The sequence below is a fragment of the Caloenas nicobarica genome, chromosome 2 (genome assembly GCF_036013445.1).
Source record: "Caloenas nicobarica isolate bCalNic1 chromosome 2, bCalNic1.hap1, whole genome shotgun sequence".
NCBI lineage: Eukaryota > Metazoa > Chordata > Aves > Columbiformes > Columbidae > Caloenas > Caloenas nicobarica.
Window position 1 is genome coordinate 1,738,259 of NC_088246.1, and position 144,179 is coordinate 1,882,437.

The 144,179-nt window shown below is 45.9% G+C and overlaps 1 protein-coding gene across 1 annotated transcript; it reads right to left on the reverse strand.

Annotated features, from left to right (window-relative positions):
• Positions 1 to 2,774: 2,774 nt before the first annotated feature.
• On the reverse strand, positions 2,775 to 120,931 carry PTH1R (parathyroid hormone 1 receptor). The gene is made up of 13 exons (XM_065627370.1): positions 120,773 to 120,931; positions 57,848 to 57,953; positions 41,120 to 41,230; positions 38,853 to 38,971; positions 27,075 to 27,169; positions 23,789 to 23,975; positions 20,612 to 20,765; positions 14,529 to 14,589; positions 11,996 to 12,062; positions 8,384 to 8,478; positions 6,310 to 6,451; positions 5,084 to 5,125; positions 2,775 to 4,039 (listed from the first exon to the last, which is right to left on the reverse strand). Exons 1-13 carry the CDS (start codon positions 120,845 to 120,847, stop codon positions 3,677 to 3,679), a joined length of 1,617 nt encoding a protein of 538 aa, XP_065483442.1. The 5' UTR covers positions 120,848 to 120,931; the 3' UTR covers positions 2,775 to 3,676.
• Between the last annotated feature and the right edge of the window lie 23,248 nt (positions 120,932 to 144,179).

A 144,179-nucleotide genomic window follows, 5' to 3' on the forward strand; every position in this document is an offset into this window, starting at 1 on the left:
AAGAGGAGCTGTCACCCAAGGTGACATTTGGATGGGGATAAACTGTCCTTGAGAACTGGCTGCATCTCTTGGCGATGGAGACAGAGAAGGTGACTCCACTCTGAACTAGAGGCTTGGGCTAAGAACCAGCAGGATCACTCTGCTCGCCCTTCCAGGGCAAATCACAACTGCAAATTGTGGTTTCTTCTCTGTTTCTAGACATCACAGGTTTGACCCCTTCCTCACTAAAATCAGTGAAGGATATCCTTGGATCTCTAGCTTGGATCATAGCCCATATACTCAATCAAGAGTTTGTGATCAGCCCAGGAAAGATAGGAACAGGCTTTGACAAACATTTAGTCTGCCATGCCTTAATGGCAAAATTATTCCCCTGTTTTAGTATCAGCATTGTCCCAATTTTTGCTTGAATATTATTCACTAATGTGAACATCCAGGAAAAAAGAATCTGTTATGTATGATTTGTAATTGAAAGAACTAAGAACAGGTTTATTCCCCTGCATGTCCCTTGTGCATGTAATTTTTATTTATGTTTAGCAACAATTTTTAGACATTTATACTAAATAATCCAGTGATGAACGCATTTCAGTGAGGGCTGCATTTTATGAGGGGTGTTATATTTGTTTATAAATAATTTTGTGGCTTTTGCTAATTCCTTGAAATTCACTAAGTGATTGCCAAACACGCTATTAATCTTGAGATCTCAATAACAAACACAAGCAAATAGTGAGTCACTGGTGGTGTTTGTTTGGTTTTTTTTTGATTTGTTCCAGCAGTGAAATGATACTAAGAAATATCTTTGAGTGGGAAAGTCAGGAGGGTTATTGCATCTACTTGGCAGGATTTAAGCACAATGTACTTCTGGAAGGGTGGAAAGCACACTCTGATAGTCAACTGTTAATAACTTCTGCCCTCCTTGATTGCCTCCAGAAGCCACACCAGCATCTGCGAGGAAAAGGTGAGCAGCGACTGTAGTTGGGCTGACCCAGATTTCTGCAGAGCTGGTTAGCTCTCCATGCCAAACTTTCACTAGAACTGACTCCTGCAGGATTACTTAACTTCTCTGTAATACTACTGGTAGTATTGTTATACGAGTAACAACAACAACAACAATAAGGGAGCATGAAAAAAAGATTATTCTTTGAAAACCTGGCATAACAATAGCTGCCATTTGTTGGAAAATTATGATCAGTTTTGACTTATTTTAATGATTGAAACAAAAGGGTAAAAAAGAAAAGAACACCATAAATAAATACTGGCTTTTAAAGACCTACTCATAGAATCATAGAATAATTTACATTGGAAGGGACCTTCAAAGCCCCCCCAGTCCCCCCCTGCCATGAGCAGGGACATCTGCACCAGCTCAGGTTGCTCAGAGCCCCGTCCAGCCTGGCCTGGGATGTCTCCAGGGATGGTTCAGCCACCACCTCTCTGGGCATGTGTGTCTGCAGCTGTTGGAGAGGTGTTCAGTGCCTGACAGAGAACTGCCTCTCAGCCACTACATCACCTAATGGATCTGAATCCAAAACCCAGACATGCTGATGGGAGGCTTTTTTTTTTTCCTTGACTTCTCCTTGACTTCTCTGGGCTTTGGATCAGGCTCTAACCTGAGAGGCTATTTAAGGAAGATCTAGGACATGGAAAACAGAGTGAAGATCCCAACTACTCTTCCTGACCTCCTTCAGAGTTTTAGGGAAGTTAGTCCTTAAGTTACCCTCAGAAGACCAGCTGATAGCATCAACTGGACGCGTATCTGAAGTGCTGTTTGATGTGACCCAGCAGTTGCATCTAAAGGATCAGGATAGAGAATAGATTGTCCCATTTACCCGACCTGCATCCTAAAGGACTTCTGCAGACTTTCCCAATATCTCTTTCCTATTCCATTTGAGTAACAGCCAGGTGAGGTCAAAATGCTTCAGGTACTAGAAGGAAGAGAAGAAATAAGAAAAAAAGCACTATGAAGGAGCTGACTCCTGGACTGCAGCAAGGGAATATTGATGTTGTGACAGGGGCTGAAGAGAGTTCAGACCCGCTCAGCCAGAGTCCTTCCTCTGGGGAAACACGTGCTGCAATAGGAAATTTGGTCACTGTTCCTAATTGCCCGCTTCTGGGAGATTCTGTATCATGCTTTGAAACTGGCAGAGACCCTTCAGGGGATACTCAGCTGGTGTGAAAAGACCCCAGCACTGTGCACTGTTGGCCAAGAAGGATGATACCTCTTTGTCGCTGCTGATGGCATGAGGCATGTCAGAAAATTACTTTTTGGCACACCTTGCAAAAAACAAAGGAAACTCTTCACAATGAGAAATTTTTTCCTGGTCTCTTTCTTCCCTGTAAGAAGGAGACATTTCCTTGTGCCCTTCCCTTCAGAAGCAATGCAATAACATTTCCTCACATGAGCATTTCTCAGCCAACTCAGTGACTTTGGTTGAATTTACACTTGTTTACACCAGCTAAGAGTCCAATCTGATGTGCATACGTGTCTGTGTGACAAAACCACAAAGAATAGGAAAGTTCAGAAGATGTTCAGAGGGAGACCATCCACAAACAATCCCTATGATTTTATCCAACAAATATTGCCTTCGGATCTCATGAAGGTAGATTTGTTTGGCTGTATCTAGCAGCTTGTGCTTCTGGGTGACACAGGCAAATTTTTGAAGGAGTCTTTATCCTCATGAGGGTTTGGACTAGTAAGAAACTGAAAATTCAAATGGGAGAATGAGAAGCAATTTAGAGGTTTAAAAATGGCCAAAGCCTGTTTCCATGAGCATCCACAAAAAAGGGAAGGCTGAATTAGCTCCTCTCTGATTTTAGCCACACACACACAGGCACACATACCCAAGATCTGCAAAGTCCCCACCCTGCCTCACCCCACTTGGTGGGCCCCTCTCCACTGCTGCATCTGGAAGAACAAAAACATCGCACATTCTGATAACCACATTTTCCATCCTAAAATTGCACTGGTTTCTGGCTTGCTACTGGGACTCAGGTCAGGGAAAGGAGAATAGAGTTTTCTCCCTGCATCCAGCAACCACGAGCTCTCAACCCTGCCCACCCCAGAAGACCATTTTGCCAAAGAGTGAGATTGCCCAAGTGAAGAACATGCCACCAGTTGTACTGAGCTATCCCATGTTGAGCTCTTCGTCTACAAGAATGGGCAGCTATGACCCCTGAGAGGGCTCAGTCGGTGTTGTGTGTGTTACCAGGCAGACTTTACAGGGAAAGAGCGAACCAAACTGAAGATGCTGATGCCCAGGGTGGCTTGTACCCTCACAAGAAGATGGCACTGTACAGTTGTCGCAAGACTCTTGTTTTTCTGGGTGAGACTCCCATCCTCCTTGGCTGCCCACCCTCTCCGAGAGGTCCAAGGACCACGTGCTGCTTCGCGACCCTCCATCGGGAACTCTCAGTATCTCTGTTGTTCAGCAGGTAGCAAGGCCCATGTGTCTCGATAGCCCTGCCTCTGTTAATTAACACCAGGGAGACTTAGATCACTGGGTAAATGTATGTGATTGATAGCTGGCCACATCCCATATAACTTAACCTCTCATTCCACAGAGCAGAGAAACTGTATGGAAACCCTTGGCATCCCATGCGTGGCCTGATATTCTTTTGCCCACTAAATGCTCTCCAGGAAACTTTTTCATCCTTTTGCTTATTTTTTTTTCTCCTCCCCTCTTTACATCACTGTCTCTCTTTCTTCTTCAACAAGTACTGTGGGTCTGTCTCCATCGTAAAGCCCAGAGCCATTCAGGTACTCCTCCTCTTTGTTGTACTGCTCTGGTCCAGAAGAAGGCATGGAGTTTTCAGAAATTGACCCATTTTTTACATAACCTGGCAAATTCCGGTGTCCGTTGAGGGTCCCTGGTATAAGTCTCGTATTGAGATGGAGGGCAAGTGCCCCTCTTGTGGCTACATTTGTGATGCTGGTGTGGGAAACCATTGGTCCATAACTGTAGGTTGTGCTCCCACTTCGTGCTTTCCTTTTAAAGTCAAGTGCTAATGTCCACCTGCTCCATGACTTCTTTATTTCTGCTTGGACCTGACAGACAAGAGGGGAAAAAAAAAAGCATGAGTGGGAGGAGAGAGGGGCAGAGAGTACCAGAAGGAGGTGGTATCCACAGAGAGAAAGGGTGAGAAACTCTCTGGGGAGTGAAATTGGAAGGAACGGTAAATTCACATTAAATCTGCCCTTTCCAAATGAATTATTTGACATTGGGAAGCTTGAATGGCTGGAAAAATCTAACTGAAAATGTGGGTTAGCTCTCTCTAAGGGTTAAGGGACAGTAAGCAGCACATCCAGGAGTGAGTCATCTCAATGTACCATGGGAATCACGTGTAAATGGGATGAAACACCTTCAGAGGTGCTTGAATCTCTAGAAATTTCCTCTAGAAAGGAGTTAGCTGACTACTTTAGACCGAGTATCCCACTTTTAGATGGCCAAAGTTGGGATGAGATCAATTCCCCTTACGGTATGGAATTCATCTCAGTTTTATCCTGCAGAATGTAAGAAACACATTTGTAGTTGCATTGCCCCTTAAAATCCATCAGCCTAGGTCAAGACAGCCATATGCTGGGCCATGAAAGTAGCTCTGTTCTTTCCTGGTGTGCATCCACTAACCATCTACTTTCTTAGTTTGCAGCCATGGAGGGAATTAATGGAAACAAATACATTAAAGCGTGTCACTCTGGAAAAAGAAAAAAAGGTCAAAAAAGTCTGGACAATCAAAAGAGCTTGCTTGTTAGGCAGCTACTCTATCAATCCACTTTTCTTCTTGCCACAGATCTGAAATTAAGCAGCACTAAACAGCACTTGTTCTGGGAAAAGGAAAAAAATGCCTCTTTTTTTTTTTTTCCTTATTAGCTACTTCCAGTAGCTCATTTATTGGTAACATATTGACCTGGATGTCTTACATGACCAAAACCAAGGATATGGACTTTCTATGTGGACTGACAGATCTTTCATTGAGTGCCAAACAAGGTTGAGTCTCTAGAATAAGTGAGGATATGCTGATGAGCATCCACATCCAGCTGTGCTTGGAACTAATCCAACAAAGGAGGGAAATAATGAAGCGGGTGACTTACCTCTCCATTGCAAAAACAGTATATGATGGCAACAAAAAATCCCTAGAAGGAAGAAGAAAAAATACATTAATGTCATTCTTGCTGCACGTGAGTATCTCTTTCCTGATGGTGCTGCCCAGCATCCCTGTAGTCTTCTGAAATCAATGATATTCATAATAAGCTGTATATGATATGCTTAAGAAACCTTGTATTGTTCAGTATTGCATGAGAGATGGATAAGCAAACATTTCCCTGCAGACTATTGACAAAGTAAATAGACTTTATAAACCCTCTGGGTTATGGTTTAGCTAACAGGTCTACTTTCATCCCCAGATCTTTTGCAGATGTTCTCAGACAGTGATGGATGCCTGAGAAGGTGGTGGAGTCTGCCTCACTGGAGGAATTTATGAACTTATTGGATAAATATTTCCAGTGTTTTACATGTAGCTGATCCTGCTGCAGGATGAGAGGGTGAAAGATAACCCTGATGAGACTCTTCCAGCCTTGGCTGCATGTGGAGCAGAACTGGCTGAGTGGGATCAGCAAAGGAATTCAGATGTGAGCATATCATCTGCATCTTTTTGTTGGCCAGTAGTTTACCCAGCTCTTGCTGAGGTCACCCACTATTTTATCCCATCTTCACTCAACAGGAATTGTGGAAACATGTGAATGCAAGCTTGGTCTTCATCTCCCCCACAGTTTCTCTAAACTGCCATCTGGCCAGACCCACTGTCCACCTTTCATCATCCATGTTGGTCAACCATGATGAAAGGTAATAGCATGAGAGCTGAAAGTTAATGTTGCGTGTTCTTGTTGCTGTGTCTTACAGAGGACCAGCCCGATAACTGAAGTTGCCTTTTGCCCAAACCTAGAACTAAGGAATCCATTAACAGGACTGAAAGACAACTTAGGACAAACAAATTGGAAGCTGGTGTGAAGTAATATGTCTCTGGGGATCTCTATCAGCTTACATCTAACCTGGATCTAAAGGAATTTATGTTGTGGGACAAGTTATCTTGCAACAGGACCTATTTTTTTTGTTTGTTTGACACATTGAACCTTTATATGTTGTGTTTTGCAAACACAAAACATACTTGATGCTAAAATACTGTCAAATCACCTTGTAAATGAAATCTGATGTCTTGTAAAAAGAGCCTTTCTTCCAAAGACAACTTTGCACTCCCATTTCCCACCTCTGCCCATTTAAATTTTCATTATTTGCCCCCGTGCTTTAACAGTTACAATACCTGGAAAGAGTTGAACAGCATTTCATAGTGCATTTGAATTTGCCAAAGAATCCCTGACACTTCTGTGTATGGCATAGCCATGAAAACAATATAGTGAACGCCAAACAGAGGCATAAGGACGAGGGTAGATTTCAGCAGCTTCCTGAAGCAATAAGGAAAGAGAAAGACACAGAGGAAATTAGTTGATGGAGTGAACCTCCCAGCCAGGCTTGTCCACCTCATACCTTGGGCACAAGCTGCATCTAATTTTGGTCTTGCTTACATGTCCCCTTGGCTAGGCTTGGATACCTTACATTCACACAGACCCTGTGTCCACCTGCAATTTCAAACTGTTGCTTCTTTTATGAGATGTGACACAACCCAGTCCATCCTCCAGCATGTTTTGATGTGCTAGTCCAACTCTCTCCACATGCATGTCCCCATATGATGCTGTTGTAGCTACTGGAGATGAAGACACTAAGGCATCTTTTTCAGTCTCAGGCCATCCATAGCTTTAGGTCTGGATCATGGGAAGAGGGTGGAAGGGTGACTGGAAAGAAATATGCACTGCTGCTTCCAGCCCTCAGCCTCTGGCACTAAATCCCCTTGCCCTAAACGATGGTTCTGCTTCAGATGACAATGACTGGACATGGTCCTATAAAACCTAAAATAGCTGACACTGCTTAAGCAGTGGGGGTTGGACTAGATGACCTCCAGAAGTCCCTTCCAACATCAGCCATTCTGTGATTCTATTTGCTTATTGAGTCAAGACACGAAGGTCCAGCCTGGGTTAGTTCCTCCCGTGCAATGAGCAGGGCTGGAGGAGAGGGATGTCCATCTAGGAGCAGAATTGTTCTAGATATCGAGGGGAAGAGCATGGTGCACTATGGGGTAAGCAGGAGGTGAAGACTCTCAGGAGGTGCTTTGGCTTACAGTACCACCTAGAAATGTTCTGTTTAAAGAAGCAGCTCCATCTCAGCATGACATGTTGGGGACCGGGGGAAGGTACGATACAACCCTGACTACTTGGCTGGGTCTGCTCTTGAGGGAACCAACCATGCCTGGAAGTGATGCTAATTGAAGGATTAAACCTTCTGCCAAGAGTTACAGCAAGTCACCAAGTGCAGGTAATTATTGAGAAGGGCAGACATCACCACCAGAAAGACCTGGTACCTTGTATGTCCAGCAACTAGAAACCACTGAGGGAATTTAACACATTAAAAGGAGAAGGCCTCATCCAAACCGTAATAACAAGCTTCAGCCAGGGAGAAATAAACAAATAGATAAATCAGAGCCCTGACAGGGGAGCAAAGGAAAATGGAGAGGTGTTTTCCTGCCAAATCTCATTCCTGCATCAGATGAAACATCTTGTGTTTGGAGAGTGAGATGGTAGCAATGAGCTCATGGTTTGTAGACTAAATCATTCTACTCTCCCCGCTCTCCATGTGTCATGCTGGTTAGTCCAGTTCAGGAGATTCTGAGAAGCCTCAGGAGCTCTCAAGCAGCCGAGGTGTCTCGGCAATCTGCTTTTTCTGTCCAATTTTGACCATGCTACAAATATACTAAATTATCAAGAGACAAGAGCTGGCAGAACAACGGAAAACAAAACAAACAAGGAAACGCCAGATTTCCAGCAAGGAGTCAGGAATCTTTTTTTTTCCTTTCAGCAAAAGCGCTGAAACACCCACTGAAGGGCAGATTTAACAAGTTTTACAAAGCGCAGGAGGGAAATAAACTGAAATAAATAAATCTGTACAAGTTTGAGGGGCTTCAACAGCATAAGCAATGCTTTTATTTTTGTGCTCTTGGTTCAAGGCCAGCACAGTCACTTCCAAACCGGCTGAAGAGACTGAATTCTTCTCTTTAACCCATGATGCAGGTACCCCAGGTTGGATTTGAAATGTCCAGGAGATGTTTAAACTGCTGTTGATTCATTCTGCATTATCAGACTTGGAAGACAGTATTCTTCTCACCTTATTTTAGGTGTCTACAGTGTAGACACTATGAACTAGTCACCCTGGGCTCCCTGTGAAGTCAAGGGGATGAAACAAAGACTTTGACATCTCCCGAAAGATGGAGAGGGTATACGACTCACCTGTACTGTTGTCTTGAGTCACACCTCCCTGCATTCGTCTCTCGTAGCTTGGTTGCTAGGACTCTGATAATATTGATAAAAAGAATAAAATTTACCTGGAAGAGGTGGGGAAAAAAAAAAATGGATAACTGTTAAAAAATATCCAGATAATGATAGTGTTGTTTAGTCAGTCCTTTCCCCAAGATGAGTCAAGGGGCTGTGGGACACAGTGACCTGGTCATCAGGTGTATAAAGCTCCTCCTGGAAGATCTTGTCCTGTGGAAGGGGTGAGGTCCACAGGAAAGACCAAGTGTCTGGTGGGATCTGGTCATCTGTGTTTAACCTGGATGGTTGAGAGAGAGCAGGGAATGGCCTTCTCCGTCAAAGTGTGGGCATCTTGCATGGAAACACCTACATCTGAGCTCACCAGCCCAGCAGACACCTGATAACTGGGTATGATATCAACATACAAACAGTGCTTACCAAGCATTTTGAGGTATGGACTACAGACGACTCTCAGTATTTTTCACATTATCTTTTGTAAAAACAGTGATATGGGTCATTTTCGTGGCCACACAAACCTCGCAAACTTAGTTTGGGGTCCAGGGAGTGAAATCAGGTTATATTTGTCTCTTGCAGCCCACTCGAGATTAAGATCTCCTCAGGCTAAAAGAAGCATTAGTAAGATGCCTTTCCACATTTCCACGTGTAAAAGGAAAGAAAAGCAAGGAAACTGCACCATGATGAAGACACAGAGTTAGACCTAACTAGAGATGACAGATCAAGAATGCAGAAGGGCAATATAATTGCAAAATTTTTGTTGTGTGTCTACTACTAACTCTCACTCTGGTGGAATGTTTAGTATGGACCAGATGAGGACAGTAAAGAATTAATTTCTACTTCCTATGCAGGGAGTCGCATCTATGAACCCATCTTGTGACGAGCTCCTAAACCAAACTAATCTGGTCCTACAGGAACATGCTCGTGATGACCCATGCAGCAAAAGGTAACGGCAACATCTCATGGCTACACTGCCACTTAACAGAGATGAAAAATGGGGGTTCGTTCGAGGGATTCTCAGCTTTTTTGGGATCTTCAGAGATTGGTTTTCCTGGAGCTGGGACTGTACCTGCTGCTGTCCCAGACAAACCCATTCTTGGGACTATGGCAAGACTGCAAGCAAAACCATCGTGTAACTGGCTGCACTGGGCAGATCCACATTTCTGGGTTAACACTGATGCCTGTGGGTTTCTCTGGAGGCTTTCAGCAGTCATTTAACTTCTCAGGTGCCAGGATAGCAGCATTGCAAGGAAAAAAAATACTACACCACACACAGGCCCATAGTTTTATGCCAGAAAGGATCATTGCAAACCTCTAGTTTGATCTCCTGCAAAACGCAGTCCATAAGACCTCCTCGTATTCAGTTTTGTTTGAGCTATAGCAGATCTGGGTTTCAATGTTTCCATGACGGAGATCCTACCACAACCATTGGTGAGTCGTTCCAATGGTTTATTATCCTCACTGTTAAAACAAGTAGTTCCCTGAGCCTCTGAATGAACATGGCCTGGTTTTCTATGTCTTTGTCTTCTGTGGTTGGATTCCTTCTCCTTTAATGAGGTGCAAGTTCATTCTGAACAGCTCTCCTCTGTGTTAAACAGGGGGTAAGGTTGCTCTACATCCTTTCACTTGAAGGGGCATTAGTGGAATTTCTCTCTCATATCTACTTGACTGTTTTCATGAGGTTTGTGGGAATTTAACATCCATGCAACCCCATTCTCTTGGTTACATTTGGTTGGAATTTACTGACTGGCACAAAAATTATAAGGGGAGCATGGAGAGACTGAAATACAGAGAAGCACACAGCCTGGGGGCATGTAATTCACTTTCATTGGAAACCAATCTGAAAGGAGGAAAAAAAAAAAAGGCAGGCTTTGTTTCTCATATGAGATTTTCTAGCTTCAAAGGCTCAAAAGTGGGATCCTGTTCTGCATTTGTCTGCTAAATTGAAGATGTCCAACCTTATCACAGTCAGAAAGGAAACTCCTCTGACTAGCTGAAACACGTGCTAAGTTTTAAAAGAAATCCAGGCAACTGAGTGAGATCAAAGTTAGCAGCAGAGTGGAGGGATTTTAAGCCTCCCAGCCTTCAAATTCTCTGCAAGTATGTCCAGAAAATGCATAACTTAGTTCAGCAACATGACCAGCCAGTGTGGGAATTGAACAGGCAGCCAAGTGAACAATATGAACCCACAGAAATTAAACAGAAACAACCCACAGAATATTTTTGCATGATAAATCGGTGCATTTGCAAATAGCCAGGGTACAAGCACAGCAGAGCCTCATGGAGAAACATTATTTTTACAAGGACGAATCTCAATTGAGCTCTTTCTCCTCTGCTAATTGGCCTTTAAATTAAATGCAATGGGGTTGCTGGCATTCATCTGGTTGAACTATCTGAACTTTCTTCTCCATCCTACTATTTCATTTCCAATGACCACAGTGTGGTGTGGGCTTGGTGATTCGTTTCTTCCAAGGTGCAGAACTAATTGCTAGAGCCAGGTGGAGAATTTCCACCAAAAGGAAATTCTGATGAAGAAAAAAGCACCCACCCCAAATCCAAAGCAGCTCACCTAATTGCACAGATGAGCGTATTCATCTCAGAAACTTTCCTACTGTTTATATGCAGATGGTCTGATTTTCTTCTCACCCACACTGATCATCTTCCAAAGCCTCCTGATTTTTGAGTCAGAAGGAAGTATGTAGAGCTTGATGCAAAACCATCTGAAGACTATAGAGAGATTCTTACTGACTCCACTCAGCTACTTGTGAGTGAATGTAAAGGGGGACTACGATGTGTGGGAACAGAAAAGCTCTATTGCAGGTACTTATCTAACCATCAGAATATGGAGTAATGGAGAACCACAGAGAAAGACAGAGAGAGGAAAGAGAGTAATTCATGAAAACTGTGAAAACAGGTTCTCTAGCTAATTAGGACCCTGCTCAAGAAAACACATAACTAGCCACTGAATTGCCCTTGTGCAGATAATCACATCTTATAATGACGTCTCCAGCTTCTGAGAGCTCAGTCCTGTCTCTGAATAACGTCACTTATATCTTTTCTGTTTCCTCTGGCTCCTGGCTGGGAGCTGAAGTGATCATCCATCAGTGATTAATGTCATGTCTGATCATAACTGGGATGGTTTAACACCCATCCACATCTTTGAGGTATCCCAAGATTTTATCAGCTGAGATCTCTTGACACTGAAACACACCCAAGGAAAGGTTTGGTCCTGCTACAGAAACCTCGAGAGACACCTGGTGAGAACCACAGGGTTTCCAGTATCTTATGGGTTGGAAATATCGGCTTGAATGTTTGTTTCATTAACAATTTTAAGGTTTTACCCCTCTGTGACTCTTCTCTCCTGAGAAAAACGTGAAGTTGCTCATAAGCCCCTCTGCTGTATGCAGCTGTCGAACTTACGGGCACATCAAATATAAGGCCCTTAAAGTGGATATAGAGAGACTCCACACAATTAAGGCAGGAGCTGGGTTAACAGAGTGATTGGAATAGGGCACTGAACCTGCCCCGACCAGAGGCACTACCCCCCACCCCTTGCAACCAGCCAGTACTCACCACGATAGATGCCAGGATGGGCACCTGAACGATCCATTTTAAGTTGCCAGCACTCAAATCCCAACACCTGAGAAGAAAATGATATCCCATCAGGAAATCGTTGCTTACAAAGAGCAACAGACTTGAATGTCTTGTCAGATAAATCCACCCGGGAAGGTTGGGTTCCTCCCAAGCCTGGTGTGGTGGAAGGATCTAGCTCTAACCCTACCTTCAGTCAGCATGGCTTCAATATAGTCCTTTTCCTGGTGTTATAGTATTCAAAACAGAAACCACTATTAAACACATTTAAAGTTGTGCTCTCCAGATGGTGGAACAGCCCTTTCTGCAGCCATCAAGACTTGTCCCTTCTGGGCAGGAACCCACCCTTTTCTACTTCTTCTTCGCCTCCTCACCAGAAAAAAATAAACTAAGAGCCTATGAGGACAGGCTGAGAGAGTTGGGATGTTCAGCATGGAGAAGGGAAAGCTCCAGGGAGACCTTATTGTGGCTTTTCAGAACTTAAAAGGGGCTGATAAGAAAGATGGGGACAGACTTTTGAGCAGGGCCTGTTGCGATAGGACAAGGAGTGATGGTTTTAAACTAAAGGAGGAGAGATTCAGGTTAGACATGAGGAAGAAATTGTTGCCCTGAGGGTGGTGAGAGCCTGGCCCAGGTTGGCCAGAGAGGTGGTGGCTGAACCATCCCTGGAGACATCCCAGGCCAGGCTGGACGGGGCTCTGAGCAACCTGAGCTGGTGCAGATGTCCCTGCTCATGGCAGGGGGGGCACTGGATGAGCTTTGAAGGTCCCTTCAACTCAAACTGTTCTATGATTCTGTGATTCTGTCATTCTATTATTCTGTCATTCTATGAGTAATCCAGGTTTCATGAAAACAAGAGAGGCTGAAATGGCTTAATGTTATGCCTTGGAATAAATCTGCACAACTTTGCATGGGGACATGTCCTGTCTGAAGACACGATGATGGAGACAATACTGTGGTTCTCCATCCAGTTCCCGTGCTTCATTCAGCCCTGCTCTCACAGTGAGACCCAGCCACGATTTACAAAAGTCTTTATCTCCTTGTCATCTTCAGCCCTTGTCCGAGTGAGGACTGGAAGAGCAAACTGTTGGTGGTGTAGATGTTGGGCTCGAGTCCGTCACCTGCCAAGAAGGGGCTGGTCACTATATCCTCCGAAACATTTCCAGCAGCCATTTAATAAGGTCACTCAGTGTTAATTGCTCTGTTTGAATTCTCTTCAGCCACCGAGAGATGAGTGCCAGACAGCCCCTACATGGCAGCTGCAGTTTTCGTTTCATGGGCCAAATGCTGCCCAGGCAGCTATTCAAGGAAAGCAAGAGGCAGGGGCAGAAAAGTCGCTGGTGCTGACTGAAAGGCTCTACGACGATGAGCTTGTGCCAATGCAGATGTGTCACATACTTCAGTAGCTGTGCTACTCCGTCCTCCCAAGCTGAAATCCCATTTGGAAAGCTGTCTCTTCCCTGGCAAAGCCATGTGAAAAGTTGCCTGGGAACCCCCACACTTTTGCTGGCAGATGAAACACATTGTGTGGTCAAACCTGGGCATTTTTTAGCAAAAAAAAAAGTGACTGTGTTGAGGTTTGAAGATTGGATGCTATGCATCCTTTGTTCAGAATATTGTAAGAATAGGAGGCCATGAGGGTGCCTGTGTAGGACCAACGAAGCAGCTGATCCGTATCTTGTATCTGACAGTAGCCAGAAGCTGATATTTAACGTGGAACAAGCAAGCAGCCAGCAATATTTTTCTAGAATGTTCTTCCAACAAGCTGCAGTTCAGGATGGCTTCCTGAGATGGAACTTTACTGAGTATTTAATATTTCTGGAGGAATTTGTCTCCCATGAATTTGCGCAAATGCTTTTAAAGCCTAAGGACATGCTGACATCCACACCTCCTGCAGGGAGGAGTTACAGCTTCATCACCTCATCAATGCTGAACCTGCTGTCTCCCAACTTTGTGCACTGCTTTCCAGTTCCTCTACTGGAAGAGGTGGTGGACAACGGATCTCTACCCATACTGTGCACGCCATTCATTCAGAATTTTATAGATCCCTGTCCTGTCCCTGCCTAGCTGTGAAACAGTCCCTTGTAGCCCCAGCGATAATGGCTACAAGTATTCAAATTTATCAAATTCTGTAAAATGAAAGGAAAGCCAGGAAAGTTGCACCCTTCTTATCCTTCCCTACCACACACACCCCAAAAAGTTTGCTGACTTCATAGTAGAAATCACTTCCAGGTATTCCTGGTTCCTTTTTTCCTTTTGATTCACCCACAAAGTCACCTGTGCCAAAAGCCCACAAAAATATCACAGAGATATCCACAGTGGTGGATGAACCATCCCTGGAGACATCCCAGGCCAGGCTGGATGGGGCTCTGAGCAACCTGAGCTGGTGCAGATGTCCCTGCTCGTGGCAGGGGGGGCACCGGGGGAGCTGGGAAGGTCCTTTCAACCCCAAATATTCTATGATTCTATGATTCTGTAAGGTAAAAGGGAGGAAAGAAAATCTGATGAGACTTACTCTGTGTCGGCTAGAGCGGCTCTCACGCTGGCCCATGCTGTAACAAATACAGCAGGGAGTCCTGCAAAAAAACACAGGTCAAACAGGGTGAATAGGAGGACAAGAGATCTCTGTTACCATAAACACAAGTGGAGCAGGGCAGAGGCGGGTAGAAGAAGGAGTTTTTAAATATTGAAGCATAATTAGACTAGGAAAGCCTGATCTTGGTCTCACATCTCTTTGGTAGTCTAAGTGACAAACCAAATAGTGGCAAGGAGCATTTTCTGGAAGACAAATGTCATGATCTGGACATGTCCACTCTACTTAAGTCTCCTGGCTTTCAAAACAGAGCAGCTTGCTTTCCCAAGTTGCCGGCCAGGAGTGGTCCAGGCTTAAGATACCTCCTGATTCACGTCTGGGAGATGCCCAGCTGGTCTGGGACTGAGACGGGTCATGAACTTGACAGGATAAATCATCGGGTCCCGTACCTTTCCTTTAGCACTGCTTTATAGAGACGTAGCCTGTAGTACTTGAACTTGGGTGACCAAAACCTCCTTTAGCCAACTGAACCAGTTTGAAGCAGGGAAGGGTTTTGTGCGGCATACCTTTCCCAATATATTAATATTTGCTCCCTTCCCCTGATGTCAAGGAAAGATTGATCTGGAGTCAAGCTCACGTCTTTTCTTCCAGTACAGGGCTGAATGGATTAGAAGCTCTGTTAAGTGTGAGAGACTTGATGCATGAAACAGATAAATGCAAGAATTTAGGGTAATGCTTGCAAAATACTCTAGCCAAAGGTTCATTCCCAAATGAACCATCCTTATTTCAGCACAGTTACACTGGGCATCATCTTTTCCCTGTGAAAAGTAAAAGGATTACCAATATCCAAATGCAACCTTCTATTTATTTTTTTAGGGTCTAGTTCGGTTTTATTTGTACAACTGAGTCCCCTCCTGGCTTCCCTTAAAAGGCAGGATCAAATCTACAGTAGCTTCCACAAATTCAAGAAGAATAACCCCTTTCAGGAGAAAAAAAAAATTAAAAAATAAATAAAGGCGACATTTATCACTGATGACTGTAAATATGCTGTTCATAGTCTAAGCTCATTGGGGCTCGGCATGCATATAAGCACACGCTTAACTTTCAGCATGCACTTAAGTCTCATTAAAGTGCTTAAAGGCTTTCCTGACCACGGGCGCTTTCCTGAGCTGGGGTGTGGAGCAGGGACGCCTGTCTCATACACGCATGGACAACAGGGCCGTTATCTTGGTTGGAACCTTTAAATGCCGTGGTAATATAAGAAAGCATAAATAATTAAACACAGAGCCTCACTCAGGACCAGTGCAGCAGCACTGCCTACAAGGATACATTTATGAGGAATGCACGCAGCTTTACAATCCCCTGCCACGGCTGGCATTGGAAAGGAAATGCTTAACCTATTGCACTGGGAACCCATGAGTATGTTGAAGCTGAGGGCTCAGGGAAGGTGATGATTTATTGTAACAAGCATCATCTATTTCCTCCTCACTGCTCATCGCCTATCTATGAAAAATACATGCATGCTCCGAACGACTGGCTGAGCTATCAAAGGCTTAGACACATATAATTTTGTTGATATCATCGGCGATATTCCAATTCATATCAACCGAGAAACTGGCCATGTTGAGAGGCTGACACCCCCGCTGTCTGCCTGCAAGATGGTGAATGTTCACCCGTTGTTGTGAAGCTCTAAGCCTGAAAGACAGATTTTTTCAGAGATTTGGATGTGTTTGACATGTCTTGTTCCTCTTTAGCCTGTCCTGCACTTCAGAAGAGACACCGTTCCCATTCATAATAATCCTGTGCTGTGATCAAGGTTCCGACCAACAATAAAATACACAGGAGAAAATAATTATACCTAAAATGTGCCTGTGTGTGGATTTATTGTTCCCTGTGTGCTGCTGCTTCACTCCATTCAGGCAAGTTTAGGAAAAGGATCCTTGACTTATTTTGCAAAACATACTAAGTGAATTCCTGGCACCAGTTTTATTGCTACATTTGTTTTTCAGCATCTCTTATGTAAATCTTTTTTTTTCAGTCTAAACAATCATAAATGTTCCTAAATTTACAAAAAGTGGTAAGAATCCTCTCCCTCCCTTTTCTCTGCTCCAGTTTTAGATTTTTTATACATCAATGTAACAAGCAGAGTTTGGGCCATCAGGTAATTTCTAGAGTTCCATCTTTTCCTCCTGCTCCAGTAAGCTCATCTTCCAACTTGGAGAGCCAGAAAGTTTAGCTTTGCCTCCACCATCTCTTCTACTTTCAGAGGGTGATAACTGAGTTTTTGGTCTCTCCACTTGAAAGTCCTGGTTTGTGATGCCTCACAATTGACAATCCATCCTGCTGAGCGCTTGCAGTGCCCATTGATGGGAAAGCCATCACCCAAAAAATCAGGACTGAGGTCCTCAAATTTAGACACCTAAAGCTATCCACAAAGAGCAAGATACCCAAGAGGATGCAGCTCTGCGAGCAGAAAAGTCTCCTATGATTAGATGCATCTGGCCAACCCACCAGGGAAAGAAAGTGAGTCTCCAAAAAGCCCAAGTGATCTCCTGGCTGGCTGTGAGCCCAGATGGAGGCATGGATGGATGGATGGATGGATGGATGCATGTGCTCCCCCTTGCGTGTATGTAGCCCACGTGCACAACCGGTGTGACGCAGGAGGAACCTCACCGGGCGGCGGTGCCGTGAGTGACTTCTACAGAATCCACATTGTATGCGCTGTGCATTTCCAGTCAATACACACAGTGTGTACAATGCAGGTGCTATAAAGTCAGGTATCTCCCCATCAGCTGGAAAATGGGAAAAATCTGGTGGCCACCCCAACCCCCTGCTCTCCTCTGTCGCTTTTCTTGTGTACGTGTCTCCTAGCAGTTGGAAAAATGGTTTTCATGCATGTGTCAAAGCTGCGAGTAAGAGAGGTGGTTGCGAAGTGGCTGCTAGAAGAAAGTTTATGAATGAAGACCTTATGTAGGTCTGGAGAAATTTTTTTACATTCTATTTGGAAAGCTTTCTGAGGAACAATGCTTGTGTTTTTTTGGTCCCTTCGTGCCACAGTTTTCTTATATTAAATGGGGCTAATAACACCCTCTTATGCCTCTCAGTTCTGTTAGGTACGAACACTTTTAGGCAAAGATGATTTCTGCTTAGATAAACATTCAGGGCTCACCATCATGGGTTTTTGGACCTGAGCCCCTCTAACAGCAACATATTGATCTATCTGTCTTCTCCGCATCTCCCTGCAATCCTCATTTTGCACCATAGCTGAAAGCCAGAGCAGCCCAGCCAGCTGGAGGGAATCAACATGGTGTGAAGGAAAAATACCGGTGGAATCAGGTTGGGTTTTCTAGCTATTGGTCATGCTTCTTAGACTTCCTTCATAACACAGCTGCAGGGAACTTGAAGTCTTCTGGGGAATTTATTGTTGCCCATAATGCCATTATTTATTTATTTTTGCTGGGGGCTGGCAAGGAACAAGTTCCTTTCTGTCGTTAGTGTCTCCCTCGCAAGAAGGGTGCTGTGGACTTTCACGGAGCTGTGCTGCCTTGTGCCAGTGAGGACATGGATTGAAAAGACTCAACAGAAATCTTTGGGTCTAACATCAAAGAGTAACTATACATCCTGGTTTCCTCAGCAGTCTGGAAATAAGAGGTTGTAGGGCGATTTCTGCTCTTTGGAAATTTCCAGGTGGGATAAATCTGCCGCTGTTTATTGTTACACAAGCAAGAAACAAAATCCCAGCTTTTGGGGCAAACTTGTCTCTTCTGTACCTATGCGGAATGTCATAATTATTTATCGCTGGTTCCCTGTCATTCACTGCTGTGGTGTGGGCAGGATCCAGTGCCCACTGCAGGGAACTGGAGTTTTTCCACTGACTCCGGTGGCTCTTGGACTGGGTTGCCCTTTCCAGTGCCCAAAAGCTATCAAAGCAAGACGTCTGTGCGGGTGCATGTGTGGACATTATCATGCTAACCAAAACAAAGCAAAAACAAATGCAACCGGAGGGATCCTATGTTCTCATTCCAGAGGAATTTAAATTGAGCAGCCTCAGACTTTTGGAAACACATAGATGGTTGGTGTTGTGACAGGTGTGACTTCAGCTTTGTGGTCGCTCTGATAAAATGATTATACTCTGGCAGTGGTTGGAAGAATTAATGAGAGGAACCCATGCCTGTTAGACTGTTTTCCTTTGGCTGCATTACGAGAAGCATCAAGTTGGTTTTTCTGGTTAAACATATGGCATTATTTTTCAACTGCTTCCTTCTCTTCCAGAATTCGCTCTGGGGAGTTGCTTCTCTAAGTCTGGTCTGTACAGTTTAGTGCCATTTTCTGAGAAGAAAATTTTATGTAGCTTGAAGGTTTGGAAGAGGGTGTGTTTTGTTTTTTGTTTTGTTTTGGTTTTTGTTCATTTGTTTTTTAAGAAAGAGGTGATATCTAAAGTCCTCTCTGTCTCACAGCAGCTGAGGTAAAAAATGCCCTGCCCCTAAAGTATTTCTCTTATTTATTTATTTTCCCCAAAATTTACTGGCTGGCTGGGACTAGACTTTGCCTGAGAGATGAATGCCCACTTTGGGACTCATAGTTACACCTCCCGTGTTTATCATATGGCAGCACCAGCGGTTTCTGACCTATGCACGAGGTGAATGTAAGATTAGCAAGGAGTTTGTGGATCCCTCCTCCCCCATAATCACAGTGGGGAAGGAGGAAGGATGGAGAGAGTCTTGCAGGCTGGGCTGCCCTGGGCTACTTTGCACTCACAAAGCGAAAAAATAAAATCCTCCATAAACTCAGACCTGTACTATCTTGCTCAGAGCTCCACTGTTAGGAGAGAGTGGTTTTCTTCTAGAAGAAACCATGTGCTGGAATGGGGGTGATGTGGTACACACATTAATCTTGTCCTAAAATGCAGTCAGGATGTGGCCAGGTGTGTTTTGGACTTGGAAACTGGGAAATGGTCCTGGGCCATCTAGTTTAGAGGTAACCATAGACACCTCTGAACAGGTTTTTCCTGCTGTAAGCTCCCGTGCAGACCTACACCCCATTATTCTTAGTTATGTCCTCGAGGATCATCTAATATGTTTCCTGTTCTCCCTTACAGTCCACACATTTCAGGCAACCGTGAGCAGTTGTTTTATTGTCCTCAGCGTACCAGCACCTCATAACTCCTTGCAAGCCAAAACTAATGCCAGAAGTGAACAGAAAGCACATTCTCATACAAAATGTGTGTGCCCACAACTCCTTCCACTAATGACCACCCTCCCTGCACATCCCTCCCCTTTCTCCTTACTCCAGGAAAAGATGCCCAAGCTAAAAGAAAAGGAAAAAATAAAAAGGGCCTCCCCACAAATTGCAGGTTTCTACTGCTGCTGCAACACTCATGAAACCTCAGGAGCTTTTTAAAGCAACTGAGATCTGAGGTAGGAAATCAGAGCCTAGGTCTGCCATTGGGAGCAGATGCTCACAGCCTCATGTGAAATTTCTTCCCCAAAGGGCTGTGGGGCATTGGAACAGGCTGCCCAGGGCAGTGCTGGAGTCACCATCCCTGGAGGGGTTGGGCAGACGGACATGAGGTTCTTAGGGAGATTGGTTAGCGCCAGGGGTGGGTTAATGGTTGGACTTGATGATCTTGAGGATCTCTTCCAGCCAAAATAATTCTATGATTCTATGATTCTATGGTTCTATGACTTTCTGATCCTCCAGCCCAACACCTGTTTCTCAGCAGGAAGCACTTGGCAGAGATGGGGATAACGCAGAGAGTGCGGTAAAATCAGTTGTCAAATGCACACATCAGTTGCCCTGGAAGGATGGCAGGATGTCCCATCTCTCCAAGTCCGGGCTGATCCTTCCAGAGCGATCCTGGAAGTGCCACAGTGTGGATACCACAATTTAGAAATAGATAAATACTTCATAAAAGAGCTAACCTGTCCATGCAAGAGTCACCATGTCTCTGATGCTCCCCCTGCCTCTGTCCCCTCTCCTACATTTATGCATAAGCACCATCTGCTTCAAAGACAACCTCCAACAGGCTTCTTACAGCTCAGCCATAAGAAGCAACCATGACTTACCCCAGCCAAATAATGTGAATCCCCAAAGATACTTCTTCTCTGAGAAAAATGCCATGAAGATGAGGCTGTGGAGATAGAGCCCTTCCACCAGAATCCAGTAGTAATTGGTTGCCAAGAAGTAGAGGAAGAAGATAACTGCTACTTTACAGCCCACCTGCAATGACCACAGAAAGACGAGTTATGTGAGGAACATGGTGTGAAATTCTTCTTCAGCATAAAGCCATGACTTGCTAGTATTGGCTGGAAAATAAGATGGAGAAAGCAAAAAAAAACCAAACCAAAACAAAACCATCAGAAAATCTGTTTCAGGGATTTTACAAGGGGGGAAGTCAGTGCAAGAAGAAAAGAGATGAAAAAATTGAGAAGAAATCTTCCCCTCAGCCTGACATCATGTCTCCAACAGCAGGTGAATTGGGAGGTGTAGGAGAACAGGTCATAAATGGAGAGATGCTGAGCCAATCCTACTCTCCCCCAACCCCACTGATGAGGGGCTCACGTGCTTTCTAGGACAGCTGTGTTTCATCTTTTCCCTGTGATTCTTGTCCAGGTTAGAGGACAAAGGGCTGTGGCCAAGTCACCTTGGTCTGGGTGACCTGGTGCAAGTCACATCCCTTGGAAGTACAACTCCATCCTCAGCTTGTGGAGAGATACAGGCACCGTTCGGAGGGTGAGTCACCCAGTCCTGTCATGGATGCCCAAGAAAACGTCCTGTCTTTCCTCACCGAGTGTGAAGACACCCTAGATGGCTGCTGTAGGCTTTGGTGCCTGGTCAGCCAAGAGCAAATCGAAGCTGAAGGATTTCACCCACGGTGTCAAGGCATTTTCTGCACGGACTTGAGCTGCAAGGTGGGAGACGTGGTAGAGACTTCCAGGACACACTAATCTTAAACGGGCACATTGGCTGAACTCTCACTCCATGCTGACCTGCAATCCTTTGCTTTCTTGAGAAGAAAAGCCCTGACTGTCCTTCTGGCAGAGTGGAGAAAAGCTATCCTTCTTCCAACATTTCTCAGCCCTAGTAGAGAAAGGCTGCAAAGTAATTAAGTCACAGGGAGTTAGTTGATACAAAGCAACACATAATGCCTTCTCTTGTCAATGTCCAAGGATTCAGGGAAAACTATGACTACCAGACATATCCCACAGCAGCAGCACATCTCCATGCTGCCCCTTCCATTGAGAATAACACAAAGTCACCATTGTGACCATTAAAGTGACTTGCAGAAAATGCCAATGCTATGTACCTTGTAAATAAAAAGAGAATTTTTTGTTCTGGCCCATCTCTTATATTAATCCTTTGCCAATCAAAATGAATATGCACATGTTATATACACATATGTGTATATATATAACATACAGACACGTATACATCCATTTCCTTTTACAGACAAAGTGAGTTAAAATAGAAGGAAGATCAATTGAAAAAATCCTCATCCAGGTTTAATGATAATTTTTATATTCACAAAAAATCACCATCTACCCACACACAGAGAGCATCAGGCAATAAATGCAAAACTCTCACTTCACTTGGAAACAAAAGAAAAACATTAATTGTCACCTTCATCACTTGTTTGCCTTTCCATTTGGCAGAAAGGGAAATGCCATTAAATTGCTAATATTCAGAGAGCGCAATATATTATCCTAATTATTCCTTATAATGAGTCCAGCCCGAGGAGAAAACAGAAAACAATGCAGTAAAACATTTTGTGTTCTTTCCAAAAAGGGAGTGTTTGAAGCATGCTGAGTGCTCCAGCCAGAGACTCACCAAATTCATTAAATGGATCTCTGAAATGGGAAGGAAACACGATAACAAATTTCCATTTTGGAGTCCTTGGATGGGCAGTGGGACACTCCATATATGCTGATTTTATGCAGCGGTGTTTGTGGCCAGGTCCCTGGTAGTGGCACAGGCTGTGGAAGTCTTGAGAAGCCAAATGAATATGGGGGCAGAAAGTTTGCACCACATTGCAAGAGTCACTACACTAGGATGTTTGAGCTAGCTCAGATTTTTTTGTGTGCATTGAAGGAAACCCTGATCTTAGATACTAAAGTCTACCTTGTCTGTCTCTGCAGCATCCAACAATTCGTGGATGTTGAACTATCATACCTAGGATCCACCATGGGAAATCTATGATGAGACCGATGACAAGGACAGCAGACAGCTTCAGCAGGTGGGGACGACTTTGAAACCTGAGGATGGGCTTCCTTTCCCCCCGACCAGATGGACAATGCAGATACTGCCATCGGAGCTTTCCATACAGTGAAAAGAAACACATGCTTTTGGAGACAAGTTCAACTGACCTCACTTCAGTTTATATTTTAGGATGTGGTTGGTCATACTCTTGACTCAGCTGGCCATGTTGACCATACTGACTCCGCTGACTATAAATGGAACCTGAGGTGACTAAGATTGAGTGAAGATGTCTGCCTTGTAGACATCTGCTTTTTGCAGATGAACCCTAACCTTTTTCATGATAATACCTCCATTGTCTCTTCTAAAAATATATATATATATTTTTTTTTTTTTTCAGATATGAGAGTGATAAATCACAACAGGAGCAACCAGCTATGGTTTGCTGCAAAATTACAGTAAGAAGAGATGTTTACTGCTGACCTTCTTCCTTACAAGATACCTCTGCTCTGGCTCTGGAGTCAGGGCTTAGAACCTCCAAGACATGTTGAACCAGGGTTTTGCTACGTCTGGGCTGTCATTTTGATGCCATGATGGTACAGCACAGTGATGCCTCCATGGGTCATACAGAAAGGACATCCAGGTGAAAATTCCACCAGTTGCACATTGTGGTAGGAGAAATCAACACTGTGAAATGCAAACACTGATGTGCCTTGTGTTGGGATATACAGGGGAGCTTCCAGAGCCAAACATCTTAGGGGGTATCAGGGGAGTGTTGAAAATAGTAGTTGTAGATAGAACCCAAAACCTCAGCCTTTACTTTTGAACACCACGAGGAACAGCTCTTCCTTAGCTCTGTGGCTGGGCAGTCTCTCTGAGCCAGTGGATTGAGGAGTGGGAAGGAATGGGAAGAGGCTGTGGAGGGTAAAGAAAGGGGGGATCTGGTGTTGTTCAATAAGGTGGAAATTCCCTCAGAAGGAGGTGAAATGCTGAACAGAGAGAACAGAGGCGTAAGATCTGGAGGGGCCAGCTGCTCTGGCAATACTCACAAACTGCGATTTGTCTGCTGGAGGTGCTTCAGTGATGGATTTCAAGTCTTCCTCTGAGATCCGTTCCATCTCCTCCAAAGCTGACCCAGAATACAAGACCGCGTCCTTCACGAAGATGCTCATGGCTCTCAGCATGAAGGACACAAACAGGTGCATGTGGATGTAGTTTCTAGTGCAGTGCAAACGTCTGGAGGGGGAGACAGAGAAGGGTTGGGGTAGTTTAGTCCATCTCAGGGTCACCTCTGCTTCTGGAGAGCCCCAACTCCTCCTACAGGCCTGTGCCACCATGGGGACGTGGTGCTAGTGCCACAACTGCCCTGCACTCACAGTTCACCCATGGGGCCGGTAAATGAATTAATACCTACTCCAGGGGTTTGGCCAAAGGACATTGCTGCTGGCTTTACGCTAGGACAACACTGTGCCTCTACTCATTTCAGCTCCTTTATTTCTGACTGGGAAGTCTTGGAAAGAAATAGGGATGTGTTTTGCCTGTGTTGGGCCTGGATGGTGGGCTTGCATGCAGTGGGCAGTGAGTCTGCATCTGGAGGATGGTGTGTGCAGTGCACACGCAGCTGGAGGAGGGTATTTGATGAGCAGTCCATGCTCAGTGTGTGCAAATCTGGATGGCATTGTGCATGCAGTGTACGTGCAGTATGCGTGCAGTGTGTGTGCAGTACAACCAGTTTGCACATGTAGGACACCGTGTATGTGCAGTGCACACGCATCTGGAGGCAGTGAAAGGTGCGTTCAGTGTCTGCACATCTGGTGAACATCAGGATGAAGGCAGTGGGATGCAGCCAACGTGCAGGGTGTGTGCAGTGAGCGTGCACCCAGTGTGCAGGGTACATTTAGGGAATGCACATCTGGCGCGCAGAGCGTGTGGAGTGAGCCAACAACAGCTGTGCAGTGAGTGCAGGGCATGTGCATTCCTGCGTGCACGATGAGCACGTCCCTGGTGTTCAGTGCACGTGCAAGGGGTGCGCATCAGACGTGCAGTCATTTTCCAAGACGTACAGACAGGAGGCAGGATACATGCACAGTGCTCACTAATAGCAAAGTGTGATGTGTGTCCCTTTCACTGTTAAATCCATCCGTCCAACAAATCTACCCATGTCTGAGTCAGACCCTGCATTTCAAGACTTCACATTTACCTGTACTTCGTGCAGAGGAAATGGATGACAAAGGCTCCAGAACTTGTGGCCACTAAAAACCTACCAGAGATTCTTCTAAACTGCTTATCTTTGTGCCCATTCCAAATTTAGTGGCAACTACAGTACTAACTATGGTGTGCTGGGCTGTTTTCTGTTTGCCATCAGAGACACTGTCCATTGCTTGGGCATGTCGAGCAGTTTCTGGGCCCCAACCCCAGCAATGGCAGCAATGACCCCACAAATTCTGATTGTAAAGCACTTTAAGATCCTTTTGGGGGAAAAGCTGGATGGTAAGATGTGAATGGGTTAGATCCATATCTATGAGGTGTGTTTTAGAAACAGTGACCCTGCCTTTGGGAAAAAGAAGGAACTAACTGACCTGCTGGAGTCCCCTTCTGTCCTCTACAGCTCTGCTGCATGGCTACTCGTGCATGAATCTATATATGAATTTATACCCTCTTAAATCCCCAGCTCCAATAATAGAAATTGAAAACAAAAGCTGTGGTTTTTTCTCCTTTGAGGGAGATCGTCATAGTAATAACAGTTATTTCCTGTGCTATTATAATAGAAATTATGCTAAGTGGAACTATTGAGGTATGAATGAAGATGGGCTTTGCTCCCTGCATTTGAAATGCAGTCAGTGAATCTCTGGATTATGTGTTATCTGGAATAAAATCTGGCTTGGTTGCTGCTGCTACTTTCATCCTTGGGACAAAAATGCTCTAGCATAGCTGTCCATGTAGGCTGTTAGGTGCTCCAACTACGTGGTAAGAGAAAGCTTGTCTCCTGAAACTAGGAGTATACTTACATACATGGACATTAAATATTTTAACAACCTTGCCACTGTCCAGTGGGAAATGAAACAGGAGGAAAACGGTTGAGAGGTCAGGAGAGTGGTGGCAGGGATGGGATCTGGGACTCCGTCATGCAAAGTGCTCCCAGGAGGGATCTGCAGTCCCCCTTGGCTTGTCTGTATCAGAGATTTGGGCGCTGGGATGCTCTGCTATCCAAGCACATCCCCCCTGACCTCCTTTTGCTCACTACAGAGCAGTCTGAGCACTTTTAGAACCAAAGACCACAGATTTTATTCCCAGTGGCATGTGTTTAGGGCTTCTCTTGAGCATGGTGGGAGCTGCTGAGTCCATCTGCAGACACCAGGTGGCTGTTTGCTGCGAGGAGAATTTCCCACCACAGCTGTTCATAGAATCATAGAATCATTTTGGTTGGAAAAGACCTTTACGATCATCAAGTCCAACCACTAACCTAGCACTGCCAAGTCCATCTGTAAACCATGTCCCTAAGAACCTCATCTTGTCCGGGTCCTGCTGTCTGCTAGGACAAGATATTGCCAGGACCAAAGGGAGGGAAATGTGGGGCTCAGCACCCAGCTCCACCTGCAGATCACCAGGTGTGGTTTCCCAAAGGACAAACTTCTAGTTGTGAGCGAGACTTTTCATCCTTCCCCTCTCCTGGTCCCTACAGCAGCAAGGAGACACAACAGCCAGGTCTGAGGGATGGATGATGTGGGCTAAAAATGGTATTGGGGGGCGTATATCCCTTAGCAGGGGTGGTGGAGTGGGAAGGGAGAAAATCTGAGTTAGGAGGGTGAGTGGTCATTTTTGGATCCCTGGATATAGCAGCAGCATGAAGAGATTGGAGGAATCAGTCTGGTGCTTTTACATGGCTGGAGTCCCCTTCAATGGGTCTGTCCTTCATTAATATTTCAACTGGTCTATCCCTCACGAATATTTGGGTTTAGAGTAGGATTTCCCTCGTGAAACCTTAGCTATGTAAAAATTAGCCATCTAAATCTAAGCCAGTCATCTGGAAGGTAATAGGGATAGAAAATCCTAGATAGCCTTCCAAGTGAGATCAGCCTCTTCCTGGAGATGCCTCTCTTCCCATTTACTGTAAAGAGGGTCTAGAAAACTCCTTTGCAGGCAAGGGGTTCAGACATCCCACCCACCATCCCCCGAGAAGTTTGACCTAAGTGACACTAACACAGCCCAAAGCACAGAGGTAACCTCTTGTGGCTTGCTGAAGAAGCACACGCCACTCCAGTTTTATCCTTTAGGAAAGCCCGAGGCTTTTCCAGTCTAGTGACAACTCGCTTAGGTAGAAACAGAGCCGCCTACCTGAAGTATCCCAGGATAAGGACAGCAACTGTGAGGGATCCCAGAGAGATGGAGTATCCAACAGTATAAATCAAATAGAGGCGATAAAAGACCTCCTGCAGTACAAATGATGGAAAAAACAGCGTCACATTAGAACGCGTCCTCCTGCATTGTAACACAACCATGGTAGCAGCACAGAGGTTCGGGCTATCATACCTGTCGGGGGTGTACAGCTCTGGGTCTGGAAAACCTTTGGCAATCACACTTGATGTCTTTTTTTTCTTTTTTCTACATAAGAGCAGCTTGGAAAGCGATATTCATCTTTCCTAATGACTTGGGGGAGGTGGGGTTTTTGCAAGGGAATAGTGATGGAGCTGGGTTAATCCCATGCCTGGGAGTTTTGCAGCATTTTCATCCCAAAGGAACCCAAAGAGCTTTACAAACTCTCAGCCAAATCCAGAGATCACTTGGCAACTTTTGCATGTCCACTGGCCTGGGATTTTTGCTGGGACTGTAAAATTTAGCCATAAGGCTATGCCATACCATTGCTAAATGACTGATGTTCAGGCTGGTGGAGTGTCAACCCACCACAGAAAAAATGGGGAGAATATACTTTGGCTGCGGGATATGAGAAGAAATCACTTGCGTCTATTTTTCTTTTTTTAAAATAAAAAGCAGGCTATGACTGTGGTTATCCAATCAGGACACAATTTGAGCTTGCCAAAGTCCCATTGGAAAAGGCCTTGTCACAGGAAAGCTCCTAGTAATTAATCCTGTAGTAGGTTTTAGTTCCCTTGGCCCTCTGTATTTTAAAGCTGGGCTTAGAAACCCTGAACTTTCTGTTATATATTGAGATGCTTTTCTTCATCCTGTGCTAGGGTATGCAGCTGCCTGAAAAGGGTTAAAACACTCTGCTACCATCCTAGCTTGTACCGCCTTTCATCATCTGAAATTAGAAATAAACCCCAAAGAAACCAACCAATTCAGCATCTTTCTCCTCACTCCCTCCTCCCTTGCCTCCCGCCTTTCCTTCACCCCACCCGCTGGGTTGCAATAACATTAGTAATGCCGGGCTCTGAATGACAGCTCTGATTTTGATTTGAGGCTAGAAATGCTGTCCTGGAATGTGAAACCTCAGCCCTATTACATCAGAATCCCCAGATATGCGAATGTTTCTTTGCGGTTTCCATTGGCAGAGTGGTGTGCTTGCCAATATTAAACTGGAGCATGTGTATGTGCATATTTATATATATCTCTCTATATGTGTGTGGAGGCAGCAGGCGCTAAAAAGCCAATGTGAGCAAATTTAAAAGCTTTAGGGAATAAAAATAAAAGCTCCTTCCCTTCAAAGCCTGGTGCACTTTTCCCACTGCCAAGCTGGAATCCTCTTTGAACTGGAAAACACTTGCCTCTATGGTGAAAGTTTAAAAAAACCCAAACAAACAAACAAACAAAAACAATCAAAAACCTACTGCGAGTTATTCAGCAGTTGTGAGGCTTTACTACACCCAGCTGAACAAAAGCATCCCTGAGCCCCATTCAGAAATTTAACCGGAAAGATCCACGCTCCTATCAGACAACACCACCCCTGTAGCAGCAACGGCCTTGGGAACGGCCTGCTGATTGGCTGGCAGGATGTGTTCGGAGGCTGTGGTTAATTCCTCTGATTAACCACAGGGCCTCTTTTTGAAAGGAGGTTGAGTTGGAGCTGCCAAGACATACACGTGCATGTGTGCATGCACGCTGCTGTGCCTGCTTGTAGACATAGGTGCCGCAAATCTTACTCGGTGTCGTGATGCGGAGTCTTCAGGGAAGGTGATTTTTTGGATGGAGTGCTTAGGTCCTTGGGGAAAGCCTCCCAAGCAAAAGGGTGAGGTTCTTTAAAAGGTCACACAGGGTAGCCCGTGTGTGCTAGTTCCCAGGGGTGTTTGTCCTCAGGAATGGTGAGACTTGGATTTACCCAGGAGGAATTAAAAAAAGGTCTAAAGGCAATTCCAGGTCTCACTCGTCTCTTAGCACAAGGGAGGTCCCAGCTTGGTAGGAAACCACAATGCTGATTCAGGAAAGGTCCTCCAGGTAACAAAATATTGAGCCATTTGCCAGCTGAAATAACCACCGCCATGGTCCGAGAACCCTCTTTTTGGAGCTGAGGTGGACGAGAGTTTAAATAATTCACAGAAGACCACAAAGGTCATGCATGGCCAAGCCATGGACCTCCATAGTCTCCAGACAGTGCACCAATGACTAGATCATCCTGCTACAACAGGAGCTCTACATGATATCTCTTATAAATCCATCCTGAAGACAAACTGACTGTCACTGGTCACCCACTGTCCTCTTAAAAGAGGCAACCCACCCTTTAAAAATCTGTCCTTGCCACATCATGAGACCCTGGTTTAGAAGGTGTGATACTTTAACCAGTGTCATTTAATTTGGCTCCTTCAGTACTCCTTCACTGTTTCAACCGTTGATGCACGTGCAGTAAAAAAAAGAAAGGCTAAAAAAAAAGCTAAAGGAAAAACAGAAGGACAAAACCTCAATATCTATGATTCCAGGTGCTTGGATTGTCAGTAAAATATTGTAAAACTCACAATACAGTACCAAGATTAGGGAATATCAGTTTCAAAACTGGTGTCCTTGAACATTGCCCTCTGCCCACTCCATCCCATGCCCTGCTGGGATGAGATAATGATGGGGAAGGTGTGTGATGGATCTGAACCCCTCTTTCTTCCTGTTTTATAGCTTTCCTGTGCTTCTTGCATCTGCCTTCTCTCCAAGGAGCACACAACTTGTCTTCTTCCCTTGCCATCAGAGCCCGCAGATAAATGCCCTGGAGGCTGAGTCAGTCACGGTTGCTTCTGGAGAGTGCTGGGCAGAATGAAGCCCACCTGATATGGCTGAGATGTTTTTAGAGTCGGTGAAATGACTTCCCACCAAGCCATGCACCACGCATCCTCCCTAGGCGATGCTCTGTGGTGCTCTCAGACAATGCACAGCCTCGGGGCTGTTCCTTTGCCCCATCCTCTCTGGCCACACATTGCAAAGCTCCATCAAACCACAGCAATCTACCTTGTACAGCCAGGAGAAGTGATCTGTCTGCAGCGAGCTGGAGTACTGTGTCCAGTTCTAGTCTTCCCAGTTTAAAAAGGACAAGGAATTACTGGAGAGAGTCCAGGGAGGGACAAAAAAGATGCTGAGGGGTCTGAAGCATCTTCCTGATGAGGAAAGACTGAGACAGCTGGGGCTGTTCAGGTGGAGAAGAGAGGCTGAGAGGGATCTTATTGATGCTGATAAATATCTCAAGGGTGGCTATCAAGAGGATGGACCAGACTCTTTTCAGTGGTTCCCAATGACAGGATGAGAGGCAACGGGCACAGACTGAAACACAGGAGGTTCCATCTGAGGTTCCTTCTTTGCTGGGAGGTGCCAGAGCCCTGAAACAGGCTGCCCAGAGAGTTTGTGGAGTCTCCTTCTCTGGACACATTAAAAACCTGCCTGGACATAATCCTGTGTGATCTGCTCTGGTGACCCTGCGTTAACAGGTGGGTTGGACTGGATGATCTCCTGAGGTCCCTTCCAACCCCAACCATCCTGTGATTCTGTGATTCTGTGAGCTAGCCCACCTAACCCTGCCTTCGCAACCTCACTCCAGCCATAACTCAGAGACTGACAATAGGCTGAGCCACAAAAAATATAAGTGCTATTTCAGAGGTATCACTTGCTGAATGTGTAACAAGATCTCCCTTTCCCCTTCCCTCTTGGTCTGGTGGGAGACTTCCTCTCTGCTCCCCTTTGCATCTCAGCTTTCCACCAACCTGACCTCAGGGTAGGAACTTCACAGCAGCTTGGTGGCTTTGGGAAGACAGGAAACCAAAACAGAACTGGAGATGGCTTCTGCATGAAATCAGAGAACACATGGAAAAAACCAAAATAAACAAAACCTAGCCACCACAGGCACCCACCGGCTGGATGTGCCCCCCTCCCACAAGGGTCCCTGCATTCCCCGCTTCCTGCGGGCTGGACATCTTCCAGGTGTGTGACCCTCAGAACACTTGGCTGTTACATTTTCATACTGTGCTCAGCGCTTAACTCGACTCCTAATTTTTCCACTTCCACCAATGGGGAAGATAGTTTGCATTGATCTGAATCCAGAGGAAAACTGCTTTCCTCTGCAGGACACCTCAGAGCAACATCAGAGCATGAGGCATGGGGTTTTGAGGTCCCATCCATTGCAAAACCACGGCTGTGCTTTCACTCTTGCATTGCAGACAGCTGTAGGACAGTCTGTGTGAAGAGTATTTCTGCTCCCTCAAACTCTATTATGGGTACATAGGGTTTATCACAGTGGATGTGGTCCTCTAATTTAGATGTCTATGACATGGATGGCTCCATCAGAGCTGGCTACCTGAGGTCACAGCAGCAAGAAGGGATGCTTTAGTTTGCAATTCACCTATTTCGAGGTCAGGTTGGATGGGGCTTTGAGCAACCTGATCTAGTGGAAGGTGTACCTGACCATGGCAGGAGAGTTGGAACTAGATGATCTTTAAGGTCCCTTCCAACTCAAACCAGAGAGGGTCCAGAGAAGGGCCACAAAGGTGATCAAAGGTCTGGGAAGCCACCATATGAAGAAAAGCTGAGAGACCTGGGCTTGTTGAGCCTTGAGAAAAGAAGTCCTAAGAGAGACCTCATCACCATGTTCCAGTATTCAAAGGGTGGCTGCAAGGAAGATGGAGACTCCCTTTTTACAAGGAGTCACAAAGAAAAGACGAGAATTAATGGGTACAAGTTACTACTGGGGAGATTTGGATTGGACACAAGAGGGAAATTTTTCATGATGAGGACAATCAGCCATTGGAACAATCTTCCCAGAGAAGTGGTAGATTCCCCAACATTGGGCACTTTGAACATTCAGCTGGACAGGGTGCTGGACCATCTTGTCTAGACTGTGCTTTCACCAAGAAAGTTTGGACCAGGTAACCCTTGAGGCCCCTTCCAACCTGGTACTCTATGATCCTATGATTTTAATCACAGGATGATGCCCTCAGCCACCAGCTGCATTGACTGGGTTGTCACAAGAGGAGTCCAAGGTGATCAGCTGTAATAGAGCTTGCATTTATATAGTGATTCCCATCCATTTGAGTCTCAGGCAAGAGGTCTTGTAGGACGCCATACAGCTGTCATTATATGTGTCCCATAATTTTAGACATCCAAGTGTTCTGTCTGGCTTCAAGCTGCTCTTACAGAAAGGAATGAGTTTCCTGTAGGTCCCATGTTGTATCTGCAGTTCCCTTGCAGTTGTCTCATGTAACTTAGGACATCTCATATGGTTCTGAGCATGAACATAACCCACGTTTCAGTGTCTGAATGGAACCTTCAGGGCTTTGATGTTTGTGTGTCTTGTTTCCTTACAGTGTCACAAGGAGTGACATGGGTGACCAAGACGTATTTTCTGGGTGACTGGTGACAAACTCCATTCCATGTGTCACTGCGCTGAGCCCTGTATCCAGCTTTCTCCTTTCATCCCTTTTCTTTCCCCTTTTGTGAGACAAGGGCAAGACTCTGCAACATTTAGCTCATGAAGCTGAAACGGATCCAGTTGTCTTTCGAGGGATCGGCAGGCTATGTTGAAGGGTGGGATTAGCAGTATATGAAGAGGGAAGCATATGTAAGGGCTTTCCAGATCAAGTATCTGCAAAGTTTCTCAAAGCTGCTGATTCAGATGTTGCTAATGATATGGTTGAAATTAGCAAAGGAAGCATTTTACTGCTCTGAATGATAAGCAATGCCAGGAAGCCTCTGTCACTAGCTTTACTCACTGCTGGTTTTGTCCTTTTTTAAATAAAATGTGTGACTAAAAAAAGCTTAATGACAGGGAGAAGGGATGTTTGCAAAAGGCACGAAACAGTCACTGATTTACAAAGCTTAAGGGAAATCCTTGAGTGTTGAACACGACTATTTGCTGCAGAATTCAGTTCCCCTCATCTATAGAGGTGTCTGGCATTTCAGATCCTCACAATCCAGATAACGACTGAGGTCAGCTCTCAGACTAAGATACTCCTATTCAGATGTGTAAATGTGCATCTCCATGTGTGTTGAGTGTCTGTGTTCATGTGATAGTCAATAACGAGAGATCCTGTGATTCAGTTGCCTATATCTAAGCAATAAGTGCTGTGTGAGATGCCTGTAAGCATCCACATGGACCCCAGATGCTGTTCCAGAAGAGCCTGGATCTCAAAGACATCTGCCAGCCTTGTGCTAATGCTGTAGGTTGTAAAACATCTCCAATGGTGCCAGGCACCTCAGTGTAGGCAAATAAACTGAACCCCTTAATTGCAGTCAGCAGAGCTGGGGAGTTGTTCAGCTCTATAGAACAGTCTAAAAAAAGGAAAGAAAAAGGAAAGGGTAGGAGTAGACCCACATCTCAGAAGCCACCTGAGCTTTTCGGGTGCCCCACAGATGTATTCATGAGAAACAGTGCTTTTCTATGTCATACCCAGTTTATCTACAGTATTCATAGCCACAGGACATCCAGAAGACCACGGACAAAATGCGTCCCAAATCTGCTGTTCACATTAATAGGAAAAAGTTCTCCAAATCCTATGTTACAACTACTTGCTGAGGATGCCCTACAGCTGCAGGCCCTTGGAGATCTATAAGTGGGGACAAGAACACTCTTTTCTTGCCAGGTTTCATAAACTGTCTTTAAACATCTACTATGGGCCAGCAATGGTTAAATATGGAGTACAAGGAGATTACAACTGCCCCTATGTGTTGTGTTGTAAGAACCTTTGTGTTCTCATAGAAAGTATTAATATGTTGCTGTTATAAAACATCAGACTTTCCCAGCAGACTCTAGGCATAAACTATTATCAGCAACACCACAGTAAAAGGTGCTACAACATTTACAGGAACCCACCAGACCTAACCTATAGGCATGAAATGAAGACAGCATGACAGGGTTGCTTGCAAGAATGAAGAACACATCTCCATGATGCATTATTTTTTTATTCCTACATGTCCTTTGAAACATTTGTCCATCTTCCATGGTGCAAATATATGAACTTCGATGGCATTTCATCTGTATAACTCAGTACACACCAAGTAAACTTGTTTTATGCCATCAGTCTGAGGCTTCACAAAGTTATTGGATTTTAAAAGGACCCCAGAGAGCACGAAGAACAAAGGCCAGACATAGAAGATTTTTGGTTTGAACAATGGAGTTTAGATAAAGCAGCCCTGCAACATGCTGTGCCTTCCCCATTGTGTTTGGTGTGTGGTTGGTTCTTGAGGCCTCCTGAATTTCTCTAGAAGCAGTAAAACCATCATGATATAAACAAGCAGTAGCAGATGAAGACAGAATTGTAGGCTGAGGTTAGATCTTCGGATGGCCCATCTTGCTAGGCTGGTGGTTTTCAAGCTGAGCTAATCTCCCAAGTTGCTGGCTCATATTCCCCTTCCCCATGGTTTCAGTAGATGTAGGTCACATCTACCCTTAAGCTCATCCTTGAAAACAGGATGGGTTTGACCTGCTTTAAAAAAAGATGTGTTTGGCATTAGTGTTATTTTTGGGAGATGGGAATGAAGGAAATTTCTGCCTACTGAGCAAAATATGCCATTACTCCTGAAAAGGTGGCCAGAAAAATGACCATGCTGAAGGTGCTGCTATTGGGTAGCTGTGTGAAAGGGAAGGCGTCCATAGTCAAAGGGCTACTGTGTTTTTTTGAGAGAAGTTGCCTAAAAATCTGCCTTCTAATGCCAGAGGAACAACAGGACTTCCCATGTGTGCCATGTTTTATCCAAAGAATCACAGAATCATTTTGGAAAAGCCCCTCAAGATCATCAAGTCCAACTGTTCCCCCAGCCCTGGCACTACCCCATGTCCCATCTCCGTCTCTTCAACCCCTCCAGGGATGGTGACTCCAGCACTGCCCTGGGCAGCCTGTTCCAATGCCCCACAGCCCTTTGGGGAAGAAATTGTTCCCCAGATCCAACCTCAACCTCCCCTGGCGCAACCTGAGGCCGTTTCTCTGTGTCCCTGTCTCCCCTCAGCTCCTGTTCTCCAGCTGAACCCCCAGCTCCCTCAGCCGCTCCCATCACCCTTGTGCTCCAGCCCCTTCCCCAGCTCCGTTCCCTTCTCTCAACTCGCTCCAGCACCTCAAGGCCTTTTCTATAGTGAGGGGCCCAAAACTGCCTCTGGGATTTGACGTGCCCAGTACATGGGATGGTCAGTATATATTATAAAATAAATATATATACATATATATACCTCTGTGTCTATCATCTAGCAGCTATGTAGCAATGCTGCATATCCTCTTCCAACATTCAGCAACTTGTGCTTTAGTGATGTGAAACACAGCAGACAGACAAACAGCAGGTGTTTACCCACATCACCTTCCTCAAAGAGTGAACACCAGCAAATCCATTCCCTTTCCTTTCCTTTCCTTCCCTTGTCCAACTGTCTCTATAAACTAGATGGAAAATAAACAAAGCAGAACTGCCTGGTGAGAGTGCTGGGTTGGGATCATAAAATCACAGAATCATTTTGGTTGGAAAACACCCTCAAGATCATTGAGTCCAACCATTAACCCAACCCTGGCACCAAACCATGTCTCTGAGAACCTCATCTCTGTATCTTTTAAACAGCTCCAGGGATGGTGACTCCCCCCCAGATCTCTTGGCTTATCTCTTCAGGGGCAGGGAGACTTTCTGAAGAGCCAGGATACAATTGGGATAGGGGTGCCCATGCACATCTCCTGGAGATGGAGTGGGAGAACAAGATTTTCCACCATCTCTGCCACACCGGTGATGGGTTTTCTTAAAAGTAGAATATGAGTGTTCAGGGAAGCAGCTCGTGGCATAGTGGTGGCTTTGAGCACTGCCCCAAAGGCACAAAGACAACTGTCTTCTCTTCCTATTACATACCACCATGACACCTGACCACAAAACTCCTTCCTACCCCTCGCTAAACAATTGTCTTCTACGGACCGTGTCCGAGACACAGTTGTTCACAGCAAGATTAACGCTATCTGCAAGGTATTTGGGGAATCACACTTCAACAGCTAACTGCAGCCTACCTGCTCTCCTGGCTAAAGAGGGGACATCAATCTCCAGGGCTGTCAATCCAGCGTCCTTCAGCAACGCTAATTTTCCCTTAGAAAACAGCCCAAGTGCAATTGCTCACTGAGCAGTTACGAGCTGTTAATTCTCCCAGCTCTGATGGCTTCAGCATACTTTTCTAATTTCAGAAAGCGGTTTCCGTGCTGCTCTGTGTGGAATAATCCGATTTATGTGGTTCAGGAAAAGGTAGCGAAAGACACAAACTTTCTCTGGGGCCCTCTGTTTGCTGCTTTGGTCAACCTTGTAATTATCCCACAGTGGCTAAAATGAGAAGAGCACACACCTAAACAAACATATGTGGACATATATGTGTGTGTGTGCTCAGGGATGTGGGTATTTATTTAGGTGTGTTTATCTGTATATATAGCTATCTATATATATAGGCCTATTTCTAGAGATAGCAATGCAGACATATACATATATAGTCATAGACAGATTTTTTTTTTTCCTAATGCTTTCTAGTGCATGGTTTCTTAAAAGTTCCTCTGGTTACATCTGCTCAAATGCTGTCCTACTCAGAGTCAGCCCACGATCTACTTTCAAGATGTTGGTTAAATGCAGCTGTTACTGGTGACGCAAAGATGCTGTTCCCCAGGGAGGGAAATAATAAGACAAAACAATCTCTCTCTAAAGATGACTCGTCTATCTTGCCAAATTCCCTGATTCTGACATCTCTTGACATATTTACTTTAAGAAAAAAAATCAAAGGAAGGTTTATTAATACCAGAGCCATGCTTGGGTGTGAAAGACAAGAGGCTTTCCTTGCTCTCTGAAAGACATCATCCAACTGAGACAAAAAAAAAAAAAGGTCGTCCCTTTTTTTTTTTTTTTTTATTTCCACGGTGCTTTTCATATCAGAAGGCTCAAGAGACCTGCAGTAGATGTTTTTGCTTCACTTATCACTATAAGGCAGGCGCCCCTGAGGTAAGACAAGGCAACTACAAGAGAACATGAAACATCTCTATGAGGTGAGTGCAAGGCTCGACAGAAGAAAGCAACTTCTTGCAAATACAAGGTAATAACAATAATAATAATGAGTAATAGATGCTGCTAAAAAGCATTTGTTAATCAAGATACAATTCCAAAGCTGGGGGAAGCTACCAATTTTTCTAATGTTCTTTGCACTGGGCAGGCATCACTTAAGCAATGCCATGTTGCCATTTAATCTGAACAATGATGATAGGTTAATTTGTCTTACCATTAAATATAATCAAATTCATCTCTGTGTAGCTAGAACAGAAAACTCATGGCAAATGACTACTGAGCCTTGTGTACAGAATAATGAGGATGATAATCTTAGGACTTTTAATAAAAAAGCTCGTGAAGAGGAGCAATAATTTTCCCAGTAAGAGCAGAAGTTGATAATAAAAATGAAACCTTCTGCATCATGATACCTCATCTAATATCCATTAGGAAGGACGGCCCACATCACCTGTGTGTGCAGTGATGACTTCTCTATTCAGGGGACATAGACAAAGACATCCATGAAACCCAGGACAATAGGCTTTGCTTTCAGCCTTTTTTGCCAACCGCGGGTGCCTGGGGGTGGAAAGTCTATATTTCTTTGTTGTGCTGGTAACAAATGGAAAACTCTGTTCTTTATACCCTTCCCTTGCTGGTCTACCTTGATCAAGTCCTAGGTGCCAGCATGGAAGGTTTAAAAGAAAGGGCCTCCTTTCTTTAGGGGTAATCTAGGAGACTTGTTCAGATGGAGAGGTCTACAGCAGATGACTTCCACCACAGGACATGGTTGAGAGAGGTGGGATAGGGGAGACAATGACTTCAGAGAGCTCAAGAAGTCGTGTAGCTTAGTAAAGCTCTCAGTGTGTGCAAGATGCTCAATGACTATAACACCTACTCCAGAAATTTCCCAGAAACCTCTGGGGCTAAAATAGTTCTTTCCGCTCTATGGACTGGGAAAAGATGAGTCCCACCAAACTTGTTCCAAAAGTGACATCATCCAGCATTGAGACAACACGTTTTGCTATTGTGTAGCTGGAGCAGTACCTGGCATATACAATCTTGTTTGTTCCTCAATGTGCTATGAATTCCTTTTCTATGGTGTGCCTGTTTCAAAATTGTGACTAGACCAGTATCAGTTCAATATCCATTTTTACATGTTAATTTGCTTTAGCAAAGGACATTGTCCCCACCCATTACAATGAACACACCACCAAAAAACCCTATCTGATCCCTAATTTATACCTCTCAAAAAAGAGGTTCTCTGTTAAAAAAACCTGCAGAAGCAGGGTTTCTACTGGTTTGATTGACATGGTTTGTGGCTGTGTTTGTACATCCCCTAGCACAGATATGCACATAAGCACTGGAATAATTAGTAACAACCTGGTGGGAAAATGATAGCCTGATGGAGAAGTTGGAGTCTCAACATCAAGGAACAACCTCCAACCACTTCTTAGTGCCGCTGAGCCCATTTCAAGTTTCCCCAAGATCTCTTTACTAATGGGATCAAGGCAGCTGCAGCCCTTTCTGGCTTTGAGGAGAAATTTAAATTCAGACAACTCCCATCAGAACAAAGATGTGGCTTTGGCAAGCTCGGAAATTGTTTCCAAGAGGAGGCAGCGAACTAGAGCCCATCAAAGGTCCTAAATGAGACAGTGCTCCCTGCGTTAGCCCCGGCTGAGGCCAAGACTTCACGTTCCATACACAAATACAGTTTCCTACCCTTTCCCTCGTCTCGTTGGTGAGGAACTTGGTACATTCACTGTAGTTTGCCCAGGTGCGGTTGTTGCCCGGGACCAGCTCCCAGCTCCCATTCAGGTCACACCGGCGATAAGCGTGGCCTATGGGACAGAAACGAGAGACAGAGTAAATGGGACTAGACCTGGTAGAACAGGAGAAACTTCATCCAAGGGTGGATCCCATCAACCCTGATGCCTCCTGCCTGCTTCGAAGCTCAGCTGCAAGAACACAATTTCTATGTTCTTAGGAACTTTACCAGTTTTCTAACAGAAACACCAGGGACCTAATAACAAGTTGCACTAGCCTAAGATATTGGGTCTACAAAACAGGGAGAGAAGCTTTGAAAATTCCTGAAGCACAGAATCATCCTAAGAGTTGCAGTTGTCCCTAAGAAATTAAACAGTAATCTGTATTGTCCTGGTCTTTGTTTACAGATTCAGTGCATCTCAAGGTACATTTTTCTCTGGCTACCTTCCTCATGATGATGGAGAAAGAAGAGTAGGCAAGGTTTCAGCTCAGGATCCAGCTGGCAGATGAAAAAAAATGTATTTAGATGTCTGCGTGTTGGGAACCACCACATGGGTTCTGTGTAAAAAGTCTCATTACAGTTAATGGGGATGAAGTCAGTCAGCAGATGTTTCTGTTCCGTGACTCCAGAAAGAAGAACTTAGAGAGACCTCTGCATCTAAGGATCTTAATCTGACTCCCACCCTGGCTGACTTGACCAGTGGACATCAGTGATGTGGGGAATCCATGCCATGTTGGGTTATGGAGAAAAAAGGGACGAATTACTTTTTCCTCCTCTCCTCTAATGAGAAGTGCATGTGCAGAGGTCTCTGTGAGAGGTCATCATTAGCAGAGTCTGTTGCGATAGGACAAGGGATGATGGTTTTAAATGAAAGGAGGGGAAATTCAGGCCAGACTTGAGGAAGAAAGTTTTTATAATGAGGGTGGTGAGAGCCTGGCCCAGGTTGGCCAGAGAGGTGGTGGCTGAACCATCCCTGGAGACATCCCAGGCCAGGCTGGACGGGGCTCTGAGCAACCTGAGCTGGTGCAGATGTCCCTGCTCATGGAAGGGGGGGCACTGGGGGGGCTTTGAAGGTGCCTTCCAACCCAAACTATTCTGTGATTCTATGATACTGTTATCAGCCGAAGGTTAAGATAGCTCAGCTCACAGTCCCTTATAGAAAAGGCAGGATGTGCAACCAGGGTGCTTGTTTTCTGAAAATCACGTGTGCTCTGCTGGGAACATCTAATCTTATTTCTATAATTTTTTTGGTCTTTGGGTGCACAGATTTGCCTAAGAAAAGAGAATGTTTTAGATTTGAAAATATACCTAGGAGCGAGTGTACTTCAATTGCTTCTAAAAACATGCACAGACTTTGCAGCACCAGGACCAAGCCAAGAAATGCGCTGCCTGAGGGAAAGTGAGATAGGGAGGAATTCACACGTTCTGGTTACCAGCGCTGGTCTCAGATGCCCACCGTAGGGGTCTGAGCAGAGATCGGGGACTAGAATTAACAAACCGATGAAGTGAAGAATATAAATTGGAAGAATATCTTTGTGGGTTTCTGTTGCTACTCAAAATTTGTGGCATCAAACAAATACGGGTTTGTAATCCTGCAAGACTACCCTGTTGTAGGTATGTAAGTGGTGCTTATAATGCCCTGTTATATCTCCAGCGTGGGTGTCCAGAAGATGAGACCAGATTCTTTTCAGTGGTGCCCAGCAAGAGAATGAGGGGCAACGGGCACAGACTGAAACACGGGAGGTTCCATCTGAATATAAGGAGAAACTCCTTCACTTTGAGGTGCCAGAGCCCTGGAACAGGCTGCCCAGAGAGGTTGTGGAGTCTCTTTCTCTGGAAACATTCAAACCTGCCTGGACACGACCCTGTGTGATCTGATCTGCTGACCCTGCGTTAGCAGGGGTTGGACTGGATGACCTCTAGAGGTCCCTTCCAACTCCAACCCCAACCATTCTATCCTTCTGTGATTACAGTCTGAGTGGAGCAGGTGCGAAATCTGTCATTGTTTAGATTAAAACAGAGCTTTTCTTCTCTCTCAGTACACATTAAAAAAAAAAAGGTTGTTTCTTTTCTTCCTTTTGCCTGGCTTTACCGCTGCCTGAATGGGAGTCACCATGTGATTAAAAAAAAGGATGCTAAAGAGGATTTCTAGTTTTCTGACTCCCAGGTCTCCCTGTGCTGCAGTTTACCAGGCTCTGCCGACACTGAGGACAACACCTACCTTTGTGATGAAAGTCATAGATGTACTCAGGACATGGCACTGCCACCACTTTGCCTGGCACACCTTCGGGCCAGCAGACAATACCATCCCACTCAGGAAAGCAAAAGCCATCTGTGGAAGAGACACAAAGATAAAAAAGAGTCAGTTGACCTGCAGAGGTCACACTAATGCCTCTGTCCCGCTGTTTGGAGAGGGCTTTCCATGAAAAAGCCAACAACACTGTCACACAAATTGAGAAAGTTTCTCTTAGACATCATTGCAATTTTCTTCTCAGTGTTTAGTTCCAGAAGGAGCAGCTTCTCCCTGGTTCATTTGGAAAGATGTGGTCAGACATGGGATAATAACTGAGCACTCTCTGAGAGGTATCAATGCATTAGGACCCAAGGGAATGGCAGGAAGATCTGCCAGGGGAGTTTTAGGTTGGACATGAGGAAAAGGTTCTTCACCCAGAAGGTGCTGGACACTGAAACAGGCTCCCCAGGGAGGTGTCACGGCCCCAACCTGACAGTGTTCAAGAGGAGACTGGACAACGTCCTCAGACACACGGGGTGACCTGTGGGGTGTCCTGTGCAGGGACAGGAGTTGGACTCCATGATCCTTGTGGGTCCCTTCCAACTCGGGACATTCTATGATTCTATGAACTGGAAAGTTGCTTTCCCTTGTGGGATGGAAGAAATATAAACAGGGTGGGAGAGCAAAGCGGAGAACAGGAGGACTTGAGCATTCAGGACTCTGTAGGCTGCCAAGCAATGTGAAGATGCCCAAAGGATCTTGGCTTTGTATAGTCTTGATATGGCAGCGCAGGTTTGAGCCTGGTCTACCAAGGACCTATATTATGCTGTGGCTACGTGATTGTGAGGTTCAAAGCTACCAGTTCATCCTTTCCTGAAAGGTATTCATGCCCACAAAGTAGATTTGCTGTGATTTAATGCCTACAGACCATTAATCCAAATTGAGCTGTAATTTTAACTCACTGTTCATATCAGCCAGTGCTATGCTATGTTGCAATGCTTTACTGCTTTCTCAGATGTGCTTGTGTGCCTGAATTTGTGTGTGTTTTAAGTAACACTAAGACTAGCAAGAATCTGCAGAGAGGTGTCTGTGGCAATATTTCCAACCGTAGATAATATTTTATTAAGGAGTGAAATGATGTAATTTCTGTTTCCTAAAGGTTTGCATCCTTTCCCATCTAATATTCTTTTCGTCTGTGACTTCACGAGTCCCAGCTTCCCTCTCCTCCTGTTTCCCTGTGCTGTCATCACGGGGCAAGATGCAGGTCATGCACTGATTGATTTGGAGCCATGCCCATGCTAATTGGCTGGCAGCACACACACGGTCGCCTGATTGACCGGTCGCCTGCTGCCAAGCACATGTGCAATGGTTGAGTTTTCCCAGATTTTCCCCCTGCTTACTCACTATTTTGGATTTCTGCCCTTTGCTCAGTCACAGATTTTCAGAAAAGGAGGGGGAAGAGAATGGGCAGGTGAAGAAGTCACATGAAGCCCGTTGCCTTAGAAATACAAACATCCCAGGAATGGTTTATCCATCTCTGTTGTACCACTTTGTGTGTCTCACTGCTACTTCCTAACCTTTTGAGAAGGAGTGGTCAGGTGGTTGTTACAGGATTTTTCTTTAAATCATCCTTGTTATCCCTTTTTGTTCATTGAAGAGAGCTAAAATAGCCCTGAAGGAAAAGTCCTGCCTCCCCCCATACACAGGTCTCCCTCTTTTCTCTGTGCAAGTTCATTTATTTGCACATATCTTTGATTTATGTGCTTAGTGCAAGGTAAAACAAAGATACAAACCAAGAGAAAAGTCCTTTCCCGCATTTTATGTCTGCCTTTTTCCGCAAACCCTTTTTTTTTTTTTTTTTTCAAATTGGTAGGTGTATAATTACATATTTAAGGTTCTTTAATTGTCATTTTGCAGCTCTCCGGAACTTGAGAAGTAGTTAAGCAGGTCTTCTGTTGACCCGTAATTATGAGAAGGTTCACTTCTCAACAAATGGATGTACCAGCCAATTCAAGGGCTCCAGTGTCATGTCCTACATGACCACGTAGGCTAAGAGGGTCATGAAGAAGCTCTGGGTTTGCTACCAGCCTCTGAAGCACATGAGACACCAGCACTGGAGGCAGAGATTCCTGGGAGATGGGTTGCCCACCCTCCCGGCTGCCTCATCTACCTCATCGTATGTTCATTCAGCCCGCAAGGGACAAAGCCAGAATTTGTTCACATTTAGAAGGGCTGACAAGTCGTCCAGGTTTCTTGAAAGCTGTGGCAATTGACCTTATTTTCAACATTGTTTAAAAAGAGGGAAGTCAAACCCTGTTTCCCCACCTCTTACATGCTTCCAGCTTCTCAGTCACCCATTTCTGCAGCTTTTGATCCATAAGCTCCCAGTCCCACAAGGGACCACGTTCCCATTCAGATGTGGATGTTCAACACGGGCTTCATTTCCAGTCTCTGAGGAGTTTGAGAAGGACTATGCACCCAAATTTAACCTGGTGCTTACATATGCCTTTGCGTTGGACTGTATTAATTGCACCCATCAGTTAAAATCCAGCTTCAGTGGCATAATTGAAGTGAAAAGTGGTGGATCTGCCCCAGCTCTGTGTTTGGAGCAGCATCTGCTCTCCCTACCGATGGCAGCCCCTGAAGGATTTTACCAACAGTGTACAAAGTATGTGAGAGAGAGGAATTACATGGGAATGAAAATAAAACTGAACAGCCTGCTCTTATCTGCAAAAGAGCTCCACTAGAAAAGAAATTATAAGCACAGCCAAGATCTCAGCATGTTTCATTAATATCAAAGCTAGTGCCTTAGCAATCTTTCAACCAAACAGTAATTTATCCTTTGTAATGAATGTGCTTTCACAAGATTAAATAAGAATCCAGAATTGCTTTAAAGACCTTTGGCTGGTACGGTGCCCTCCAGGGTCCGAGCTGACAGGGATCAATTCAGTTTGCTGGTATTTTAGGACATGAAAAACAACAGAAAAGCTCATCGTTTGACAGCTGATTACTTATCTTTAATTTAGTGCTGATGAATAGGACCAGACTAATCACTGCCTATCTTCTAAAGCATTAACTGCGAGTGGGAGTAAAGGAGCTAAAATTCCTCAGCATCAACGTGATAAAAAGGAGGAAAAAAAATATTGCCTGTTGTCTCCTTCTAGTCACATTAGAGGAAGAATAATACTACATTTCCTATTCATGAAAACTGGAAAAGCCCTTTGGCTCTGTATGTTGCAGGGTAACTTACACTGTGAAAAACAGTTTGTTTATTTTTCAGTACTCTGCAAGGATCAAAAGAAAAGGGAAAAAAAGCACCCCACAAAATTTGGATTGGGACAAAATGTTATTGTCTCTGAGGTTTTTTTGCAGACATGAAAGTAAATAAAGTTTTCATTTAGCTCTCAGAGTGGTCTAACTTAAGACCAATTCTTTTTACAAAATAAATAAATTTGAGTAAACTTTAAAATGAATGCTGTGGAGAAACAACATGGGGAAGAAGAAAATTCTTCTGAATGTCATGCTCTGAAATACTGAGAGAAAAACCTTCCACTTGTCTAAGATCTTCAGAACAACTTGCAAAAGTCAGCCTTCACGTGTAAACAGTTTCATTTAGTATCATAATACAATATATGTCCAGAAAATATCAATCTGGAAAAGTATCTGGTGGGTATATGTCCTCTCCATGCTGTAAACATGTACATTTGCAATGGACTCATTAAGAAGAAAACTGATGCTTTCTGGGTAACAAAATAGGCTATGACTGCTTTTGGGGTACTTTGATCCACATAATCCTCCCAAAAAGCAGAAGGCTGAAGACCGTGCAAGAAACACAGTGCAAAACGGTGTTGGGACACCTCTGCACTGATGCTTTATCACGAGGACAATTTGGGGAGCCATCAGGTGCCCCAGAAAATTGGAAAAGAAAGAAAGGTAATCTTTGCTGCCTCTCACTGTACCTGAAATCTTTCCGTGCCTCTGTGTATCCACCCATGGAATTGATCCATTAAATCTATATAAGGATCTAGTGGGACTCTATCTTCAGAAAGTGGCTGAGTCTCCCACACAAAGATGAAAATGAATCTGTCGTCATTATCATGAACTGTTATAACACAAAGAAAGCCCTTTAATCTCCTCTCCATCTTTCTATTTCAGTGCTGAAGAAATTAGTCTTACAGGACAGCATGAGTAACTGGAAGTGGGGCAAGACCTTTTTCTTCATCGTCTTTGCAGATGCCTCAGCCCAGTGTTTCACTTTATGTTTCCATAGTTTGATATGAGTTCAGGGGGACAGAGCGATCATACTTGTGGAGAAACTGAGGATCAGTGACCACCACAATCCCTGACTACAAACCTAACGCGGGCAGGTGAGATTGGCAGAAGTCAACTGTTGAGGCAGGAATTAAAGCTTTGTCTTCTGAGACTTATTTTGCTTCTTCATCCCGTGGTAGTTTGCTATAAGAGGCTTCACAGATTTTGAGATGTCCTTTCTCCTGGTCAAAGAAAATAACCTCTCTGGGGAAAAACTCATAAATTCGTTTGCTGAAAATGAACAGGAAGAAAAAAATCTTCCAGCAACAGGGAAGGTTTGGCAAATGGGAAGATGGCTCTGGAGAAGAACAAAAGGCTTGGCCTCCTTAATCCAGCATGAGAGGTCATCACTTCTGCAAGACAAGCTAAGCTACAGCAGGGCAGGTATGAGCCTTCAAGTCAGAAAATCTAATTTATTTCTGTGCATCTGCATACTATTTAATCACAGACTATCTTTGCCCATCTTCTAAGGCTAGACTGTGAAATCGCCTGGGCAGGGCATGTCCCTCTGTGCCTGAGGTGTCTGAAGGTTGCTATTATAGTGTCCCCATTCATCTCACCGTTGCTTGGATTTTCATGAATACTCCCTTACAGTAGTACCGTACTACAGAGTAGTTGTAGTAGCACAGATTACCGTAGTTTTAGAACAGATGTGCCTTGAAGGTAGAACTCTCAGGGCATGGAAGTTGTAGTCATTATCAGAAGCCAATAATGGTATTCAGAATGGAGTAAGAATCATAGAATCACTTTGGTTGGAAGAGACCCTCAAGATCATCAAATCCAGCCATTAACACAACATTGGAACTAAACCACGTCCCTAAGAACCTCATCTCTGCATCTGTCCAACCCCTCCAGGGATGGTGATTCCACCACTGCCCTGGGCAGCCTGATCCAAGGCTGCCCGGCAGCCCTTTCCAGGAAGAAATTGTTCCTAATATCCAATCTAAACCTCCCCTGGCACAATTTGAGGCCATTTCTCTTCATCCTATCACTTGGTACTTGAGAGAAGAGACCAGGTTTGATGTCACTGCTAGGGACTTGTCTTTTGAAGGCAGAAAGGCCAGTCACGGGGTGCTTTGTGGGAGGGCTGCACCACATGCATCTCCCATTTTGCTCTTTCTTGGTTTCTGCTTGCCCGGCTGAGCCTAGTCAGAAATCCCAGCCTGCTGCAGCTTGCTTTGGTGGAGGAGAAAGGAGAAGTATATTTGGGCCATGCCTGCTCACTGCTCAGACTGTGTCCCCAGGGGGAAGTGAGGTTTATTCTCTCCTGCCTGTTACTTTTCCCTCGCCTCCTCCCTCCTTTCCTTCCCCTCACTTTCAATTCCGATTTCTGTGCAAGCGGTACATGCATGCGGAGAACACATTAAAACCATCTGCAAGGCTGCTTGGCAGCTGGATAAATGCAAACACGGTCTCAAGGTGTTTATCTAGGGGTATGGAATATAAATCAGCCTGACTTATTCTGGCACCGTGCAAGGCACTAGGGAGACCACATTTGGAATATGGTGTGCAATTGTGGTCACTCTATTACGGGAAGGACATTTCGTGGATTGGAAACAGGCAGGGAGGAGCAACCAAAAAAAAATGACCCAACGTTTTGGGACAGGAGGGGGAGAAAGGGAGCTTGGAGGGCCAGTGCATCTGGATGGGGGTGTTTGGTGCTGCAGATGCATTTCAAATCTGGTTGTCAGACCACGTGTGTATGGATGCTTGCATATGCATATATATCTATAGGTGGGTATGTCTGTAGGAAACCTGAGAGGGGACAGTGTTAGTCAAGAGGATGGACCAGACTCTTTTCAGTGGTGCCCAGTGACAGGGTGAGGGGCAACATGCACAGACTGAAACACAGGAGGTTCCACCTGAACATGAGGAGAAACTTCTTTGCTGGGAGGTGCCAGAGCCTGGACCAGGCTGCCCAGAGCGGGTGCGGAGTCTTCTTCTCTGAGACATTCAAACCCCCTGGACTGACCTCTGTGATCTGCTCTGGTGACCCTGCGTTAGCAGAGGTTGGACTGGGTGGTCTCCAGAGGTCCCTTCCAACCCCAACCATACTCTGATTCTGTAATTAGCATTGCGGTTTAGCTGGCCTATGCATTTTTTTTCACCATTCCTCTATGTTACTTTACATATCTAACACATGGACCATTTATGCCTATCACAACTCCTGAGACCTGTTCCTCCTGTGCATTTCAAGACCTACATAGCTGCTCAGCAGACATTTCTCAATGGGATTGGAAGCTCTTGGCCCATAAACTTGGCAGGTAGAGGCCAGCTGTTGGTGTTTCCTATCTCTTGCTAGCTCTGACTCAGGCGTGACTGGCAAGTGAAAAGCTGCAAGCCCTTGCTAACCATCACAGTCGGCTGACTTCAATGGTAGCTGTGGTAGATGAGTTGGGTGGATGATGACATTTCTGTGTAGGGTTTCACTGGTCTTTTGGCCCATCCTAGAACCACAGATGCAACAAGAAAACCCAGACTTGACCAAGACTCATTGATTACATCTGCGATAATCAATGCAACAGACTGTAACTCATTTTCAGGCCCTCCAAGCCCAGCAGGGCTCATATCCACAAGTCTAAACTCCCCCTCACGCACATCCCAGAAGAATAATCTTGCCTATGCTACCATCTTGAAAGGTCTCCTGGTCCATGTTGACCCCCAAATGGTGTTCACTAGTGCAGTGACATCTGTCCCAGGTAAAAACTGCGCAGGGAGCCTGCTAACAAGGGATGGTTTGGTTGTTTGCAGAACAGTGTTTGGGCCAATGCTCTGGCCCTGCATTGTTGGGCCACCAGGACTGAGAACAGAAACAGGGAGAAGCTGGAAAGAGTGGAAAGAGGTGTGGGGTTTATGGAGGTCTGGGGCATTTTGAGCAAATCCTGAGTACCCTGGATGCCTTTGCCTCAACTTTTAGGGCACTTGAGGGTACTTCACAAGCTCTGAGGATGCCCTGGCAGGCTGGATGATCAGGGCATGGTGCTTGAGCCTCTGGAGAGAAAACCAGGAGCAGATCCTGGGCTTCTGCAAGCCCAGAGAGAGCCTGGGCTTGGGTATAGGTCCTTTAGGGACAATAGAGCCATAAACTCACATGGGCAACCCACACACCTTGCGTAAATACACACAGCTTCTCAACTAAAAATAACCTCTTTCCCCAGCAAATACGTTTGTTTATTAAAAAAACAAGCCATTTCGAGACAAGCTGTAACACCTAGGACTCTGAGAAAGGATGGCCAATGGCTTTTGCTAATAACAGGTTTGTACAAAAAAAACTTTCTTCCTCCACAAAATGTCCCATCTCCTCTTCCAAACCAGGGAAAGACAGGCTTTTAATTCATGAGGGAAAAAAAAAAAAATCAGGTCCGATTGCTTATGGCTGAGAATTTCACTTCATCCTCTTCCAGGTTTAACTTTGGGGTGGCATCAGGCTGCCCACCATGGCTGAAATGTAATATTTATGTACGTAGAAGAGAAATTTTAGGGTTTCCTGTTCTTTTCAAAAGGCTTTCATCTAGAGACTAAATTTAAAGAAAAAAGGGGGAGGAAAAAAAGAGAGAAAAGAAGAAAGGAAGCCAAATGCCTGTGGAGACAGGATTTTTGTTGTTGTTGTTGTTGCTTTTGGTTTTGTTTCATTTTTTTGGGTCTCTGTCCTTCAGTGCCTCAGCCTAAAAGTGGGCGATGAGGAATATATCCTGAGACAGAGCTGCGTGGAGGCACGCTGGACCGGCTCAGTCCTGTTTCCAGGTCCGTGTGGAGCTGTGCCCACATCATCCTGTGGACCAGAGTCCATGGAAGGTTCTCAGGCTCAGAGATAAGTCTGGGAAGTGACCAGGAGTAGATGGCACTGTCTACATGATCTGTCCTAGGAGGACAGGAGGAGACTAACCCTCCACTAACTAGCGTAAAAATAAAAGTTAACATTTTAAGAGGAAAAAAAGGGAACTTCGAGTTTTTACATATGAACAGTTGTTCGTTATTGCTGAAGGAAGTTTAGAATTTTATCAAATTTTTACTTTTTTTTTTTTTTTAAATAGGACTTTGTTTTGGACTATTAGTCCTGCTGTGAACTGTGGGGTTGTCACATGCAGAGACAGGAGTTGGACTCGGTCTTCCTTGTGGGTCCCTTCCAACTCAGGGCATTCCATGATTCTGTGTTCCCACTCTTCAGAAACACTTGCCACATCTATTGTTCACCCTGCTGCTCCTTAGTCCCTAATTCAACTCTTGAAATGCAGCTTTGACGCATATCTAATTAAATGTCATCTGGTTTATTTCAACTGAGCAAGATATTGCTGAACCATGGCAACATATCATACCTGAATATTCCACTTGACGGCTAATTGCCTGATCCTTCAGGGCATGGGCCAGGGATCAGAAGAAAGTTAAAATCAAGACAGACAGTGAACATCCTTTCCAGCCTCTGGAAGTCTCCTTCCAATGAACATCTCCTTCCAGTCTCTACCAGATGGGTGGACATCACTACTCTCCGTACCCCTGTCAGCTCTTTCCATGTTCCACAACATCCAATTCAAGTTTTAGGGCTACTTTACTGGGGTTTTATGGCCATTTTTGGTAGCTGGAGCTACATTAAGATCAGCCCTTTGGCACAAAGATGAATCCAGTGTTGGCCAAGCTTGTGAGGGTACAGGATGGTTGGGACAACAATGTTACCCCCCAGTGTTACACCCCTCAAAATCTCATTTCCCCTCTTGGGGGCAAGCAGTGGTGTTGAACTCACAGATCCCCCCCATAGTGTGTCTTATTCACTTGTATTAATCCATGTAGCCATTTCTAGCCTATGATTAGGAAGTAAATGCATTAGGAGCGGGTAGCCGCAGGGTAAGAGATGGAACGGCAGATATCAGCCCAAAAACAAGGTTCCGTGCTGATCCAGGCTACCTCTTCTCTCTTAACACCCGTAGGCACCTCCAAAAGTTGGAATTTTCACTTTCTAAAATGTTGGTTGAATGAATAGTAGAATGGAAAAAAAGTAAGTGGCAGTGCTGAGCTGTGGGATAAATCAATGAATTTGTTACAAATCCATTCCCTCACTAGACTGAATGGGAATCTGCCCATTTATACCAGGAAAAGACCTGGTCTGTGAAATGCACTCAGCTATGAAACAGCCTAAAGAGGACAAGAACCCAGGTACCCATTGCACTGCAGGAAATTTCAAATGTGTTTTCCTCATTTCAAAACAAAACTGGAGACCTTAAAGTGAGAGCAATGATGAGAGTTTTGAGTTTCAGTCAAGTGGGATTTGTCCAAAGATTTTCATCAGTTTCTGTCCACCTGGATTTGAATCTTTGGAGCCTCACCTTGAATTCCAGGACAAAAGGAAATGTGGTTTGTGGCTTGTGTCCTGGCTGAAGAGTAAGGAGATGAGAATCCAAATCTTGGCTTTGCCACAGACTCTCCTTTGAGATGGGAGGCGAGGCGTTGAATATCCATATGCGTCAGCTCCCAAGAATGAGGACAGCAGCCATACCAAGCTTTCATGCCAGCTTACATGATATTTCTTTCTATCTAAAAAAATAATAAGAAAAATTCAAACTGTCCCAAATTCCCTCACTGCTTCTGAAAACACAGATCACTGACTATTATGCAGTGGAGTAAATCACAGCACTGGGCTGCAATCGCAGCCAGGCAAAGGCAGGCTCCGAGAAGATCTCTGGTAGGTGGTATCTAGCAAATTCTGATGAATGGGTATAGGGTCAAGGGTGATGGCAGGACAGGATCTGACAGCACTACGTGGACACATACACCCCTCAATATGAAGCTCAGTTGCATGGGAGCAGGGAGAGAAGGCAAGAGGGGCTAAGTCAGCTTTTTCAAAACCTTAGACGTTCAGTGTCCAGCTCTGGAGCCTGCAGTACGTGAAAGACATGGACCTGCTGGAGAGGGGCCAGAGGATCCCCAGAAATGATCCGAGGCTGGAACAGCTCTGCTGGGAGGACAGGCTGAGAGAGCTGGGGGGTTCAGCTGGAGAAGAGAAGCTCCGGGGAGACCTTAGTGCGGCCTTTCTGTACTTCAAAGGGGCCAATAAGAAAGATGGGGACAGACTTTTGAGCAGGGCCTGTTGCGATAGGACAAGAGGCAATGGTTTTAAACTAAAGGAGGGAGATTCAGGATGGACATGAGGAAGGAATTGTTGGCCCTGAGGGTGGTGAGAGCCCGGCCCAGGTTGGCCAGAGAGGTGGTGGCTGAACCATCCCTGGAGACATCCCAGGCCAGGCTGGACGGGGCTCTGAGCAACCTGAGCTGGTGCAGATGTCCTTGCTCATGGCAGGTGGTTAGACTAGATGAGCCTTGAAGGTCCCTTCCAACCCAAATTGTTCTGTGGTTCTATGATTCTATGAAGCAGTTCAGTCACCATCTCTGGAGGTGTTTAAAAGATGCGTAGATGAAGGTTCTTAGGGACATGGTTTAGTATCAGTGTTGGGTTAATGGTTGGAATCAATGGTCTTGAGATTCTCTTCCAGCCAAAATGATTCCATGATTCTAATGTTAGATGCAGTACTGCTTACACCAATACCTTTCTTTCCTGGCACTGCTCCCATCCTTGTAATGGACCGCTTGTTTAGGCAGCTGCTGAAGAACAAACCTCCACAAAAAGGCTCTTTCTCAGGTCAATCAGTTGTGCCATTGGCCTTGCCCATACTTGCATGCTAAGGGGACAGTGATATAACAAATGAAGTCATACTTTTGTTGATAAGAAAACTGGCCCCTATGTACGCACACAGGTCCTTAGCACCTTTTCACCATAACTGAGTTCTGCTTGGCCCTTGTTAGCCAAGTTGTGTTATCAGGAATATAGGCTTTTGCTGAAGTCATTGCTTCCCTTTGCCATAGAGATGATATCCTGTAGGACCAGTTCAAGACATGACATGCAGTTAGGAGCCCATATTACTCCTTCTTCTCCTTGACTGAAAGAAGAGACATTACTCATAGAATGTCCTGAGTTGGAGGGACCCACAAGGATCATTGAGTCCCACTCCTGTCCCTGCATAGGACAACCCCAAAATTCACACCATGTGTCTGAGGGCATTGTCCAAATGCTTCTTGAATATACTGCTGCCTCATCACACTTTCCACCTAACTGCTTCTGAGCTGGCAGAAAAACAGTGCTCAATTCAGTCTGGTTCAAATCCAGGTATCAACTCGAAGGGCTGATGAGAGCAGGTTTGCAGGAAGGCCCTCAGAAGGCTCCTTGGAGAAGCAGAGGCTGTCTGGAGAAGTGCACACCCCTAATTCTCATGACTTAGAGAGCCACGAGAGGGAAGCATCCCTGTGTTCCCACAGCAATGGATGCGTCTCTCAAGGTCCTCTTCTCACTCCATCCACAAGCTGAACATTGAAGGGTGCAGGACAAAACCCCAGAGCAGGGATGTGAGAGCCAGACCTCTGGCTGCACAGTGGTCTTCACTTGTTGCAGAGCTTGCGTAAGTCTTCAGTGCAAAGCATCTCTAAAACATCCACAGAGTCAAAGGCCTCTTTTCCTATGACCTCTGTGGTTAAGCATTTCCCTGGAGAGATGGGTCCAAAGCCACTCCTCGTTAACTTAGGCCAAGTCTTTCAAGTGGGAACTTTCTCCTTTCCCAAACATCCTACACCGCTGGGCTGTCTGCAGGGGTGTCCCACAGGTAGAGTTGCTCCGTGATGAAGGTTATTATAATGTACCCAGAATGCTACTGGCTCTAAAAGCAGATCATGAAGTTGGGCAGCTGAGATCCAGCTTTTTGGTACTTTCAGACATGGTGAAGCAGAACTAATGGAAGAGATTTCAATCATCTCCTTTTTTGCCTTTGACATGCTAAGCAGTAAATAATTGTTTCTGGGAAGTAATAATATAGATTTAGATTCCTTCAAGCAGAGCTGAATGTGGACCTTTTCCCTTACCACAAACAACTATGTAAGAAATGCTGAAGGAGTCTCATCCTTTGATGACTGTGGGATGTGCTTTCCTTATGACCTCCCCAAAACTGCTAGCTCTTTGTGCGCTTGGCCTTTTTCCTTCTTTGGAATGACAAACCAAGCACAGATTTGAACAGGAAAGACAACTGGAAACAACATGCAAATTAAAAAAAAAAAAAAAAGAAAAAGAGAGAGAGAACATGCAAAACTCCTCTTCTTTTCCAATGTAAGACAAATGAACTACCCAGACCTCCCCTTCTCTCCTTGTTGAACTCTGTACCTTCTGCACTGTAGTTAAACCCTCACCAGTCTTTATTCACTGAGCCCTGAAGTGTAGAGGGAAGAAACAATCCCCCACAAGGAGCCTCAATGCTGCTGGCTTGTGAGCCTAAATCTCCTGGGCAGGACTAATCATAGAAATACCTGTTGGAAAGGACCTCTGAACATCTCTTGTCCAAGCTTCTGCCTTCAAAACGAGCACAAGGTCAGGTCGGTCACAGCTTTATCTATCCAAGTCTCAGAAACCTCTGAAGATGGAAATCCCATCACATGCTCAGGTAAGCTATCTTAGTGCTAGGCTATGCTCCTTGGGTTCACACCATCATCATCAGTAACCATACCATACTGCAGCATAAGTGTTAAGTGGTCCATCTAAATCATCAATCCTCTGTTTAATCTGTGATCAACATCTGGAGACAGGTGGGAGACAGATGCCACCCCAAAAGATGCTTTTCTCTATCCACCAGCTCTAGAAGGAGTTCAGATGTTCAAGGTCATCAGTAGTCCACCTCTCCAGCACAAGGCTATCACCAACACTGTGATAACCTTGACTCAAATTCATAACAGCCCCAATGACCATGACTTTTACTTTATGGGTGATTTCTTCAGCTGAAGTTCACTGGGCCACTGTCACTTACATCAGACGAAACTGTACCCCCCTACTCCCTTTTACAAAGCAGATTGTTGGAGTCTGAAGTCCTCCAGAATGCCATGGAGTAGCTCTGTGTTATTATGGACAAACAGGGCAGACTGTGCAAACTTCCAGGGTCTCACGTATATGATTCTCATGGCCATATATCAACCATGTGCGGATGGTTTCTCCCATTTAGAAGACTTCCAGAAGCTAAATTTCACATGAGTAAATTGAACCAGGAGTGTATGTTGCCTCCTGCATTGCCTACCTTGAACCTGGGTTGATTTCTTTCTTTTTGTGGTCGCTTTCATTGTTGCCATGGTGGGGTTTTAAATTTATTTTTATTTTTTTAAAATATTTTAAAGTGAATAGACTGTGCCAGTTCCCTTTTGCCCTTTGAATACCAACCAGACAAATAAATCATGTCAGGCCAAGGGGTCCACTGCTCCCTGTGATGTGCAAACATACTTCTCAGTGGGGCTTGCCCCACCTCTAATATAAAATAAGTCTGTTCTGCTCTGGCAGAAGCAGACTTCAGAGTGAGACCTATTCATCATACTGCTGAAAAGAAAAACAAAATCCAGGGGCAGAGACTGAGTCTCTAGCCTTGCTTTCAAGAGGCACTGGGACCTGTCAAGAGAGGAGGGAGAAGGGCTGACTGCCATGTGGTAGATCTTGCAAAAAGACAAGGTCCTTTGTGCATCTGATGTGGGGACCGCCAGTCTGTATTGCCAGCAGGTAAACTCTGGTATAGATATAATGGTGCATCAACACTATGGGCTGCCATTGTTATCAAACGCAGGGTTAAATCATAGAACAGTTTGTGTTGGAGGGCCCTTCCCAGCCCCCCAGTGCCCCCTGCCATGAGCAGGGACATCTGCACCAGCTCAGGTTGCTCAGAGCCCCGTCCAGCCTGGCCTGCGATGTCTCCAGAGATGGTTCATCCACCACCTCCCTGGCCAACCTGGGCCAGGCTCTCACCATCCTCAGTGTCAAAAATTTGCAGAGCCAAGATACAAATGCATTGTGAGGGACAACTCTGTCCTACAGCACTAGACATCCAAAGACAAGACAGGTGGGGAGGTAACACAACCCAAGTCCTCCATGGCAGTTAGAAGCGTCCTCCTGCCACCCAAGTGAGTGCTCGTCAGAAATAATCTGAGCAATATCACAGGAGACTTCCTGAAGGTTTGGGGTGGCCACCCAGGATTTATGTTGCTCCAAATCACAACCACTTTGCCTCCATAAATTTTGTTTGCAAGTGGGGGCTGGTGCATCTTAATTGTGAAGACTGTGCTGCCCTTCAGTGTTTTTTTCTTTTGGATCTCTAGTGAGGGAAGAGGCAATGGGGATGAGGTCCTCCATCTGGCTGAGAAGGGCACAAACCCATATGTCTTCGGGTGTTTAGCACAAATAGAAACCAGACCCCAGTTTCCGTATCATCAAAGGAGGAATGGACCGGACCTAACCACTTTTCACCCTGGGCTCTGAAGGCTTTGTGCAAAAACTGAGCTTTTGAGCCTTAGCCAAGAAATTAATTACATTAAAGCTAACGCAGTGCAGATTACAGCCTTTTGTTCTGTCAGCCCTCACCCCACAAGAGGGTCTGAAACCATCCATCTCCTTCAATTTCTGAAGCATGAAGGAGCAGACACAATGCAAAATGGAGATCGAGTTTGTCTTACACAAATACATTGTAACATTATCATTTCATGTGTCCAAGGGCATCTGTGGTCTAAGAATCTGTGATGGGAAGATCTTTACCAAATTGCAAAATCCTCTGTCTGTGACCATTGACTCTTTAGACCATCTCAGACATGGTCTGGCAACTCACTGTTTTGTCAGTGAAATGCTAGAGTGAATTTCTGGGTTGTTACAGAGGCATTGCCACCGGAGGTTCTTTCACAACATCTTAAGAAAATGTTTCTTGGGGAACGTTATGTCAAAATTAATTCTGCCTTCTGATTAATAGAACCTTTGCAGATTAATTTGATCTAACTATTTATTGCTAATTATTGCCTTGAGTCTTTAAAGCCTTGAATATACTGCTGTCGAGTATTGACATCAAGACATTTCCTCCTCTTGGCTGTGCTATTTGGGACCGAACGGAGATTTGCTACAGTCGATGGAGCAGTGGGCCTGAGTTTTATTGCTCAAGCAGCTCAGAATAGCTTTTCCCAAAGCCAGCACTTGGGTCCATGAGATATCTAAATGACAATGTATTAGATTTCTTTCTGTTCCAGTCAATGGAAGAGATAATGCTGGCCTCAGCTGCAGAACCAGGTCTCAAAACAGGACCAAGGGCGTGTTTGCAAAGCCCTGTGATTTGATTCCTTTGCTCTACCAAACAGGCAACAGTGAAGAGCCCAAAGTCTTCTTGTCAGTCATATGCATCTCCTCAGCCTTATCAACACTGCTGATGACAATTAAGGAGAGAAATCAATACTAAACGCTGACAGTATTATAGAGATGAGTTAGAAAATAGGGTGTGAGGGCAAGACAAGCTGGTTGATGTCACCAGATCCCAAGGTAGGCAGGTGGTCTGTAGTACAACAGAAGGAAATGCCTTTACACATGTGTTTTTTAATGAGGTGTTAATTGGGCAGTGCGTGTACAGGACAAAGAAGCAACAGAGGATGTGGCTTGAGGTTTTGGCTGATGTAAAGCCAGAGGCCTGGAATAAAATGAAAGCTGGGCTTTTATGGCCCCTTGCTGTCATTTCCAACAGGAGTGGGACATCAGGTGGGCAGGCAACTCTGCTCTAAAAATCACAGCTGGCTTTGAGGACCTTTCCCTCTTCTGGTGATGTCTCTAGGTACTCCTACAGTGCTGATGGTGGAAAGAGAGATGCAATGGTGAAGGTGGGAAGCAATCTGGCTTATCTCCTTCTCTCAGACAATAGAAGAAGATGAGACAGGATGCCCACCCAGGACTAGCTGGGTGGGTGCAGCGTGCCTCAGCATACAGCCCCAGTGCCAATAATTAACACATGTTAAATTGATGAAAGAAACCAATGGGGGATGATTACTTTGCTGCCCACATGAGAGAGCTTTCTCCCTTCTTTCTCCCTCCAGCCCTACATCTGGTAGTGATTTTGCAGCCCAAAATAGAAACAAAGTGGAAGAAAGAGGCTTAGCTGAGCTTGGGCCCATTTGAGGAGAATACAGAGAGTATGTCAGAGGGAAACAGAAAAATGGTGTTGGAAGGATGCTTTGTTTCCCATACCACTGCTGTCTTGTTGCAAAGAGAGAACTGATGGCTGATGCTATCTCCGAAGCTTTGCCTGGGCTTTAGGTATAGTGATGAGGACTGTAAACCTGTGACCATGTCTCTTGCATCCTCCTGACCCCTTGGCATCTGGTGTTCTGGTGCAGGAAAAAGAGGCTGTGACAACCTTGCTTTCCAACACCTTGTGCTGCAAGATCTTCCCCATAGCCTAACCTGAAAAACAGTCTGTTGGGCATTCTTCAGCTGCCTCCATCACATGCTCTAAGCTCTACATATGGGGTTGAGGGCAAAGGTTGGGGTTGAGCAGAGACCCCCAGCCATGCAGTCCGGGTTGCTGTGGGAACACTCACCATGCACCTTGGGCACCTTGGCTTTCAGGTGTCGTTCACACATAGCCTTGGCATTTAGCAGTAGGAAGATCTGCTCCTCTTTGGTGATGACATCATCAGCATCCACCTGCAGTGATGGGGAGAAATGAGGTTAAACCTCAGCACGGCAAGAGCAGCAGGACAGAAATTTCCTAGATAATGCAGGTGATGTGAATGCAAAAATCTCCCTTGCATCACCAGTTTCTTCCACCAGCCTTGCTCTGTGTATGTCGGTTTCCTCAGCAATTAGTGTCTCAAAAAACACCTCTTACAAGATGCTACATGGAATCATCTGCTTATGTGGCAAAGGAAGCGCACGGTGCAATTGCTCAATCATACTCATGCACACACAGAAAGCAGCAATTTCTGAGGTGGCATGCCCCAGCTTGCAGAGATGAGGCTACTACCCAAGCGGAAAAAACCCAACATCCTAGTAAATAATATTGGCACAGCATTCTTATTCTTATAAACTGGTCCCTTTGAGGCATAGAAGAGTAAGTAAATATAATACACAGGGAACAGCAGAGCAATGTTGTGTTTCCTGATACCCTCCTCTTGGAAAATATTGTCAGGAGTTAAAGGTACCAAGAACTCCTCTCTCTTTCAGAATTGCAGTCTGCCATCATCATTGAAGTGCTATTTCCACCCTTGGCTGCATGGCATCAGGGTCTGTCAACAGGATAAGGGTGAGAGCCTGGCCCAGGTTGGCCAGAGAGGTGGTGGATGCCCCATCCCTGGAGACATCCCAGGCCAGGCTGGACGGGGCTCTGAGCAACCTGAGCTGGTGCAGATGTCCCTGCTCATGGCAGGGGGGGCACTGGGGGAGCTTTAAGGTCCCATCCAACCCAAACTATACAAGAACATGTGCAGAGGGGGCTGCCTTAGGCAGGGCTGTGACCTGACAGCATCTGCCCCGAAAAGACTGATGGCTCAGCGAAAACAGGCTGTGAGCATCATACTGAGAAGATTAAATTTTTCCTCCTGTAAGGTCTCCAGAGGACAAAGGACAAGAAGAGAGCGGACAATGCTTCACCCAGGGCCTGTTTTACCCTCCTCTGTTTGTTTCTTGCTGATAAATGATGATACTCAGCCCTCAAAGGCGCTTGCTGGTCATTAAAAAAAAAAAAAAAAAGGAAAATCTCTGATAATGAAACTGGCGTGTTCACATGAAGCATGGCTGGCCTCCGGAAGTTGGGGGTACAACCATGGGGAAACCTTGTTTTGTGAGTATTTTGGTTGTTATACCACACAGAGGTTTGATCTAAAGCAATACGGCTGCTTTAACTTTCTGATGTGCCTCTTGGGTACTTAGCGTCCTGCTCCGACATCCAGGACCAGTCCAACTGCCAGATAAGGTCTTAGATGAGGAAGAACTTTTTCCAGGTCAGTTTGGCAGGAATGGATATAAATTTCGGTGTACCCATCCCAGCTACACTGGGATGATAGTGTCTTTGTTCTTTCCTGCTCTTTCACCCTAAAGGAACAGTATACTTAGCCTTCTCCTGCACTAGTTTTCTACCCTGGATGTGAATGGGTGATGGGGATTGTAACTTCTAGGTGCTTTCTTATTTGCAGCATAGAAGAGGGAGAAGAACACTGTGGACTACGTCCATCTACTGGCAAGACTCCCTGTTTGACACATGAAGGATCTGCCCAGCCTTGTGAAACCTTTGGGGTTTGGGTACATCCTTGGTACTCTGCCAGTCACAGCAGAAGAGCCTCTGGGAGGTCAGGACTGGGAGGGATCCTCATCCACAAGATCACCCCAAAGGTGGCTCAAAGCACAGACCAGACGTGTACAACAGCTCATAGGCCTCCCAAGAGAAAGATGTTTGTAAGGCAGTAGCTTGAAATAATTAAGTGATGTAATAAGTTGGGATAAATCACTGCTCTTCTCATTGCCTTTGTTTCCCTAACATTTGTCTGTCTTGATTAATCGGGCTATAAATGCAACAAGAACAGATGTTGCCTCTCCCTGGATTTGTACAGAACTTAGCACTCAGTTATAAAAGCCTAATGTAAGCAACAAGGGCTGAAGTACATTTTTACACAAAGCAACATATTTTTTCTTCTTTTTTTTTTCTTTTTTTTCCTTTTTTTTTTCTTATATTGACTGTGCTGGTGAGACTGGCCACTGGAAATCTGTAATGCAAAACCTAGGGCAGCGCTCCACATCCTGATGGACGGAGCAGACCTAAACCTCAATGCATAGCACAGGCAAGCAAAGGAAAGAATATAAAACTTTGTGAAGCCAGTAGTGATCTGCAGATAAAAAGGAAACCTGTAGACAGGTTGTAGAGACATCTCGTACTGCCCCAAACTGCTGCCATTCAGAATTAAGGTTCCTTCACTCATTTTAAGTTAATTCACTTTGGAAGGTGAGTAAGATAAACCAGCTGAAGGCCAATCAGTTCTCGAGCAAGACTTACGACAAATGACATAATGAGGGTTAATGAAATCCAGCATAGAAGTAAACTCAGATTCCATTTCCCAGTGTGCTTCTATGGAGAGGAACGGTGGATGTTTGAGCAGCTGGTGTGGTAATGGACACACAGATGGATAGCTAGATCTGATAAGGGCATTCTGAGTAAAGTAGAAGTTAGTTTTTCATGTCCTTGGAAACAATCCACACTAAAAATCCTTCAGAAGTGGGAGTCGGTTTCAAAACCGCATTAACGTTAATGCAAAACAAAGCCACCCCTTTCCAGATGTTTGGCCTGTCCATATTTAAGGCAACATCCCACATTTCAACTCTTTCATTGGAAACATAAAGCCTCTGGGTCAAATCCTGCTGTCATTTATAAGTGCATAAACCCTGAGTGATTCCACCAAAGCTGGAGGAGTTAGTCTGGATTTATAGTAGCCAGAGCAGAATCTGACCTCAGGCATTTCAAATGATTCATCCCTTGCATGCTTAGTCCTCAGGCTCCTTTGGCCATGCTCCGAAAGTAGGGCAGCTCCCAGCCAGAGGGACAGATGGTCTCCGGGCCAGGCATAGAAGATACATTTTTCTTCCCAGAAATGGAAATAAGTCACCAAGCACTGTGCCCAGAGCTGGGCAGAATGGCTGGGGCAGGGCTCCGAATTCTACGCAGGTTTTCAGCTTTCCTAAGCCCTGGTTATTTGTCTTAAATTTCCAAAAACCTGACAGACCCTTAAAAAAAAAAAAGTCTCCCCATTCTCTCCCTTCCTCCCAAACTAGTATAAATACTGAGAGATATGTTCCGGACACATATTTCTGTGTTTCTCCTTGGTTAAGGAGGCTGAAATGTGTAAACACGTATATGAATAAGGACAGGGATTTTCATTAAATCCTGTGACTTGAAGGGGACACCTGTTCTCAGGAGACTTGCAGGAAAACCATGCAGTCTGACAATGCTGCTCCTTTGTGGCTGAATAACTCACATTAAACACCTAAGATGCAAAACGGGGCTGATAGCTGGTGGTTCTGAACTTGTCATCCCCTCCTGTCCCAACCTCGCTTTCCCACCTGTCATCACACTTTGCCCCCATCCCTTGTCAAGCCTCTTGCTGAGATGCTTCAGTGTTTAAGCCAGGCTGAAAGCTCTCCAGGGATGGAGAATTAAGCAGTGTGCTGCCAGATCAGACACTGAAACGGCTCAGCCTGGGGCTCAAGGGACAGTAGGTAGGACAGGGCAGACACCCACAGCTGGAAACCAGGGACCAGCTTTAGACCTGTCAGCTGCTGGAGCACTTTTAACAGTTCAATACTATTTTTTCCTATGGATCTGATTTTCTTGCTGTGGATTTTCTGATCTTACAATGATGTTGCCTGCTTCATCTTTCTGTTCTGTCTGTCAAAGGTTAAAAGAAATCTACAGGAAGGTTCGCTTTGCAACATAAGTGCACTCATGATGCTAAACGTATTTGGCAAAACTTTCTCTTTGACAAACAATCTCAGCACCTGATCCAAAAATACTGTGGGACGGCCTTGCTAAAATCATTAGCAGTTGCGCATGCCAACTTTTTTGGAATCTGAATATCCCTGGGCAGTGAAATAAGTGGCTCAATTGTCAGAAGTGCTCAGGCATGGGCTGCAGGAGCTCGTTACAGGTGGGAGCTGCTGCTGGTAAAGCAGCCCCTGCTTTGGAGGGGATTTGATCCATTGGGTTGGGGGAGACATGAGGCTGGAGGTAGAATCATAGAATCATTTTGGTTGGAAGAGACCCTCAGGATCATTGAGTCCAGCCATAACCTAACCTAGCTCTAGCACTAACCCATGTCCCTAAGAACCTCGTCTAAACACTTTTTAAACCTCTCCAGGGATGGTGGCTCCACCACTGCCCTGGGCAGCCTGTTCCAATGCCCGACAGCTCTTTGGGGAAGAAGGTGTCGGTATGAGAGGTATCTGTAAGATACTGAGCGGTGCAGAGAAAGGGGGCTAATTAATCACAGTTTTGTAGAATTTGAGACCTGGGAGGCACAAGATGAAGACAACAAGGTCTAAAAGAAACAGGACAATGGATTCAAAATAAAATGAGGCAAATCAATAAAGGACAAATCCAGCAGTAGCTGTTAAAGACTGTAGCCTGGATGCAAAGTTGATTCAGGAAGGTCTTAAACTGCTGATTAGCAAAAGACAACCATAAGCCAGGCTCTTCTCGGTGACAACCAACAGTAAGACAAGGGGTAATGGGTTCAAGCTGGAACACAAGAGGTGCCACTTAAATTTGAGAAGAAACTTCTTCTCAGTGAGGGTGACGGAACACTGGAACAGGCTGCCCAGGGGGGTTGTGGATTCTCCTTCTCTGGAGACATTCAAAACCCGCCTGGACGCCTTCCCGTGTAACCTCACCTGGGTGTTCCTGCTCTGGCAGGAGGATTGGACCAGATGATCTTTCGAGGTCCCTTCCAATCCCTAACATTCTGTGATAAGAGCTGTCTCTTTCTCTAAACATTCTAAGATGGCACCTCCTTGGGATGGCCTGTTAGGACCAAAGATTGACTAAATAAGGCTATTTTCAGATATATCTGTAGTTCCAAGGCCACAGAAAACTTGTGCCCTGCTGAGCATCAAGGAACATACATGTACATTCTGGGTATGGTCCCATTTGACATGCTCAATACAATCTACTTTGTGTATTCTGTGCCCCTGCTGTTCAGGACCATGAAAATGCAGATTAGAGGTTCTAGAAGTGCTTCACCCAAGTGAGCACTGCAGCCACAACTCAACTAAATTTACATGTTCAACATCTTACTTGTCATTTACCAAGAACCCACCCATTTGCAATCCAACACCTCTCACCCTCTCATTTTGCAGATACTCATTAGCCAACAGAAGGGAACAAACATCCCATGTACTTGCCAACATAATACCTGCCTTGCTGGCCAACTGGGGACATCCAGGATGACATTTAAAAAATTGAGGTATTTAGCCAGAGTTCCCCTTATAGTCACTGGTTATTTACATACAGACATAAGCTGAAATTAATTTCCACCTCAAGCCACCACCTAAATAAATCAGATCAGCTGTGGGATTTTTTTTTTTTTGGTGCAGCTGGAGGCTGCAGTAATTGGACTTGCTAGCAACATTGAGAAGATCTGTGGAGTTTTGGAGCAGAATTTTTGCTGGCGTGAGCTCTGGGAGCAAGAGAAGCATCTCAGAGAAATCAGAAATAGGGTCACAAACAGGTACATCTCCCACATCCAACTATTCAGAGATATGAGGCCATCGTGCCTCTGCAGAAGTTAATCACTCCAAAAGAGCTGAGAGCAAATCCCTTTTCTAACTTGCTTCAGCATAAATTCCTGCACTGAGCTTACTTGGCATCCAGTTTGTACAAGCTCCAGGGGTACAGGCACAGTGGGCTCTACACAGGCAGGTTCACAAGGATGGCTTTGCCCCTCGCTCCTGCTGTTACGGATGAGGTGCAGCTCGAAGGGATGGGGGCTTCTCTATGGCCTCCCCAGTTTCACAATCAAAACCCATCTGCTACTCTTTCTCAATGTTTATCACCTCTCGGCTTCCCAGCACTGTTTTTTGCCAGAAAGAAAATGTTTCCTGTGGGGAAAAGATCTAGGAAAGTTGATTCTTTTTTTTTTCCTGCCCCTTATTCAGAGAAAGCAGAAAAGCAGAGCAAGAGGCAGGCCAAGCAGGGAAGGGTAAAATGACAATGCTATCCAGAGCTGTTAAATCAGTTTTGGTTCAGCTTTCTTTTTTTTATTTTCTTCCCTCCCTTTCCCTTGCCCCCAGAGGAGGCCAAGGGGTAATTATGATAATGTTTTCTGGTATTTCCATTTCATTGGCTGATCTCCCAGCCACTAAAGTAAACCCCAAATCTCAACGGGGAGGTCATATTCATCCTTGTTTATGGGACTCATTTTCAGAAATAACACTATCCTTTTTGTGAAACTTCCCTGGCAGCGGCTCAAAAAAATAGCTAAAGGCAAACAGATTCCTTGGTTGGGGTTGAGACCATCACAGCTGCTCGATGGGCCCAAGGCAAGGGACTGCTGGTGATCACCATCTTGGACAGCAGTAGTCAAGGTAATTGCTGGTATGAAGCAGAGAAGGGGTGCAGGGAGGAGCGGGGTGGCACAAGGAATGTGAAACTGAACGCGTCAGTGCTGGTGATATGGAGGAAAAAGGGAGGTGGGTCCCAAGGGTGTGGGAGCAAGGTGGGACGTAGGTAGAGCCAGCCGTGCAGATTGCAACCCAAACCAACCCTGACGATTTTGGTGATCACCTCTGGTAGGGTAATAATAGAATTATAGAATAATTTTAGTTGGAAAAGACCCTCAAGCTCATTGAGTCCAACCATTAACCTAATGCTTGCAGTACCCCATGTCCCTGAGAAGCTCATCTCCACATCTGTCCAACCCCTCCAGGGATGGTGACTCCAGCACTGCCCTGGGCAGCCTGTTCCAATGCCCCACAGCCCTTTGGGGAAGAAATTGTTCCCCAGATCCAACCTCAACCTCCCCTGGTCCACGCACATGGGGCTGTGCTTTTGTGAGGAGTGAAGCAGATGGACTGAGTTGGGATGAGGACACAGAGACCAACAGTCAGTCAGCTTTGGCGAGTGTGACAAAACATTTCTAAGGTTTTCTTTTAACAGTGCCTTAGGTGAGCTGGGTGAAGGGTCCAAACACCAAAACCAAGCAATATAAGGTCATAAACAAATTTCTTTTTCTGCAACAGACCCTGCAACAGAGCTGAGGGCATGAGCAGCAAGGAAACTAAACTAGAGCTTCATTCCAGCCTTGCTGATGGAGCAACCCCACTCCTAAGTTCTGTAAAGCTCAAGATGGCTGTTAGGATTAGGAGATTAATCTAACAAAGTCTAGTCTTAGGCCAGACCTGCAGCTCCTACAGGTAAGCATACCTTTACTGAGATCAGAGCATCAGGCTGGACCGAGGGCAATGTGGTGTTGATGCCAGTTATGCAGGCAAGGGTGGCACATCTAAATAATGTCACAGAGCAGGGGATCAGCTGCCTTTGGCAGGAGCTGATGTAGCTTTCAGCGTGGGCTGAACCAAAACTAGGTTGTTCAGGAGCTCGTGGCAATGGGGACTTGCTGAGAAGAAGGGAGAAGCGGCAGGGTGGAGGTGGCTGGGAACACAAGGCATCGCATGAGGTTGGTCAGTAGTGGAGTGGCAATACGAGGGAAGATTTGAGAGTTGCCCTCCTTTAGATAAGAGAGGATGGATTCTCTTGGGGACAGACTATTTAGCAGGGCCTGTTATGACAGGAAAAGGGGTGATGGTTTTAAAATATAAGAGGGGAGATTCAGGCCAGACATGAGGGAGAAATTGTTGCCTCTGGGGGTGGTGAGAGCCTGGCCCAGGTTGGCCGGAGAGGTGGTGGATGAACCGTCCCTGGAGACATCCCAGGCCAGGCTGGACGGGGCTCTGAGCAACCTGAGCTGGGTGAAGATGTCCTTGCTTATGGCAAGGGTTGGACTGGATGAGCTGGGAAGGTTCCTTCTAACTCAAACTATTCTATGATTCTAAGAATTATTCTGTGATTTGGTTTAGATATCTAGTTTGTCTTCTCTCTTTTCCTACCCTTCTGTGAGTGTTTATACAAGCCCTGCATCTCCTGCCCACCGGGCTCTGCTGGTTTACTCAAGCCCTGATGAACCCTGGCAAGTATGGAAAGACCAGGGATTTGTATGTGCTGTCTTGGACAAAATGTACCCTGTGCAATCTCTGTTACTGTGTTTACTGCCAGTCCTACAGCAAAGTAGGATCTGCCAGGCTGCAGCTCAGCTGATGATTAACCGTGCCCCGTGTCTGGCTGTATTTCACAGAAGAAATACAGATATGCTTGTGATTTGCTGGATTTGCATGCTGGCTTTTGCAGTCACTCAGGCTACATGCACCCTGGCAAGCAAAACTCCTTGTTGGGTTCAAAAAGAGATTGTGACCCCACCACTTGACCCTGGAAGATGGCACTTCAGGCAAATTACATCCCTCACTCCCTAAAAGCTATTCTGGACTTGTGCTTGGACTTGTGAGGGTCTGGCACTTCATATTTCAGTGCTGGCTTACAGCATCTCCCTCATGGAGAGAGAGAGCAGAGTAAATACAGATAAATGGTGTTTATTCTCTTCTAATATGGGCAATGCTGGATTTACCCACTGCCCAAATAATCTAATTCACTTTCTTAATTTCCTGCGACCTCCATGCTTCTCAGCCTGTGCCTGCCTGCACATTATCAGTCCCCTGGCATAAAAACCATACAGAAACAACAAAATCCATTGGGGGCAATTTGTTGCAGAGAAGAGCTAACTGTGGGCAGACCAGGGAGAGGTACGTTTTTTGCCCTGAGGGATTTAATTCAACTGAATAGTCATTATTTCCAACATTATGGAAAAAAAAAAAAGTGGTTTGAAACCTACTCCCTTTCAAGTTAATGCTGGAAAGATTTAAAAATAAATAAAGCTGAAGTGCCAGTTGGCCCAGCCAGAGATACAGTAGTAAGAGCTGCGGAGGCACGAGCTGCTGCCAGCAGCTAATCGCAAAAACCATGGAGCTGTGGTTTGCTCAGGACACCGGAGTGGTGAAGAGGATGGGGAGAGAAAGTTTGTTTTGTAGCAGGAGACCCTGGACTCATGGACAGTCCAGGTCTAGGCAGGGGAAAGCAGGTTTGAAGCCACTTCCACTGCTCATAGTGAGGTTGCAATGATGCCAGGGATGCAGATTTGAGAGCTCGGGCAGGTGGGCACTGAGCTGAGCGCTCTGCGTCGCTGTTCTGCCATGTGAAGCTATGTGTGTGTCCTTCACCCCATTCCACTTACAGAGGATGGGAATCAACCTCACGAGATGTCTCACTCCTTTTAAAGACTGAGCTTAGAAACACCAAAATAGGACAATCAAACCAAGAGGGTGTGATGACAGAAAGGTGAAAGGAGGAGGAGATCCGAGAGGCATCCACATGAAGAAGAGGGTGGGGAAAAAGGAGTTGATGTGAAGGGGGAGGAAGAGCTGGTTAGATCATGATGAAATAGAACTCTGGCCACAAGCTGGGGAAGCACTGAGAGGTTAGTGCACAAGCTGCTCTGCCCTCTACCTGCTTTTCCCGGCCTCCCAGAGGTTAAATGAAGTTCGTGGTTTTGCCTTAATCCCTTGACCACATCATCCAAACCGTGCCTGCTCCAGAACAGCAAGACAGTATCAGCTCCAGCTTCCCAGGCTCAGAGAAAGCTGAATAACCTCCCGTTGTGTTCGGTCCTGTCTCAGCCCTTCCCACAGCTGCCCGTACCAGGCTGGCTGGTCCCTGCTCTTCATCCTGCCCTCAGACAAAGATCTCCCATGTCTAGGAGGTGTCTACACACTTTTGAGGAGCTTGTGTTCCTGTTTCTCAGTGCCTTGTTGTATATTTGACATTGTGTTTTGACATTTGTCTTGGCTCACACCATTACCTTTCTCTTATCTTCATGGGGTGATACAAAGAAGTGTGATGTTAAGACCACCCATTACCCAACTCATGGTCTAGCTTCTCTCTCTCTTGTTTTCCCCTCTCATTCTTTGAAAATAGATGTTTGTTTCGGTTTCATACCCTGCTGCCTACCATGATTTTTTCACAACTCTCAGAGCTATGAGGCTTGGTTTCTGCTCTTTCTTTTTTCTTTTACATTTTATTTTATCTTGCAAAACAAGAGTCCAAAAGGCCATAGAAGGGGATCACTTGTGAAAATGGACACCTCTTTTTTCCTTCCCATTGTCCTACCACCAATGCAAGGAGGATCATGTGAGTATAGATCCTGTAGTCCTGAAATTGTTTAAGGAAAGTCTGCTTCAGTTATGTGAAAGATAATGTAACTTGGACAGAGCAACAGAAGGGACCTATTTTTCTTGATTCTTCGTGGGAAACTCCTTCCCCTGTCTCCCCAGTTCTCTCAAAAACAACTCCCTCTTTTAGTTTTCTCTCCTGGTTCTCAAAGCTTCAGGCACTGGGTTTTTTTTAAGTCTTTCTAGGAATACCCTCCCTGGATGAGAGAGTTGGAGTTCAGTCTTTTACTCAAGTGCTCAGAGGTGTCCTCAGAGAAGAGAGATGGTTGCAGTCAGCTGAGCCAAGAATGCAAACAGAGCTGTCTTAATGCACTCCAGATGGAGATGCTTTTGTGTAGCATCATCCTTCGCGTGCCTCAACCAAAACATCACCCTTGGGCCACTGAAGAACTCAAGGCATCCAAAGAGGAGGAAGGTTGTTCTGGGCAGAAGAGGCAGAGTGATGGAGAAAGTAACACTGGGCTGTAAGATGAAGTAAATCATGCTCTGGTGCCCACTGACTTCATGGACTAGATCTCCATAAAAATGTTAATACACTGAGAACATCCCCACTTCATCATCTGAATCCCCTTGTATTCTACCTGCCCTTGCGGTCATGGCATGTTTCTCACACTTCCCAAGCCTAGAATGGCCCAAAATTGCCAGCCAAAAGGAAGATAAGATGTGGAGGTGACTCCTAGTCAGCCCATATGGACACTTAAAAGAGTAGGAACAGGACTGCAGAGCGCACGCGGTGTCAGGCAGCTCCTGGCAGTGATGGGCATAAACATGACCCTGCAGCAGCAGCTTCAGAGAAATACAGAATAATTTTGATTGGAAAAGACCCTCAAGATCATCTATTCTAACTGTTCCCCCACCCCTGGTACTACCCCATGTCTCTGAGAACCTCATCTCTACATCTGTCCAACCCCTCCAGGGATGGTGACTCCACCACTGCCCTGGGCAGCCTGTTCCAATGCCCCATAGCCCTTTGGGGAAGAAATTGTTCCCCAGATCCAACCTCAACCTCCCCTGGCGCAACTTGAGACCATTTCCTTTTGTCCTGTTGCTTGTTACTTGGGAGAAGAGACCAACACCTTCCATGCTATAACCTCCTTTCAGGTAACTGTAGAGCTTCAGCTCCCTGGTTCAGACAACGGGTCATAACTCAGCACCCACAGGGCAGAGAATTTGCCAAGAGGCAAAACAGCCTCAGCTGGGGGCTCAGACTGATCTTGTTGTACTAATTTGGTGTTGAACTCGGAAAATGTTCAGGTACCTACACACCTTTGCAAATCTCAGCTTCCTAGGTAACTACATCTATGTCGCTGGCAGTTTGAAAAGTGAGCGTAGGAAACAGCCTTTCTGCCTCAGTTTCTCCCTGGCACAACAAACCTTCCTTGCCTTACCTGTTTTGATTGCCTCAAATTTTTTTGTCTGTATATATCTCACTGGGAGAGGGAGTGATGGGAGGAGAGGAAAAGGCAGATTTCAGAGCAGACATCTACAATGAGCAGTAACAAGCTACAGAAGCATTAAACTCTCTGACGTTGATGTTGGGGGAGCTCTGCTTGCAATGGGAATGAGGAAAGAGCTCCTGCAGAATGAATTGCTGCTCTGCAGCCTTCACATTGGCAAATCATCAGCCTTTTTGCTTGAAGGCTTGACTGAATTTCCAATGCAGCTGCTTCAGGACATACTGTGATTGAATTTTGGCTCTTTCTTCTTCTCTTTCTCTCTTTCTCTTTCTCTTTCTCTTTCTCTTTCTCTTTCTCTTTCTCTTTCTCTTTCTCTTCCTCTTTCTTTCGCTTTCTCTTTCTTTCTCTTTCTCTTTCTCTCTTTCCCTTTCCTTTTCCCTTTCCCTTTCCCTTTCTCGTTCCCTCTTTCTCTCTTTCCCTCTTTCTCTCTTTCTCTTTCTCTCTTTCTCTCTTTCTCTTTCTCTTTCTCTTTCTCTTTCTCTTTCTCTTTCTCTTTCTCTTTCTCTTTCTCTTTTTCTCTTTCTCTCTTTTTCCTTATCTTTCTTTTTCTTTCCTTTTTTTAAAAAATTTTTTCTTTCTTCTTCCAAAACATCAACCTTTCATCTTACAGCAGGCTCCTGAGCTCTGCTCAGTGATCAAGCACAAGATCACGCCATGGCCCCATACAGCCCATGAATTTTGTGAGGGAGATGAAGTCTTGGCACATCTTCCCTGCTGCAGCTTGGAGACCTGGGACACCACAAAACCTTTAGGTCAGGCCAACCTGCTCCTTTCCAGAGCTCTGCGTGCATTTTGCTCTCTCAGTGCCAGACATCCAGATGCATCCAGCCTCTAGTCCCAGCAGTTCCCAGCCAGAGACACATACAGATGTAGCAGAGACACAACACTGAGCTGGCTTGGTGCAGCCCTCTGCTCTTCTCTCCTATCTGGGGAAGAAGTCAGCTGGAAGCTAAATTAATTCTTCCCATCTTTGATGTCCATAAAGGGGTTTGGTAGATGCTCCTGAAATGTTTCTGCTGCAAATGATCCATCTCACATCCCTCAGCCTGCTGCCCCAGTGCTAGGGTTGGGGATTTACTCATGCCAGGTCACGTCTGCTGGTGGGATGGGATGCTACCGCATACGGACTGCGGAGAGAAGAGGAATTCATGCCCTATGCACGCTGTGCCAAGGCTGTGGGCCAGGCAGGTATGGGCTGAATGCCATCTCCCCCTCTGCTCTACGTCTGCCAGCAGCCACAGCCAAAAGCAGAAAAACCTTGGTGGCTCAGACAGCTCACAGGTCTGTTCCCTCTGGGGTGCATCTCCACATACCCCCTTGTGCGGCACATGCTGAGCAGCATGTCCAGTAGCTGAGGTTGGGTACAACTGACAGATGGCAACAGCAATTAGGGCACAGCAAGGAGAGATGCCAGCATCAGTTTGGTCAGAATAGTCCCTCAGTTGCGGGTCAGGCTGCTGTGACTATCCTGCGTCCAGAAATGCACATAAGTGGGATTCATATCACCTTCATTTAGAGGTCAGTACAGAGAAATAAGCACTTACTGGGTGCGAGGGATCAACTCCTGAACTAGGTATCACCCAAATAAAGCCTGTTTGTCTGCACTGGCTCTTGGCTATCAACCGTGTCTGAGCATCTCCGTAGCCACAGGAAATATATTGGTTACAGACATTGCCCAGGGCAGAAAGTGTTATTCCAGCCAAGAGGCAAAGACTCAGGTTTAGGAAAGATGCGATGAGCCTGCCTGGGTGAATCAAACTGTCTGGAACTCTTCTTGCACCCCGAGGTGCAAGGGACAACCCACATCCTTGTTGCCAAACTCTTGTACCCTTCTAAAAGAGGGTGGCTGCATCCAAACTGGCATGTGGGAACGATGCCTGATGCACAATGACTCTGAGCTAGGGAAAGGGCTCTCTCACCCAGGTGAAAAGAACCCAAAGAACCGTGCTCAGCATTTATTGCCTGAGATAGTCATGAACCCAGAGTCAGGAACCTTTTCTGTTTATATATAACTTATAGCAGTATCACTGGGTCTCAGTCACTGTTTTTTCCAGGGTTGAAATCGGAACTGGAGTGTCCAAAAGCTATGAAAGACAGAGTCTGAGCTAGGGTGGTTTAGTCTCTATTTAAAATATCTTTGGTGCATGGAGATTTACTCTTCACTTGGAGTTCTCACAGCAAGATACAGGTTCTCAGTGGAACTGAGATCTGCAGGTACTGGGATGAGTGCTGGGAGAATAAATAGTGTTGCAGATCCAGGTTCAGTATCTAAATGGCTTTGGGGAGAGTCAGTACAAGCTACAGACTCCTGGCAGGAGAGGAAATGTGATGACTGTGGCTTGTGCACGGTGTTTAGGGTGGGCAGCCCTCCGAGACAGGCTACATGCAACCCCATTGCTTTGATGCTGGTCTGACCTTCTCCTCAGCTGCATGTAGGCAAGAGCAAACAAACCTTCAGAGCAGGAAAGGGAGGCAGAAGGGTGGTGGGGGGTACAAGAGTTGGGGATGACCTGAATTTCTGGCCTGCCAGAATCCCACCCATCCCTAGGACCGAAACTCTGCCCTGGTGTGGTAGAGCTTTGCGGTGAGCGGCATGGAAGAGCGTGGCCTGGTGGGATCTCCAGGGCAGCTGCAACACAGAGCACGTATTCTCTGCAGCCCTGGAGCGCGTGGCACCGCTAATAGCTCTGGAGAAGCCGGTGTGCCAGCATTCCTTGGCTGGTGCCAGGAAAGCCAAGTACACAAGGAGCTGGCTCCTCTCCATGATCACATTAGAGGCACTCTCTAGTCTTCCCAGGTTTTGCTGAAGGGATGCATCATCCACTTCATTGTTCATGGGAGGCTTTGTGGATGTGGGAGGAGGCTCTTGGGGGAGTCAACCCCTATCCCATCACAGTGCACTGGTTCTCTTTCCCTTCATCGCTGCTACTGAGCATCAGAGCAGACATGCACGGGGTAAATTCAAGCCATGGATTGAGAACCATCCTACACTAAACCACCAGAAATGTGGTTTCTATTACTTGCTATGCTGAGTGAGCTTCACCTCTTTTCTCCACTCGTAGAGTGGGGATGAAATCCCTTCTCTGGCCTTAGGCAAATAATTTAATGTCTGTGCACTCAAAACATTTTATCTTAGTAGATTCCTGAAGGCTTTATGATAATTAACAGGTCTAGATCTCATCTTCTGCCCAAATGGTCCACAAAGACCATCTGCTGTAACGGAAAAGGAGATCTCATATTAAAATTACAGTATGTGCCAGAGTTTTATTCAGATGATTAACTGACTACCTGTAAAAAATATGTGACAGGTTCTCCTGTTAACATACTTGGGAGAAAAGGTACTAGGCAAAAAAAGAGGCAACCAACAAAGAAGATCATCTCAGCATGTCTCTCAAATGTCTGAGACCTGAAAACAAAGACTTGGAAACAGCTCTGTGACTGCAGGAGCACAGAATTCCTTAGGATTCAAGGAGGTCCCAGAAGCATGGATCCATTCTGGGCCCTAGTCCTGAGATGGTGGGAGAAAGGCCCTACAGAAACAGAGGAAATGGTCCAGCCCACATTAAGGTTTCTGCAGATGTGACTTCACTTCTTTTTTCCTGAAGAGAATTATTTTTTCTCCCCATTTGTTTGGCCCTGCTTAATCCCAAAACTATCTGGTAAATGGGAACAAAACAAGAACACTCAACAAGTCCCATGTGTTGAAGGCCACTTAAAGAACCACTCCCTAACAACTGATTATCAGAAAAGAAAAAAAAAACCCACCAACTTGTGGAGCAACTTCTTGTGAGGACAAGCTCAGGCCAAAAATAAAGTGGGTGGGATGGAAATGCTTATGGTGCCTCCTATGGCTCGTTCTACATCACGGAGTGAAGATCAAGCTCGTTAAGTGGTAAGTGGTCATACCACCTCAGGCATTGTCTGTCACTGCAGCTCCAGCTCAAAATGTCCATGCTATGACTGCATGGAGCCAACATCTCCCAGCAGAGCAACCTACAGCATAACAGGTCCAACCTGTGCCCCAGACACTGCAGAAAAGACCTCCTGGCTTGTGCCAAGATCTCTTCCCTTGTGAAGGGCTTGGGGTAAATAAAAAGCATCCCTCCATCTCTGTGTGCACTGGTAAAACCTTGGGTGATGGCTGGGTGCAGGCTCAGCTTTTCTTCTAAGTGTAGCTCAGCCTCCCGCTTCCTACAGACATTGTTTATTTTCCTTCCAAAGAGGCTGTTTCTGCCTCTTGGCTCTCCCTCATCTGGATGAGACCCACAGCATTTATTCACGCTGGGCTAATGTGGACAAGGATGTGGTGACTCAATCTGCTCCCCCTTGGGGGTCCTGCAAACAGGCTGGCAGGGCGGCAGAAAATAGAGTTAAAATAGATCAGAGAGGAAAAACGTATTATTACTATTATGGTCTCGAGTTGTCTCGCCCTTCTGGGTTTTCCTACCCTATTTCCCAGCCCCACTGCAGCTCCAACACATCGGTCCTCCTCTGAGATGTTGCCATGCTCCCACCACCCACTGCTGAGCTTCCAACACCCTCCAGCGGATGCAGACACTGAGCCATCAGGCCTGTTTTTGTTGAACAGAATCCTAAACCAGTGGCTTAGTAATGCCTGGGCTTACATACCCATCTTTATTGGACTAAAATGTGACACTTTATTTGGCAGTAAGGATTTGTGACAATCTTGGCTCGCTGCCCTCTGAGGAATGGAGCGAGCTTCTCCTCTCCCTGCTTTGGGGCCAGAAAAATAGTTTGCCAGATTCCTCACAGAAGTCTACCCAGATGGGCTGGATCAGAGGAGCAGGCTGGGTGTGATAGACCATCTGCTAACCTAGGAACCTTTCAGCCTTGCACTACAGCAGGACCAACAAGGACTGGTAAGAGCACAGAAATCATGGAGGAACACATAAGAGTGGAGGCCACCTGCAGATGCTTTGGGAAAGCTGGGAGATGGATGATATTCCGGAAGAGCCATTTTCGAGAGGTGGTTCCCAACCTCTCATCTTTAGAAACTCCCCTCCAACTCACTTTTTGTAGTTGTAATCCCAGAAATACTTGCTGTTTCTTCAAATGACCGGTCGCGTGGATCTGACTGCATCTCTTGTTTTCCATACCTCTCTTGTAACAACAAATTCCTCAGTCTGCTAAACCTCTGAAGGTTTCTCGATGTCTTATTTTTTCTCCCTGTTGAATTTGCTCAGAAAATCTCCTTGATCTTTTGCTATGAGGCACAAGACAGATGTCTCTGGGCACCTTTCCTTCATAGGTGTGTCACTTCTCAGCCCTCGCTGCAGAGTGTGTGATGCCTTTGCTCCATGAGTCAATGCTCATTTGACCCATCTTTGACACAAGTGACTGATTTCAGGTTCCAGACTAACCATAAACAGAGGCAAAATCAGGCTTAGGCACATTTCCATGAAAATCACAAGAAGTGGGGTAAGGTAGATTATAAGAAGAAATAATACACCCTACTCTTTGAGTTCCAATGAGGTAACATGGTGGACCTCCAGAGGCCAAATTCTCATATCAAGTAAGCAGTGGTAAAAATTACACAGTAGACAAATGTTGGAGCAAAGCAAAATGCCTAGTGGAAAAAGACATGGGGGAGTTAGCTGACAGCAGCTGAAAATGAGCCAGCGTGTGCCCAGGTTGCCAAGAGGCCACCAGCATCCTGGCTGGGACCAGCACTGGTGTGGCCAGCAGGCCCAGGGCAGTGACCGTCCTGTGCTGGGCACTGGGGACGCCAAACCTCAAATCCTGAGTTCAGTTTTGGGCCCTTCACACCAAGAAAGGCCTTGAGGTGCTGGAGCGAGTTGAGAGAAGGGAACGGAGCTGGGGAAGGGGCTGGAGCACAAGTGTGATGGGAGCGGCTGAGGGAGCTGGGGGTTCAGCTGGAGAACAGGAGCTGAGGGGAGACAGGGACACAAAGAAACGGCCTCAAGTTGCGCCGGGGGAGGTTGAGGTTGGATCTGGGGAACAATTTCTTCCCCAAAGGGCTGTGGGGCATGGGAACAGGCTGCCCAGGGCAGTGCTGGAGTCACCATCCCTGGAGGGGTTGGACGGACGGAGATGAGGTTCTCAGGACATGGGGCAGTGCCAGGGCTGGGTTAATAGTTGGACTCAATGATCTTGAAGGTCTTTTCCAACCAAAATGATTTTATGATTTTAACTAGGCAAAGACAAGGGCTTGGGATAAGATTTCCAAAAGGGGCTTAAGGGATTTGGGAAACAAGTCAGTTGCAAAGTCTGTATCTGAGCAAAGCTCTCTTCCTTCTCATACCAAACACAAGTTTGCATGAAGCAATATGAAGAAATCAAACCTGCAATAGCAAGTGGGATATAAAATGAAAAGGAAGGTAGATATTCTGAGCCATAGGTCTTTCTAGGGCATTACAGGGATTCACACCACATAACTTTGAGCAGCTACAGCTCAGATGTCGACGTTCAAGCTCTGCGCTCCCTTTATAGCCAATGAGGAGAAACAGACACTTTATAGCCATGAGTGATCAACTCTAATTTAAACGTCTACTTTTAGGGGAACCTAAACGTATACCTAAATGTTTTGGGTGAACCTCACATACATTGACAGCATGAACAGGATCTCCATTATCTATAAAGATACAAAAGATTCCTACACTGCAAGTGTCTACACGAATCCTGTGCTGAGTGTTTCTCACATTCTTTGCATCCTCATACCCTTTTCTACACAAAAATATCAATAACAATATTAATGTTGGAATGTTCTTCTGCATCCAGCAGCAATTATGAGCACTATGAGAAGGCAACTTCAGAAGTCGATTCCCAAGAGAAAACCCAATCAAAAAGTTGTCAAAGTATTATGTCATTCCTAGGAGCTGCAAGGCCAGTTCATAGGGAATTACTGTTTTGGATAGAAATAAAATGCTTTAACACACGCAGGACTTGTTGCCAGAACCCTGGAGTCCTTTCTTTTCCCTTGCTGATGCGGCTGCAGTTTTTGGCCATAAGGAAAGAGACACAGAGCTAGTTGAAGAGCAATTAGTTCTGCAATAGAAGAAATCGGCACCATCAGGAATATTGCTGTTTCTTTGTACTCTTGTAGGTTTTCATTACAAAAAATAAATATATACATTAAAATACTGGATGAATCTGTTTGCCCTGAATAGGTGATTTTTTCTAGGCTTCAATTTTTGCTTTCTCTGAAGGGAGAAGAAAGATTTTATGATTTTCAGAAAAAAAAAGAAAAAGAAAAAATGAGAATTTTTTTTCCCCAAAGAGAAAAGCTTTTCAATGAACATTCTTGTTTCATCTAGAAAACATTTTCCATTGGAAAAAAAAATGCTGATGGAAATATTCTGACCAGCTGCTACAATGCATCTTGCCACCTCAGCAGGGTGCTTGCAATTTTAATTAGTGGTTAGGACAGTAATGTGCTGCATGATTCTCTGATGTGAAATGCTGGTGAATGATTATTCCAACTGTTGTATCCTGGTTTCTGCTGTTGCTTCTGTGTCTTATTGGTGTTTAGCAGTCTCCTGAGATCTGCAAACCCTTTTAATCATGGTGGCCAAAGATGGTCTTTTGATCAACAGCACAGCAGTGCTGAGTGTGGAGAAGAAATCAATTAGCGAATAAGCAGATTGCTTTCCCCTCTCCTCTTCCACCTGGCAGAGCTTCCAAAATGGGTGTAGAGTGGTGTTTCCACGGCAAGATGTGGTAGGGAGAAGGACCACCACTACTGTAAACTTCGCCGTTAGGCTTGGCCATTCCCAAGCATCAAGGCAACCATGACTGGTTGCATCTCATGACCAAGAGCAGAAAGGTGGCTGACCCAAGTTTGATATGATTCTATGCGCACATGCTTTAGATACTTTAGATGGTGTAATGACCTATTACCAAGATAAGCAACACCTGGGCAAGAAGGGCTGAACCACATTAGAGGGAAAAATTCAAGTTAATAGAGAAATCAGTACGAGAAGCAACACATATTTGTCCCAGGTTGAGACTCCAAATGTAAATAAATTCAGCTAAAAGGCTCAATCCCCACCTCAGCCTGGCTGCATCACATGTCCCAAGACACTGGGAGTTTCAAGATGTGTTTATTCAAATACAGCAAGGAATCACAGCATCCCTTGTGGCCTTAAAGAAATGACTGGTGTATTTTTTTTTTTCACAGTGATAAGTTAATGGTCCAATGGTACAAGGGGATGGGTGGTCCAACCCTGTCCCCAAAATCAAGATTAAGACTTAAGTTGTTCTGCATCTGCCTAGGTACACACAAATATTCAGGTTTCCCTGAAAGCAGCATAGGAAAGCATCTCTAGCTTTTCCTTCATCAGTACTAGAGCTAAAAGTATTTAATCCACGTTTGTCTGTGTTGCTACTTAACAGAAACATGAACAGTGAAACAAAGAATTTCTTCAGCAGTTGAGCAAGCAGTTCAAAAGGGGTTTAGTTTGCAGCTTCAGCCACAATAAAATAAGAATACTGAGCAGAAATTCTGAACAAAAGCTAAATCAATCTCTTCTGATCTAAAATGTTAATTGGGGAGAATTAATCTATAATTTCATGAGAAGAAAATTAAAGAAGTGCTTCAGCTTTAGCTCACTGACAGGTCAACTCAATTCGAGCTGGAATCTCCTCCTCTTGCTCATTGCTCTTGTTTTGCAAGGTAGCAATAATAACTGTGGGGACTTCCCATACTGAGGGTCTCTGATTTCAAAGGAAGGGTGACGTTTGCAGAAACTGTCCAACCAAAGCCTCTGGTCCCTGTGCAGCTGCAGTAAGAGATCTACAATCTTTTCTGACGCATAAAGAAAGAGGATAGAGTTGGACTAGGTGACCTTCAAAGGTTCCTACCAGTCCATACCATTCTGTGATTGTATGATAGGATAGACACCGATTCCAAAATCAGGGCAAATTTGCTACAGAGAGGGCTTTGCATGTTTGTGTCTGGCCATTGGCTATCCAGGTATTTCACCTGTTACAGAGCAGACACACTCTGGTTTAGGCTTCTATTTTAGCCTGGTTTAGGCTTCTTCATCCCCACAACTCTTGACTGGAAAGGTGTTCAGGAACTTTGTACATTTCTTAGGAGCAACCCCCTCTAATTCCCAACCTAAAGGTATTCCTGCTCGTTATAGAATCACAGAACCATAGAATCGTTTCAGTTGGAAGAGACCCTCAGGATCATCAAGTCCAACCATAACCTAAGCTAACTCTAGCACTAACCCATGTCCCTAAGAACCTTTCGAACACCTCCAAGGATGGTGACTCCACCACTGCCCTGGGCAGCCTATTCCAATGCCTGACAACCCCTTCTGTGAAGAATTTTTTCCTAATCTCCCCTGGTGCAATTTGAGGCCATTTTCTCTTGTCCTGTCACTTGTTACTTGGGAGAAGAGCCCAACACCCTCCATGCTCCAACCTCCTTTCAGGTGGTTATAGGCAGCGATAAGGTCTCCCCTCAGCCTCCTGTTCTCCAGGCTGAACAGCCCCAGTTCCCTCAACTGTTCCTCGTCAGACTTGTGCTCCAGGCCCCTCACCAGCTTTGTTGCCTCCTCTGCACTCTCTAGTATTTCAATGTCTTTCTTATGATGAAGGGCCCAAAACTGAACACAGGATTCAAGGTGGGGCCCCAGCAGCACTGAGTACGGTGGCACAATCACTTCTCTAGTCCTGCTGGCCACACTAATCCTGGTACAAGTCAGGATGCTGGTGGCCTTTTTGGCCACCTGGGCACACACTGGCTCATGTTCAGCTGGCTGTCAATCAACAGCCCCGATCCCTCTCTGCCAGGCAGCTTTCCAGCCGCTCTTCCCATAGCCTGTAGCGCTGCCTGGGGTTGTTGTGAGCCAAGTGCAGGACCCAGAACTTGGCCTTGTTAAACCTGGTATCAAACCTTGTTTGTCCTGGTATCAACAACGTGTAGTGTAATAACGTAAAATGTAACAATGGAAAATGTAATAATGCAAAAATGAACAAAGTTCTTCACCCAGAGTGTGCTGGACACTAGAACAGGCTCCACAGGGAGGTGTCACGGCCCCAAGCCTGACAGTGTTCAAGAAAATATTGGACAACACTCTCAGACACGTGGTGTGAACTTCAGGGTTGTCCTGTGCAGGGACAGCGGTTGAACTCCATGATCCTTGTGGATCCCTTCCAACTCAGGACATTCTATGATTGTCCAGGGATCAATAGGCCAGACTTTGGGGGCATTGTCTTCATCCCTCTTGCCTGGAAAGGGCATTGCTGGTCTCAGAGGGTTTCGTGGAGCGGGTCCTGGCTCTCTTAGGCATGTCTGATGTGAAGCAAGAGGGATGCCAGTGTCTCTGGTGTGGCATAACCAAGGCTGAATTAACCCTGTGGTGGGTTTACCATCCTGGGCTGTGGAATAGCACAGTTGAGCAGTGCTGGGACAAGCTGCTCAGCCTCCTTGTACCAAGCTAGCTTGAGCATCTGCGATTTCAAACAAACTCAGCACACTGAACATCGTGCTCTTGGGAAAATGCAACCAGGGTTCATAGAATAGAACCATAGAATAGCTTGAGTTGGAGGGGACCTTCAGAGCTCATCTACTCCAACCCCCTGCCATGAGCAGGGACATCTTCGCCCAGCTCAGGTTGCTCAGAGCCCCGTCCAGACCAGCCTTCAATGTCTCCGGGGATGTGGCATCTCTCACAACAGGGCTCATTACATGCCAATAGCTTTTTCAAATCTTACTGAGACAAAGGCAAAACTCTTCTGAAAGCTGGGTCTTAAATGTCCCTTGAGAAATCAGAATAAATTTCTCTGGATAATCTGGCCTGATTCTTTTACAAGTAAAAGTATTTTTGAAGGTGCAAAACACACAAACCATAGGGGAATATGTGTATCTGGGTGTGTGTGTGCGCGTGTATTATTTTCCTCTATTTGCATTCACACTTGTCTTTTGGAAAAAAAAAAAAAGGAGAAAAAAATCAGACAAGTACAAATTGCCAGCAGCCTTTTAAAATAACATTTAGAAAGGATTTGGCTGACTAAATGCAGATGTCTCCACTGGAACTAGTCACCTTGGGCTCTCTTCAGCGCCAGCGGAGATCTGCTTAAAATAGACAGCATCTGTGTTCGTTAGTGAACGAGTTATTGCTGGGGAACACCCCTGGCCCTGGAGTGGGCACCAGAGAGGTGCTCTGCCCTGTCCCCAGCGCAATTTTGACTCAGATTATTCCTGGGCATGGGTCTGCAGTTGGATAAGTACCATCCTTGATCCACTGCTGGGATGGGGACACCCTGTGCTGGAGGTGAGAAATATTTGATGCTAAGGAAAAGTCCCAATTGGTGTTTGGGCACTGACAGTGTTTAGTTTACTAGAGCTGTCGTTGCGTTGACTGGAGTGCTAGGCATGATTTATCTCCTCCTAAAGTAGACACGTAAACAGGGCACATGAATCATGCCTTAAAAGTGCCTGTTTTTCCTCAGTGGCTATAAAGGGAGCCTGGACATGAGCTCAGAGGGAGGTTCCCACCCTTGCCACCAAAAGTGAATTGGGTGACTTGCTCTTGTTCCTCCTGCACCTCTGCATCCTCTCCATGTGTCTGTCTCAGAATAGCTGTTTAAAATACCAACCCCTTTCTATTTTTTTCTTGTTAACTGCCGCTCTCAGAGTTTATAAAATCAACACACATAGCTTACTCAGGGACAGATGTTCCAGATAAGCCATAGCCTCCTTAACAAGTCTTTCAACAAAGTTTTCCTTCCAGTACTCTTTCTGCCAAAACCAGAGCCCTGTGTGGGGAATTGCAGATCACCTGGTTGGATCTGAGATGTTTTTTATGTCTGTTGCCACTTGCCCTGTGCAAAATGCATTTTACTAATCACCAGGCTCTCCTGCAAATGATGGTGACCCTTGCACTTGACACCCTGTCGCCTGCCCCAGGACAAATGACTTGCTGATCTCTCCATCACAGCCAAGCCTCCCTGCTCCACTTGATCTTTTCAGCATGTAGAAAGGCAGAATATCATTATTTATGAGAAGTAAAAAAACCCAACAAACCAACAAACCAACCTAAAAATACCTCACTGTATTTAACTGTTCCGCTTCTCTACAGTTGAAAGCTTTTCCAGAAATTCGCTTTGGATTCAGAAACAAGTCAGCCAGCAGTGTGCATCAACAAGCCCGTAAAACAGCTAATGAGTTTTTGTCTGTTTGAAAACAGATTATTTGTGGGATGAGGTTGGTGGAGGGATTACGACAAACAGTGCCTGCTCACATCCTGATTTGGAGGCTAAACTTGTGTGTCAACAAGAAGCAGAGGGGAAAGAATTTCATTGGAATCAGGAGGATGTTGGAGAGCTGTCAGATGGAGCAGGAAGGTGAGACTGAAGCAGGAGTCTGGGTTCAGGATTATATGCAAATGGAAAACAAAACTGTGAAAGGAAACCTGAAGGCAGGCAGGTTCAGCCTGTGTTTATACTCTGCAGGTGAACTGGCATTATCTGTGGGAAGACAAGAGAAGGGAAATTTGGCTGTTAGAGGCAAAATGAGCAAGTTTTTGTGGCTCTGGAAATTCTCCATCTTGGCCATCAGGGAATATTCTTGATTGTGACTTTTGGACATCTCTTTAAAGATGCTGCCAGGACCTCTGGGTTCAGCACTGAAAAAGGCCATTGCTTTTTTTTTTGGAAACAGGATGCATGCAACTGGTCATCACTAGCCTGAGACTTAATTCTCTCCCATTTTGGTTTTACTGCCTAAATGTCCTGTGTTCAACTGCTTTCCCAGCTGTCACTAGGTGACCCACTCAACCTGTGCTTGGGGGAATCTTGTTTGCTAGCAACTCTACAGTGACCATACACAACCTTCTGTGATCCCAACCTTCAACTTCTGTCCATGTTGTTTAGCACTTTAGGCCTGACTGTGTCACCTCAGGCTCACCTGAGGCTGCCACACATCAGGGAAAAACGGATATTTATAAATCACATTTCCAGGGCTGATCTAGAGCTACCCAAACCTGAGCAAGTCTAGGGTTCATGTAAAAACACAACATCATCCATTTACATCTTCGCTTTGCTGCTTCTCATTCTGAAGCTGGGAAAACCAGTGCTGCATTTCTTTTGAATCCTTCACGCTGCTTTCCAGTGCCTACCGCAGCTGAATGACGCAAATTCTCCCATCATCAGCAGCCCCAATGAACTGACCAAGACACAGCAAACAGACTCAGAATTTTGGCTGATGTAAATCGAGCCACCCCACTGACGTCAACTGGGCTGTACTGGGGTAGGATCTCTTACTGAGACACTGGTTCAGAATACTAGCGCTCTCACGATCACAATACGTGATTTGTATCCACTGACATCTAGACAGATATGGCTATTGGCACATGCAAATATCAAATTACTGTTTCCCCAGTTAGAAATACTCAGAGGAGCAGTAGGCATTTTGGTGCACACCCAATCCTGTGACTTTTTGCTGATGCTGATAAATGTGTCCGCACCTTAAATTTAGCACATGGCACAGACTACTCTCCATCTGAAAAAGCAGCTTGGATGCCTCCTGAAAAAGAGACTCCCCATCTCAACTGTGAGAAATGAGCTTCGTGCTGGAATAACAGAGTGAATTTCTGTCTTGAGTTACACAGAAAAGCCTTCTGGCTTTCTTATCTAGGAATAGCCCATGCTAACAGATACCCGAATAAATAGTGGATGTAGCAAATGCATGTTTTCTACAATCTGGCATTTCAGGGACTCTGGATGCCCTCTTGGTTAATAAGGCTGAATGCAAGTTTCAGCTTTAATTTTGCAAGGTCACCACCTGGTTCGATTGCTTTCCTCTAACCTGGATGGCTGATTTTTATGGAGCTTGCAGGCACCGTCTGGCTTTAAAAACTCAACTGAAAGTCAGATTTGTTTAAAGTTTTTAAAAAAATTCAAAGCTCCTTGAAGGTTGTAATCTTGCAACAAAATACATGCGTACACACACGTAGACACGACCAAATAAATCTTATTTCTTTAGAGAACCAAATTAAAAAACAAGCCAAACCAAACCAAAACAACAGTTCTGGAAAGCTTAGATACCCTTCATCATTCAGGCTTTTATTCAGGAGTTAGATATTAGAAAATAAATCTGGATGGAGAAGAGGGTAGGATATTACACTGGTTATATTTACAGTGGTGTTTCTTTCACTTCTTTTGAAACGTCAGGTTTTTTTGGCCACCTTGGAGACAGGAACTGGGTAAAAAGATCCCAGCTGGGTTCAGCTGAGCCCTCTCTCTGTTCTCCTTGTGAGAACTACACAGCAAGGGCAATGATACCCCATGATTACTGCCACAAGACACTCAGCTCTGTAGTCATGGTCTCAAAGCATCCCTCCACAGTGGGTAATGAGTCCTAATTGGCAGGTAATGAGAAGGGAAACAAGCCTCGGAAGGAGGGAAGGGGGAACGCGGCCTCTGCCATCTGGAAGGCTGGTCACTCAAAAACAAAGGCCTGCAACAGGAAACCTCTTCTATCAACATGGTCGACAGCCTGAGACAGAAGCCAAATGTCTTTAGTTATAAGCAGGGCCAAAGTTAGTAAAGCAGATGGAGGAGGGATGAAACCAAAACGGAACAGCTTTCGCTCCTCATGCGGGAGAGGATGCGTCTCAGGTTTCCAGAGACACAGGAGGCAACTGGTGAACATTTGCTTGGGATCTCATTATGTTTGCACGGTACCTGAGAAGAGGATGAACATGTTTCCTGTCCCAATTATGTCCTCACACCCCTTCACCCACCCTGGGGTGTGAGCTTATCCTTTTCAGTGGCAAAACTGATAGCGACACCATCCACTTTAGGTATCGGTCCAAGAGAACTTTGCTTCCCCATAACAGAGCTACAAAGATGATTAGGCGTCTGGAGCATTTTTCTTACGAGGACAGGCTGAGAGAGCTGGGTCTGTTCAGCCTGGAGAAGAGAAGGCTGAGAGGGATCTTATTTATACTTATAAATATCTCAAGGGTGGGTCCCAAGTGGATGAGACCAGACTCTTTTCAGTGGTGTCCAACGACAGGATGAGGGGCAACAGGCACAGGCTGAAGCACAGGAGGTTCCATCTGAATATGAGGAGAAACTTCTTTGCTTCGAGGATGCCAGAGCCCTGGACCAGGCTGCCCAGAGTGGGTGTGGAGTCTCCTTCTCTGGACATAGTCAAAACCCATCTGGGCATCATCCTGTGTGACCTGCAGTGGTGACCTGCAGGTTCGCTTTAGCAGGTGGGTTGGACTAGATGATCTCCAGAGGTCCCTTCCAACCCCAACTGTTCTGTGATTCTGTGAAATGTGATGATGATTCAATCCACATTAAAAGATTTCAGTTTCTCTTGGTGCCCCAGAAGAGGGTAATGTCCAGGAGATCATCATTCCCAACACTCTCAGCCCATCTAGTTGACATTCACCATGCTAGCGAGCAGGTCCCTGTGCTGCAAGGAATACTTTCAACTGAGGCACTTTGTAAGACTTTCCGAACAATCCAAAATGGCAGAAGACTGATGTCATGTGGATCCTCTGGATGTGTGTGGGACATCTGGGACCATGTTGTGCAGCACATAGCTCAGGAGGCGAGAAAGAATGACCCAAGGCCTTGAAGAACCAGGGAGGATTTACTGGCAGGGAACATAATTTTCCTGAGTAAATTGGGTCTTTTGGCTTGCATGTAACTTTAATGACAAGCTACCAAGATGTAGATTTAAGTTTCTTTCTATAAACAACATCGCCACAACTCAAGACGCCTCTCATCTAACTTCACCTACCACTGCACTTAAATTAGGAGCAGAGTTTTGTGGCAGCCCCCATCCACCACAAAAAGCTCTGGAGGATGATTCAGCCCATCCTAAATCATGACTCCTGTTGGAGGAGCCTACACTGACTACTGAGAAACACTTGGATGGTTAGATCTTGACTTAGGCCTCTTGGTATCTCTCCACATTTTGGGTGAGAATGTCTTCACGTCTACAAATAGCCTTCAACTTGTTGACTTAGTTGGAAAAACATTCCTTAGCAAAACACCACTGACATCTTTTGGTATATCCCAATATCTCCTAGTTTAGAAGGTGGGCTAGCTGGAGGACAAAATGATGCAGTCCCTTGTCATGAAAGACAGCAATTCAATGACCAAGGGTGACATTGGTCACAAACTGCCCTCAAGAAAACATATTCCTGATCGTGTCTCCCACTAATGGGCGTCCTTGCTAACCAACAACTTGTTCAGCCTTTTTGCAGTGAAGAAAGTGCTTTGAGGACTGCAATGCCTGACTGTGGGTTTATATATATGCAATCATATATGCTAGCAAAACCCAGAACCCACGCAATTTTCATTCCAGGAATTCTCAGCTGAAAATAAACCTATGATCCCTTACCCTTCTTTCTGCCTCCAGAAAGGACAGCAGTTATCTACGGATCATTATTCATGTGCTTGTGATGAGTGCTGCTGCAAAATGACCCCAACTCCTCCTAGAAATGGGGCAACTGAGATAGTATTGTTTGAATCCTAACAATTTTTCCCCCAAGGGCAGGTGTGAACTTTCCACTTCATCTTCAGGCTTTCTTCTGCTATTTGGGTTCAAAGTCAATAGCTTCCAGAAAAACACAGACAAAACCATCCCCAGACAGACCTTCTGGGCATGCAGTTCAGTCTGTCGCTACTGGAGCGAGGGGAACCAGCCTGGAGATCATGAGCTCATGTCTTGCTTGGAATCCTTAAGGAGACACCAAATGACATCCACTCGTTTTGTTTTTTTGCTTTTCCCGTGACAGAAATAACAAGAAGCAACTGCAGAGACTCATCTGGGTCCCAAATAGACCTGCCTGCTCCCCTTGCGCCAACTGCCAGGTCCAGATATGTGCACGGCCTTTCCACACAGTTCTCCAGGGGCTTCTAAAAGAGACGATGGCAAGCGCCATAGCTATGAACTATTTAAAAAAACCTACCCATTCCTTATGCTGTTGTCTCTTGGTAAGCGCAAAAGGTTAAGTGAACTTGGCACATGTGAGCTTGGACCTGGCAGGATTTTGGAGTTTGCAATGAAACCTAAAGACGAGTAAGCTGCTCGAGTGGGAATTTGTTCCAAAAAGCTGCATACAGTTCCCCGGTGCTGGGACAGGACACCAAGTGTCTCGCCTGGTTCTGGGAAGATGTCCTGCTGAGCTGGAGACATTTCAGCAGAAAGCTGATTCCTGTGCTTTAAAGGGCAACATCTTACTCCAACTACACAACCTCGGTCTCTTGCCTTTGTCCCTGGCAGACACGAGCTTTAGTCAGCACAGAGGTCTGAGGTCTACCACCACCCAGCTGCCCAGCAGCAAAAATCAAGGCTGAGACAATCACAGTGTTGTTTTCTAGGGAAAGAGGGGGGTAATCTAATTTTGGGACCCATAATTTTCAGCCCTCCCTTCATCCCAAACCAGGCAGTAGTTGCAGAGATCAGCTACCCTCATCCCAACACAGGACATGAATGGAGCAGCACTCACAGGCAGCGTAGGAGACTGTCCACCCTCTGCTGTAGCTGGGGACAGAAAAAGGGTGGAAAAGAAAAGCTTGGTGGGAGAAGAGAGAGGAAGGCAATGATGAGGAGCACTGGGAGAAGGGAGACAAGCCGTAAAGCTGGCAAAGAGATGGATTAAAAGAAAACAGATCAATGGATCAGGGGAAGATGAATACTGTGTAGATCTGCAGCTCAGGAGAACATCTAGGAACCAGAATATCTTCTGTCCTCTGACAAAGACTCAGGGGTGACCGTGGGCACCTTCCTTCACCATTTAGACTGTAAGCTCTATGGAGCGAAAAGAATATGCAAAATTGGCCAGCACAGGGGAACTCAACCTCCTTTGGAAATGCTAATCAAGAGGAGATGTGGAGCAGGAAAATAAGTAAATAAACAAAGAGCATAGGCAAATAAACAAGTGGTGCGGCAAAGAAAGTTTGGATTTGGGTTTTGACACTATGCCCTGAATCCTCAGGATCTCTGTGTCCTGAGAAGGCAACGGATTTGTTACAGCTGTATATTAGCTGCTCTCTTCTGGTTTCGTTTAGCCACGTGTGAGCGCACGCGTGTGTGCAAAAGCTGGAGCTGCAGACCAACCTTAACCCTGCACCTTTCAAAATTGGAAACAAATGGACGCTCTCCATTTTCCATTCGCTGGTTTTATAACAGTTTGAAATTAGACTGATGAGGTGTTTCCTTGCCAGCACCATCTATCTTGGCCTAATTACACAGGCTGTGCTAATTGCAGGAGCCAACCTATAGAACCACAGCATTCCTCTTCTGCGCTTCTAGAGGGAAATGTATGGCAGCTGGGGTAGAAGGGGAAGGATCACTCTAAATTACTCTGTATTTTGTTGCTTTCCTTGAGCACCTGTGACCATCCTCTATGGGAAACAGGGCCTGGGGCTGGATAGACTTTTGGCCTGATCCTTTCTGGCTTTGCTTGAAGAGCAGGAATGATTGTGACCTTGCTGGAAAATGGTGTTGGTAAAGTCAAAGTTGCCTTGATATAGAGATGGGTATGTAAATGTACAGATGGAAAGCCTTCAGTTTTGTCTTTTTTTTCTATATTTGGACACAATGGCTGCATCTATACTGGTAAAATGAACCAAACCACAGCCCTTTCTCCTGCTGTCCTTCCTGCCCTGTTGCAGGACCTTCCCCATCCTGGAGCTGTGATTGTCCACACCCCTGCCACGGACAGGGACATGTTTCACTTGATCAGGTTGCTCAAAGCCCCATCCAACCTGACTTTGAACACTTCGAATGATAAGGTATCTACAAGTTCTCTGAGCAACCTGTTCTGGTGTCTCACCATCCATATAGCAAAATATTTCTTCCTTATATCCAATCTAAATCTACGCTCTTGCAGTTTAAAACTGTTCCCCCTTGTCCTGTCACTACAGGCCCTGGTCATCTCCAGGACCATTCCTGGTGAGCAATATGGAAGGTCTCACCAGGCCTGGCTCCCTCCACAGTCCCTTGGTTCATCCCATCACCCTGGAGCATGGGGCACTGGAGGAGATCCAGGGCTTGCTTTCTGGTGGCTACCAGACCTTCTCTGCTGGAGATCCCTGGATGGGAGGCAGCTGGTGACCTGCTCCTCTCCCCCTTTGGAGAATGGATCATGTCTGTACAGCAGAGGGATGGGTGAATTTCCTTGGCTTGTGCAGCTTCCAGCTGCAGTCAGCCTACACAGCGGGATGCTTCGAGACGTTTGCTGCCATCTATGGCCAATAATAAATAATGCAAAAGCAGGTAGAGAGCTGCAGACTGGACTTTTCTCAGCACTGCATCTTCACAGGGGTGCTTCTCATCCATGGAGGCCAGAGCTGGCCGTGGGGATGGATATGGGGAGGAAGGGACGTGCTGTCTGAAAGAGACTTTGTCACAATCCTTTCCCAGCACAGCTATGCCATGAAAAACTTCTGTTCTGGGATCCACAGGAGACCAGGGTTCTGCCAGTCATTTGACTCAGAGCCTGCCGATAATAGTTATTAACTGCAGATAAAAGAGGAAAGGGGACTATCTGTGATAGGGGGCTGCAAATGATGCTGCACAGCTGACTGACAGGCAGCACACAGACAGACAGTCACTTGAAGGTCTTTGGAAAACATTTCTGCCCCTTTTTTTGGTGCAGTTTCTCTCTCTTTTTCCCTTTTACACGCTGGTGTCTCCAGAACAGATGCACGGAGAACAGCCAGCTCTGATTTGTGGATTACTGTTGCATCAGAGTCCCTCAAACCTCAGAGAGCTATTTCAAATGTACAGGAAAGGTTTGAAGGTGGTGATTTTTGTCCTGGCAGGCTTGGCAACAGATCATATATCATCTCTGCACCCTCTTTGGTTTCCTACACCAGATCAGCTGCAGCCACTGCTGTAGGACAACCCTATTTTCTGTGTTCTGGTTATAGCTGCAGAAATGCAGGTACTTGAACTGTCCTGGCATTTTTGGGGGGATGTCACAGGTCACAGACACAGTTTTAATGATCCTGGGATAATTGGAAGAGTGCTGGTTGTTAGGAACACCTTACACCTTTGCAGCAGCCTTTTAGCAAGATTTTCCTTCTCATTTGACCCACACAGCAAAAAGGAAGACAAAAAAGTAGGTCCTCGAGGGTTTTCTCTGCCCTCACGGTGGACACAACCAGGCACTGGGGAATGGGATGTGCAGCTGGGTCATAGGCTGGGACCGCTGGGGATCTGCATCTTCTAGCAAGGCCCCTCTGAACACTAGGCTGTGTATCCCAAATGGAAGCACAGAGTTGAAACTATTCTTCCTCCCCATGACCCCACATGCCACATGCAGCTTGCTGAAGGTTTGATGTCTACTGAAACTCAGAGAAGCAAGTGATCCTGATAATGCTGTGGATCTGCCCAAGATCCCACAGGCAGCTTATGATAAAGCAATAACATGAAGTGAATAAAAGCCTCCGCATTGCCCCAGTGACCAGGAAAGAAGCAGGGGTCCTGCTGTGTTGTAGCCCACCACACACATCCTATCCTGCTGGGAAGGCCTTTGTGTTTTCCAGTACAGGAGATATAAAACCTATGAGGTCTCATGTGCATTTCTCAGCAGCTCTTGGCCCATGTTTCTCCGGACTGCATGGAGTCTAGGAGTCACCATGCCACATTTCAGCCAGCGCTGGGCCTTGATGGCCAGTAGGACCTTGCTCCCTGGACAAGACTTTCCCTAGAGAACCTCATTGCATTGATTCCTGCCCCTCACCATGACAACACGACCTCACACACCAGAGACCTGCTTTCTACTCCATGACTGGGTATGAGGGCCAAGATCTGCATGAATATATCTGCTTCATGGACCAAGACACATGTGGGATCACTGCTGGTGGCTGAGACATCGCGAAGCCATGTCCTTTCGCCGTTGCACAAAGTGTGGAAACATTAATGCACTCCCACTTAATGCAAAACCCATAGAGGAACAAAGTCTGTGTTGTATCACATGGCTGATACAAAGGGTATTTTGGTGAGTGTACACCATGCAGGGAGCTCTTCAACCTCCGGGCTGGTCTAGGAGAGCCCCAAGGATGATACATGGCATCAGCACAGGAGAGATCTTCGCCAGACTAACTGGAGACATGCAAGTGAAGAACATAGACACTTTTAGGACAGGATACCTTTGATGTGCTTTGTACATCTCCTTTACACAGTGAGCACGGTGCATAGATAACGTGTCCATATATATGTATGTGGCTGTGATCACTGTGTTCGAGCTCACGATGTGGGCTTGTTTGTGGGATTGCTAGAACAGCCCGTGAGCTGCTCCACCAGTGAATGTACTTTGCGTGCAGCACAACCGGAATCACTGTGGGCTTTCTAGCTTCCTCCCAAGATACCATCACTGTGTGCTTCTGGGCTCAGCGCACGCAAGGTTAGCTGTGAGGCAACAGGGAGACCAAGAGACACAGATCTCTCATCCTCAGGCCCCATGACAGCCCAGGCAATGCACCTGACTTTCCAAGGGCACAGGTCTTCTCCTACACCCCTCCAACAAAGCCACAACTGTGAGTTGCATCAGAGTACCCTACAGGAAGCAGAAACTCAACTGACAGACCACAGCACCTTTTGTAACACCATCCAAGTATCACCATGACTCAATAGATAAAATTAATTTTCATCTTTCAGTGAGCCACTTCATCCCAATGCAAACTTCTGCTCATTCTCTGCATGCCCAGGCCACAGCTATGCTCCTGTCCTTTGCAGAGGACATGCCAACCATCCCCAGCTCCTCTTGGGCTGGGCCATGTTTGGAGTGTGAATGCTCTTTCCCATTCACTGCAAGACAGGAACCTGAACCACAGGATGCCTCATGCTCTTGGCCTCCAGCCTCTTTCCTTCCTTCTTGCCCAGGAGCCATCAGATGAAGCCAATAACACAGCCTAATTTAACAGGAGGATATTTATGCTCTCAGGGCTGTTTGCTTCTCCTCTTTGTCAGAGCTGACACCTCTCAGTGTTACATCCTGACCCCAAATACTTAGTGCAGCTAAGTTGGATAATTCCTGGGGTGGACTATGTTCAACTCCTGGACTCGTGGAGTGGGACTCAGGGACTTAGGTCCTTCCAGAAGACACCACCCACTCCCATTGCAGCCATGCGGGACAGCTCTTCCCAACAGGTGGAAAGCCTTCTCTATCACATGACTGCTTTTCACACGCTGGGGACTTTCCAGAGCTGTGTGCCCAGACCACTGGGTGCAACTGCTTATCTGAGAGGGATTCAATGTCCTACTCAGTCTGTGCCTTTATTATCCAAACACGTGTTAGCTTGCCTGCATCCATGCATCAGGTGCAGACATCCATGCCCAGGTGCCCAAAGAGGCCACCAGCATCCTGGCTGGTACCAGCACCTGCGTGGCCAGCAGGCCCAGGGCAGTGACCGTCCCTGTGCTGGGCACTGGGGAGGCCAAATCTCGAATCCAGGGGGCAGTTTTGGGCCCCTCACGCCAAGAAAGGCCTTGAGGTGCTGGAGCGAGTTGAGAGAAGGGAACGGAGCTGGGGAAGGGGCTGGAGCACAAGTGCGATGGGAGCGGCTGAGGGAGCTGGGGGTTCAGCTGGAGAACAGGAGCTGAGGGGAGACAGGGACACAAAGAAACGGCCTCAAGTTGCGCCAGGGGAGGTTGAGGTTGGAGCTGGGGAACAATTTCTTCCTGGAAAGAGTTGTCCAGCATTGGAACAGGCTGCCCAGGGCAGTGGTGGGGTCGCCATCCCTGGAGGGGTTGGACAGACATGGAGATGAAGTTCTCAGGGACATGGGGTTAGTGACAGGGGTGGGTTAACAGTTGAACGTGATGATGTTGAAGGTCTTTTCCGACCAAAATGATTCTGTGATTCCATGATCACTCAGGGTCTTTGCATCCCCGCCTGCCCTGTGCCTGAAACGAGCTCCTGGTACAAGTGCCGCTGTGCACGCACATGCTGAGCGAGCACAGGGCTGCCTGTGAACATCTGGGAGCTGCACAAGTGAGCATGCAGTGCCTCCCTCCCTCCTTCCTGGCGAGGCAGGAGAAAGCATTCCCAGTGTGGATGGCCACTGCTAATGGCCCAGGAATCCTCAATGCAGCTGTTTGTTCTGGCACCAGCGCAAGCGAGGTCCTGAAGTCAGTTGAACCGCATCGACTTCCCTGCCAGGGTCAGATTTCAGAGGCATGCGATTGGGGATGCCCCCACTGAATGTTTCCAGCACCTGGCCTCCGCCTCCTTCCCCGAGCTTGCCATCGCTTCTGCGGGAGGGAAACCTAAGCCTTTTCAACACGGGCAGGAGAACGCCGCCGCCAGGAAAGTGATTTACGGCCCTATGAAATCCCATCACGCAGCCGCCCCGCGAGGCAACAGTGCCGCTATTGTGACAGTTGGTTTGGTGATAGCAGAGGACCCCTGGGCCAGGCCTTCTTCCTCGGTTCACTTCTTCCCTGCTTCCCTTCTTCCCCTTTTCTCCCCCAAGCCCAGGTTCCACGGCCCTGTGACCCTTTGACATCTGGGGCACTTGTGCAGCAAAGCACGTAAATGAGCACCATGGTCTGGCTGGGTGTCTTGGAGCCAGCATGTCTGGTGTGGGCACCATATTGTTTGTCCTCAGAAGTCAGAGAAACTGAAACCGCGATGGGGTGGCAGGGTTACCTCCACAGCCCCAAATAAACATCATGTCCTTCCAGCTCAGTTCAGCCCACCCCATGGGGAAGTCTGTGTCAAGAACACAACTGATGGGGATGGGGTCCTCCAAAGGGCCACCAAGACCTCTTCAAAACGAGGACTCCCACACCTGCTGTATGAACATCTGCATGTCCAGCTTCAGACCACCTCTTCAAGGCAGGATAGTGATGCCAAACAATGCCTCAGACCTTAAAGGAGCCAAAAGATGGTTTGCTGATGCCCCCTCTCTGCTCTGGCTTCTGAGGCATCCAGGTGTACCCAAACTGCTAACTCAGCTCAGTCACATTCTTCACTCCAGGTAAAATGAATTTGAGCTGTTTAGTTCAGAAAGTCAAATGGAGTTCAGGGACATATCTAGGCACAGCAGGGAATGTGGTGAGAAATGGCACAGGTCTGAAGAACCATCCGGGCTGGTGGTGGCCAGGATGTTTCCAGAACCCACATGTGATTTTGAACACAGAGGTGCCCTGGCTGCTTAGGGAAAAAAAACATGTGCCCAAGAGCACCCAGGAGATCTATGGTAAAGCCAAGAAATCAGCTTTCTCCTTCTTATCCCACCAGCCTGACTTGACGATCAGCAAAGCTCTGCATGGGTTCTGGTATAGCTGTAAAACTTCTTGATGCAAAACACTGCAGAGTATAAAAGTTTAAAGGAAGGCTGGACAGATTAAAAAAAAAAAAACAAACATACAAAAAAAAGCCACTCAGGTCTGGTATGTCCGTGGGAACTAAGCCTTGCTCATGAAGTCCCTGAACTTTGTATGGTTGGAGTATTGAGAGGAAGCATTGCATTAGGCTTGACCTGTTATATGTTTCCAGAGCCATTTGCTCTTGGCCACCTACAGAGAGGGGACTCAAGAACAGCTGAGCTGTAGGGCTGCTTGTTATAAAAAAGCTGTTTGGATTAGTCTTTCTACGTGCTGTTCTCTCAGGTATGAGTTTTTCCTCTCCAAAGACCTGGACCGAATGTATCTGCAGTATTGCACTGAGCAGGGCAGGTAATTATTGAGTTTCCTCTGTGTTTTGGGAGGCCCCCAGGAGTGATTGGGTGCTGTGGTGCTGAACGCTGTGTGAACACAGCATGGACCCAAGTAGGGTTTTGTCCATTCTATTCCAGATCCTGAAAGTATCTGAAAGTTAGAGGATTCATCTGAGCTAGTCTCTGCAGCCTGCTTTCAGCCACCTGAGAGAAATCAGTGCTGGATGAGAACAGCTCAGTTTAAGAGAGATTTTGACAGCTAGATATTCTCTCCATGTTCTATGCATGTGTGGGCTGGGGTGGCCAGCTCAGAGAGAGGTGCTAATTGTTCTGACATCTAGAAAAATGAGAAGTGCCTCAGCTCAAAAGACATCACAGTCCTTTCCACCTCCTCTCCACTCTGAAGAAAAGCCCCTGTGCCCAGGGCTGAACCACAGGTTGATGGGCAAACCCTGGTGTACGTGCCTGTCCAAGTCAGGACCTCATGGTCAGGTCTGGGCAGAAGAACAGGAGGACATGCTGTCATTTCACAACAGAGAGGTGGTGGTGTGGAGAGACCCCAGGAGCTTCTGATACAGCAGTGGGTTGTACAGTGGATTGCAGGGTGACAAAATAGGAGGGGGAAGGAGCAGATCATTTTCCACTGAAAAGAGAGACAGGACTCCCATCAGACTACCTAAATGTGCACCAAAGAGACTCCTGGCCACAGATCAGAATCCTGTCACCAGATAATGATGTTGTGCCATCAAGGTGATACTCAGACTAAGCCCCTGGGATGCAACCAGGAGAGCAAGAGAAGATATGTCTGTGCTGGTGACTCTGTTTGTTATGGCACAGAGTTGCTGCTTCCAAGGGAGCCTAGCATGTCTAAATCACAGAATCACAGGATAGTTTGGGTTGGAGGGCCCTTCCCAGCCCCCCCAGTGCCCCCCTGCCATGAGCAGGGACATCTGCACCAGCTCAGGTTGCTCAGAGCCCCGTCCAGCCTGGCCTGGGATGTCTCCAGGGATGGTTCATCCACCACCTCTCTGGCCAGCCTGGGCCAGTGTCTCACCACCCTCATTATAAAAAATGTCTTCCTCATGTCCAGCCTGAATCTCCCTCCTTTCATTTAAAACCATCACCCCTTGTCCTGTCACAACAGACCCTGCTAATACGTCTGTCCCAATCTTTCTTCTTGGCCCCTTTTAAGTACTGGGAGAAGGAAACACCAGCCAGAGGCACAGCTCCAGGCTGGGGCTATCACGTTAGTCCTGGGGCTTTCTATTCGAGGATTCAGCCTCCCAACACCACCCTCCTCTGCAGAGATAGCTGACACCTTAGACATGCCTTGGCCTTGCTCTGTTCATGTCCCCTCATGCGTGAGTGGGAGGAAACTTGCATGAGCTGCATCTCCCAAGTTGGAATCCTATCACTACTGACCAGATTTCTTCTTCCACCTCTGGCCCACTGGGGACCAGATCTAGTCTCTCGCTAAGAGCAGTTGTGTTTATTTTCGTTGGCTCACAACCATAAGACTAAGAGCCCTCTCTTAGCCTTTAGTCCAGCCTTCTCAATGACACAGGAGGGTCAGTGCCCTTGTTTATAGAGTAAGCTCTAAGATGAGGAGGAAAAGATACAGCTTGGAGCAGAAACCCCATCGAACTATAATAAGCCTTTCCTACTGAGCCCATCACAAGACACCTGAAGTTCTGGGAACACTGAAACTCTGCACAGGCTTGAGGCTGAAGTATTCTGTGTTTGGGAGGACACTTATTTACCCAGTCCTTCCTGAAAGCCAATTATGCCACGTGGGCTGAGCACTGATGAAGGGCTGTTGATATTCATGGTGCATACAAGCACACGATGCATCTTGTAGCAGACCTGCTTTGCGTGATGGTAAATTGCTCCAAAAGCACTTTATGAATGAGTAAGAAACCCAAAGGGGGTTGGGCGACAATCAGTTTTTGAAGGCTGCAAACTCACCGGGACAACTTTTGCTCCAGTTCTTCCTGCAGCTGACAAATGCCGTGTGCAGCGCTGATGTGGGTCTGAATTTTAAAGACTGTAGCGCAAAAATGTAGTTGCTGCAAGGCCAATTTCGTTTACCAACCTGACAACTTTTACAAGAAAATTATATGCTTTTTTTACTGCAAGATAGACAGAAATATATGGTATCAGGCCTGCCTTTATTTCCCACCCTTCTTGGTATTACCAAATGAGTCTGTCTCTTTCCAGTCTTCTGCTTCTTTTAGGTGCTTTACACTGTTAGATAAACCCCTGGTATTATTGAAGGAAAGGAAATTGAATTAAAAATTCATCAGCTCTACCTCCTGGGAGCTCTATGAAAGGCAGCATCTCAACATTTCCTGGGTAGAACAGAAGAAAGAGGAAATAGTAAACCTCAAAAAGGAAGAAAAAAGGAGTGGGAGCAGTAATTAGACTGAAAAGATACAGATGTTTTGCTGCCTATATACTTCTTTAGTAGATAAGCAGACAGATGGTGCATAGGACTACCCAGATCCATGACAGCTGATATGTCCAAAAAACACTGGTGATCATGGGAGCGAAACTGACACCAGCTCAAGACCAGTGGCCCAGTCATGTAGATTCATACACAGCTGATAATGGCCAGAGATTTTAGAAAATATCCAATGTTTTGGGGGGTCCAAATTTGGAGGACTTTTAGAAGGCTCAAGTCTGCACATCCATGTGTGCATCTGGAGAACACAGATCAGCAAGACCTGGAAATCAGGTCCAGATTCAGAGGATACAGATTTCCTCGTGGATCACTTGCCTTGAGCTCAAACAGAGGCTGGTCCGGGTCCCTGCTGTGTCCGTGCACCCCACTCCCACGCACCCGCGCTCTGTGGCGACATTATGTGCCTACCCAGGAAGCCAGAACAGGAAGCATATATTATATAAACACGCCGTAAAACACAACCAACACAGTAAACACAGTGAAGATTACAGGCAGTGATTCGGCTGGCCTGTATTAGCTGTTTTGCAGGGATGTAGTGATGCAAAGCAGCTGTCAGCTTGGTCATTCTCATGAACAACCATCTCGTATGAGCCCAGCCTTGAACTCGGGTCTGGACATACTTAGAATCATTGAATCATTTAGCTTGGAAAAGACCTTTGAGATCATTGAGTCCAACCATTAACCTAACACTTCCAAGTTCACCACTAAACCGTGTCCTTAAGCACCACATTTCCGTGTCTTTTAAACCCCTCCAGGGATGGTGACTCAACTTCTTCCCTGGGCAGCCTGTTCCAATGCCCAACAGCCCTTTCTGTGAAGAAAATTTTCCTAATGTACTTGAGAATCTCCTCCATGGATTGCACTCTTGATGCATATCTATCTACACATTGAGGATGCTGAAGGATGTCTTCAAGATACTGGCATGCTGTGCAAGTGCCTGGCAGCTATGGGCTGTGAATGAGAAACACATTGAACCCAAGCCAACTGTGGAGAATGTAATTACACAGAGACCACTGACACTTACACAACAAAGGAAACCCAGCCTTGCTGGAGGGAAATTGCTTTTGTTCTGCTTGAGAAAGGAAGGTTTCATTGACAGCCCAGATATGTGCTTTGGGACAGGAAGACTTAGAAAGAGTCTTCTAAGTAAGAAATCGTTGTCTTAATCCATGATAATGCTGGAGACTTTTCTAGGTGACTATTCTCCAACATGTGGAAGAGGTGTAGTTTTTCCTTTGCCGCAAAATGCTCCTTATAGCTTTCAGCTGTAGGACTGATGTCTTTCTCTGCCTGTAGGAAGATCTCAGCCAGGTTCTGGTCCTTGAAAGCTGGTGGCCCATCCCAGCTCTGGAAACTTTATGTCTAATTGAGATGAGAGCTGCCATCACTTGTCTAGATCGTGATTTAACCAAGAAGGGCTGGGCCAGATGATCCTTGCGGTCCCTTCCAACATGTTATTCTATGATTCTATGATTAGATAGCTCTATCCAGGATGATGGGCTTTCTTGTCCTAAAGGGCTGCCATTCTGGGCTGGGGCCATTGAAATAGCAAGTCAGCTCATCTTGTCTTCCAGCCACCATCATCCTCTGCAAAAAAATTCCAGAACCACATTAAAAATGTAGAGGTTCATTTAGGACATGCTGTCTGCTTCCTCCTCTCCTTCCCTGAAAGACAATTGTGTGCAGAGGGGATTGTCTTGTGGTTTTCAAAGGTCCTGATCGGGTTTGTTTAATTTATCCACTGCTGGGAAGTTGCCTTAGAGGAGGAAGATAAAACAAAAGAGGTCTTGGGTACAGAAAGGAAGGTGGAGCTGGTGGGCTGGGTGGTCTTTGGGAAAATCACATCATTGCCGAACTGTTAGATAGTGGGAAAGACCGTGTCCATTTTCTTAATAAAATATGGAATAAGGTCTGTTGTAATTGCTTTGGTGAGGTGCTGGAGCTGGTTTGGAAACTCTCAGTGACGGGCAATTTTTTCCCCTTCACAAGGCAGCGTTCTCCCCTGTCCTTCTATCCTCTCTTAGGAAGCTTCTTCTGACATTTAATGTGATTTCCATTGGTATAATCGAAGGTCACTACCTCTTATCCCTGAGGGATATGAGGAACATTTTTTTTCTTTTCCTTCCTCTGTGCAGAAGCCTTTTATGTGTTGGAAGGCTGTAATCATGTGTCCCCTTGATCTTCTCTAGACTAGACGTCTTCCCAGCCTCACAGATCATGAGTTCTCTGTTGCTCTTTGGCCACCTCAAGACACAGCCTTGTGTCTTTGGTGTCTTGGCTTGTTGGCCAGTCTGCTCAGATGACCTTTGCACTTACTATAAGGAGTTTTATGGCAACCAAAGAATGCTGTTATTATTAACGTCTGCAGTCAAAATTAAAGATTTCTCCCATATCCTGGACATAGGACATGGAGCCTCTAGAAGGAAGGGATCAAGGTCTCAAAACTGAATCCAGGCAGGCCACATAAAAAGCAGGGGACCTGTGATTTGTCAGCCTTTGATGCCATGGACACACCTTGCCATGTTCTTGCCATGTTCTGAGTGAGACTGGGGGGTCTTATTCAGGTACTGGAGGGGTTTCTCCAACATACACACATATTGTATGTAGCCTGGCAGCTACAGACTATGAACGAGAAACCCACCAACGTGAGGGCTGCTGCAGTAGCTTCGTGGGCCTGTGGAAACCCAGCCAAGAGGTGGCAATGAGTCATTGCCTGCCAGCATGGGACAAAGTCACCTTCTCCACTGAATGTATGAGAAAGCATTATTCCTGGACTTTGTTATCTAAGAGGACAAGATTGCTCAGAAACAATGAACCAAAAGGTGTGCTTACGGCAGATGCATAACATTTGAGTCAAAAATCTCCTAATGTGCCCTAAAAAACTTGATGGAGGGGGTGCTGACAGGTCTTGGTAAGTGGACACAAGTTAAGCACATCCTTGTGGTCTGAGCAGCCCTCTCAAGTCCTTTGAGTCTTTCCATGGAGGGAGAAAGATGGTTCTTAATAACTTTGGCAATGCCCATCTGCCAGAGCTGTGGAATGACAATGCAGCTGTGGGACATCAGCTAAAGTCAGGAGGTGGCAGGTTTGGGACACTCATGCAACGTGTAGTTAGATTAACTGCTGCAAGATGTTGTTGCACAAGAGACCTGCAACAATGGAAGGTATGACCAAATCAGACTTTCTTATGGAAGAGCAATCCACTGGGGGTTATTCAAAGCAGAGACCCTGTTGTTAGCTCACAAGTTCAATGTTTCAGTGAAGTGGACTAGTCTCTGATTTTCTCACATGGGCAACGCGCTTTTCTCCTTTAAATCATTCTGGAATTTTGTGGAGTCTTTGAATCCTCGTGACTACCTCACATTAAATGCTCTGCTGTGTTGCCTGAGGATTGGCAGGTCTCTGACCTCTGCCTGAAGGAGCTGCAAGACCACGCTTTGTTGTCATATCCTTGATCTTGAATTCTAAAATCCTGCCTTTGATTCTGGCCAGCACCACTCACTTCATATGAAAACAGAAGAAATTTTGTGATACACAGCTATTAGTCTTCCATTGGAAGAAACGTTGTCTTGGTCTTTAGAGTAGATTCACTCATATCCTGAAGCATTACAGTATAGATAATTTCCCAAAAATGTTACTAATGTCATGTATTAATGGTACTTCTCTCAGTTTTTATGCTCATACTTGAAACCTTCTCTATCTCTGGTCATAATGCAGTCTTTCGCCAATGAGTTCCACAGATTAAATGTGCATCAGCATAAGAAAATACAGCATGAGGAAAGGATATTTTAGACTAGACTAGACTAGTTTATCTGGAAGCCTTTTTACCCAAAGGCTACCAGAGGCTACCGTTCCTGAACATTCAAGAGTTTCATAGACTTTTTAATGAGAAATAAAAGGAAACGAGAGACAGTTTGGAAGAAAACAAACCGATACCCTGCACAAACTCAGCTTATCCTGCTCAGCTGACCAGGAGTCTGAAACAATATCCATGGGCACTCAGATCCAGGGGAAACCAGCTATTTCAGAGAGGCTGCTGAAACCACAAAGCCGTCGTGCACAGTTCCCGTCATTATGATCTCTCAAATCCATTAACCGTGATTCTTTTACACCCCACTCCTCCCTCCCTCCCATCCCGGGTTGATTTGCAGCAGAGGCAATGAGAAAGCAGAAAGCTTCTCTGGCCAGACTCCATCCTCTACGGGGACAAGTAGACACTGGGGAACACCAGCTGCCATCCTCATTTTGCCCCCAGATCATCCAGTATCACCCTGTTGGTGCCAAACACCTTTGAACAGGAGCTGGCGTAGCAAGAGCACCCCTGAGATGCACGTCTGTGTATGTGTTCCCCTCCATGCTGAGGATCGTTTGCAACTGAAAATAAAGAAGCCCCATCTGAAAAGAGACGCTGCATCCACACAATAGGTTTTAGAGTGGGAGGACAGGAAAATGTTATTTTTGGCCGCTTGCCTACAACAAATCCAGCCGCCACTGTAAAGCAAATAGATCCGTATTAGCGAATCCTGTGGGAGGCGCAGGCTAGAGATTTACATCAGTATTTGTAGGACAAACACATTTGGAGGCCACAGACAAGAGTCTGTTGCTGTTATGCTTATCTTTATGCAGGCTTGCAGCAAAATCCATCTCTCCGCTGAGGAACTTTTGGCCCAGGGCCCAGAAATTAGAGTGTAAAGTTGTTTTGGTGATAACTCCCTCAGATTTCAGTTAGTATTATACCTAGATTCTTCGAAAGCCAAGCCTAAATAAGCAAGTTCTATCCTTTGATAGAAGAACCAAAAAAGGAAGGGGTTTCTCAAAGTTACCCCAAGGTGACTGGCAGAGGCAGAAATAGCTCACAGGTTATTTTGGTGCAGAGCCATCTCCATCCTCAGCCATATAAAGGTTAAGCATCTAACCTAGCTTGTTGTCCAAGGCTCTTTCTATAGGCCACAAAGAAAAGCAGGAACAACCAGCAGGCGACACAAGCCACCTTACATGGGATGAGAGGAGATGTCCATCTGACAGACTGACTATAGATGAAACCTATAGAAGAAATAATTTTGAAAGGGCTGGATAAGGTGAGGTCTGCAGCTCAGCAGAGGTCAGCATCACACTCTACATCCAGGCTGATATTTCCATGCCATGGTCCACAACAGGCAGGGGCTGACAAGGTCTTGCTAGGTGATCCCCAGTTTCTTTGCAGAACTGGAGTAAACACTGCCATTTTTGACTAAAGGTCAGAGGCTTTAAAACATGGTGGTCTGAAGGAAATGTTGGTGGCTAACTCTTTCCTTGGCCACAGAAATGTGGAAACTATTGACTGAGCAGTGGCTTTCAACCTTCCTCTGTCATTTCTGACCCCTTCACCATTTCTTGTTGAAGATATGGACCTTGCATCAAAATTGTCTGTCTATTAACAACAGACTTCGGGATTTTCATCTGCTTTTCACAAACCTCTCGGAGTGTCCATCGCTACCAAGGGAGCTGGAAACTGCAGACTCAAAACCAGGGAGCTATGGCTTGAAAAAGCAGGTACTACTTATGATTCCAGGTGTTCCTGAAGACGATGGGAGTCTGTGGTGTATCTGTACCAGCCACATCCAGCATTACATGAAAATGCAAAGAGAGAGAATCATAAAGTATAATGATTTAGGTCAGAAGAGACCTTGAAGATTGAGTTCAGCTGTTAATCTAACACTGCCAAGTCCACCACTAAACCATGTCCTTAAACATCACTTTTACACATCTTTTAAATACCTGCTGGGATGGTGATTCAACCACTTCCCTGGACAGCCCATTCCAGTGCTCAATAACCCTTTTGGTTATCGATGGACAGGGACTTGACATGGTTTCCTCAAAAGTCCCTGCTCAAGTGAGTATTTTCCTTTTGGTCTTTGAAATTAGTAGGTTTATTTACAAACAAATAAATGTCTGTTTTCTGAGTTTTTTTTTTTCCCAATAAAAAGATTTAAAGATTTTATTTAAAACACATTGATAGATTTGAAACCAAAAATTCTGGACAGAAAGGAAGGATTAAATTTTCAATCTTGCTGCAGTCTTGGAGGGACTTTTGTTGGTAACAACTGCGTGAATTACTACAGCAACTGCAGGTTTTGACCAAGAATTGGAACTGTCCAGAACTTCCTACAGCATAATCACTTAGGCCAAAATCCACCACGTGTACGTGGTCTGTCCTAGGGTAAGTCCCTCCAGCTTAGTCAACAGAGACAGACTCTTCTTGTGAGGTGTGATGCGCCCTTTCCAGGTCTCTGTCTTGCTCCACTGATCTCAGAGGAAAATCCCAAATCTTGCTTTGCCAGAGGCTGTTCAATGGCAAGAAACAAGGTGTTGAGTGCAACTTGATGCCCTGCAGTAGCTCACTTGGCTTCCAGCTCCTGCTCCATGGCTTCCTGCTGGTCCTGTGCCATGCCCACCTGCCCTTGGCAGATATCTTGGACACCCTGGATGTCTCTAGATGACAACATGAAGGCAAATGAATTGAGCCTTCACTGCCTGTGTTGAGTGAACTGAATTTCTCCTCAGGCTCATTGCTGTTCCAGCTGGAGCTCCATGGATGAGCTCAGATCACAAAGCCCAGGTAGACACGTAGACATCTCAGAGTAGGCAAGAGGATTCTCCTTCTCAGGATACCCAAGGGAAGAGGGGAAGAACCTGAACCAGAGGATGAGTCAGTATCTGCCTCTAAAAGCTTCCAGGTCCAACACAGCCAAGAGGAAACAGGAGCACTGGGAGGAGTAAACAGGTTCCTAAGTCTCTCCATGTGAGATGCTCACACAGCTACTTGCAATACCTGTGCTCACTTAGTCCAGGACAGTCTCTGCATTCCACAGAGAGTACTTTTAGCTCTGGGGTCGTTACTGTGACTGTCCTCTTTTAGTCACAATCAGGACTCTTTAAAAAAAAAAAAGAAAAACGCACAAAATGAAGGGTTTTGCTCTTTCCAAAGGTGCATTTCCCAAACCTAAATCTTAAAAGTTCACTGTCAAGATCTCCTAACTCTGAACATCACAAATGCAACCAAAGATCAAATCACCCCCAGAACACTGAACAAAATAAACCAATTTTCTTTTGAGGCATTTGCCAAAGGACACCTATTCGTATACAAACAAAACAAACAGCAATAATCCGCAGAGGAGTAAAAATGGAAGACACAATTGTTTTCTCTTAATTTGCCCTGACACTTTCCTCTACCACACAGTGACTGGCTAGATGATGAATGTGAAAAACAGCAAAAGAGCTTTTACTTTCAGCAAGTCCCTCAACCTCTTTCGTCGTCTACTTTGTCAACTCCTTTTGTAGGATGACTTGCTGAATGAAATGCGGGAAGAAGATAATAGTATTTTCTTACTTATTTCCCCTCCCTTTGAGGACATGGGGAGCCATCCACGCATCAGGACTGCGAGTTCTTGCTCCTTTAGCTGGTGTTTTTTAAGTCTAGTTTTCTTTGGGCCTTAACTTCTGGAGTGGTGTGTCAGAGAACACACAGCTCACATTTAAAAGAGAAGCCAGTGTTTACCTGCCATGACAGCAGAAAGAAGCTGGAGATTATTAGCTCTAGAGTGCCCGAATAAAGGGAGGAAAAGGAAGAGAAATAAAAACTTCCTTCCTTTTGGAAAGCTTGTGATATTTTAAGCAACTGTCATAATTTTGGGAATATTTTCCACCTTCAATCATTCCACTGGGTTGCTCCTTCATTGCAGCACTGGGTGCTATCTGCAACCGTCTCTCATTATGAGGATAAAGAGATGTCTATTGTACTGCAGAGGCTGAAGAGTTGTTTTTCTACATGGCAGAGGGGAAAAGACTTAAAAGGTCAATTGTTGGCATCAACTGGCAGAATAAACTCAGAGCAGACAGTGTTCATGAAAACCAAGAAGCCTTTGAGAACATCCTGCTGATGCTGCCAACCATGATTCCACAAACGCAACATGATTGTCTTAAAAATAGGGGGGCTGGCCTGAAGCCCACAGATGCAACAAGAAGACTACAAAACCAGAAACAGGTAAAGAAGAGAAAAAAAGAGGAGAAATATGCAATGCTAAGTCAATAGGTCCCAGGCTTTGCCTTGTAGGGTGGCCTGACACCTCCTCTTTGGAAGTGGGTGATGGCTCCTTGGACCACAGACAGACACGGCTTGTGTCAGTCGTCACTGATGGTACCTGGCAGACAGACATAGAGTCTCCTGAAGGTTGCTCTGCTGCTGTCCGACCCAGTGATTCAGCTCGCCTCACTGCAGATATCCACGGTATCATGAGCTCACCACCCAGGCTGTCCTGAGAACAGAGCAGAAATCATCAGTGTCATGGTGTGTCTTATCTGCTCCCCTTTAGGTGTCTGCTGTAGCATCTCTCTTCTTGCTGGATCTCTGCTGCTTATGGAGGAAAATTCTGTCACCTCCAAATGAGGCTTGGAGATGGAGTGGCTGTGGCCTTCAAGAACTGGTGAGATCATAGAATCAGAGAATGGTTTGGGTTGGAAGGCGCCTTCAAATCTCACCCAGTCCAACTCCTGCCATGAGCAGGGACATCTGCACCAGCTCAGGTTGCTCAGAGCCCCATCCAGCCTGGCCTGGGATGTCTCCAGGGATGGGGCACCCACCACCTCTCTGGCCAACCTGGGCCAGTGGCTCATGACCCTCATTGTAAAAAATTTCTTCCTCATGTCTAGCCTGAATATTTTAGTTTAAAACCTTGTCTTATTGCAACAGGCCCAGCTCAAAAGTCTGTCCCCATCCTTCTTATAGGCCCCTTTTAAGTACAGAAAGGCTGCAGTAAGGTCTCCCCAGAGCCTTCTCTTCTCCAGGACCCATCTAATCTGACTTCCAAGTAAGCTTGGCAGTGTCATGGTCAACCCCATGCTTGCTATGGGGACTCCTGCCTCCCTCCAGGCAGCACAGATAAGAGAGAAAACACAACTTTGCATGGCCAAGGTGTCTCCACAAATCCCTTACAGCATGCTCAGGTCTTGATCATGAGCACAGACCCCTCTCTCTCTTCACATTCCTCACTCCCCCAGCTCTGTGCATTTGCAGCATGGTGTCAGGACCTGTTTCCCACCTTTGGATGCCCTGTGCTGGGCATGGCTGGGCCAGCTCTCCTGCTTGTGTGGGAGGATGGAGAGGTGGATGGGAGCCCTGAGACGGTCCCCAGATGTGGCTGCACCTTGGCTGGTACACCACTGTCTTCGTATGACTTGCCATAGCAGATCCCCTCATCTTCTCCCATCCTGTGAGGTCACCCATGGTGTCTTGTCATGTGTGGGGAGACACCAGCATGGAAAACTCTGCAAGCTGCCTGGGTGGACCCAAACCTGAACTGACAGCTTTCGTTAGGCTTTATAACACCTAATATCATCTGAAAGCCAGACACAGCTATTTCATGCTGCCTTGGAAAGCAAAGCAGCCTTGATCACAGGGACAATGAAGGGGCCCTGTCCCCTCTGGTCCCCCCTTCCCAGGAACAGAAATCCTATTTATTTCTCTCCCAAGCTCCTGGCCCAGCCTTTAAGGCTCTGCCTTCTCACACTCCCCTGCTACTTCTCCTGCCTGGTTGGTCAAATTAATTTTCATGCTCTCATATCCCCACTTTCTTGCCAGCACTTGTGGGAAGGGATGAGCAACAAACTCCCTGCATAGAGGATGCAAGAGGCAAGGCAAAGGCTCGGCAGGAAGGTTATAAAGCAGACAGCCCTTTCCTCTTGCAGGCAGAGCAGCCAGGAAAACCACGCAGAGGGTTTATTTCCCTTTCTTTCTCTCTGTCTTTTTCTCTTTCTCTCTTTGTCTCTCTTTCTTCCTCTCGCTCTTTCTCTCTCTTTTTTTTTTTTTTTCTTGCCCTCTCCCCTTCTCCTTTCCCTTCCCGCCCCCATCGCCAGCCGCCTGCGGAGCCCGTCCCCAATCCCTCCCAGCACCATGCCTCCTGGAATGTCGCAGCTCCGCTCTTTCATGAGCAGCGTGTGGTATTATGACTCCGGCGATGCTGAGCCCTGCCAGCACGCCTCAAACCACAGGTATCTGACCCCGTAACGCTGATTAATGTCCCAATTCACAAACCGATAGGGTCGGCAGCATCGGTGGCCAAGACGGGACACCACCCCACTCCTCGCCCTCTCCTCCCTGCAGATCCCCTCTCCCTTTGCTTGGGGAGGGTTGGGGGGGGAACTGTTCCAAAAAAACTACCCGGAAGCGACCGCGGGAGCTGCCAGCAGCAGCCAGGAGCTGTGCGTGGTCCGGGTGCCTTTACAACAAGGCCAGCTCTGTGATTACGGCACATTAAACCTTCAGTGCGGTGCAGGCAGCTCTGGGCTGTGACGTCCTCCCAGTTCCAGCCACTCAGCTCCAGCATCCCCCTCATCTCCTCCTTTTTGTGGGCATGGAGGGGAGACGCTGGAGGGCTTGACGTGCTGCTCACCTGGAGCTGAGGGCAGCCATGGCCTCAGAGTCAAGCGGGAAGGCACAGCGGGGAGAAAAGCTGCAGTGGATGTGCATGCCTTGGTGGGACATGGAAAGAAGGGAGGAGGAAGGTCTTTGGAGCAAAAAGCAGAGGCTGTGACCCATGTCAGGAAGCCAAATCAACCATGGAGCATGTTGCGATGAGCCACCCATGCATTTTCCTGTGGGGATAGAATCATCCCTGCACTTCAGGGCTACTGGGCAGTGGATGGTGGTGGGAGTCCCAAAAGAGCCCAGTTTTGGGGCTGTTGATGCCTCAGGTATGACTGTAGCAGGGATCCAGCCAGGCACCCTTGGGCTGGGACCTGCTGCACTATTGGATCCTTCACGTGGGACCACAAGCATCAGCTAATCTTGTGTGAGAAGATAAATCATCTGGGTCCTGCTCTCTGTCCCCCTTGACCATGCCCACATCCATATATCTACAATAATTTTTTCCCAAAGCAGTGTGGCCTCATCCAAACCACCTCCTACAGCCCACAATACTCCTGAAATGTGCCTAAGCATTATCTGGGGTGGTGCAGGCTAAAGCAATGCCAGGGACTGTGCTGGCAGTAAAACATCATGAAGGACTGCAGGACACCGCATCCCTCGCCTGCCCATTTTTTCCTATTAGTTAAGGCAAAGCCCTGTCAGCTGGGAGTTTCTTCAAGCAGTGCCAAAGTCTCATCTGTGGTCTCCTGTCCATCCTTCTCCCTGGACTGGAGGAGCAGCCCTGACCCTCAGTGCTTCCACATCCCTGGTCGGTTCAAAAAGAACCTCTTGCCCCATCAAAGCGGTGCCAACCCTTGGGGTGGGACAAGTCTCCTCCCAGCACGGTTGTACAAACCGCTGTGCTGTTCCAGGGTTCAAATACCAACCCAAGGCTTTAAGCCAAGGCCTTGGACCCTCCCCAAAATGGTCTTATCTTCTGTCATCTCATGACCTGTCTTCACTAGAAATATCCTCTTTGTATCCCAACAATCCAGAGATAGCAGCTTTGCCTTCTTGAGCATCATGTTGCCGGCTGTGAACAGGTGACTTGTAGGAGGTGTGGGACCCATTCCAGTGTCTATCACACTCCTTTCCCCCAACCTTACGGCAACAAGGCTGGAAGAGGAGGCACAAAATGCTGGCATTTTACAGGTCAAACAGCCTTCTCTTCCCAATTTGTTTTGCTTTGCATTGCCCTGCAGGCTTTCTGGGAAACATGGGCTTCCCAACTTGATGCTTTTGGAGGAACTACAAATCTTTGCCTGGTCCTCTTTCTACAGGGTGTTAACTCTGAAGCCTAAGAAGGTACTTCCCAATGGAGTATTTTTCCATTTCATTTTAGATGCCTGTTTTGAAAGCTGAGGGCTTAGGGCCAGCAGTAAGGTAAGGAACAGTGGGGCTACCAAGAGGCAAAGTGGTGAATAAAGAAATCCAGAAAAGAAGCAAAAGCTGTTGCCACAGCAGTGAGACAATGCGTAATTGTTTTTTTCTGGAGGACTAACAGCGCTGATAATGAAGGCTGGCACTGTCAGCAGAGCAGAAGGGAGTTGGGCACCAGGTTGGGAAAGGTGTTGCATGCTCAGGTCTACTAGATCTCTGTGCGGAACCTATGGGCTCTCACCCTTACAACCGCCCAGAAAAAGCACTGACAACTATTATGCAGTGAATTTGGCTGCTTTGCAACTACAGGAGGGACGGGTGATTCACCTCCATGTCAGCAGAAACCAGAAAAATTGTAAATAGAAGGATAGAGGGATCCACCTGGGCTGTCTGATCCTGCTCCACCTCAGGTCTCTCCTCCACCCCGCTCTGTTCATGGCATGTCAGTCAGTTCACCTTTTGGCTTGGCCATTGTTCTGCTTATCTGGGTAACCCAGAGCCCTTATCACCCCAGAAACTGCTGAGTCAGGTCATTCGAGCACATGCCTGCATTGACCCCTACAGAGATCCTCTTTGTGTGCAGACTTGTTGGCACAGAACCAGGGCTGGATCCTTACCTGGGTGCAAAACAAGGGCTGACTCTGTTCCATTTTCACCAGCACGCTCCCCTCCCCGTGCTTCTCCACGCACCTGAGTCATCTTTTGCTGATGACAGAGTAAATTAGGAGTACACAGTAGCTGTAATTTTGAATGGCCTGGTTTCCCACTTCCAGTGCTACAAAATATGTGCAAAAAGCACTTAAAGTTCAATTTGTTGATCACACCAACATTATCAATGACACCGAGAGATGCAAGGGCAAAATCAGTATAAAAATTTGGGTAGCAGAAAAGCAAAGGCAATCATTGATTGCACAGGCTGCTTTGAACACTGATGCTAGATTTGCTCAAATCTCAGAGATTCAGACATCATGATTTGGCATCCTTTAAGAGTGGACCCAGTTCCACAGATGAATTCAGTCCTGTGGTGTGGTTTGAAAAGTCCAGCCTGCCAACATGCTTATCATCCTTCCCCACTGCCGCCAGAGCCAGAAACAAGAGCAACACTCCCCCTTTTCTGATCTCCCCCAAATTGCTCATGTTTAAATGCTTTCAAGAAGGCATTCATTGCACAAGGCAGCCAGCCACAAAAGAAGCTACCGAAGCATGGCCGAACATGGTTTGGAGAAGCATCTGGAAACTGGGGGTTTGTCATCCGACCCAGGTCTCTCAATTTGCAAAACCTTCTCCCTTCCCGTCCAGATGCAACCCAGGGCCAGGAGACTAGGACCAGTATGTGCCAGTTGGGCTTCTCCAACTCACCCTCCAGCTCTCTCTTTATTTTCCTGCAGTGACACTGATTGACATCAGATGAGATGCTCTTGGCCCTTCTGCACTCCACAGGAACACCACTGATTTACGCCAGCAAAAGGCTCTGGCCTCTTGAGCTTTGTGGTTTCTATGATGAGGTTAAGGCAAATCACAGAGAAAATATGATCCCAGGAATGAAACAAACAACAAAAAAGAAAACAACAAAAAAGCCCAAACATGCTTCATTGTGGTGGTGAAAGGCTGACGAAGAAACGTCAGTCATGGTGGGAAATGAATTGGAAATGAAGCTGGTACTCTGCAGTGGGATCATATGGTGAGATGCTCCAAGACTATTTAACAATGCTACGGCATGAGTCACAACCATACAGTTTTACCCGCATGCTCACTTGTGTATACACACATACATAACAGTTTTGCAACAAACTCTGTGTCTTTGTCAGCTGAGGAAATAAAACCTCGAGGCCCACCCAGGTTCCATGGGATGCAGCCACAGATGATGTGTGGTGGGATGCTCTGCAGCTGGGCGGGTCCCTCGAGGATATGGGGCAGCTTGGAGATGCACGAGCACCCATTGCTGGCATCTAATGGAAAATCAGCGCTATTCTGCGTGGTTCCCATGCTGTGGCTAGCCTTGGTAAACAGTCCTGATACCTTAGCACAAATGAAAATAAGCCACGTCTATGTTAGATGCAGTGCACCAGGCCCTCTGACCACCTACTGGTGTGTGTTTTAGTAACCATGGCTATTCAGACTGGGAAAAAGTTTCCACCTCAGTGCCTATAGCGTAATCTCTTTCTCTTTTATCCTTTTCTGGGAAGAACAATAAAAATAAACCATGTTACCAGATGCACAGACTCCACCTTCACTCCCCACAAGTCCGCTGTGCCATTGCTGCACATGCAGAACAAGAAATGCGTGAAAGAACACAGAAGGTCCAAGGGAGAGCTAAATCTCAACTCCTGGTCTCCTCTCCTTACCGAAGAGGCCATTTTAGGGCAAGCAATTCCATGTGTGTAACCTCAAAGGCACTAGAAGAAAACACAACCTCAGAGGAAACTTCAGGAATATCAACTCTGAGAGTTTAAAAAGCTTCATAACCTGATGGCTCTTGAGAACCCAGCAATTCTAGCTTTTGAAGCTCTATATGTTGGTCATCTCTTTGAAGTTCCATTCCTTGTCAGCTTCCTCCCGCTTTTTTTTTTTCTCTATTTTTACTGAGCTGAGAGAAATTGCTAACCATTAAATAGATACGTTACTAAATGTTGCTTTATTGATCTTACTCTTCAAGTACAGCCAGGAGAAATAGGTCATTTCCTTGCAATCACTCACCACAGCTGGTGTCTCAAAGCTACTTTAGCTCTGGTTGCTCCATGTCTGAAAGGAGAAGTGGTTTGGGATGTAGGAGTTGAGAAGCAAATCAAGATAACATTGAGGAGAGGCAGGGGTTTAGGAAATAAAAATGGGATAGGTGGAAATAGCATGTGAAGTTCATGGAAATCAACCCAGTGGTTTCACTGAATTTTGGAATTTGATTTGTATCTTTGCAAAACAAAAGAGGCTTCTGGCTATTTGCTCCTGGAGGAGGTCATAGCATCATCTAGGTTGGAAGAGACCTTCAAGATCATCGAGTCCCACCATAACGTAACTCTAGCACTAAACCACGTCCCTAAGAACCTCATCTATACATCTTTTAACCATGTCTAGGGCTGGTGACTCCACCACTGCCCTGGGCAGCCGGTTCCAATGCCCGACAGCCCTTTCTGGAAATAAATTGTTCCTAATATCCAATCTAAACCTCCCCTGGTGCAACTTGAGGCCATGTCCTCTTGTCCTTCCATGTACCTACAGGGAGTGGACTGAATGCAGCTCCAGGTACATTCCAGTTTGGTCAAAAGTGTCGATTTCTTTCTCCCTGGCCTCGTGAAAGGCCAAAGACAATGACAGAAATGACAGAGCAGGCTGGCATCACGATGGGGAGACAGGGCAGGAGAACAGCACAGCGCAGGAAAGTGGGAACAAAATCACGTTTAAGCGAAGCTCTGGGGTCCAGCAGTCCCAGCCTTCCTGGGTAAAGCAGGACCAGGGTGCTTCCAGCTTCTCAAATCCTCCTTTTCCTCCCGAGCTAAGAAATGCCCCACTTGGTGTCTGCTACCTGGACCATTCCATTGATTAGTGTACGGGATGGGCCCAGGGCTCTCCTGAGATGCTGCATTCCCTTGAGTGGTCAAGGCATATAAACCAGGTGAATAAATCAAGGCAATAAGATGATGATGAAATGACTGGCTAGTAGACCTAAACAGCGGCAGAATCCCCCAAAGCCCCAGTGAGTCTCAGTTAATCCATCGTTTGTGCTCTACCATGTGCCTGAGGTGGTTCCCTGCCATCTGCTGCTCTTTGCAAAGTTCCTCATCCCTAAACCAGCAGCAAGAATGAGCTAGGTTTTGCACACCACTCACTTTTCTGTTAAAACATACAGAAAAAATAAAAAATAAACATTTAGGTCCCAAGCCACAGTTCAGTGAAGAAAAGGTTTCCTAAGGACACCTAGTGACTTTCAAACCTGCCTTTGCAGATGCAATTGAGGCTGCTTCTTGCTTTCAATGTGGCAACACTAAGCAGATAAATACACTGAAATGCTTGGAGAGAGAAGAAGAGAGATTGAAGTAAAGATAACGGCGAGGAACCCTGATGAGCAACAGGGCAGCCATGTGAAAAACGAGATAACCAACCTGCCTTGTGTGCTGAGACAGCAACTCCTATCTCCAGACACTGATTTAGGAGGAGGTCTTTTTCAAGAGGCCAAGTCTCCTTTTGATGAGCTGCCCTTATCTGACAGACAGCTGATACTTGAGGTCGTTATGGGGAGAAGACTCAAAGACATCAAATACCTTTGGACTTCAGAATGTTCATTTGTTCTGCACTTCTATAGGGTCAGAGAGGTGAGCGAGGACAGGACGGCTATGTTGTCTAGTCCGGCCTGGCTCAACACCTTCCTCAACTTGGACACAGGAGGAATGGTTCAGCTTGACCGTTTCATTTTTTAGCAGGGCCTATTGTGATAGGACAAGGGGTGATGGTTTTAAATGAAAGGAGGGGAGATTCAGGTGAGACATGGGGAAGAAATTTTTTATAATGAGGGTGGTGAGAGCCTGGCCCAGGTTGGCCAGAGAGGTGGTGGCTGAACCATCCCTGGAGACATCCCAGGCCAGGCTGGACGGGGCTCTGAGCAACCTGAGCTGGTGCAGATGTCCCTGCTCATGGCAGGGGGGGCACTGGGGGAGCTGGGAAAGTCCCTTCCAACGCAAACTGTTCTACGATTCTATGAACTGTGTTGTATCTCAGCTTGTCTGGGCCACTTCTGAATCTTGGAAGTCCTTGTTTATACTGCTAAATACAAGGGCTGGTTCCTGTCCTCTGTCCCTGTGGCACAGCACGTCTCATGTCTACAAGGCTAAACTTATTTTTCTCCAAAAAAAGAGTGTAATTATATCCAATACCCCTGGCATATGCTGCCCTGCACTACCACTTGGCACTGTCTGCAGGATTCATCTGCTCAGATGAAAACTCTGCCAAGAAGTGTGCTAACGATCAGATGGTGTGGCTGATGGAGGGGACGTTCAGAGGTAGGACTGAGCCTATGCTGAGCTCACATTGAGCCTAATATATATCTCAGGGGTGGCTGTCGAAAGGATGGACCAGACTCTGTTCAGTGGTGCCCAACGCCAGGGTGAGGGGCAACGGGCACAGACTGAAACACAGGAGGTTCCATCTAAACATGAGGAGAAACTTCTTTCCTTTGAGGTGCCAGAGCCTGGACCAGGCTGCCCAGAGAGGTTGTGGAGTCTCCTTCTCTGGAGACATTCAAACCCGCCTGGACCGACCTGTGTGATCTGCTCTGGTGAACATGCTTTGGCAGAGGGGTTGGACTGGATGATCTCCAGAGGTCCCTTCCAACCCCAACCACTCGGTGTGATTCTGTGTGACTGTACAACCATGGTGTCAGGACAAACCTGCACACATTGCTGGCTGCTCATCCCTTCTTGTCCCCTGCTCTGTGACCCAATCTCTCCCTAGCATGTCTTGGGAGACTCATCCGAGCCTTTGCTGTGCAGATGTTATTCATTGACCTAGATACAAGCCTTCTCCTACATTTATTTTCTTCTTTTTTTTTTTTTTTTTTTTCCATCTTGGGTTAGTGTTGTGCCAGATCAGTGAGCCGAATCAGCTCATGGTGGGGTGCACATAGTCAGGAGGGAAGGAGGTAGATGGGAGCAGATGCTGCTGAAATGCCTTGAACCAGGGATGCTGGAGGGGGTGAAAAGGAAAAAGGGGCAGAGAAATCAACTTTCTGCTTTGCTGGGTAAAGGGAAAAACATGTGGCCAGAAAGACAGGGCAGCCTCACAGGAGATTTCAACAACCGAACCATCACGCGAATGGAGTCAGAGGGATTTGTGTTACAGGAGGATCAAAGTACGACCTGATAAGAGGGAGCCAACAGTTCAAAATATTCCTTTCTTGAAAATCAGGTTTCTGGAAGTCAATCCAAGCTAAGGCTCTGAAAGGAAAGGAAAACCCTAAACTACAGAGCCCCTCTACTCACTGGCAAGGGTCAACCTGGCCTCAGTGGAAATAAAGGGATTAATGCCAAGGCAGGTACACCAAGCGCAAGTTTATGTGTTTTATTCCCGTGACACAAGACAAGAAAGCTCAAGGTCTGACCCAGCAGATATTCTGCTGGTTGAATTTCATCCCCAAGTGTAGATTGCTTATTGCCATGAAAGGTGCAACACAGAAAACATCTTTAGTACACCAGCTCTTGCAAGGTCCACTGAAGTTCGAGACATTATGGGTTGAAATATCTGAATGATATTGTAGCAGCCAAGTGGATGCAGAGGGAGAAAGCAAATTCTCCATGTCAGGGCAAAATATCTTTGATATGGTCTAATCTTTAACACAGGCTGCTCCTGTTGAGCTCTTCCTTTTGGTCAGAGCTTGCCCTAAGGAACACATTTTTTTGCTGTTTTTGTAATGGTTAGTAATTGAGAGTTGCTAAAACTTACAGCAGGAGCTAAGCAGAGAAACCCCTCTACACTTGCCCTTTTGCAGAGAAACAGCCCATCCAAAAGGGTGGGGGATCCCTGCTGGGTTCTTCCTTTGATCTGGACAGCGTGAGAGGGTGAGGGGTTTCGGAGGCATTAGAGCTCAAAAGGCTGAGAGGAGCCCAGTGACTGCCATGGGGCTGGAAAAATGCACAGTCTAGTGGGAACCTAAATATGCGTCAGACTTCATCTCCCTCTCCCAGCGGTGCAGGATGAGGATGGAGCTGCTTGGCAGCAACAAAGGACCAGTTCCTGGGAGGGGTTTAAGTCGGAGGCAGCTGTAGTCTGGCTCTGCTGTTCCCTCCTCCTGCTCTTTAGGCACAAAGATTCAATGACTGTGGAGTTTAGCTAGAGCCACCGAGCCCAGGGAGCAGGATTTTCCCTGCCCTGTATCTCAGTGCCGGGTGCTTTACCACCTCACCCCACACTGTTGGTTGGAGGTTGCCTGATAATAGTTGCGATTTAGGGGTTTCAGTGTGATGAGTGCGGTGTCTGTGCCCCAAAGAACTTGGCAAACCGGGGACGGATTTTAGCAGAATTTGACCGAGGGGCTGAGCGGTGCGTTCCCGAGCAGAAGGAAATCCTCCAGCCAGCGTCTTTATACCTTTGGAGAGTCTCTTATCAGGACACCCAGTCCAGGAAAAGAGATGATACGAGACACACAGCTTTGGGATGACTCCCAGCCTCTCAGCATCATTTTTCAAAGGGACGCTGGAGCGCAGGGTGGCGGTGGCAGGGGCAGCAGCTGTCTCTGCTCGAGCTGTCTGGGCTGGGGGAACCCCTCGCGAGGACTGCAGACACATCGCCCTAGCCGAAATAATCCCACTGATCTCAAAGCACCACTCTGGGGCTATTTCTAGGAGGTCAGAAGCCAAACAACAACTGCCTGGACCTAAAAGATGCACCTCGGATTTCATTTCCTCCAGCCTTGACACCCTCTGCGCTCACAGTTGCCCTGTTGCTTTTCCTCTTCACGATGCAAGGAGCTCACACCAAACCCAGCTTGCTCAGGTCAGACTTACCACCGGGCAGCTGACCTATTTTTTGCCTTGCGTGGGATGAAATCATAGCCCATGCGCTACCCTGACGCGGACGCTTGTTTGCTTTATGTTTTGTGGTTGAGTATTTTATCACAGAATCACAGAATGTTAGGGATTGGAAGGGACCTCGAAAGATCATCTAGTCCAATCCCCCCGCCAGAGCAGGAACACCTAGGTGAGGTTACACAGGAAGGTGTCCAGGCGGGTTTTGAACGTCTCCAGAGAAGGAGACTCCCCAACCTCCCTGGGCAGCCTGTTCCAGTGTCCAGGGATATCTGCTAATCCCAAAGTACAATAACAAAAATCGTATCTTTCATAAATACACGGGGCAGGGATGGGCACATTCCCAAGCATGTGGAGAAAAGGACATTTTAAACCTTGTTTCCCTGCACTTGGAGCCTGTCTTTATTTAATGAAGTTAGGCAGCGAGTCGGGATTTGCAGGATCTCTATATTTTATTATTGTTATTCTTTTTATTATGGGCCATATTCTGAGGCAGAATAGGATTATCTTTCCCTTCCAGCTATCAATTATTCAAGTTCAAATCCTTCCCTTTTCCAGATCCATGAAGACGTGGGTCTGATCAAAGGAACAACAAGAGACAAGTCAAAGAGCAACACACCAACCACTATGTCCTTAATCCAGCTGCTTTGCTGCCTGAGCACTGGGATCTTGGCTGGTCGGTGGCCCAAGAATGGCTTTGGTGTGAAAAAGAGAGTTTTTCTGATGTATATCGGACCCTCCTACTGGAGATTAACACCAATGCTGGTGAGGATGCAGATGCCTTGGGAATAAGGGCTGCAACCCTTCTATGGGGTACCTGGTTGATCTTGTCCCTGTTTTGGGGTGTGCTTGGAAGAAAAGTCTCCAAATCCCCTCCTGACACCCCCTGAATTTCTACGGGGTTGCTGCAGCTTCTCTGCAAATTCAAAGGGAAACTTCAGCATTTCCTAAGCAACCTGAGTGGGGCCAGGGCTGGGGAATCACAGGCTGCCGCAAACACAAAGGGGTCGACACTGTCCTGCTCCCAAAATGCACCCCCCAAACATGCAGCACCTTCTGCAAGGCATCAGGCACTGCCAAAAGGCAAGACCCCCTCAGTAAAGTTAAAGTGGGGGTCCCCTTTGCTACTCATTTCATAACTCGCACGTATCTGCTTCCCTGCATCGTGTTGAGCTCAGCTGATTGCAACCACCTCAGGCTGATGCCCCTTTCCCAAAACGGAGCTATTCAGATCCAAAACCCTGCAGAAGGCTGGTGGCTTTATTTTCATTATTATTCTGAAGAATATCTCCTTCAGTGACAATTGGATTGGGGGCTTCCAGGCTGAGACAAGAGAAGGAAACTGAGTAAAAACCAAAGGGGTCAGCAGAGCAAACCATGGAGCTTTCTGCTGGAAGGTGGGACACAGGGAGGTTTTTCTGCACCTATATCTTTACTTCACCTGTGCCTTGCTGATGTCAAGCCCTACTTTTAAGGCTCCTTTCGCACATATTTTCTTTTCAAGCCCACGTTTGCAGGGCTATCTGGCTCAGGCCAGTCTTACTCCCCTGGCCTTTGGACCAAATAGCAGAATTAACCCAAATTTCCCCTTCGCCATGCCAGATTTCAGGCACAGAGCACTTAATCAGCAAGCCAAATTCCCCTTGCTGTTTAAGCAGGTGTTAATCATGGTATTCTCAGGGAAATGCTGGGGCTGGACTCCTCTGGATCGCCAGGGAGTTGGAGGAGAGCAGAGCTTCACCCAATAATTTATCCTACATCAAAGACTGTCCCTCTCAGCTGCCCCTCAGAAGCTCAGGACAGGGATGCGGATCTCGCTATGGATTTTGCATGGCCACAGGCTCTCAGGAATCCACAATTTCTGCACAGACACTTTTAACTCCGAGAGGACTCACTCCCACAGCATTTTTCCCTGTGCTGAATTTCCCACGCTGGTTTACATTTAATTCGGGGACACGCGGCCCATGTGCTCTGGAGAAGTGATTCAGCTACCCCACGATGACAGAGACAATCAAAGAAACCATCTCCCATCCTTATTTCAGTACTCTTGCTTCAAAAAATCTTTGCTATCATCTTTGCTGGCTGACACAAGGAACAACGGGAGCGACAGCTTCAGATTTAGGATGCATCGTGCCCTGGCCGATCTCAGCATCACCAGCTCTCAGACGCAAAGTGACGGAGCTGCAAAGAGCCCAACGATTAGAGACGTGGCTCTCAAGATTCAAGCCTTCCAGCCTCAGACGGATGAACTGTGCCCTGAAACTCTGAGAGAGGCTCTGCCTTCGTCTGCAGGAATCCTCCTGACTCCAGCGCCACAACAGAGCTTTGCTTTGCTCTGCTGGGAGACTGAAAGATCGGGTACCACTTGTAGCTCAGGCAAAGCTGCCACGGAGCGTGCCTCTGAATTAAGCCCTTGCATCCTCATCCTTCTACAGCCGCCCTCATTGATTTTTGCTGCTTCTAGGACAGAGGTACTTGGTGACTTCTACTGGCAGCAGCACATAAACCACACTCAGACCTGCTAGCCAAATAACAAATATACATATGACCCTTCTTATAGTGTTGCAACTAAGACATCACTGTGCTGAAACATGCAGTCAATACCATATGGTGTTTTAAAATGTTCATATAAAAATCAAGTTAGTTTGGGAAAGAAACAACAGCAAAAAAACCCCCTGCAAGTTCTTCCCTGCCTCCCAAGTCTCTACATAAAGGGTTTATATGGGGCTGACCTTCTTATTCTGCCTAAGTGGATGCCAGAAGGGACACACATCATCTCTGCAGTCTCTGAATTGTCAGGATGACTTTTCAAACCTCCTGGCAACTCCTTCAGCTGTCAATAGTGGCTTTGAAAAGCCAGGAAAGCATCTGAAACATGAACTTCAGCCCGGGCCTAATTAAACCGAATGGGGTTTCTAGAGCAGGACCCTAAATCAGTACAGGAGAGCAGGAAGCTTTTGGAAATGCAACAAACAGTCTTGTGCATTCCTCACCTAGCGCTTCACAGCAAATTTCCTGGGGTTTTTTGGCCTCTTTGTGATTGTGGCAGAGCTGTTCCTGATTTACACACAAGCCCAGCTCGCCCTGATGCGCGGGGGGACGTTCGGCTGCTCGGGCCATGAGCTGAGCAAATCGCAGAGCTTGTGATCTGAACGTGTCTGCTGTGATGGGGCTATCAAAAATTAAAAATAAAATACCCAGCGGGAACATGAGACAGATGATGCTTGGTTCACTGGCTGGTCCTCTGCACTTTCTGAAGGTACTGGGGTGTACTGGAAAAGGGGAGTGAACTGAGAACGGGGCTGGAGATGCGCTCTGCAGCCCTTGCCTGTTTTTTCTGGATCCTTAGGATTGCTGAGCTCCAGTCTGGGTGTTTCGTGAACCTGATGTTCACTGGTGCCATCAGAGACACCAAAGCCAGGAGGAATTTTGGTGCTGACTTCAGCGGCTGAAGGGCTGTGGAGGTGGGGGAGCAGCAGGTGCTACAGGACCTACCTTGTCGTGATATAGCCCCAAAGTCAGAAGTGGTCATGGAGATGCTAATCCAACCCCACAACAGCAGAGAAACCTCAACCGCCACTAACACCTTGACAAAACTACAAGCGGTCCCCTCAGCTTCCCTGATTTTCTTTGAGTTTTGAAAGATTTGTGCTTAGAGTGAGACCAAGACGAGGATGGGCTGCATCAATGGTTATTTTCCGAGGGGCTGTTTCTTCTCATTTATTGATACGTTTCCCCGGGCATGATGCTGCATGTGTGTGGGGGAAATACCCCCCTACCAACCCTGCACAAGGTCTCAAGAAGCTCCTACCAAACCCAGGGGACAGAGTGATGGTTCCTGGAGGGTCAGGGAGGAACTGGGTGCATCTCCATCCCTCGTGGAAAGTAGACACCACTTTATGTGATGGTCACGTCCCTTCCTACACCAGAAGGCACTGAGAGACGGCAGCAATCGTGGTGATTCCAAGGATGGAGAAAGCAAGGAAAGCACATGTCCAAGCAGTGTGTCCATCCATGGGTTAATATCTGGTGGTCGATTCTGGATGACACGTCCCATCAGTTCTTCAGATGGGCTTTGGAGACCACTCGGGGCCGCAGAGGGGGGTCTGTAGATTTTAGCCCATTCCCCATCACCACCATCAAGGCAGTTTTGACAGACTTTAGCCCTTTTTGCTGCCTCTGGAAAGATATTTTCTCTCGGTGTGTGCAGGAACAGGTGAAAACAGTGCCAAGTAGCAAAGGGTTAATACTACTTTCTTACTCCTGAGCGTAAACTGTCCACAAGCCCTGCGCTCTAAGGTCCTCTCTAAATTTAATCCCAAATAGGAAGGCACTGTTGCACTGAGATTAATCAGATTTGCAGATTTAGAAGATTAAATTTGTCATCTTGGGGAGGGAAGTGGATTTAAAAAAAAAAAAAAAGAAGAAGAAAAAGAAAAGTTGCCCTTTAGCCATAGGTCTCTTTGAAATTATCCTCTAAATGCTTTCCCCAGAGCCCTGTCAAACTGCACGCGTTCCTGTCCGGAGGGGTTTAAAAGTGATTCAAACTCTTCGGGAAGCACAGACATTTTAACTTCATCTGCTGCAGCAACTCTTGAGACCAACTGCACACACTATCTGCCAGCAAAATAAGCCTCTGGGTTGAAAAAAATTCCAAAACCTCAGTGTTCAGCCTTCTAAATAAATCCTTGATACAGTAAATTACTCATCAAGGAAACAACCGCACGGAGCATTCAAGAACGAGAAGGGAGAAGATTCGAGGGACTCACCAGAGCGTAGACCGAACTCAAGACGGAGCAGCAGAGGATCAAACCCAGGCTGTGATAAACCAGATATGATCCCATATCCAAGAGGCTTCTTCCAACATCCAAGCTCGCTCAGGGAAGTCGGAGGACGCGAGGTCTCCAAACGCTCCGCTTGCAGATGATTTCTCCTTCTCCCCCTCCCGTCCCCCCCCCACCCCCCACCTTTTCCAGAATTTATGTTTGATTGTTTGTTTGTTTACACAGTTTTTTAGCCAGAAAGGCACGTGACGAGAAACCCCGGTCTTTTGCTTCGTTTTCTCATGGCTGGAGATCTGGGCAGCTCCCGAAATGCAGCCGAGGAGCCCATGTGAAGCGGGAGCAACTTCGCTCCCTTCAGAGCCGCAGCCCCTGGTGCTGTTTGTTTTCCGCGTGCATCTGTCTCGGAGCAGAAAAAATCACATCCATATGTCAAAACTGCTCTTCTGTTTCCTTTTTTATGAGGCAGTGGGAAGTTCAAATAATTTCTTTGTCAAACGCAAACACACAGAGAGAGGGAGAGAAGAGGAGGGAGGGAGGGAGGGAGAAGGCGTGAGAGGGGTGGAAGGGGTGGGATATTGGAGAGGGTGGGGGAGGCTTTTAACCACTGCTTTATTTTTAGATCCAGTAATTTTATCTTTTAGGTTTCAGAAGGGTTTGGGGAGGAAAAAAAAAATAATTAAAAAAAAAAATCACTTTTTTTTTTTTTCCGTCTTTTCTGCATGCAAACAAATCGCAAAGTCGAAAGTTAAAAAAAAAAAAAAAAAAGCGAAAGCTTGGAAATATTTTCACTTAGCAATTACCTTTTCGCAAACAGTGGTACTCTGGGGGATTTTTGCTTGTATATCCCGGCGCGTTTCAGCTCCACAATAGGTTTATTCTGCCAGCCTTCCAGGTTGCAGCGCGTTTTGGTTACAAACAGGGATTTTTGCTGCTCTCTCCCTCTCTGTCTCAAAGGATCTGCAGTTTCAAAAAGCCGATTGAGTCCGGCGTGAAAACGTGGGGCCGAAAGATCACTCCCCCCACCCCCTTTAAGTAGCTTATTTTAGATTTTTTTTTTTCTTTTCCCGCGGCAAAAACTTTTTTTTTTTTTTCACTTACTCCGCGAAATGTTCTGAAATCTTCGAGGTTTGGGTTTGATTTTTTGGGGTAGTTTTTTTTTTTTTTTTTTCCACTCGCGCACCCGCATGGGCACAGAATCTGCCGTCCCGTGGCCGGGAGGAGCCTCTTGAAGCCGGGGAGGGGGATTTTGCAGCCCCCCCCGGAGCTGGTTGAGGACCGGCCGGGTATAGGGGGGGGTCCCCGCTACCGCTGAGCCCCGCCCGGGGGTCCCCGCTGCCACCACCCGGAGCCCATCGACCCCACCGTGTCCCCCCTCACCGCTCCCCTTCCCCTCTTGGATTTCACCAGCTTTTCGGAGTTTCAGGGCAAGGATGTTACTCCCAGCTCAGCCCGGCGGTTTCATTCATAAAACTACGAGAGTGGAAAAAAAAAATAATAAAATAAAATTAAAAAAAAAAAAAAAAAATCCCCTCCCGCTCCCCCCCAAACCAAGCTGCTGGGGTTTTTTAGAGCCAAAAGCAGGCTCCATCGGCCATCCCCTTATCATTTTTTCGACGTGGGAGGAGAACTGAGGAGGGGAGGGGGCTAAAAATCATGACAAGGATGCAACAGGCGGGCGAACACACACGGGCAGACACCCGGCTCAGCGCTGACTCATTGGGGGAACTTTGGAAGTCAAGTACTTTTTTTTCCTTTTTTTTTTTTTTTTCTTTCCCTTTCCTTGCAGAAGCAGCAGATATTTAGAAGGAGCTAAACGGGAAAAGAAAAAAAAAAAAAAAAAAAAAAAAAGCCAACCTCCTCTCTAGATCTATCAGAGAGCAGACGGTAAAAACATCAAGTTTTCGCAGAGTGGAGCTGTGTGCATTTCTGTTTTATTTTTTTGCGGTGAAGAAATAAAAAAAAAAAATAAAAGAAGAGAGGGAAAAAAAAAAAAGCCCCAAACTCTACAGTCGGTTCGTTGCTTGCTTTTTTTTCTTTCTTTTTTTTTTTTTTTCGCAGCCCCATGGCTGTGAATAGGTGCCTTCAGCTAATTTTATGAAAAGGGGCTCTTTCCAAGGCTAAGGTAGAGTAGGGCTTCCTGTAAGAGAGAGAGAGGGGGAAAAAAAAGAGCGAGTTCTGCTCTTGATGCAATCCTTTCAAAGGCAAACCTCTGCCTCTCCCTGCCAGCCTGAGCGGATCTACCCAGCTATGGGGGGAGTGAGACAGGTATAAAAATACCCCCCCGCCCCTCCGCCCCAAGCCAGGACCCCATTGATTGGTCGTATCCAGCCTGTGATGGGCTGGGAAACGCGGGGTCAGTCCTGCATCCCTCCCATCCCATCCCATCCCACCCCATCCCACCCCCCTGTCCCCACCCCTGTCCCACCCCCTTCCCTCCCTCCGGCTCACACACGCCTCCAGTTGCGGGGGAGATAAGGAGTGCGGGAAATGGGGAGGGGGATGCTGAGGGTGGGGGGTTTAAAAACAGTGAGGCCAAAACCACCCCACCCCATCATTCCCCCCATCTTCAGGCTAATCCCAAATCCGTTTTTTTTTTTTTTTTTTTTTTTTTCCCCCCCTAGCTCTTGCAGCAGGGATTAAAAAGATATTTACTGGGGTGAGGGGCTCAAGAAATGCGCGTGTTTGGGTGATCAGAGGGGGTTTCCTTGTGGAATCCCTGGGCAGGTATTTCCAACTCTGCTGGGGTTTGTTTCTGGTTTGCCCACTGCCCTCCACTGGGGGGGACTGGGGCTGGGATGCCCTGTCCCCAGGGGGTCCCAGCATCTGTGTGTGTGTTTAAGTGTGGGGGACAGACTGAGCAAATATGTACTCAGGGCTCTATAGTCATTCTGAGAAGGAGGGAAAAAAAAAACCCACTGCAAAGTTTCAGGGGCCCCATTGCAGATCCCTTGCCTTTTTTTTTTTTCTAAGAGAAAGGGGAGAAGCAGGGAAAAGCCTCATATATTAAAATGCCCTCACCTCCTGCTACCACCAGGAGGAGGAGGTAGTGTAAGTAAACCAGGATCCGACATGGTTTAGGGGATGGACACAGCCAGGCTTTGGTCCCCTGTCTGTATTCAGTCTCCCATCTGCAGGGTGCAAGACTGGACCGGGGATGTCTCTGGGCTGGTATTTCTCCCCCAAATGATTTAATGATTAAAGGCAGATACTATTGAACTGCTGAAACTGCACAAGAAGGAAATCGTTCCTTCCCTCCAGCCTCAATTTAAAGCTTCCCCAACAAGTACAGCGGGGAAATCTGACTCTGGCCATGTCTCACTCTCGCGGCCACCAAGAATACGAGGGATGTTTTCCTGGGTCCCCTTTACCCACAAACAAAATAACCTCACACCTCAGGACTCCTTAGATCCAAAGTCAGCCCCCCTGCCAGGTATACCAGTCAGGGCATGATTCATTTCTCCCTGCCTGTTCCCTTCTGGGAGGATGAGAAATGCAAGTGCTAGAGCTATTTTTTTTGAAGGATGAGCATCAAACACCCTGAAGCCGAGTCTGGAGGTGAGTTTCCCCAAGTGGTATCTGTAACCTTCCTCCCAAACCACTCAATGCAAGGCACAAGTGAGGATGGACAAGGTGCTGCCCCACAAGCTGCGTCCCTCTCTCAAATACAGCCAGAAGAATAAATCAGAACTTCAGTTCACAGCTCAGCATCACTCATGTAGTTTTTTGCCACTGCTGCGGATGAGCTGAGGTCTACAGGAGATGTCCCCTTGGATGCCACCGTGATCATCTCACCACCTTCTCTTCTATCCTCTGGGCAAGGCAGGACTGCAGGACCGCAGGACAGAGCTGAAGAGCAGGACTGTGTGGGTGGTTGATACAGACGTCCCCTAAAGTCACAGCGAATCATGTCCAGGGACTCCCAGTGCCGGAGGTGGACACATGGGCATCTTTAACATTCACATGACTCCAAAACAACCTGTTCGTTTCTTTCCCCACATAAAAAGGGTCCCTGTCTTGTCTTGTGGAGTTCAGAGAGTAAGACCTTGCAGCTTTAGGCCCTACCATCCTCAAAAATTGTGATTTATGCAAGGTCAGACCAGAAACAGCTCCACTGCTCTAGTTTATTTTTGAGCAGGTGCTCCAGGGAAATGCTTCTTTCATCTCCCATCCCCAAACATTGTGTACGCTCTCTGTCCTGGTTACAAGAGGACCCTTTATCTCTCTACAGACTTTTGAGAGTGAGATGAATTATTCTGCATGTCCAGATGCCTGCTTTTGTTTGGGATGATGCATGAGAGCGTGTGAGGTCCCTGCTTGGAAGACTTCCCGCTGGAGGACTCCATGCTCCTCAGCAGATCCATCCCAGGCTTATCTTCCTATCAAGGCAAAGGTAATTTGGACGTCTAACTTTCGTTTTGTTTTTCTTTCAGATTGTATCCATGAACGTGTACCTAACGAACCAAGAAGGAGTGCGGCACTGAAAGAAACCTTTGTAATGTTGCTATTTTAAGGATACGCTTGGGGATAGCACGGGTTGAAATGCATTTCTCCAACATCTTACAAAAAAACTCCCCAAATGTTTCGATCCTTCTACTGAGGTAAAACACCATCCAAGAGAAAAAGAAAAAAAAAAAAAGAAGCCATAATCAATTTAAACAGGCTTAATTTTTGGCCAGAAATCATTGCTATTGTGAACCAGCTCTATATTAAACTTCTCCTCTGCCTGAACTGTTTTCTTCCCGGAGAGGTGAACACTTCCCTTCTGCAGGAGCTGAAATCCCATCCTGGATAAAAAGTCTCCTGTCCTTTCTCTTCTAGGTCACTCAGGTTCAGTGAAATATTGCAATTTACGTCAGCCAAAGCCATTGATTGGGGAGGGAAAGGTTTGACATGGACGGTGCTGGCAGCCACGTTGCAAAAATCTGGTGTTGTGTAAGAATCCGGTTCAATGACCAAATGTTGTGGAGGGTTAGATGGCCTTTCCTGCCCTGTTTCCACTTGGCTATTCCTTTTGTTTTTTTTCAAAGTCAAGGCCAAAATATACAAGACGGACCTTTGGCTACATCAGGTCTGTGCATTGGGCCAAATGGCCATGGTGGTTTTCTGGCTGTATTTTTTGTGTGTTTTACATGTGTTGCAAAGAAGAGAGTTTTGATGTCACTGCTTTCTTTTAACGTGAGCAGAGGAGTAAGAAGGAGGGCTGATGCTTCAGGTCTGATGCTGTTTGCACCAGGCTGAAGTCGAAACTCTTGGCTGAAATGACTGTGAAAGCAGTGTGTGGTGTCTTCTTCATTGTCTCTTGAGGGAAACATCCACTCTGTGTCTTATGGACAAAATCCAAGGTGAAAAGCTCTGTTAGAGCAAAATAAGAATACAGATGAGGGTCCTGAGCGTAAATTATGAGCCTCTCCACAGTTTAGATCTTGGTTCCTCAGTTTAGCTGTGGTTCACTGTTCCCATAGCAAACCACCCATGTTGGTTTTACCAGTGGAGGTCAGGATTTCTGCATCCTTGCTGTCAAACACCTCTGTGACCTGGATGAGGCTGTCCTGCTTCAAAGCTCCTTACGCCTTGGATAGTCTTGCCTGAAGATCTGCCTTTGGGGAAAGAAAGATCAAGTTCTGAACCTTCAGCCCAAAAGTCAATGGTCCAGTTGAAGTTTCCTTGCAGGGGGACAGTGGCTTTCATGTCGTCAGAAAGGAGGTATGAGAAAAGAGGTGGAATAGAGGAAGCTGTCAGAGATGAGTTTGTGGAGATGAAGTCAAGAACGGTGACACATAAGAAATGCCACGATGCATTGAAGACACCATCAGAGATGTTGTTCTCACTCAGTAGCTTCCAGACCAAACACAGACCCAATTTGCTAAACGGAATAAGGCGTTTGTTGTGATATTTGGCCTCACACCAGACCAGTCATGCATCTGTCCATCATTATCACCAGTGTGAATGACGCAGCTGAATGAAGTGAGACAGGCGTTGGGCTTTTTTTGTCAAGCAGAAAGGATAGGTAGGGTGTGAGACCTAAGTGCGTCTCTGTTCTACTCTTTCCTACCGCTTCACCCACAACCTTTCAGACAGTCACAACCACTCTCAGCCTTCAAAATGGGGTTTCCCTGGAAGATCTTCTCCAGAAAGTCAACCCATCTTGAGGTCCAAGGCTTCCAGGGTTGGCAAATTACATCCTCTCTTAAGGAACGGGACTGCCTTGCCAGTGAGTGAGACAAGGAAAATACACTTGTTTTTCTTATACAGTGAACAACCAATGAGTCCTCATGAAGAACTGGAAGTGAGAGTCTAAACTGTTAAAACACTTCCTAGAACAATATTTTGGTTTTCAGCAGTTCTTTCTTCTGTTTTGTTTCGGTTCCTTCTTCCCTGCTTCCTTGCCTTCATGTGTCAGGAAACTAACCTAAGCAAAAATATTAATCTTGGTTAAAAAAGAGTTTTTATGTATAGGAATAATCTAAAAATAAATTTATAAAGTAGCTCACTTTTCTCTGCAAAGGCTTTTTAACTCTCTATGTAGAAGTATGCAGGACTGCTGCAAAGCTGTAGTCAGGGGTGGACTAAAGAGACTGTACACCTCTTCTGACACCCTGTGGTGATGGTTTACAAGGTGCCACAGCAGCCATGTCCATCTTCTTTCAGGTCTGTGTTCATTCCTGAGCTCTTATCCAGGTGTTACAAAAATGCTAAAAGGTTTATGTTCTGTATGCAACAGGACCATGAGGTAGGACGCAAGTCTGATGAACCTGCAATTCATGGGATGAGGCATCTATGTTGACTTCCACCTATCACCTTCATTCTTAGAGGTATCTCCTTCCAGTGGGAAATGTATGTCTGAGACATTGAATATCTCCAGTCAACAGGGTATCTCTGTCTGTGCATTTGGGAACGGGGCAGGCTTGGGAGATGTTGCCATGGACAGCTGGAGTGGTGAGACAGGAGGTTTCTGGGTCATGCCATGAGGTTCTGGTCTGGGTAGCTGGGAGTGAGCAGGTCTAGGGAGGTTGTTCCTCCCTCTCTTCTCTGCCCTGGTGAGGCTGCATCTGGAGTACTGCATCCAATTCTGGGCTCCCCGGTTTAAGAAGGACAAGGAATTACCGGAGAGAGTCCAGCGGAGGCTACGAAGATGCTGAGGGATCTGGAGCATCTTTCCTATGAGGAGAGACTGGGAGAGCTGGAGCTGTTCTGCTGGAGAAGAGAAGCTGAGAGGAGATCTCATCAATGGTTATAAATATCTCCAGGGTGGGTGTCAGAGGATGGACCAGACTCTGTTCAGTGGTGCCCGATGACAGGATAAGGGGCAACGAGCACAGACTGAAACACAGGAGGTTCCATCTGAATATGAGGAAAACTTCTTTACTTTGGGGGTGACAGAACCCTGGACCAGGCTGCCCAGAGTGGGTGTGGAGTCTCTTTCTCTGGAGACGTTCAAGAACCACCTGGATGCATTCCTGTGCAATCTACTCTAGGTGTATGTAATTTAGCAGGTGGGTTAGACTAGACGATCTCCAGGGGTCCCTTCCAACCCCAGCCATTCTGTGATTCTGTGATCTCCAGGGGGCTGGGTACTCTGTACGAGAAGATGCAAAAAGTGGAATGGAAGGAGGATCACAGGGCTGAAACTCTAGTTTGAGGGAAGAAGGAGATGAGACATGTGGGTGAGGGCTTGGTTTAAGGCAGACAAAGGAGTGTTGGAGGTGAAGAAGTGATCTCCCTTGACAGTAGCCCGATCCAGAAGCATTTTCTATCTTAAGCAAGCCAGGGGAATAGCAGCTGGGCTAGCAAAGAAACCAGCAGCAGAGACAGTAGCCAGTGGCTTCAGTCAGTGACCTTCAGCTGAAATTAAACTGTACTCTTCAATTTTTCATTATGAAACAGATTTGACTCAGTCCTTTTTGAGCTTTGGTGATGCTTTGGAATTCTGTCTGTTCGAGTCTTTCACCCCTCCCATGTGGTGGAAAGCTTGTGGGTAGTTGAGCACAAGGAACAAGGTGAGCGTTGAAACTCATGCCTTTACCAGATGAGGTTTCCCCCATGCTGGTGACTGATTTGCCTTTCAGGTCATTCACCACGACTTTATTTTCCTTGCAGAGCAGCAATTGATGCCACTTCTGGCTTGTTCACTCTTTTTCTTCCTTCCTAAGTAGGGTCTTTTGCGATTTACCAGCTCCATCTTTCAAAATAGCAATGTGAGTTGAGAGGTTTCACACTAGGTTTCAGGTACAGTTATCCTGCCTGCTGCTCATCACAGTTTAGTGACTCCAGTCATTTCTGCAACCGCAGAACAACCTCTTTCCCACCCTAAGGGAGAAGCAAGTGTCTTGAGCCTGCATGCTTTCCTCCATATGCAAAAGGTCTTTTTTTACTATTTTAAAAAATTATTTCCCCTCTCCCCCTCCCCTGCCAAGTGAGCGACAGACTGGAGGTCTCTGGGCTTCAATCAAATTGTCCTGTTTTCATGTCACCATGCAATGCACAGTCAGAACCAATTGCAAACTCCAGTTCGGAGGTGAGCAATAAAAACCCTTCTGAAACTGCCAGGGACTGAAACGTTTTGGCAAGCTTTGCAGAAGACTGCCAGCATGGAACGATGAGATGGGAGCATTACTTCAACAGAAGAAGCTCTGATTAGCAGATTATCGCTTAAGTGATGTTGATCCCAGCCATGCTGCCTTCCAAACGAGCCTTTTCACAGTTGCCAGCTGCACCACGGAGTCATGCATGTAAATAAGTGGGCCAGATCCTTTGCTGGCAGGGGTCGAGGCAGCTTTGATGGACCGTCATGGAGTTACAACAGCTGGAGAAGTCTGGCTATAACGAGGAGCCTGACTCCCTTCTCAAACTTCTCAAAACAGAGCTGCCTGCATATTGCAGGATGGAACAGCTTCTCCCACTCCAACAGCATCAAAACCACAGCACGCTAAGGCTGCAGGGACCCTCTAAACTTTGATTTTATCCAGTTGCTACTGGACAAGGTGTTCTTTGTAAGTAATACTGATTTTTTTTTTTTTTAATCACAGATACTAGACTGAGCTTGCAGACTCCGCAGCAGCGGCTGCAATGTGCTCAGGACCAGCCTGCGCAAGTGGGATGAAAGAAATTGGAATCACCTTATCACTTAACTGTAAGAGAGATCCTTGCTGAGTCAGATAGGGGAATGATGAGGGATATATTTTCTTTCAGAGTTGCTGAGCTTATAACCTGTTCCCTGGAACCATAAACCAGCGTACAGCGTCTTGCCCTCATAAAGCTCTGTTTACCTCTGATGAGTCTGTTTGGTTGAGCATGTGGGCAGCATGTGAGGGACTGTCATGAACAGCCTTGGGGTGAGCTTTCCCCAGAGTTCACAGTCCGTTTCAGCTCTGATAAGCATTCAAAGGTGATCACCTGAAACTTGCAGAGGTAGTGGTGAAGGCAGGGAAACAAGCTCTCTCTGTGAGGCTGCTCGAGTTTGCTGCTGCACATCAGAGACAATGCAGAGCTACAGCTTGCTGGGATGCCTGTGCTTGGTGCGTTGAGTGAAATCTTTCATTTGGTTGCCCAGACAGTCTTAGAAAGACCACAGAATCATAGAATAATGGTTTGGGTTGGAAGGGACCTTAAAGATCATCTAGTTCCAACTTCTCTGCCATGGGCAGGGACACCTTCCACTAGACCAGGTTGCTCAAACCCCCATCCAACCTGAGCTTGAACACTTGTACCTATCTCAAAATTTTTAGTCCTGTGTTCCCAATCTCTTTATTAGGAGAGAGACTGAGTCACCATTTCCCAGTGGCTCTCTTCATGATTTTCACAGATCTGTCTCCTACCTATTACCCTCCTCTTCTTCAGTATCCTCTTTTCTTGGTTGAAAAGCTCAAGTCTACAGCAAGGTTACACTGACAAACCAGGATTCAACCCAATAACCTAAAAATTATCAGGGCTTGAATTCACTGACATTTGTGGTCATAGTTTTCCTGGACAGAGCTGCAGTCCTGTCCAGGACAAAGGCTGAGGATCATATTTAAGAAGTCATGGCAGTCTGGTGAAGTTCTCACTGACTAGAAAAGGGGAAACATAACCCCCATTTTTTAGAAAGGGAAAAAAAGAAGAGCCGGGGAACTACAGGCCAGTCAGTCTCATCTCTACATCCAGCAAGATCATGGAACAAATCCTCCTGAAAATGGTGCTAAGGCATGTGCAAAATAAGGAGGTGATTCATGACAGCCAACATGGTTTCACTAAGGGCAAATCATGCCTGACAAATTTCTTGGGCTTCTACAATGGGGTTGCAGTGTTGGTGGATAAGAGAAGAGCAACTGACATCATCTACTTGGGCTTGTGCAAAGCATTTGACGCTGTCCCATGTGACATCCTTGTCTCTAAATTGGAGACACATGGATTTGAGGGATGAACCACTCATTGGATAAGGAATTGGCTGGATGGTCACACTCAAAGTGTTGTGGCCAAGTGGCTTGATGACCAAGTGGAGACCAGTGCTGAGTGGCGTTCCTCAGGGGTCAGTATGGGGACCGATGTCGTTTAATATCTTTGTCAGTAACATCGACAGTGCTCTTCACAAGCAGATGGTGAAGCTATGAAAGTCCTTGCACACGATCTTGTTTGCATGGTTTCAAAATGTGATTAGACGAGTTAACAGAAGGAAAAAACATCCAAGACTTTTAAACACTAATGTAAAGTCTGTGCATTCAGAGATCTCTTAATTAAGGTTTACTGAGGGCTGGGAGGGTATGTGGGAAATCATCAGTACATATTCACACTGCTTGTATGCTGGTTATTTGTAGTACTACTAGCAGTTATCAGCACAGTGTCCTGTTCAACCATTATTCATCATGAGTGCTGTTGGAGATGGGATACTGTGGTGGGTGGATCTGTCATCTAAGCTCTTCTAAGGGAAAAACAAGCAAACAAACAAAAGGTGATTTTCCAGTCACATAGAAGGCAAACTCGGCCCCTGACCAAGTCCATTCCTCTCTGAAAGACCAATCTTTGGAGAACAGTGAGCAGAGACATGCTCCTGGTCCCCCATGTCTCCTGTCCAACTGCACTGCCACTCCTCCAGCAGCCCATGGACCATGTCTAACCAGTTCCTCAGCCCACGTGTGTCACCCCACTGGCTGCTTAGCTGGAAAGTCAGGGCTTGGAGGGGTAGGATAGCCTGGCAATATTAAAAAATATGGTCTGAGGAGTCATCCTTTTCTTCCCTTCCCCCGTGTTTTGGCAGGATCAGTCTGAATCTGGCTCCTGCTCTCTGGGACAGGTAATCTCAGCATCATGTCTGCTCCCACAAAGCCTGGAGATGGCCTTGCCAGGTGTCCTGAGTGTCATGGAGCTGGTTTATGTTGCTTGTCTCTCCTATCAAAGCCTGAAGCATTACCCCTGATTACCACAGTATTGACTCCCCTCTTGAGCTGTGAGAAAAGCTGCTAATTGAAACCAAAATTTTACCTCTTGATTTGGAGGCTTGAGTGTCTGAAAATCTGCTGCTTCTCATGGTTGGCTTGCTGCTAAAGAAGATTTAGCTGCATTTTGGTGTTCAATTCACGTGGCTTTTTTTTCAGCTCTTGACGTTCCTTTTGCCTTTCTTTCTTGCACAGAGAAAAGACTTGGCTGGTCTTTCGGTCCTTACAAAGTCTCCTTTATCAAAGCGGATGTCTTTAAAGAAAAATCTCCGATTGAAACTTCCAGCCTGCATCAAGAAAATTTTTTTAAAAAAAGTAGTGTCAATTACTGCAGACTCAATGAGGTATCCAATTATTTTAAGCAACGCATGATTATGGGCTGCTTTCCTGTAACATAACCTCTGAAAGAAAGCATCCTGAAGTGCAGCAATAAGATAAAAATACCAGCATTTACACACTAGAAGAAACACAGTAAAATTCAAGCTGGTCTTGCGGAAGTGGAGAAAACATCCTTCTCTCATTGTGATTTGTTAGCACTTCATATTACTATATTATTTCAAATGGAAATAAGAAACTAAATCCAGGAAGAAATGCTGCAAGCTACTCGAGACAGATATTTGAACATAATTTACACAGTAATATTTGTGTAAGTTTTAACAAGCAATCGTTCTTTATGTGTGGTGTGGTTTTGTTTTGTTTTGCTGTTGTGGTTCTGAGGATCTCAGTTCCCCTTTGACTGTAGGACTGACTTTGCTTAAATATCTACTTGAAATAGGTAGGTCTTGCCACAGGGCTTGGTGAGACTCAAAGCTGGGGAGTGGGATGTGATCAGAAATCACTGAATCCTTTGTATTCCCCATCTGCAGAGTTGACCAGGAGCTGCTGGACTTTGCTCTGAGTGAGGCTGACACATAATTGGATGAGGAACTGGCTGGTTGGTCACATCCAGAGGGTAGCGGTCAATGGCTCAGTGTCTGGATGGACACTGGTGACAAGGTGTCCCTCAGGGGTCTGTATTGGGATCAGTACTGTTTAATATGTTCACCAATGACATAGTGGGATCGAGTGCACCCTCAGCAAGTTTGCCGATGACACCAAGCTGAGTGGTGTACTTGACACACCTGAGGGATGGGATGCCATCCAGAAAGACCTGGACTAGCTGGAGAAGTGGGACCTATGCGAACTTCATGCAGTTCAACAAGGCCAAGTGCAAGATCCTTCATCTGTGTTGGGATAACCCCCTGTATCAATCCGGGTTGGGGATGAAGGGATGGAGAGTGGCCCTGAAGAGAAGGACTTGGGGGTACTGGTAGAGGAAGGATTGGACATGAGCCGGCAATGTGCACTTGCAGGCCAGAAGGCCAATCGCCAGTAGAGTGGACAGCAGATGGAGGGAGGGGATTCTTCCCCTCTGCTCTGTTCTGGTGAGCCCCCCCTGCAGCGCTGCATTCAGCTGTGGGGTCCTCAGCACAGGACAGACATGGACCCGTTGGAGAGGGTTTGAAGAGGACCAGAGTCAGCTGGTATTTTCTGTTTCAGTGGGCAAAAGGATAATGAAAAACTCAGAACCAAGAGCCCACCAAGGAGAAACTATGTTCAAGAAAGGACATCGGCCAAAAGAACCCCTTCCTTTTCCTCACCCTGGAGGCACTGCCACAAGAAGAGTTCATGATGTGGGACATGGCAATCCCAAGGAGCTGTACAGGTTGACAAACTGGAGTATCCTTCCTGAGCCAGACATGAGAGTCATTCCATCCAGGTAATGATGGCATAGGAAGCTTGGAAGTAGAATCATAGAGTCATAGAATAGTTTGGGTTGGAAGCAACCATCAGAGCTCATCTAGTCCAACGCCCTGCCATGAGCAAGCACATCTTCAACTACACCAGGTTGCTCAGAGCCCCGTCCAGCCTGGCCTGGGATATCTCCAGGGGTGGGGTATCCACCACCTCTCTGGGCAACCTGGACCAGGTTCTCACCACCTTCATGGGGAAAAATTCTTCCTATGTCCAATCTAGATCTCCTCTCTTTCAGTTTATAGCCATCACCACTTGTCCTGTCACTATATGCCTTGGTAAAAGTCTGTCTCCAGCTTTCTTGTAGGTCCCTTTTTGGTACTGGAAGGCTACCACAAGGTCTCTCTGAAGCCTTCTCTTCTCCAGCCCGAACAACTCCAATTCTCTCAGTCTGTCCTCATTGGAGAGTTGCTCCAGGCTGTGATCATCTTTGTGGCCTCCTCTGGATTCTCTCCAACAGGTCCAGTACTCTAGATGGGGTCTCACGAGAGTGGAGTGGAAGGGGAGAATCCCCTCCCTCAGCCTTCTGGACACACTTCATTTGGTGTAGACCAGAATACAGTTGGTTTTCTGGGCTGCAAGCACACTTTGACAGGTCATGTTAACCTTCTCATCCATCAGCACGACCAAGTCCTCCTCCTCAGGGCTGCTCTCAATCCATTCTCAGCCTGGCCTGTATTTGTGGTTAGAATTGCCCTGACTCATGTGCAGGACCTTGCACTTGGCCTTGTTGATCGTCATGAGGTTCTCACGGGCCCACTTCTCAAGCCTATCAAGGTCCCTCTGGATGGCATCTCATCCCTCTAGCATGTCAAGTGCACCACTCAGCTCAGTATCATCAGGAAACATTGAGGGTGCACTCAATCCTACTGTCCATGTTGCCCACAAAGATGTTAAACTGATCCTTTTCCAACACAATAACACAGAAGGTGCACTGCATTGAGCATGTCTCAAGGGGCACCGGGATCGTCTGGGCTTCCTGTAGACGATCAGTGAGCACTCTGAGTCCTGCTGTGGGCATTCAAGACATGTCTTTTCCTTTTCACAATCTGACATAAGCCTGGCACTCAGGGATGGAAGGACGTGCCATGGTATCACTGCAGCATCTCACCTCTTCCAGCCACATGTGGGGCAGATCCATGACTGTTTGAAGTGTCCCTCAAGCTGTCATCAGCTAAGTGAGATACTAAATTTGGTCCGAATGGTCTTTGACAGTCAATCTGAGTGGAGTGCCTGCTCTTCGGGAAAGACTGAAAAATAACACCCAGGCAAAGGGAAAAGTGCTTAGAGGAAAGCCAGCAGAAAACAGAAGAGATTTCAAACATTGTCTTGGAGGAGAAAACGAAAGAATTAAAAGAATTATTTTTTTTCAAGACTGGTAGAGATTAGCAGCCTAATTTTCAATTGCAGCAAATAATAGCTGACTTCTCCAGGACTGCGTGATGGACTCAGAGAAGCACATTCACAGCAGAAAAGAGATACCTACAGTCAGACACTTGAATTTGCTGTGCCTCAGCTTAAAATCATTAAGCCAGGGAGAATGCGAGTTGATTTGATCTTGTGCAGTAGAAAAATAACAGAAAGTTGGAAGTGTTTTTCTGCCTATCCTCACTATAACTAGTAATACGACTGCCAAGACACTGAAATACCAATGTAATATAAATCTCCTGTTGCACTATTCTGTTTCATTAAATCATCTAGATGTGGAACGATGAGCAAAAATCCATTATGAGTCTGGTGCAAAATCTGCCACACTGTTTTTCAAATTCTATTAGAAGTCTACAAATCTCTGGCACAAGCTATCATGGGAGGCAGCTTGAAGACAATGAGAAAAAGTTCTGAGAGCCATTAGCAAGTTTGTGTCTCTAGCTGAAATACTTTCTTCTTCTTTTTTGAAACTTTTTAGTGCGGGAATTAAATTGTCTCCAGAGATGCTCAGAGTGGGAACAAAGGTACAGGACTGAATATATTTGAGTTATGAAAGCATTTTAGAATACAAATGGGAATGTTAGAGCTGAAAAAGTCGATTATCATTTATATAGTGTGTCCCCCTACACACCCTAAAAAGAAAAAGGCTACAGAACAATCTGTGAATATGTAAGAAATACGAGAATAAGCAGTTAGGATAAGCTTATTATTCCATGGAAACGAGATTCCAAAGCACTGAAATATTCTGAGGCTTCTTTATATTTTATTTGCATAAAAGCCCAGTGCTTTCCTGAGAAGACACTTTTAAAAAGCCAAATTTTATCTAGAGGAGTAGAAGATAATGTTAGAAGACAGTTAAGTAAGGAACGCCTTGATAGATGAGATCAGAGGGAAATCCCAGTTGACTGGAGGAAGGCAGAGATAGAACTGATCTTCATGCAGATGAAAAAAGAAGGATTAAAGAAGGTGCAGATGATGTTGCCCAACTTCAGGTCTTGGGAAGATACTGGAATGAATTAATTATAAATTAATAAGCACCTGAATGTACTAATATGGTGACGAAGAACAACCATTATGGATCTGTCGAGAACAAATTGTGTCAAATTAATATACTTTCGGTTTTGACAAGATAATGGGATCAGGGAGGAACAGGAGACTTTGTTATGTCTTGGTTCTAACAAAACATGTGGCACTGCCTCATATGATACTGTTATAAACAAACTCAGAAATATTAATATTAAGGTAGTATTCATCTTCCCTCTATTAGTTGTGCATCAAATATCTGTTTCTGAGCCAGTCATCCTGAGGTGGATAAAGTTGAGTGTCCAGAAATAATTAATCTCACCCATCTCAGACACTGATCTCAAGACGGAACAAATTGTACTCTGCAGGTGCCCATGTCTCTCCTCTGACTGTAAAGATAACCTAAAGTTACTGGCTCGGCATTTTTCATCTGCCTTTTAGACATTCGAGTTAGGCCAGATGAATCTTACTCAGAGTCTAAATCAATGGCTATTTTTTTTTTTTTTTGGCACTTAAATATTCCCACTGGAGTGAAGATAATTGCCATGATGACTTAATAGAGATTTGCCGCCATGCAGGGCAAGAGATCAAATAATCTTCCTCGGTGGAGACTTATATAGCATTTTTCTGAGAAACTTAAACTTCTACAATTCCTGAACATCTTTGTAGGATGAAAACAGACTTTGATAACAAAGTTGTGCATTTTTTCCTTCCCTTCAACAGAAATAGAAATGTTACAAAATAATCAATGAGAAATAGAAACTATTTTATTTAATACATGTTAAATATAAATGTTTTTTATATTTCCCTCAAAGATTCTCTTTTTTTTTTTTACACATGACACTTGTGAATTAGGATTTCCCTGAAACTTGCTTTCTTCAGGCAGAACTTGGAGACACCTTCATACACCTTTTGCTTGCTCTACACTTCCACGAACTGTGTACCTAAAGGCCATCTATAAAATACACCGCGATACTGTGTGGTTACAACTGATAAACATTTTTTGCTGCATGAGGAAATGGTGGAAGTTGACTCTTGCACAGTTCAGCAGTTTTAGTCAGCCAAGTATAAGAATAAGGGAGCAGAATGGAAAAAAAAAAAGAAAAAAAAAAAGAAAAAAAAAAGAAAATTAAAGAAACACACCAGTCTTTGGAATATATATTTTTTGCCAGGATTTTAGGTATTTTCAGTTCAGGAACATTTTCCAGCTTCTCTATTAAAAGCCTTTTCTTACTTATAAATAGTGCTTATAAACAGTGACAAACTAAGTTGCATTTGATAGGAAAACTTCAAAATTGGGGATCCCTGTTCTTTCAGCATTGATGTAGTCAGAAACAACAAGGTCCTTTCTCTTGAAAAGATTAGATCTTTGAATTGAAACGGTTCACACAGAGGTGCCTTTAGCAGTCCGTTCTGGGCTCTCAGTGTGCGAGACAGAGAAAAGAATAAATTATTGTCTTGTCTTGGAAGGATCATAGCTGAGCATGTTGAGGTTTAGTGAAGTTCCATTCTTCCTCTTTCCTTCTTATCTCCAGTTTTCTCCATGTGATCCTAGGGAGAGACAGTCTTCCAGATTCTCATCTGGTCGAAATTTAGCTCCTTCTGCTTAAGGGGAAAGTAGCAATCTCAGTTTTGGATGTTATGGAGAAAAAAAATAAATAAATATGTTTGGGGATGGCTAAGGTAGAGTTGTTCTTAGCCTGAGGCATGGGGTAATCAGGTCATGTCTTGAGGTCCCTTTTGTGTCTATTTTTCTGATTCAGTGATGCTGAAGTGACGCTGGAACACAGGCAGGGAACCTTATCTGTGGCCAGTCATACAGCTTACACATTTATTGGTTCTTTGAGTGGCAGATTGGTTCTAGTGTTGAATTTGATTACAAAGTATACTGTTCAATTATTGCAGTGGGAAACAATTTCCGTAACAATATTTACTCCTCTCTCTCTAGGGTTTTTACTTAGCAGATTACATTTTCGTATTGCTTCTTTGTGTTTTTGCAGGCTTGAGTGTGGTAATCATGGATTTTTTCCCCTGTCGGAGAACTTGAGCAAGTCATTGTTCCAGAGGGACCTTGACAGGCTTGAGAGGTGGGCCCGTGCAAACATAATGAAATTCAACAAGGCCAAGTGCAAGGTTCTGCCCATGGTTTGGGACACTCCCAACCACAAATACAGATTGGGCTGAGAATGGATTGAGAGCAGCCCTGAAGAGGACTTGGTGGTGTTGGTTGATGAGAAGCTGAACATTACCCGGACAATGTACACTCGCAGCCCAGAAAGACAACTGTACCCTGGCTGCATCAAAAGACACGTGTCCAGCAGGTCTCCTGTGAAGACAGTCTGAGAGAGTTGGGGTTGTTCAGCCTGGGGAAGAGAAGAATCCAGGGAAACCTTATAGAAGCCTTCCAGTACCCAAAGGGGACCTACAAGAAAGATGGAGAGGGACTTTTTACAAGGGCATGTGGTGACAGGACAAGGGGTGATGACTATAACCTGAAAGAGGGAAGATTTCGAATAGATATAAGGAAGAAATTCTTCACCATGAAGATGATGAGCCATCAGAACAGGCTGCCCAGCGCAGCTGTGGATGCCCCATCCCTGGAAGGGTTCAAGGTCAGGTTGGATGGGACTTTGAGTAACCTGGTGTAGTGGAAGGTGTCCCTGCGAGTTGGAACTAGATGATCTTTGAGGTCCCTTCCAACCCAAACCATTTTATGGCTGTGCGATTCTGTGATTAAAGTTTCCCAGTTTTGCTTCACTGAAGTGGAGGTTATTTAAAGTATTTAATCTTCTTCAAAGCCTCTTTTGTGGCAGGAAGTCCTATAGGTGATGTTCTGCCATGTCCATGAAGATCCTTTGAAGAACCTGGATGCCCAGCATTGACCAGAGCTGAAGCAGTCCAGTAAAAGGTGTTTATGATATCCCAGATTGTACCTGGTCTGGATCTACTGAACGAAGCAGTGAAATATCTTCTGGTTTTACATTTTCAGGATAATAGTTATTTCATGTATCAGAGAGTGGGTGGAAGTGTCGAAGGAGAAACCGAAACAAGCTGCAGGTGTCATAGGAAGCAAGACTTTGTGAGCCTACTAGTTAAACTCTTATCTCCCAATAGGTGGAAATAAATCAATGCTCATTAATTCCAGAGCAGCTAAGGAAGGAAGGATTTGTGTGCATTGCCCTGCCAGAAGCAATGAGAAAAATGGAGTCCCTGTCCTTCTGGGTCGATAAAGAGACAAATGGCCTGTTTTGCAGAATTATGGTGAAGAAGGGAACGGGACACAAAAGATTTATGCAGTTGCAGCTTAAGTTCTACTTGCTGTCACCTCTAAATCAAATTTTCTCTCTACTTGTCCAGAGAAGTTCTTATTCATCGAAATAATATCCATTCACACTATGAGTGTAATTTGCTTCCAAAATGTAGACACTTAGTGGTTTTTTGTGGTATCTCGTGCTATCCAGCATATCCATGTGATGCTGGAAGATGGAACACAGGATTTAAGGGAGACACATGCCCTGTTGGAGTGGCAGCTGGAGGCCAAACAGATGCCTCGTGTCCCTGCAGTTGTAGATGTCTCTGTTCAAACCACTGAATCCCCCTGGTACTGGAATATTGGTCCTTCAGTGAGATGGCAGCTGTTTGTAGCAGAAGAGCCTGGATGGTCAGAGTTAGGGAACAAGCCAGTACTTCATCCCATTATTATATACACAAAGTCACAGAAAATTTTAAATCATATTGGCAGCACAGTCCTATTGTCTGAGCTAAGGCCATTTGGGGCGACAAAGAAAGGAAAACAAAAAATGCTACACATCGTTGGAGAGGGAGCCCTGCCAAACAACTGGGTCGACAGGGATCATGGCAGAAAGAGAGACCCAAAGCGATGTCTTCTCTGTGGTGTTAGCTTGACTCAATGGGTAACGTTAAATGAAAGGGAAGCATTTCATCGGTTTCCTGTTGATGTCAATCTCATGTGTTGAGATGAAAAGCTGGCCTTTCTAAACTGAAATGTTTCCCTCCAGGAAAGTTTAAATATTTTGACTTTGTTCCAGTTTGAGAGGAAAACAAATGTCAAAATATCAGATTCTCCTTGTGCAAGAGCAGCGTCATTGCCCCATGTGCTGTGCAGTTGCATTTATTGCTTTGTTTATTCATTGCATCTGAGATTTCTCAGTGGAAAGTTTTAAACTGAGATGTTTGGGGTTGGTTTTGAAGAGTGGAACAAGGCTGAACATACTTCTCTGGGATTTCTCTTCCCCTCCTCCTTTGCCAAGTAATGTGATAAATTGAATCACGTCTAGATTCCAGATGCACGTGTCTAGACTTCATTCACATGTGAATATGCATTTGTATACATGCGTTTGTATACACTCATGTATGTGCAATGATAAAAACATAACAAAGGCAAATAGAACCTTGTTTATGCCAAACAGTATCAGTAGGGAGCAGGGAGTAGGGAGAAAACTGCAAAATCATCATGCCAGAAACGTAGAGGGGAAATGTGTCAAAAATAAAAGGGAGAGCTGGTTGCTGCTTTCTTAACTTTCGGAGAGGAGCACATTTTTAGCTGAGAGGTAAAAGACTTCCTGGAGTAAAGCAAATAATATAAAGCTTGTCCAACATGATAGCAATACTCATCTGCTTAACCTCAACCATTTAAAGATACTTTACTAGGATATTTGAGATGCTCATCTTTGGGTGGGAACGAATGCCAACGTTGTCTTCTTTCTCTGATGACTCTAGAGGGAGCCTGGAGGATTAGTCTCAGCTAGACAACTCGATTTTGGATGGCTGAATTTAGGTGAAATGAATGCCATTTTTACTGTCCATTCCCCCCTGCTGCTCAGACTCCAGTTGCAGACGCTGCATACTCGTTAACTCCAAAAGAGTTTCTAGTGAGCTAATAAAGGAAGGAATTTATGATTTCAGAAGAGGATAAACATCATGATCTTTACTCCCAGCAGACAGCACTGAAAAAAACAGAAGGCAGGCAGTGGAGGACATGCTACATGGACAGAAGAGTTTTGAAATAGAAAGTTAGTCCAGTATTTCTGTGACATGTCAGCAATTTTTAACTGAGCTTTGTGTGGAGATATTCAACTGATTGGAACTAATCCATTTCCAGAAGAGGTGAATCAGTGTCTAGCAATTCACTAAGCCAGTTGCCCAAGTGCTGGTTGCTAAAAAGAATCTGCATTTCTGCATTTCATTGCCTTTGTGAGGGCAGAGTCCACCAGCACGCACAAGTGCATCCAAGGAGGCAGCCACCAAAGACTCGTTTAAGCTGGTGAGGACAGGAACTGTGGCTGTCAAGCAGAACATCTCAGGTTAGACCAGAAACCTTTGTGGGTGTGAGATGAGACACAGGGAGTGGGTGAGGGGTAGGGAGGGAAAAGTGCTGTGTGAGCTACAGAATTTGTCACTGTGTGGGTATAAATTGGCCCTGAGTAGGTTCAGACTGCAATGAAAAGGATTATTTCTGTCCATCCAAGGGAAGCAGGTCCCAAATTAACTCTATTAGACATAGTGAGAGCAGAAGCTTAGACGGTTACTTCAATACAGACCCACGTATATTTCCTTGTTCATTATGTAACAAATTTTCCTAAAATAAGAGAGAATCTGGGTTAAATGACAAAGAAAATCTCATTTGTTTTGGATTGAGTTATGGTCAGATACTGCAGAGATTTACCACCAACTTGCTAAATGAGCCTGGATGGTTATTCAGGTCATTTGTCTTTGTAGGACACAAAGATCAGCCAAGAAATTAAGCCCCTTGTTTAGGATTTGAATGACTTTAAACCCAAAAAACTAAGAACCCCCCTTCCTGTGAGGCTTTCTGTAGGACAATTAATTCAGGTGGGATTCAACTTACATATTAAGACAGCTAAAACTAGAGATGAGATTCAACCTGAGATTCAGACATCTAAAAGTGAAGGTGTGGTCCTTGCATGGGTCAATTTCTTCACATGGAATCAGCCACAAATGAAAGACTCTGGTCAGCTCTTTCTCCTGCAATAGTCACAGCGTTCCAAAGGTGGAAAAGAAGACGTTATGTTCACTAACAGCATTAAAAGCAACAAAGTGATGAGTCTTTTTGGTCTTCATTCGCTGATGTGATGCTACCTAAACACAAAGATTAGGCTATCTCACCTAAGATGTCTAAAGGTTACATGTATAAAAGTTACATGTCCAGTCAAGGTGAGTGGTCTAGGCTCCCTCTTGAGTCCGTGGAGAGAGGTAGGTGTTTCCAGAAGGTGACTTGGCGAAGCATCATCCTTTGGTGGTACCTTTGAGGATGTAGTTTGCACAACTCGCAGAGAGGAGAAGCTTACATTTGAGACAACCAACAGTGAATTGCATGTGGCAGCCTCCTGTGAAACCTGTTGCATTTTATTCCAGGTTTTATTTACCCTAGCTTTTAGCCTGGTTTCTTAAAGCAATGACTTTGTATTAGAAAAGCCCATGAAAAACCCCACTGTCCTGTAATATCTATGTTGATCATCCCAGCATAACACCCGTTTTGTCTTACCCAGTGACTTAACGTGTGGGAATCATACAGCCTTCTCACAACTGAGGCTACTATATGCTGGTGGCCAATGATATGTTTTCTTTCTCATCTAAGGAGCATTTTTAGTGCTGGAGCCTCTGAAGGGACTGTGGTTCCTGTGTATCTAACGTTACACCTCTCTACAGCCTACCTGAGGGGAACATCTATGGTCACATCCCAAAAATGACTCAGTATTCAGAGAAGAAATACACTGGCAGGGTTGAGTAAGGCATGAGTGCTATCCTGATGTCACTCTTAACCCGTTCTTTAAATAAATAAACTTGTGCACTGTATGACTTTAGAGGAATTGCCATGACACATAATTTCCTAGGGATGGACCACTTTGTGATTAAGGCTCTGGCCTGAATCCAGAAAATGCTCCAGATTCATCACCAAGTCTCACACTTGAGCTTGTTACTTGGGCACCAAAAGTAGTTGTACCAACTATTTGTCTTCCCTTGCCTGAATAAGATACAGGTCTAAAGGTCTTGGAGAATGGATTGGACAGGTCATTGATTTCTTGAGCTCAGGTTTCTCTGATGCACCTGCTTTATAAGGTTTTACAGCCTTCTCTTTTAGTAACTGAGATTCAACTCACTTAAATTTAAATATTTAAATAGTGTTATCTAGCGTAAACTAGTTATTTAAGTATTATACCAAAGATAGATTCACCTTAGAAACCTACCCTAGCCCAGGCTGAGCGGCTCTCTGGAGAAGCAGATCCCTCTTCATGAACTCTAGAGGGAGCCTGGATGACTGCTTTAGAGTAGACACTCAATTTGTAGACAGCTAAACGAGGTGATTCAAATCCTGACATCTCTGCTTTCTGTCTAGCTGTCAGTATTGCATTTCGCTATCTCAGCAAAACGCAGTGTTCAGTCTTGGAAGCTGCACAGTTCCAGTCGGGTTTTATACATGCTTGGATGAGAGGCTGCTGTGAATAAATAGGTATCACAAGTAATACCCAAGGATGGTGGGGATCTTTATACACCAGTGAAAGAATCTTATTGCCATTATTTTGTTGATGGATCAAAAAAAAAAAATGAGGCAAGGACTGGTAAATGTCAAGGACCAGTAAGAAAAAAAATAAGGAAAATTCCTTAGAGCATTCATGAATGCAAGAAAATTATGTATGAGTCATATTTAGTTCTATTCTTCCTCATAAAAACAATCAAGTTAATCACAGTTATTTTAT

Excerpts from the sequence above, each read along its gene's own strand:
- PTH1R (XM_065627370.1), bottom strand. The coding sequence starts at position 120,847 with ATGGGATCATATCTGGTTTATCACAGCCTGGGTTTGATCCTCTGCTGC. Across the intron at positions 23,976-27,074 it reads CTTATCCTGGGATACTTCAG|ACGTTTGCACTGCACTAGAA; the intron begins GTAGGCGGCTCT and ends CTCCCCCTCCAG. Across the intron at positions 4,040-5,083 it reads ACTGTTTTTGCAATGGAGAG|GTCCAAGCAGAAATAAAGAA; the intron begins GTAAGTCACCCG and ends CTTGTCTGTCAG.